The 141,140-nt window shown below is 45.7% G+C and overlaps 1 protein-coding gene and 1 long non-coding RNA gene across 3 annotated transcripts; one reads left to right on the top strand and one right to left on the bottom strand.

The window, feature by feature from the left end:
* Positions 1-22,468: 22,468 nt before the first annotated feature.
* Positions 22,469-116,760, bottom strand: LOC135388224 (fibroblast growth factor 9-like). The gene is made up of 3 exons (XM_064617633.1): positions 116,399-116,760; positions 41,502-41,605; positions 22,469-26,097 (listed from the first exon to the last, which is right to left on the bottom strand). Exons 1-3 carry the CDS (start codon positions 116,697-116,699, stop codon positions 25,894-25,896), a joined length of 609 nt encoding a protein of 202 aa, XP_064473703.1. The 5' UTR covers positions 116,700-116,760; the 3' UTR covers positions 22,469-25,893.
* LOC135388225 (uncharacterized) lies at positions 29,784-30,454 on the top strand. 2 transcript variants are annotated; one of them, XR_010421307.1, is made up of 3 exons: positions 29,799-29,890; positions 29,964-30,113; positions 30,162-30,454. It is a non-coding gene; the product is annotated as an uncharacterized LOC135388225 (long non-coding RNA). The 2 variants fall into 2 exon arrangements; XR_010421306.1 differs by having other exon boundaries at positions 29,784-29,890; positions 29,964-30,454.
* Positions 116,761-141,140: the final 24,380 nt, after the last annotated feature.

The following is a 141,140-nucleotide window of genomic DNA, read 5'->3' as shown; positions in this document are numbered from 1 at the left end:
GTGGCTCAGTGGTTAGCGTGCTGGCCATGTCACGTCGAGACTGGGAGGTACCCGGGTTCGAATCCCGGTGCCGGCTGTGCTGTCTGGGGTTTTTCCTGGGTTTTCCTCAGACGCTTTCAGACATATGTCGGCACAGTTCCCTTAGAAGTCGGCCCAGGACGCATATTCCCCCAGGGTGTGAGTCGTGACGTTGCCCACATACGTGAGGCCGACAACGGCAAGCCCTATCACCACCACCACCATACGCCGTCGTCAGTCGCGCAAGGAGTGACTGCTTGGACGGCGCCAGAGAATGGGCCTCCGGCGTCCTCCAAGTAACGTTTCTGCCTCTGCGGGCGCCCTCTCGTCAGTGGGAACGCACCTTAACTCTGTGAGACGCCTGCACGGTCGCGGCGTTCCTTTCCTCAAAGGCATATCATCGTTGGCTACAGAATGACGTGTTCTTGTTTTTCCAGAGAGGGAATTCCGGCATACTCTCAACATCCGGCGTCTGCTCTTTCCATGTACTCCGTCGAATAACAGTGAAACTACAGTATTCCGCGTGGGATTTTCGGTACTTTGGTCCGCGGTCCGCAAGGTCACTATAGTTTCGAAATCGACTGGAACGGATGCGACCGTCCCTTTAAGAGTGTACCGCACTCTTAGAGATGAGGGGGGTGGGGGTAATGGCAGGATAGGCTCGCCGTTGTTGGCCACACAGAAGTGGGCGTCGTCACAACTAGAGCAAAAAAAAAATAAAAATAAAAAAATAGAAAAATAAAAAGAAACACGGATGTAGTATAGAGGATGAAGGGCGGAGATGCGCAGGGGGTGCATGGGTTCGTCGAGGAGAGCAAAGTGTTAGATGGGTCGTTGAGCAAGACCTGCCTTCTGCAGAATGAGAATAAGGTTTGTTGCTTTAGCGGAACGTTCGGCAGAAGAACCAACGGGTATAGAGGATGTCCGCTAGAGTGCCCGAGCTGGAGAGAGGGAGATGGTCTTCGCGCGCAGAACGGTATGCTCGGCATTCTCGCAGGATGTGTTCGATTGTTTCAGGTTGTTGACAGTGGCCACAGCAGGCGTCACCCCTAGAGCCGAACTTGGATAGCTGAGAGTTGGTGAACGCAGACCCAGTGCGGAACCTATGGAGCATGGTCTGTATGCTTCAAGGAAGGCTTTTCATGGGAACAAGGGGGCGGTGATGATGAATGATGTTCTGTATCCCAGGGTGGCGAAGTTCAAGAAACTGCTGATGAACTGCTGCTGCTTAGAGACCACATAGCACGCTCCTTGCCAATCATAATCTTGAGCGACATCATTATTTCCGCTGATTTGCTGAAAACTGTGGTGTACTCCATTTTTGTTGCATTATGATGGCATACTCTGATGATTACCAGCATGTTTACTCAGTAGACTCCACCACAGACGCTGAAGAGTAACCGTTGCACAGAATGATACCGTTATCACTCCTCGTTCGTGGAAAGCGCGGGCCGTGCGCCTTTTTGTGAAATAATCGTAACTGCAGCAGTGTCACAAAATGGCGTACACCTTCCACTTTCAACACCGCATGGACGAGAATGATGTCATTCGGGATGATAGTTGGCTAGGAGCGTCTGTTTCTACTAGAGCGATTGGCTTGTCGCGTTTGCGAAACCTCTGTCGTGATCGTCGTGGTTACCATGTCACGTCGAGACCGGGAGGTATACCCGGGTTCGAATCTCGTGCAGGCTGTCCTGTTTGTGGTTTTCCTGGGTTTACCTCAGACGCTGTCAAACATATGCCGACACAGTTCCCTTAGAATTCGGCCCAGGACGCACATTCCCTCCCGAGCGTTAGTCGTGACGTTGCCCACCCCTGTTAGGCCGACAACGGCGAGCTCTTTCAGCACCACCACCACCACGACCGTGATCGTCTTCTGACGTACTAAACCTCGGTCCCAGACAGAACACTTTCTCCTGTGGACGTCCGAAACAGATCCCAAGGTCCATCTCCGGAAATCTATATCCGTCGGATATCCCTGGGAGCCTCATACATGGACGTCCCAGGATCTGTATCCACCGGATGTCCAGTTTCGGCTGTTTCAAGAATTGTCCGAGTTAGATCCCTGTCGGGATGTTACACGGATCATTTATTGCGGGAGAGAGAGAAACGGGTGGCAACGTAGCACTGCGAAGTTTGGCTTTCGATGTACCAGCTATATGTCTCTAACCAAAACCAGTAGGAAACACAGACGTTGTCTTGATAGCGAGTTAATACACCGAGCAATTTCTCATTTCGTTGTTGTATGCGTGCGTAATCGAATTAAGGTTAGACAACTCACCCATCATTTTTATGCACAGGCGAGAAGGTACCTGGAATATGGGGATGCTCGCGAGACAAGCATGGTATCTGTTCCGTCTTTGGAAGGAAATGGCACTGCCTTTCGAAGTGAGCTTCTGACTGGGTGGTCCTGTCGGAGCTTTTGTAGATATTTTTTTTCTGATTAAAACGCTGCGTTCGTTCTCCGTCATGGCATGTACGAGAAACAAAGAGGAGCAACAGAAATTAAAAGGTGCGGTGGCGGGGATTAAAAAAAAAATGGCAGGCAGAAAAATGCTGATTCCTACGAAAACTGATGATAAATGTCTATCTCCTCTACGGGTGTTTGTATATCCACACAACGTATGCATGTATATAAGTAGGTCCGTGCAATGTCCAGACATCTCCATGTAACATTCTGTGAGGACAAACGACGGCTATATCTGGGAAGTCCGAACCGTGGCCACTCGGAGATGTGGGGGACGTCCGTCGGAAAAATGTCTGTCTCCCAGGGAGATCCGAATTTCCGTGAACGGATATCCATAGGAACACCCCAGGAGGTTTTGTTCTGTTTGGGGTGAAACACCTCGAAGCTGTGGAATGTTTCCCTTGTTCCCCGCATGTCTTAATCTATCTATTTTGAATATTGCAATAGGCCTTGTATCGCCAACTGTAGGATGGGACAAGCGTTAGCTTGCCCACATCACGCTTCAAAAATAGACCGCAAAATAGGAACCGCCTGAGATCCCTCAGAAGCCTTCATTGGGATCGCAAGCGCCACCTGTGGCACGCAAGGGCTTATGGGAACTTTGAGCCTCTTGAAGCATTACTAGGTCGGAGGTAGAAGAAGAACAATAATATTCCCGGTGTGAGCAGAAGCAGCATCAGCCGGGGTAAACCAGAGCAGACGACACAGCAATGTCCCTCAAAGCATTCAAAGTTGCGGATCCCTCTTCTTAACTTTTCTGGTGTCCCAGAAGCTTCCGTTCGAACGTCATTTTTGTTTTATGATACAACCCCATAGCGTTCCCCTCGATCCAAGCGCTTGTTATTTTCTCTAAACAGTAAATATGTTTGTTTGCAGAAATCTTTCTGCCTTTGCGTATAGATTGACGGAACAATTATTTATGCAGTTGGTCCGAGACAACCACTCACCTTCCGTGTACCTCGTTTCTTGAGGCAACAACCTCCAAGACTTCTTGTATGTGCTTCAGGCGCAGCGTGGTAGTGACGATCAAGGCAGTACAGTTTTTAAATGTAATTGCTTGTGCTTCCTGTGTGCGGAGGTTGGTTATCGTGTGTGCTAACCGAAAATTCATTGAGTGTGTATTAGCAGGTTGCTCTCGCATGCTGTCCTTTAACCGCTCTTGGTCATCTGTATACTAACATTACATTGCTCTGGATGGCAAGCACTTTTTCAAGTGTAAATATTTGCTAGTGTGCTTCCTGCGTACATATGTTGGTTATCGAGTGCGCTAGCCAAAAATTGAGCAGTGTTGATTTGCAGGTTGCTCTCGCGTGCTGGTAAGCGTGCTTCCCGCTCTTCGTTATCTGTAAAGCCTATCTCGTTTCATTGCTTTGGCTGGCTGGCATCTTTTCAAGTGTATTTACTACAGCGTTTCTCGTGTGTATTACTTGCTTACCGTGTGTACTCACCGAAAATTCAGTATGCTCATTTGCAGGTTGCTCTCACATGCTGGTAAGGGTGTTTGAAACGCACTAAGTCATTTGTATACTTCTTGTTATAAAGCTCCGGCCGGCTGGCACTTTTTCAAGTGTATTTACTTGCGTGCTTCTTGTCTCCGTTTGTTGATGATCGTGCGCGCTAACCGAAAATTCAGCAGTGTTCATTTGTAGGTTGCTCTAGCATGCTGGTAAGAGTGCTTTGACTGCTCTTATTCTTGTGTATACTGCAAACGTATTTTTATTCGCGATGTATTAATTTTCGCGAATCGCATTTGGGAAGTTATTCGCGAGTATTTAATTTCGCAATTCCAGGTCTGTTTCCTTCCGCGGGATCAATGTCAAGCTGTGTTCGCGAGAATAATTTTTCACAATTTTTTAGCTGTCGCGAAATTCGTGAAAATTAATACATCGCGAATAAAAATACCTTTGCAGTACATTGCTCTTGTTGAATGACACTTTTTCAATTTCAGCGACTACTGCGCCTCCTGTGTACAGTTGTTGGTGGCGCTAACCGAAAATTCAGCAGTATGCACCTGCAGGTTGTTCTCGCATGCTCGAAAGTGTGATTAGTCATCTCTACACTTATCGTTACCTTGCTCTAGATGGCTGGATCTCTTTCAAGTGTATCTGCTAGTGTAGTTTCTGTGTGCATTTGTTGGCTATCGTGTGTGCTAACTGACAATCCAAGGTTCTTTTGCAGGTTGTTCTCACATGGTGGTTAGCGTGCTTTAAATGCGAGTAGACGTCTGCATACTTACCGTTACATTGCCCTGGCTGGCTGGCCTGCAGCTTTTCAAGTATATTTACTGATTGATTGATTGATTATTTAAAAGAAAACCAGGGAAAGGAAAACTATTGTGCTTCCTGTGTGCATTTGTTGGTGATGGTGCGCGCTAACTGAAAATTCAGCAGTGTTGATTTGCAGGTTACTCTCGCATGCTGGTAAGTGTGCTTTGGCGAAAAAATGGAACTCGAGAAAAGGACAGAGGGGGGACGACACGACACTTCGAGAACGTGTCGTGTCGTCCCTCCTCTGTCCCTTTCTCGGGTTCCATTTTTTCGCCAAAGCACCCTAGCCCTTTCGCAAAGTGTGCTTTGACCACTCTTAGTCATCTGTATATATTGCTCTGGCTGGCTGGCACTTTTTCAAGCGTATCTGCTACCGAGCTTTCTGTGTGCACTTGTTGGAAATCGTGTGCGCGAAACGGAAATTCAGCAGTGTTGGTTTGCAGGTTAATCTCGCATGCTGATAAGTGTGCTTTGACCGCTCTTAGTCATTTGTATATATTGCTCTGGCTGGCTGGCACTTTTTCAAGCGTATCTACTACCGAGCTCTCTGTGTGCGCTTGTTGGTAATAGTGTGCGCTAAACGAAATTTCAGCAGTGTTGATTTGCAGGTTACTCTCGCATGCTGATAAGTGTGCCTTGAACGCTCTTAGTCATCTGTACATATTGCTCTGGCTTGCTGGCACTTTATCAAGCCTATCTGCTACCGAGCCTTCTGTGTGCGCTGGTTGGTAATCGTGTGCGCTAAACGAAAATTCAGCAGTGTTGATTTGCAGGTTACTCTTGCATGCTGATAAGTGTGCTATGACCGCCCTTAGTCTTCTGCACATATTGCTGTGGTTGGGTGGCACTTTTTGAAGTGTATTTGCTACCGTGCTTTCTGTGTGCGCTTGTTGGTAATCGTGTGCGCTAAACGGAAATTCAGCAGTGTTGATTTGCAGGTTGCTCCCCCTGTTGGTAAGTGTGCTCTGACCGCTCTTAGTCTTCTGCATATATTGCTCTGGGTGCGGCACTTTTTGAAGTGTATTTGCTACCGTGCTTTCTGTGTGCGCTTGTCGGTAATCGTGTGCGCTAAACGGAAATTCAGCAGTGTTGATTTGCAGGTTGCTCCCCCCTGTTGGTAAGTGTGCTCTGACCGCTCTTAGTCTTCTGCATATATTGCTCTGGGTGCGGCACTTTTTCAAGTGTATTTGCTACCGTGCTTTCTGTGTGCGCTTGTTGGTAATCGTGTGCGCTAAACGGAAATTCAGCAGTGTTGATTTGCAGGTTGCTCCCCCTGTTGGTAAGTGTGCTCTGACCGCTCTTAGTCTTCTGCATATATTGCTCTGGGTGCGGCACTTTTTGAAGTGTATTTGCTACCGTGCTTTCTGTGTGCGCTTGTCGGTAATCGTGTGCGCTAAACGGAAATTCAGCAGTGTTGATTTGCAGGTTGCTCCCCCCTGTTGGTAAGTGTGCTCTGACCGCTCTTAGTCTTCTGCATATATTGCTCTGGGTGCGGCACTTTTTCAAGTGTATTTGCTACCGTGCTTTCTGTGTGCGCTTGTTGGTAATCGTGTGCGCTAAACGGAAATTCAGCAGTGTTGATTTGCAGGTTGCTCTCCCCTGTTGGTAAGTGTGCTCTGACCTCTCTTAGTCTTCTGCATATATTGCTCTGGGTGCGGCACTTTTTCAAGTGTATTTGCTACCGTGCTTTCTGTGTGCACTTCTTAGTAATCGTGTGTGCTAAACGGAAATTCAGCAGTGTTGATTTGCAGGTTGCTTTCCCCTGTTGGTAAGTGTGCTCTGACCTCTCTTAGTCTTCTGCATATATTGCTCTGGTTGGCTGGCACTTTTTCAAGTGCATTTGCTACCATGCTTTCTGTGTGGGCTCGTTGGTAATCGTGTGCTCTAAACGGAAATTCAGCTGTGTTGATTTGCAGGTTGCTCTCCCCTGTTGGTAAGTGTGCTCTGACCGCTCTTAGTGTTCTACATATATTGCTCTGGTTGGCTGGAACTTTTTCAAGTGTATTTGCTACCGTGCTTTCTGTGTGCGCTTGTTGGTCATCGTGTGCGCTAAACGGAAATTCAGCAGTGTTGATTTGCAGGTTGCTCTCATGCTGGTGAGTGTGCTCTGACCGCTCTTAGTCACCTGCATATATTCTCTGGCTGGCTGACTCTTTTTCAAGCCTATCTGCAACCGTGCTCTCTGTGTGCGCTTGTTGGTAATCTTGTGCGCTATACCGAAATTCAGCAGTGTTGATTTGAAGGTTCCTCTCCCCTGTTGGTAAGTGTGATATGACCGCTCTTAGTCTTCTGTATATATTGCTCTGGTCGGCTGGCACTTTTTCAAGTGTATTTGCTACCGTGATTTCTGTGTGCGCTTGTTGGTAATCGTGTGCGCTAAACGGAAATTCAGCAGTATTGATTTGCAGGTTGCTCTCCCCTGTTGGTAAGTGTGCTATGACCGCTCTTAGTCTTCTGCATATATTGCTCTGGTTGGCTGGCACTTTTTCAAGTGTATTTGCTACCGTGCTTTCTGTGTGCGCTTGTTGGTCATCGTGTGCGCTAAACGGAAATTCAGCAGTGTTGATTTGCAGGTTGCTCTCACATGCCGGCAAGTGTGATCTGACCGGTCAAAGTCATCTGCATATAGCCTCTGGCTGGCTGGCTCTTTTTCAAGTGTATTTGTTACCGTGCTTTTTGTATGCGCTTATTGGTAACCGTGTGCGCTGAACGGAAATTCAGCAGTGTTGATATGCAAGTTGCTCTCGCATGCTGGTAAGTGTGCTCTGACCGCTCTTAGTCATCTGCGTATATTCTTTGGCTGGCTGGCACTTCAAGTGTATTTGTTACCGTGCTTTTTGCGTCCGCTTGTTGGTAACCGTGCGCGCTAAACGGAAATTCAGCAGTGTTGACTTGCAGGTTGCTCTCGCATGCTGGCAATTGTGCTCTGACCGCTCTTAGTCATCTGCATATATTTTCTGACTGGCTGGCTCTTTTTCAAGTGTATTTGGTACCGTGCTTTTTGTGTGCGCTTGTTGGTAATCGTGTTCGCTAAACGGAAATTCAGCAGTGTTGGTTTGCAGGTTGCTCTCGCATGCTGGTGAGTGTGCTCTGACCGCTCTTAGTCATCTGCATATATTCTCTGGCTGGCTGGCTCTTTTTCAAGTGTATTTGGTACCGTGCTTTTTGTGTGCGCTTGTTGGTAATCGTGTTCGCTAAACGGAAATTCAGCAGTGTTGGTTTGCAGGTTGCTCTCGCATGCTGGTGAGTGTGCTCTGACCGCTCTTAGTCATCTGCATATATTCTCTGGCTGGCTGGCTCTTTTTCAAGTGTATTTGGTACCGTGCTTTTTGTGTGCGCTTGTTGGTAATCGTGTGCGCTAAACGGAAATTCAGCAGTGTTGATATGCAAGTTGCTCTCGCGTGCTGGTAAGTGTGCTCTGACCGCTCTTAGTTTTCTGCATATATTGCTCTGGCTGGCTGGCTCTTCTTCAAGTGTATTTGCTACCGTGCTTTCTGTGTGCACTTGTCGGTAATCATGTGCGCTAAACGGAAATTGAGCAATGTTGATTTGCAGGTTGCTCTCGCATGCTGGTAAGTTTGCTCTGACCGCCCTTAGTCATCTGCATATATTCTCTGGCTAGCTGGCTCTTTTTCAAGTGTATTTGTTACCGTGCTTTTTGTGTGCGCTCCTTGGTAATCGTGTGCGCTGAACGGAAATTCAGCAGTGTTGCAGGTTGCTCTCGCCTGCTGGTAAGTTTGCTCTGACCGCCCTTAGTCATCTGCATATATTCTCTGGCTAGCTGTCTCTTTTCCATGTGTATTTGTTACCGTGCTTTTTGTGTGCGCTTCTTGGTAATCGTGTGCGCTAAACGGAAATTCAGCAGTGTTGGTTTGCAGGTTGCTCTCATGCTGGTGAGTGTGCTCTGACCGCTCTTAGTCACCTGCATATATTCTCTGGCTGGCTGGCTCTTTTTCAAGTGTATTTGTTACCGTGTTTTTTGTGTGCGCTTGTTGGTAATCGTGTTCGCTAAACGGAAATTCAGCAGTGTTGATTTGCAGGTTGCTCTCATGCTGGTGAGTGTGCTCTGACCGCTCTTAGTCACCTGCATATATTCTCTGGCTGGCTGGCTCTTTTTCAAGTGTATTTGTTACCGTGCTTTTTGCGTCCGCTTGTTGGTAATCGTGTGCGCTAAACGGAAATTCAGCAGTGTTGATTTGCAGGTTTCTTTCATGCTTGTGAGTGTGCTCTGACCGCTCTTAGTCAGCTGCATATATTCTCTGGCTGGCTGGCTCTTTTTCAAGTGTATTTGTTACCGTGTTTTTTGTGTGCGCTTGTTGGTAATCGTGTTCGCTAAACGGAAATTCAGCAGTGTTGGTTTGCAGGTTGCTCTCGCATGCTGGTGAGTGTGCTCTGACCGCTCTTAGTCATCTGCATATATTCTCTGGCTGGCTGGCTCTTTTTCAAGTGTATTTGGTACCGTGCTTTTTGTGTGCGCTTGTTGGTAATCGTGTGCGCTAAACGGAAATTCAGCAGTGTTGATATGCAAGTTGCTCTCGCGTGCTGGTAAGTGTGCTCTGACCGCTCTTAGTTTTCTGCATATATTGCTCTGGCTGGCTGGCTCTTCTTCAAGTGTATTTGCTACCGTGCTTTCTGTGTGCACTAGTCGGTAATCATGTGCGCTAAACGGAAATTCAGCAATGTTGATTTGCAGGTTGCTCTCGCATGCTGGTAAGTTTGCTCTGACCGCCCTTAGTCATCTGCATATATTCTCTGGCTAGCTGGCTCTTTTTCAAGTGTATTTGTTACCGTGCTTTTTGTGTGCGCTCCTTGGTAATCGTGTGCGCTGAACGGAAATTCAGCAGTGTTGCAGGTTGCTCTCGCCTGCTGGTAAGTTTGCTCTGACCGCCCTTAGTCATCTGCATATATTCTCTGGCTAGCTGTCTCTTTTCCATGTGTATTTGTTACCGTGCTTTTTGTGTGCGCTTCTTGGTAATCGTGTGCGCTAAACGGAAATTCAGCAGTGTTGGTTTGCAGGTTGCTCTCATGCTGGTGAGTGTGCTCTGACCGCTCTTAGTCACCTGCATATATTCTCTGGCTGGCTGACTCTTTTTCAAGCCTATCTGCAACCGTGCTCTCTGTGTGCGCTTGTTGGTAATCTTGTGCGCTATACCGAAATTCAGCAGTGTTGATTTGAAGGTTCCTCTCCCCTGTTGGTAAGTGTGATATGACCGCTCTTAGTCTTCTGTATATATTGCTCTGGTCGGCTGGCACTTTTTCAAGTGTATTTGCTACCGTGCTTTCTGTGTGCGCTTGTTGGTAATCGTGTGCGCTAAACGGAAATTCAGCAGTATTGATTTGCAGGTTGCTCTCCCCTGTTGGTAAGTGTGCTATGACCGCTCTTAGTCTTCTGCATATATTGCTCTGGTTGGCTGGCACTTTTTCAAGTGTATTTGCTACCGTGCTTTTTGTGTGCGCTTGTTGTTAATCGTGTGCGCTACGTGGAAATTCAGCAGTGTTGATTTGCAGGTTGCTCTCCCCTGTTGGTAAGTGTGCACTGACCGCTATTAGTCATCTGCATATATTGCTCTGGCTGGCTGGCACTATTTTAAGTGCATTTTCTACCATGCTTTTTGTGTGCGCTTGTTAGTAATCGTGTGCGCTAAACGGAAATTCAGCAGTGTTGACTTGCAGGTTGCTCTTACATGTTGGTAAGTGTGCTCTGACCACTCTAAGTCTTCTGCATATATTGCTCTGGTTGGCTGGCACTTTTTCAAGTGTATTTGTTACCGTGCTTTTTGTGTGCAGTTGCTGGTAATCGTGTGCGCTAAACGGAATGTCAGCAGTGTTGATTTGCGGTTGCTGTCCCCTGCTGGTAAGTGTGCTCTGACCGCTCTTAGTCATCTGTATATATTGCTCTGTGGTTGGCTGGCTCTTTTTCAAGTGTATTTGTTACCGTGCTTTCTGTGTGCGCTTGTTGGTAACCGTGTGGTCTAAACGGAAATTCAGCAGTGTTGATTTGCAGGTTGCTCTGACCGCTTTTAGTCTTCTGCATATATTGGTCTCGTTGGCTCGCACTTTTTCAAGTGTATTTGCTACCGTGCTTTCTGTGTGCACTTCTTAGTAATCGTGTGTGCTAAACAGAAATTCAGCAGTGTTGATTTGCAGGTTGCTTTCCCCTGTTGGTAAGTGTGCTCTGACCTCTCTTAGTCTTCTGCATATATTGCTCTGGTTGGCTGGCACTTTTTCAAGTGTATTTGCTACCATGCTTTCTGTGTGCGCTTGCTGGTAATCGTGTGCTCTAAACGGAAATTCAGCGGTGTTGATTTGCAGGTTGCTCTCCCCTGTTGGTAAGTGTGCTCTGACCGCTCTTAGTGTTCTACATATATTGCTCTGGTTGGCTGGCACTTTTTCAAGTGTATTTGCTACCGTGCTTTCTGTGTGCGCTTGTTGGTCATCGTGTGCGCTAAACGGAAATTCAGCAGTGTTGATTTGCAGGTTGCTCTCACATGCCGGCAAGTGTGATCTGACCGGTCAAAGTCATCTGCATATAGCCTCTGGCTGGCTGGCTCTTTTTCAAGTGTATTTGTTACCGTGCTTTTTGTATGCGCTTATTGGTAACCGTGTGCGCTGAACGGAAATTCAGCAGTGTTGATATGCAAGTTGCTCTCGCGTGCTGGTAAGTGTGCTCTGACCGCTCTTAGTTTTCTGCATATATTGCTCTGGCTGGCTGGCTCTTCTTCAAGTGTATTTGCTACCGTGCTTTCTGTGTGCACTTGTCGGTAATCATGTGCGCTAAACGGAAATTCAGCAATGTTGATTTGCAGGTTGCTCTCGCATGCTGGTAAGTTTGCTCTGACCGCCCTTAGTCATCTGCATATATTCTCTGGCTAGCTGGCTCTTTTTCAAGTGTATTTGTTACCGTGCTTTTTGTGTGCGCTTCTTGGTAATCGTGTGCGCTGAACGGAAATTCAGCAGTGTTGCAGGTTGCTCTCGCCTGCTGGTAAGTTTGCTCTGACCGCCCTTAGTCATCTGCATATATTCTCTGGGTAGCTGGCTCTTTTCATGTGTATTTGTTACCGTGCTTTTTGTGTGCGCTTCTTGGTAATCGTGTGCGCTGAACGGAAATTCAGCAGTGTTGCAGGTTGCTCTCGCCTGCTGGTAAGTGTGCTCTGACCGCTCTTAGTCATCTGCATATATTCTCTGGCAGGCTGGCGCTTTTTCAAGTGTATTTGTTACCGTGCTTTTTGTGTGCGCTTGTTGGTAATCGTGTACGCTAAACGGAAATTCAGCAGTGTTCATTTGCAGGTTGCTCTCGCATGCTGGTAAGTGTGCTCTGACCGCTCTTAGTCATCTGCGTATATTCTTTGGCTGGCTGGCACTTCAAGTGTATTTGTTACCGTGCTTTTTGTGTCCGCTTGTTGGTAATCGTGTGCGCTGAACGGAAATTCAGCAGTGTTGCAGGTTGCTCTCGCCTGCTGGTAAGTGTGCTCTGACCGCTCTTAGTCATCTGCATATATTCTCTGGCAGGCTGGCGCTTTTTCAAGTGTATTTGTTACCGTGCTTTTTGTGTGCGCTTGTTGGTAATCGTGTGCGCTGAACGGAAATTCAGCAGTGTTGCAGGTTGCTCTCGCCTGCTGGTAAGTGTGCTCTGACCGCTCTTAGTCATCTGCATATATTCTCTGGCAGGCTGGCGCTTTTTCAAGTGTATTTGTTACCGTGCTTTTTGTGTGCGCTTCTTGGTAATCGTGTGCGCTGAACGGAAATTCAGCAGTGTTGCAGGTTGCTCTCGCCTGCTGGTAAGTGTGCTCTGACCGCTCTTAGTCATCTGCATATATTCTCTGGCAGGCTGGCGCTTTTTCAAGTGTATTTGTTACCGTGCTTTTTGTGTGCGCTTGTTGGTAATCGTGTACGCTAAACGGAAATTCAGCAGTGTTCATTTGCAGGTTGCTCTCGCATGCTGGTAAGTGTGCTCTGACCGCTCTTAGTCATCTGCGTATATTCTTTGGCTGGCTGGCACTTCAAGTGTATTTGTTACCGTGCTTTTTGCGTCCGCTTGTTGGTAACCGTGCGCGCTAAACGGAAATTCAGCAGTGTTGACTTGCAGGTTGCTCTCGCATGCTGGCAATTGTGCTCTGACCGCTCTTAGTCATCTGCATATATTTTCTGACTGGCTGGCTCTTTTTCAAGTGTATTTGGTACCGTGCTTTTTGTGTGCGCTGGTTGGTAATCGTGTGCGCTAAACGGAAATTCAGCAGCGTTGATTTGCAGGTTTCTTTCATGCTTGTGAGTGTGCTCTGACCGCTCTTAGTCAGCTGCATATATTCTCTGGCTGGCTGGCTCTTTTTCAAGTGTATTTGTTACCGTGTTTTTTGTGTGCGCTTGTTGGTAATCGTGTTCGCTAAACGGAAATTCAGCAGTGTTGGTTTGCAGGTTGCTCTCGCATGCTGGTGAGTGTGCTCTGACCGCTCTTAGTCATCTGCATATATTCTCTGGCTGGCTGGCTCTTTTTCAAGTGTATTTGGTACCGTGCTTTTTGTGTGCGCTTGTTGGTAATCGTGTGCGCTAAACGGAAATTCAGCAGTGTTGATATGCAAGTTGCTCTCGCGTGCTGGTAAGTGTGCTCTGACCGCGCTTAGTTTTCTGCATATATTGCTCTGGCTGGCTGGCTCTTCTTCAAGTGTATTTGCTACCGTGCTTTCTGTGTGCACTTGTCGGTAATCATGTGCGCTAAACGGAAATTCAGCAATGTTGATTTGCAGGTTGGTCTCGCATGCTGGTAAGTTTGCTCTGACCGCCCTTAGTCATCTGCATATATTCTCTGGCTAGCTGGCTCTTTTTCAGGTGTATTTGTTACCGTGCTTTTTGTGTGCGCTTCTTGGTAATCGTGTGCGCTGAACGGAAATTCAGCAGTGTTGCAGGTTGCCCTCGCCTGCTGGTAAGTTTGCTCTGACCGCCCTTAGTCATCTGCATATATTCTCTGGCTAGCTGGCTCTTTTCCATGTGTATTTGTTACCGTGCTTTTTGTGTGCGCTTCTTGGTAATCGTGTGCGCTAAACGGAAATTCAGCAGTATTGGTTTGCAGGTTGCTCTCGCATGCTGGTGAGTGTGCTCTGACCGCTCTTAGTCACCTACATATATTCTCTGGCTGGCTGGCTCTTTTTCCAGTGTATTTGGTACCGTGCTTTTTGTGTGCGCTTGTTGGTAATCGTGTTCGCTAAACGGAAATTCAGCAGTGTTGGTTTGCAGGTTGCTCTCGCATGCTGGTGAGTGTGCTCTGACCGCTCTTAGTCATCTGCATATATTCTCTGGCTGGCTGGCTCTTTTTCAAGTGTATTTGGTACCGTGCTTTTTGTGTGCGCTTGTTGATAATCGTGTGCGCTAAAAGGAAATTCAGCAGTGTTGATTTGCACGTTTCTCTCATGCTGGTAAGTGTGCTCTGACTGCTCTTGGTCATCTGCATATATTCTCTGGCTAGCTGGCTCTTTTTCAGGTGTATTTGTTACCGTGCTTTTTGTGTGCGCTTCTTGGTAATCGTGTGCGCTACACGGAAATTCAGCAGTGTTGATTTGCAGGTTGCTCTCGCATGCTGCTAATTGTGCTCTGACGGCTCTTAGTCATCTGCATATAGCCTCTGACTGGCTGGCTCTTTTTCAAGTGTATCTGGTACCGTGCTTTTTGTGTGCGCTTGTTGGTAATCGTGTGCGCTAAACGGAAGTTCAGCAGTGTTGATTTGCAGGTTTCTCTCATGCTGGTAAGTGTATTTTGACCGCTCCTAGTCATCTGCATATGTTCTCTTGCTGGCTGGCTCCTTTTCAAGTGTATTTGTTACCGTTCTTTTTGTGTGCGCTTGTTGGTGATTGTGTGCGCCAAACGGAAATAGAGCAGTGTTGGTTTGCAGGTTGCTCTCCCATGCTGGTAAGTGTGCTCTGACCGCCCTCAGTCATCTGCATAGATTATCTGGCTGGCTGGCTCTTTTTCAAGTGTATTTGTTACCGTGCTTTTTGTGTGCGCTTCTTGGTAATCGTGTGCGCTGAACGGAAATTCAGCAGTGTTGCAGGTTGCTCTCGCCTGCTGGTAAGTGTGCTCTGACCGCTCTTAGTCATCTGCATATATTCTCTGGCAGGCTGGCTCTTTTTCAAGTGTATTTGTTACCGTGCTTTTTGTGTGCGCTTGTTGGTAATCGTGTGCGCTCAACGGAAATTCAGCAGTGTTCATTTGCAGGTTGCTCTCGCATGCTGGTAAGTGTGCTCTGACCGCTCTTAGTCATCTGCGTATATTCTTTGGCTGGCTGGCACTTCAAGTGTATTTGTTACCGTGCTTTTTGTGTCCGCTTGTTGGTAACCGTGCGCGCTAAACGGAAATTGAGCAGTGTTGACTTGCAGGTTGCTCTCGCATGCTGGAAATTGTGCTCTGACCGCTCTTAGTCATCTGCATATATTCTGTGACTGGCTGGCTCTTTTTCAAGTGTATTTGGTACCGTGCTTTTTGTGTGCGCTTGTTGGTAATCGTGTGCGCTAAACGGAAATTCAGCAGTGTTGATTTGCAGGTTTCTTTCATGCTGGTGAGTGTGCTCTGACCGCTCTTAGTCAGCTGCATATATTCTCTGGCTGGCTGGCTCTTTTTCAAGTGTATTTGTTACCGTGCTTTCTGCGTGCGCTTGTTGGTAATCGTGTTCGCTAAACGGAAATTCAGCAGTGTTGGTTTGCAGGTTGCTCTCGCATGCTGGTGAGTGTGCTCTGACCGCTCTTAGTCATCTGCATATATTCTCTGGCTGGCTGGCTCTTTTTCAAGTGTATTTGGTACCGTGCTTTTTGTATGCGCTTGTTGGTAATCGTGTGCGCTAAACGGAAATTCAGCAGTGTTGGTTTGCAGGTTGCTCTCGCATGCTGGTGAGTGTGCTCTGACCGCTCTTAGTCATCTGCATATATTCTCTGGCTGGCTGGCTCTTTTTCAAGTGTATTTGGTACCGTGCTTTTTGTGTGCGCTTGTTGGTAATCGTGTTCGCTAAACGGAAATTCAGCAGTGTTGGTTTGCAGGTTGCTCTCGCATGCTGGTGAGTGTACTCTGACCGCTCTTAGTCATCTGCATATATTCTCTGGCTGGCTGGCTCTTTTTCAAGTGTATTTGGTACCGTGCTTTTTGTGTGCGCTTGTTGGTAATCGTGTTCGCTAAACGGAAATTCAGCATTGTTGGTTTGCAGGTTGCTCTCGCATGCTGGTGAGTGTGCTGTGACCGCTCTTAGTCATCTGCATATATTCTCTGGCTGGCTGGCTCTTTTTCAAGTGTATTTGGTACCGTGCTTTTTGTGTGCGCTTGTTGGTAATCGTGTGCGCTAAACGGAAATTCAGCAGTGTTAATTTGCAGGTTTCTCTCATGCTGGTGAGTGTGCTCTGACCGCTCTTAGTCAGCTGCATATATTCTCTGGCTGGCTGGCTCTTTTTCAAGTGTGTATTTGTTACCGTGCTTTTTGTGTGCGCTTGTTGGTAATCGTGTTCGCTAAACGGAAATTCAGCAGTGTTGGTTTGCAGGTTGCTCTCGCATGCTGGTGAGTGTGCTCTGACCGCTCTTAGTCATCTGCATATATTCTCTGGCTGGCTGGCTCTTTTTTAGGTGTATTTGTTACCGTGCTTTTTGCGTGCGCTTGTTGGTAATCGTGTGCTCTAAACGGAAATTTAGCAGTGTTGATTTGCAGGTTTCTCTCATGCTGGTAAGTGTGCTCTGATCGCTCTTAGTCATCTGCATATGTTCTCTGGCTGGCTGGCTCTTTTTCAGGTGTATTTGTTACCGCGCTTTTTGTGTGCGCTTCTTGGTAATCGTGTGCGCTACACGGAAATTCAGCAGTGTTCATTTGCAGGTTGCTCTCGCATGCTGGTAATTGTGCTCTGACGGCTCTTAGCGATCTGCATATATTCTCTGAGTGGCTGGCTCTTTTTCAAGTGTATTTGGCACTGTGCTTTTTGTGTGCGCTTGTTGGTAATCGTGTGCGCTAAACGGAAATTCAGCAGTGTTGGTTTGCAGGTTGCTCTCGCATGCTGGTAAGTGCGCTCTGACCGCTCTTCGTCATCTGCATACATTCTCTGGCTAGCTCTTTTTCAAGTGTGTTTGTTACCGTTCTTTTTGTGTGCGCTTGTTGGTAATCGTGTTCGCTAAACGGAAATTCAGCAGTATTGTTTTGCAGGTTTCTCTCATGCTGGTAATTGTGCTCTGACCGCTCTTAGTAATCTGCATATATTCTTTGACTGGCTGGCTCTTTTTCAAGTGTATTTGTTACCGTGCTTTCTGCGTGCGCTTGTTGGTAATCGTGTTCGCTAAACGGAAATTCAGCAGTGTTGGTTTGCAGGTTGCTCTCGCATGCTGGTGAGTGTGCTCTGACCGCCCTTAGTCATCTGCATATATTCTCTGGCTGGCTGGCTCTTTTTCAAGTGTATTTGGTACCGTGCTTTTTGTATGCGCTTGTTGGTAATCGTGTGCGCTAAACGGAAATTCAGCAGTGTTGGTTTGCAGGTTGCTCTCGCATGCTGGTGAGTGTGCTCTGACCGCTCTTAGTCATCTGCATATATTCTCTGGCTGGCTGGCTCTTTTTCAAGTGTATTTGGTACCGTGCTTTTTGTGTGCGCTTGTTGGTAATCGTGTTCGCTAAACGGAAATTCAGCAGTGTTGGTTTGCAGGTTGCTCTCGCATGCTGGTGAGTGTGCTCTGACCGCTCTTAGTCATCTGCATATATTCTCTGGCTGGCTGGCTCTTTTTCAAGTGTATTTGGTACCGTGCTTTTTGTGTGCGCTTGTTGGTAATCGTGTTCGCTAAACGGAAATTCAGCATTGTTGGTTTGCAGGTTGCTCTCGCATGCTGGTGAGTGTGCTGTGACCGCTCTTAGTCATCTGCATATATTCTCTGGCTGGCTGGCTCTTTTTCAAGTGTATTTGGTACCGTGCTTTTTGTGTGCGCTTGTTGGTAATCGTGTGCGCTAAACGGAAATTCAGCAGTGTTAATTTGCAGGTTTCTCTCATGCTGGTGAGTGTGCTCTGACCGCTCTTAGTCAGCTGCATATATTCTCTGGCTGGCTGGCTCTTTTTCAAGTGTATTTGTTACCGTGCTTTTTGTGTGCGCTTGTTGGTAATCGTGTGCGCTAAACGGAAATTCAGCAGTGGTGATTTGCAGGTTGCTCTCGCATGCTGGTAAGTGTGCTCTGACCGGCCTTAGTCATCTGCATAGATTCTCTGGCTGGCTGGCTCTTTTTCAAGTGTATTTGCTACCGTGCTTTTTGTGTGCGCTTGTTGGTAATTGTATGCGATAAATGGAAATTCAGCATTGTTGGTTTGCAGGTTGCTCTCGCATGCTGGTAAGTGTGCTCTGACTGCTCTTGGTCATCTGCATATATTCTCTGGCTAGCTGGCTCTTTTTCAAGTGTATTTGTTACCGTGCTTTTTGTGTGCGCTTCTTGGTAATCGTGTGCGCTACACGGAAATTCAGCAGTGTTGATTTGCAGGTTGCTCTCGCATGCTGGTAATTGTGCTCTGACGGCTCTTAGTCATCTGCATATATTCTCTGACTGGCTGGCTCTTTTTCAAGTGTATCTGGAACCGTGCTTTTTGTGTGCGCTTGTTGGTAATCGTGTGCGCTAAACGGAAATTCAGCAGTGTTGATTTGCAGGTTTCTTTCGTGCTGCTGAGTGTGCTCTGACCGCTCTTAGTCAGCTGCATATATTCTCTGGCTGGCTGGCTCTTTTTCAAGTGTATTTGTTACCGTGCTTTTTGTGTGCGCTTGTTGGTAATCGTGTTCGCTAAACGGAAATTCAGCAGTGTTGGTTTGCAGGTTGCTCTCGCATGCTGGTGAGTGTGCTCTGACCTCTCTTAGTCATCTGCATATATTCTCTGGCTGGCTGGCTCTTTTTCAAGTGTATTTGGTACCGTGCTTTTTGTGTGCGCTTGTTGGTAATCGTGTGCGCTAAACGGAAATTCAGCAGCGTTGGTTTGCAGGTTGCTCTCGCATGCTGGTGAGTGTGCTCTGACCGCTCTTAGTCATCTGCATATATTCTCTGGCTGGCTGGCTCTTTTTCAAGTGCATTTGGTACCGTGCTTTTTGTGTGCGCTTGTTGGTAATCGTGTTCGCTAAACGAAAATTCAGCAGTGTTGGTTTGCAGGTTGCTCTCGCATGCTGGTGAGTGTGCTCTGACCGCTCTTAGTCATCTGCATATATTCTCTGGCTGGCTGGCTCTTTTTCAAGTGTATTTGGTACCGTGCTTTTTGTGTGCGCTTGTTGGTAATCGTGTTCGCTAAACGGAAATTCTGCAGTGTTGGTTTGCAGGTTGCTCTCGCATGCTGGTGAGTGTGCCCTGACCGCCCTTAGTCATCTGCATATATTCTCTTGCTGGCTGGCTCTTTTTTAGGTGTATTTGGCACTGTGCTTTTTGTGTGCGCTTGTTGGTAATCGTGTGCGCTAAACGGAAATTCAGCAGTGTTGATTTGCAGGTTTCTCTCATGCTGGTAAGTGTGCTCTGACCGTTCGTAGTCATCTGCATATATTCCCTTGCTGGCTGGCTCTTTTTCAAGTGTATTTGCTACCGTGCTGTTTGTGTGCTCTTGTTGGTAATCGTGTGCGCTAAACGGAAATTCAGCAGTGTTGATTTGCAGGTTGCTCTCGCATGCTGGTAAGTGTGCTCTGACCGCTCTTAGTCATCTGCATATATTCTCTGGCTGGCTGGCTCTTTTTCAAGAGTATTTGTTACCGTGCTCTTTGTGTGCGCTTGTTGGTAATCGTGTACGCTAAACAGGAATTCAGCAATGTTGATTTCCAGGTTGCTCTCGCATGCTGGTAAGTGTGCCCTGACCGCCCTTAGTCATCTGCATAGATTCTCTGGCTGGCTGGCTCTTTTTCAAGTGTATTTGTTACAGTGCTTTTTGTGTGCTCTTGTTGGTAATCGTGTGCGCTAAACGGATATTCAGCAGTGTTGATTTGCAGGTTGCTCTCGCATGCTGGTAAGTGTGCTCTGACCGCTCTTACTCATCTGCATATATTCTCTGGCTGGCTGGCTCTTTTTCAAGTGTATTTGTTACCGTCCTTTTTGTGTGCGCTTGTTGGTAATCGTGTGCGCTAAACGGAAATTCAGCAGTGTTGGTTTGCAGGTTGCTCTCGCATGCTGGTAAGTGTGCTCTGACCGCTCTTACTCATCTGCATATATTCTCTGGCTTGCTGGCTCTTTTTCAAGTGTATGTGTTACCGTGCTTTTTGTGTGCGCTTGTTGGTAATCGTGTGCGCTAAACGGAAATTTAGCAGTGTTGATTTGCAGGTTGCTCGCTCATGCTTGTAAGTGTGCTCTGACCGCCTTTAGTCATTTGCATATATTCTCTGGCTGGCTGGCTCTTTTTCAAGTATATTGTTACCGTGCTTTTTGTGTGAGCTTGTTGGTGATTGTGTGCGCTAAACGGAAATTCAGCAGTGTTGGTTTGCAGGTTTCTCTCATGCTGGTAAGTGTGCTCTGACCGCTCTTAGTCTTCTGCATATGTTCTCTGGCTGGCTGGCTCTTTTTCAAGGGTGTTTGTTACCGTGCTTTTTGTATGCGCTTGTTGGTAATCGTGTGCGCTAAACGGAAATTCAGCAGTGTTGATTTGGAAGTTGCTCTCGCCTGCTGGTAAGTGTGCTCTGACCGCTCTTAGTCATCTGCATATATTCTCTGACTGGCTGGCTCTTTTCCAAGTGCATATGTTACCGTGCTTTTTGTGTGCGCTTGTTGGTAATCGTGTTCGCTAAACGGAAATTCAGCAGTATTGGTTTGCAGGGTGCTCTCTCATGCTGGTAAGTGTGCTCTGACCGCTCTTAGTCATCTGCATATGTTCTCTGGCTGGCTGGCTCTTTTTCAAGTGTGTTTGTTACCATTCTTTTTGTGTGCGCTTGTTGGTAATCGTGTTCGCTAAACGGAAATTCAGCAGTATTGTTTTGCAGGTTTCTCTCATGCTGGTAATTGTGCTCTGACCGCTCTTAGTAATCTGCATATATTCTTTGACTGGCTGGCTCTTTTTCAAGTGTATTTGTTACCGTGCTTTTTGTGTGCGCTTCTTTGTAATCGTGTTCGCTAAACGGAAATTCAGCAGTATTGGTTTGCAGGTTGCTCTCGCATGCTGGTGAGTGTGCTCTGACCGCTCTTAGTCACCTGCATATATTCTCTGGCTGGCTGGCTCTTTTTCAGGTGTATTTGTTGCCGTGCTTTTTGTGTGCGCTTGTTGGTAATCGTGTGCTCTAAACGGAAATTTAGCAGTGTTGATTTGCAGGTTTCTCTCATGCTGGTAAGTGTGCTCTGACCGCTCTTAGTCATCTGCATATGTTCTCTGGCTGGCTGGCTCTTTTTCAAGGGTGTTTGTTACCGTTCTTTTTGTGTGCGCTTGTTGGTGATTGTGTGCGCCAAATGGAAACAGATCAGTGTTGGTTTGCAGGTTGCTCTCGCATGCTGGTAAGTGTGCTCTGACCGCTCTTAGTCATCTGCATATATTCTCTGGCTAGCTCTTTTTCAAGTGTATTTGTTACCGTGCTTTTTGTATGCGCTTGTTGGTAATCGTGTGCGCTAAACGGAAATTCAGCAGTGTTGATTTGCAAGTTGCTCTCGCCTGCTGGTAAGTGTGCTTTGACCGCTCTTAGTCATCTGCATATATTCTCTGACTGGCTGGCTCTTTTCCAAGTGTGTTTGTTACCGTGCTTTTTGTGTGCGCTTGTTGGTAATCGTGTTCGCTAAACGGAAATTCAGCAGTATTGGTTTGCAGGTTGCTCTCTCATGCTGGTAAGTGTGCTCTGACCGCTCTTAGTCATCTGCATATGTTCTCTGGCTGGCTGGCTCTTTTTCAAGTGTGTTTGTTACCGTTCTTTTTGTGTGCGCTTGTTGGTAATCGTGTTCGCTAAACGGAAATTCAGCAGTATTGTTTTGCAGGTTTCTCTCATGCTGGTAATTGTGCTCTGACGGCTCTTAGTCATCTGCATATATTCTCTGACTGGCTGGCTCTTTTTCAAGTGTATTTGTTACCGTGCTTTTTGTGTGCGCTTCTTTGTAATCGTGTGCTCTAAACGGAAATTTAGCAGTGTTGATTTGCAGGTTTCTCTCATGCTGGTAAGTGTGCTCTGACCGCTCTTAGTCATCTGCATATGTTCTCTGGCTGGCTGGCTCTTTTTCAAGGGTGTTTGTTACCGTTCTTTTTGTGTGCGCTTGTTGGTGATTGTGTGCGCCAAATGGAAACAGATCAGTGTTGGTTTGCAGGTTGCTCTCGCATGCTGGTAAGTGTGCTCTGACCGCTCTTAGTCATCTGCATATATTCTCTGGCTAGCTCTTTTTCAAGTGTATTTGTTACCGTGCTTTTTGTATGCGCTTGTTGGTAATCGTGTGCGCTAAACGGAAATTCAGCACTGTTGATTTGCAGGTTGCTCTCGCGTGCTGGTAAGCATGCTTGTAAGTGTCGACAGAATGCCACTCTGGCCATATATAACACCGCTGCAAAAAATGGCATCTGTGCTGCTCTCGTAGCCTTTTATAAACATTTTGTATCGCTTAAAGAAAAGACACCCTGTATCTTTGTATATGTAGATGGGTAGAAATCCAGCGAACCGGTAGAGAACAGTCTCTGAAGAAGAACAGTCTCTGTTCGAAATATAGGCGGCTTCTGTCCTGAGGCAACCCCCTTGCTGTATCTTAGTATAGTACGTTATAGTGCCTTCCTGAACAAAATCAAACACAAGTAGCCAGCGTTCTTCGTGTGCGCCACACTTTCTATTTTATTTTAGTCTTTCTCCCACCAAGCCCTCACAGTGAAATGAGACACCGTTCGTTCTTTCACAACGATTTATGTTCGTTTTCCTAGGCACGTGTACTAAACAACACAGGACTGTCATAACAAAGAAGTCATTCTACTATATTAGCTATAAATGCAGTAGTATGTACAGTACACCTGTAACAACCACTAAAAAAACTGGAAGAACAAATAGACATGGTGGCATGCTTCACTATCTACACATGGCTGAACGTGCTAAAGTTACACAGATGGTTTCCAACTTTTAACTCTTTGGGGATAGCGAGACACATATTCGCTACAGCAACAATGACGGGTTACCTGAGTGTTGACTATGAAACGGTTGGCAGTTCCACAAACAAACTGCTGTTTGACTTTGTGGGTCTTTCGTACAGCTTTGCATAAACGCGCTTCATAATACGCATAAACGCGCGGGTGCTGCCCGCGTTTGAGTTGATGTAGGTTGCAACATGTTACGTTGTACAGGGGTGGAATCATTGTACAGGTATATCCAAGGAAGAGTACGGAGACTGTAAAGGTGATGAAATGAATAAAAAGCCAGGTTAGGAGCTAAACTATACTTTGTATTGCATATTACGAGCTAAAGGTTTGTATAAAAGTTTCCACTTTGTCAGTTATTTGTCAATAGATCGCGCAAGTTAAAGGAAAACTGATGTGTACTGCTTATGTTTACTGCTGTGAGACTTTCAGTAAATACGCCTCCTAGTGTAAACTGCGAAGCCGAAGTGATTCCCAGTCTGCTCGAGAGGACGGTGGATTAGGGTATTGACAATGCATAGGAACGACCCCTTTTGAATTTTTCGTAATTTTGCGCAGAAATCTCAGCGCTGCAAAAATTTAGACACAATTTTTTAGCATATCATACATTATTGCAAAAAGTTGTCTGCATTATATTTACAGAGCAGAAGGAGTGATGATACTTTATCTTGGATAACCCTGGGTATGTCCGAGGGGAAAAGACAGAAAGGTTTTGCTTGAGAATTGGGCATCGGCGTTGCAGCACTGAGATTGTTAGAGTACTTTCAGGTTTGTACTACGTGTTGTGTTCCCAGTCGTGCGTGTTTATTTGAGACAGTTTGTTCAATGTCTGGTGAAACACTAAGAAAGGGGGAAATTGTTGGAATGCAAGCCTCTAAAGTGCGACGACTAAAGCAGCACGATGTATAACTACGCGCGTCACGTGAAGATACTGGGGACTGGAGTCAGAAACACTAATTTTGACGGGTCAAATGCTGTCCTGACAAAACGGAGGTTTCGGTGACACAGCATAGGCAACAATTCCAGCACCTTACCTACGGACGGTGCTCCACATAACACATTACGTAGCTCAAGAACAGATTACCTAGCCTGTAATGAACTATGCGACGTATTCACGCACAAATTCTGAGTATTTGTTATTTTAGATCACGTGTCTACATACGTAAGTATGACTTTCTAAGCGCAAGTACAAAGGGAGAAGCAAACCTTGGCCAACGCCATCTATACCAAACAAGTTCTGGCCACTATTGAACATGAAGTTTTCATTTGAGACATCTTCCAATCACAGCAATTCTTTCAGCAGCCATAGCCAGACGGCGAGCCACACAGGAATCCTGAGGCTTTCTGCGATTAAAACGGTCTGCTGCGATTGGCTGAAACTGATGGCAAAATTGTGTGTTTCCTCCAAGACGAATTCAATCTCTCCCTATTATTTTTTATCAACAACAACAGCAAGATCCTCCAAGAAACGGGCCTCGTCCCCTCGGGCCTCGTCCCCACGGGCAAAGACCCCTCTAGTGCACCTCTCATCCACAGCGCACTTCCATCTCATCAGTACCGTTCATCCTGCCTATACCTCAGCGTTGAACTCTCATCTTCTCCCCTTCTTTTTCTTTATTTTTGCTATAGTCGTGACGATGCCCACTCGGGTGTGGCCAGCAACGGCAAGCTATATCGCCCCCCCCCCCCCCTCAAACACGTGAAGAAAGGAAAGGAGGCATATGCGGGCGCTTTAGACAAAAGTGGCCCTCTATAGTCCTCCTCTGCTTACTTTGCAACAGAGACGCATGGAACACATGGAATCCCGCTGTAGTCTGCTACAGGCAATCCCCTGCAGAAAACTTGAGGCCAGAAGTGACGCCTTATTTGACTCATGGTGGATCGTTTTCTGGCTATGGCATGGCTCTGACTGGTGGGACTGCTAATGACTACATCACATTCGGGACCGGACCAGGGGGCTTAATCGCTTCATCGTCGTTACGGTCGTTACAAGCTAACGAGTGGCGGGAAATTCAAAAAGGCGGGCGGGAAACTTAAAAAAGTGGGCACGTGATAAAACACGTGCGCTCTTCGCGCGATACGTGAAGGCCGTGGTACACGTCACGCGCAATGTGTCACGTGCCCACCTTTTTTAATTTCCGGCCACTCGTTAGCTTGTAACGACCGTAACGAAGATGAAGCGATTAAGCCCCCAGATCTTGTATGGTCTAAAGATAGCATTGAAACATCCTGCACTGTGCGCTTTCGGAGCTGTGATAATATACCAACGTCAGAAGAGTCGTATCTCAATAGCAGATCGTGATTTCGTTTCTAGTTCTCGAAGTATGACAGATGGAGAGGGAAACACTGTAGACACGTGACACGTGTGCAATTTTGGACAAAATATATTTCAGAGTTACTGCTGATCAGCACCTGACCTGAGAGCACATAGGGCTCCTTTTTCGGTCAGCACAATTGTCATTCCTCGAAACGCTTCTTGAAAACCTATTTTTCGTAAGGTCAAAAAACGCAACGGCTTACATATTTGTCTGGTACACTGCGTTTTCACGGTCGAGACAGTCTTTTATCGAACGCAGTATTGCTCCTTAATATTGGTGTGCACTGTTTGAGGCATAGGAATAAATTGTGCTGAAAGGAACATAACTGGAAGTGGAGTTGTTATTCCTAGAAGACAGAAAAATACAATCCCATTGGCGCGAAAAAAACGGCCAACATTCTATTTGTTTACAAGTTAAAACAAGATTAAAAAACGATAGAGCTCCCAAAAAAACGAGTCCTCTAGTCAACATTCATACTTCGCTACACATCTACGTACATTGACAAATAAATTCAGCATTTCGCATCACTCAGACATCCCTCACAACACAGCCCCTCTTGCGAAAGAGCAACAGCATTCGAAGAGGACAAGAGGACACGTTCTTTCGCGAAGTCAGAACACTTGCAACGAGAGTTCTTCTCTTTCTTCAGATCTCTTAGAGCCTTCCTGGGCAAAATAGCCTTTTTAAGGAACTGCAAGATTCAGCGCACTGGCACGATGCACTGACACCGGATGGGATCATGTAATTGGGGCGTTCTACACACAGTGTTGCCTGCGTCCGTTTTGCGAAATAATCCATCACGGCCGAAAGTCTTTGACGCTTCTGGGGAGGAAGTTGGTTCCTTTCTGTCTGGGCCGGCGGCCACGTTTCACGTGGCCGTTCTTGCCGATGGAGAGGTACCATCGCCATCGAGTACCTCGCGAGTACCGCATCGATGACAGAGTGGAGTACCCGCTGGGCAGTTCCTGCAGCTGGAAGATGCATTTTTCCGAGCGGCGCTTCTGCAAGATACAAGGACGTGATAAGGACGAGATGCACGACAGAAAGAACGCGTGATTCGTGAGATATAGCCAAATTCATTCCGAATATCTCTAACGATGTTTTCTATTCCGTTCCTGCTTCCAATTTTTTATGCGCATAATCCGAGAAAAGCATTATCTGTGATCTCGTGGCAACGGTCTATGATATCAAACATTCGGTGATGGGGCGACTTATGTATGCTGCCACAACAGGAAGAAGACTGTGAGCGTGATAATGATAATAATAATTAGGAGTATATTTTGTGAGCGTAACATCGCTAGGATGCTTGGTAGACAATCTGAATTAAAGGGACAGTCGCATCTGTTTCAGTCGATTTCGAAAACTACAGTGTCATTTGATTCCTCGTGGGCCACTGATCATGATATCGAAAATCCCACGTCAAAGAGTGGCGTAGTTTGGCTGTTATTAGGGGGAATATACACGACAAGAGCAGATGACGGATGTTGAGAGCATCCCGGAATTTCTTCTCTGGAAAAACGAGAAAACGCGAATCTCTAAGAACCAATGAGGGCGCGGCCTTGAGAAAAGGAATGCCGTGGCCGAGCGGGCGTCTCACAGAGTTACAGGGCGTCTGGACGAGGCCTTTCCTCCTCTGAGCGCTGCCCTCACACTCCTCCGCTTAGGAAGTGACGTCACGCCGCCGGAGCTTCTGCAGCCACGGAAGCAGCGCTGATTTTTAACATTTGTTTATCCGATATCTAAGCACTTTTCGGACGAAAAAATTACCCGGGTAGATTGGCGGCCGATGCGCTAGTGGTGTCGGTTTCACAGATGGGTTTCCGGATGCGACTGTCCCTTTAAAATTGCATTTTCCAAGTTACCAATAACCGTTACACGATGCCTACACTCTCAGAACAGAACTTCACCCCCTAGCCCGTTATCAGCCAACCACTGCCACGAATGACAGGTTTACTGCTTCTGATTCGGAGAGCGAGGGGGCAGTATGCCTTTTTGTAACAATTTGGATATATGATAATTGCTACAAAAAGGCGTACGTCCCTCTCCCTCTTCAAATGAGAAGCGATAACCCTATCATTCGTGACAGTGGTTGCCGCACAACGTGCTATGCGATGAAGTTCTGTTCTGAGAGTGTACGGCACTGAGTCCAGTGCCTGTGAAGTGATCCGCCTCTGCAGACATACCGGCTTTGCGACGTCAATATTTGCTAGCAGACTACGGATTATTTCCATTGCACTCTAAAATAGAGGACTTCACCACATAGCACGCTGTGCGCCAACCATTGCCACGAATGCTAGGGTTACCTTATACATGACATTATCGGGTAAACATAAACAAACAAGCCCCCGCCACAACTTCTGGCGCCACGAAGACTTCCGGTCCCTCGCGACTAAGGACGCCCGAAACCAGCCGCTATGCAGAATGATATCTTTCGCTTTCGTGCTTTGTTGAAAACGGGAGGCGTACACCATTTTGTGACAATTTGAGTTGCCACAAAAAGGCGTATACAACACTCTGTCTCCTCAAATCATATGCGATAACTGTATCAATCGGCACAGTGGTTGCCGCAGAGCGTGTTCGCTGCAAAACCGGATGTCGTTTTGGCGCCAAACCGGCAGCGGCATGTAAAGGGTCACCTTAATGCAGAACTTCACCGCATTAAACGATCCTAGCCCGCCATCATCTTAAATGACATCGTTCTCTCCCCTGATTTGTTGAAAACGGGGGCGTACGCGCTTTTGTGACACACTCTAAAAGCAGAGGGTGCTGGGAACGTAATGTCCTAATCGCTCGCCGTTGTTGACGGCACAGAAGTGGGCATCGTCACGACTATAGCAAAAAAAAAAAAAAAATAATAATAAATAAAGTCAACGGATAGAGGATAAAGGGTGGAGATGCGTAGAGGGTTACCCCTCTAGCGCTTTGCACTCCGGACCGACGGACTCACTCTAGAAACAGAACTTCACCACACAGCACACCCTTAGCCAGCACCATCCCGAATGACACATATCCCGTACGGCTTCTTGGGACACCTATGCAGTTATGTTAATTGTCCTAAAAAGGCGTACGCTCCACACTTTCCACAAATCGGGAGTGATATTCGGTATCTCTCCGTGCACACGCTCAGAAAACAGATGGTGGTGGTAGTGCTGAAAGGGCTCGCCATTGTCGGCCTCACAAAGGTGGGCAGAGGGTGGTGGTAGTGGTGGTGGTGGTGACGAACCTGCTTGCCGTTGTTGGCCTCACGTATGTGGGCTGCGTCACCACTGTAGCCAGTATGAGATGAGCAGGATGAGAGGTTGGCAGAACTTCACCACATAGCACGCTCTTAGCCAATCACCATCCCGAATGACGTCGTTCTGCCCCCTGATTGGTAAAAAACGGGAGGCGTACGCCCCTTTTCCACAAATCGGAAATGATAAATTAGGTATCATTCTGTACAATGGTTGGCCTTCACCGTGCTATGTGGTGAAGTTGTGTTTGTAGAGTGTGCACGGAGAGATACCGATTGTCCCTCCTGATGTTTTTCACCAGGTTCTGATATCACCAAGTTCTGTTTTTGAGTGCAGTTTGTCTCAGCGTGCTATCAGTGCAGCCAGTCTCGTCACAAGCACCCACTAACACCTGTCTTAGGAGTGCTGAAGGAGCAGAAGATGACATAAGATATTGCACAAGAAGCTGTAGAGAGCGAAGATTACTTCTTAGCACGTCACTAGCCACATCTTAAATATCAACCTCCTCAGCTCTTTACAACCCAACCATGCAGGACAGGGGTGTATCTCAACGCAACAACATGTGATGTAATATAGAAAGAAAAAAAAAATGGGAGATTTGAAGTCTCGACAAGGATACGCGTCTCCGTACATTTAATTCGTCAAACCGTGTTATTGTTTCAGCCTCCGTTGGGCTCCTGCCAGCGAGGCCCCGTATCATTTGAAGTCATCTTTGTGAAAGAAGCCACCCGAAGCATGACACAGCGTTGATGGTACGTCTCCTCAGGTGTTCTCTTTGTCCGAACACATGTCGGGCGAACTTTTGCGCGACTCGTCTGGAGCCCTGTCTAGACGAAATTCACAGTACGTTTACCCGGTCGTTGTCAGCACTGTGTCAATCGCTCCAAGTCAGACTGACAAGCGAGCTACAAAAGTTGGAAACAGCAACCTGGGTTTGTGTACAGACGGTATTGTATTTGTATGGCTCGTCAGGAGACTACGTTTTATCAATAGGGCATCACTATGGGGTCCGTTATGGGGTCGTTTTCTAGTGGTACCACACGGACATACACTCTAAATCCGACACCCGATACGCACCGCATAAAAGAGGACCCGCACCTGGGCCAGGCGGTACACATGAGGTGCAGTCCTCAACCAGCAGGTACAGTCCGCGACCACTGCGAAATTCAAACGGTACAAGGGCTCCGAGACCCATCCGTACCGGCTAGGTACCTTTTAAGCGCGATCTATAGCAGCTGTACCTCATGTACCGCGTGTTTCCGGCGCATGAGTACGAACGCCTTCTCACGATATCCATGCGCTGCAAAAATATTTCGTGTGATTCCGAATACCAGTCTATAAATTCCCTTATGCAGCAGTGCCGTAATGGATCAGCACTATCATTCTGTCAAAGAAGTGCAATAACTAGAACCCATGACTGTGAGGGATCGCATGTTTGGGAAGAATTCGTTTCTTGCAACCGCTGCAAATCAGTTTGTTTTGAAACGTCGGGGAGCGAGGACGAGTCTGCTCGGTCTTCCAAGAAATTCGTTCGACGCGTTCAAGATGGAAGTCATTTAAGGTGCGTATTATATCTCTGAAGTAATTATTCGTCTTCACGACGCATTTTCGTTCATCTTCGCTCTGATTCCCAGTGGTCCTGATCACCGGCAGGCTGGACACAACGACTGAGGGACGGAGACAACGAACTTTGTGCTTCATGCACGAACGTTGATGCGTGAATTAGAGGAGCCGAGAGTGCATTTTACACCTGGATTACACAAGCAAGGAAGCATGTTTTTCGGGCAAGCTATTTCGGTTGTTGGGCTTTTTTACATTGTATTTTCTCCTAGGTTACGTCAAGCGATGTCGTAAATGGGTGAGTCAATCGTCAACTGTGGTTGGTGTTACGTTCTGCGGAAGAAACGGAAGTTGGGGAAGAACAGCTATCCAAAGGTGTGGAAGAGATAAAGAAGCGTGACCACAGAGCAGCTGCAGTGGTGAAGGAGAGACGCAGTGGTCATCGTTCATCCATATACGTTGTGCCCCGTGTGTTCGGCGTTTGTGCATCAATGCACGCTCGCGATGGACAAGCATCACCCCTGAAATGGATATAATTTTCGAATAAAGGTATTTGTTTGTTATATTTATCGTGCAGCGTAGCTTCCTGGGGCTGTTAATATATCGTGGAGGAGGGGAACCACCCCGACGGGTAGGCCTAAATCGCTGCGCGCTATCCGTTACATGTACCGCATGTGAGGGCGCATGTACCTCTTAATTTTAAGAGGTACATTTTTTAAAAAATGTACCTCTTGGCCAAGCGGTACTTAACCGTTACATATGCGTTACCTGATTTAGAGTGTAGAGCTCTGTTGTCATAGTATCGGCAGAAACACGCAGCGGCGCCCTCTATGTTTAAATATCGCGTGTGGTGGAGCCGTACATGAACCTGCTCTGTGTGTGCACTTCTTTTTTTTCCCCCCCGCGTGATATGAATAGTACCTTCGCAGAAACTTTCACGCAAAATACTTTGCGAAGCGCGCGTGTCCTAAGAAAATTAGTTGACAAGAGCGCACCCAGCCGGCGGCGGTCTCTCCCAGTTCCTTCTGACACATGTGATCATCCGTACATTTTTATCGGCTGCTGAGAATTGGTTGTCTGTCGACTAAACATACTGATGACTGCTCTGCGTGTCACACGCGAGACGGACGGGGTTGCGGGGTGGAGAGGCAAAACCAGATTGTGCACATCACTTATACTCCTTGCGTGTAAACTATGTGTCCCAGGGCTTATAATCCTAATTTCTACTCTTCCTGGCCGAAGTCTCCCATTATTACACCAGACCTGAAAACTTCACGATGCTCCCATAGAAAAACTTGCGCCGAACTTAGTTTCTGTGCAGAACTTAGACGAAAGCTTCGTGACCAAGTGTATATTACAGCGATGACAATCTTACATTTGTAACAGCCCGACGTAGAACTATTTGACGAATCACCCATTTTCAGTTTGCAGACGATGCGCAAGAGTGTGTCGTCTGCTTTCAGATTCTCTATTGACGGGCGCGGCACCTATAAGAGTACGTAGTAGGAAGCGCCAAGCGCACATGGCGAAGTCTGCGTCGCAACTGACTTCGTGAAGTGCGCCTTCGTTGACGTGTTCCGAACCATTCGGCCGAGACTTAACATTAACAGTTCCGGTTCCGGTATGCGTATACGAAAGCCCTCCTCATTCTATTCCAACCCATACCTGGGTAAATTACTTCAATGTAATTAAATTACACTGGGTACTCTTTACTCCCGCTAGAATTTAATTAAATTACATAACTCATTACTGCAATTGAAATGTAATGAAATTACATTACAATTACTACAAAGAAGTAATGACATTACAAAGTCATTACTGCGAGCTTAATCGTAACTGTGTTGAAGATGTGGAAATTCATTGTGGGAATTGGAATTCTTTTAACTCTCCAGTTGCAAACTCTCTTTCTGACATGTGCCAACACAGAATACAGGCTTGATTCTTTTGTATAAAGTAACGAGTAATGTCATTAAAGTTACTGACAAAATGTAATTCAATGACATTACAAATTACATAATGTCAAAAGTAATGCATTACATTAGAAATTACCAGAAAAAGTAACTCATTACTGTAATTTGATTACAGTAATGACATTACTACCCAGGTATATTCTAACCTGCTAGCGAAATTCACGTCGATGCGACGTTTTCTTTATTGTTTTTTTTTTTTTTTTTTTTACATATAACCGGCAAAACTTGGGCTCGAAATGTCACATCGCGTTTGATGCAATCGTAAAACAGGACTGTGGTTGTCGCGCGCGGAAGCTTCCAAGTCCGCAGGACATTATAAAGGAAGCCGACAGCGCATTCGTCTTCATTGCAGGTGCATCGAGGCAGTACATGTGGCAGTGCTAGCAGCGCAACAAAGAGTAATTGCAGTGCATCGATTGGCGAAGGTCAATGCTCCAAGAGAGCCGGGAATGAGAAGGGGGGCTCCTACGTGGGCCACCACCTTTTGCCGAGGAAGAAAGGACTTTCAAGGTGCGCGTTTTCCGGCAACAGAGACACCGGCGCGCTTGTGCAAAGAATGAGTTGTTCTGGGTTTTATCCGAAGCGTTTCGTAGGAAGGGCATGTCTCGGTGGAAGCGAAAAGAGGGGAAGTTTTCTTGTGTTTCGCGAGAAAATGTTAGAACAGTTTCAGCTTTCCGCACACAGAAAAAAAAAGAAGAAAAAGGAATAATTTTAATAAAATGGCATACATGCGGGGCAAGCTGATGGACGAAATCCATTGGAGGTGTAGCCTGAGCCTGGGCGAATACGGAGGGACACAAGACGAACACCAAGCTGCTTTGTGTTTGCCTTGTGTCCCCTGTGTGTTCGCACAAGCTGAAGCTTAATCTCCAGTGGAGTAATTGTAGCTCTTTTGCGGTCCAGATACATTGCCACGACTGCCAGTCCCTTTTGGGGATTAAATGCACGGAAGTGTACGTGAAGTTTGGGGACATTTGGGGATTAAATTTCAGGGTTCGGGAACTAGAGCCGGGAGTAATTGCAATCTAGAGTACTCGATCTATAGTCCTCTAGATTGCAATTACTCCCCGCAGTTGCAGCTTCTAAGCTTCTAAGCAGCTTCGCAGCTTCTAAGTTGCAGCTTCTAAGCTGCAACTGCTCCCTATATTTTACTCCTTTTTTAGGGTGAACGTTAATTAAAAGGTCAGCAATACGGGATGTAAGAGCTTCAGGTAGGGAACGCAAGTTCCGCTTACCGGCATTGGTGGATCAGTTGGAGCATGTCCGCCAATCGATCCCAAGGTAGCGAGTTCGATCTCGTCCGAGGAAGTCAGCAGCTTGGTGCCAGCTCTGGTGCCGGTTGCTTAGACACGCCGCCTTTCGCCAGGGACGTTAAGTCCGGCGCGCCCTGCGCAAAGCTGTGCCACTGTGGCGTGTCGCTCATGATTATGGTTTTCTCGCAACGCAAAGCCCAGAATTGTCGCGGGGGAGTAAATTTTGGGGTTATGGGAGTAAAATGTGGAGTAGCCTCATTCTTCGGGGTCTTGGAACAGTGAGTGCTCCCCAATTTGTGCTAAATGCCAATCTTTTCAAATATTCAACTCAATACTAAGGTTAAATACGAAAATATAGACAAAAGATGTGTTCCACGAGTGTCTTGCGAAAGTGCAACATAAAGGATCTTTGTTGAAATAAAACTGGGGGCTTTGCTAGCCGATTATGCTCGTAGTGCGATGACTACTGTCAACGATTTGTCCGAATGTGCAGGGCTGGATAGATTATCGTCATCCTACTTCTTCAAATCACACATGTACCTTCAAGACTGGATCACACTCTCCAGTAAATAAGTTATCTGGTAGAGCGGCACACGTTTGAGTACGTAACATGTCCTCTAATAGACCCTAATCCTCGCGAGCTCATCATTTTTGTGGGTTTTGCGAGACTAAAACTGGCTAATTTTAAGGGCAGGCGAACATTTCGACCGACAATTGTCACTTTAAAACTTTTAAACTTCACACGACCACGGCTTGCTTGTTTATTCATAGGTGCCGTTGCCTATGCCAGATTCGCGGAAAAAAAAAAAGAAAAATACTGTACGTATGTGAGAAACAAAAAACCAATACGGAAGGTTTCAAATCGGGAAAAGGCATGACTTATTGTGGGTCAACGTCGCCGCGTCGCCAGCGCCTGAAGCAAAATTGCCGCGCATTTAGGAAGCCATTCGTCAGCACCCTTCGCCTTCGGTGCCACGCTGTGAAAGGCATAAGTGGCCGCATAATTTATCCTGCCCCTATACTTGGCTAAGAACGCACCTCATGGGGTGGTGACGAATAAGTGCGATTTTTATTGCTTCACGCGGCGACGAGGTTAATCGTAGTCTAGTACTAAATTTGCACCACGTTATAGATCGCGGACAGAAAAGTATATTGAAAGCTGCCCATCCGTTGCGAAAACCCTGAACATTTTTTGATCATGAAGTTGTCTCGATCGCTATGTAAGGCAACAAATATCAGTGCAAAAAAATATTTAAAAAACGTCGGGATCAGTCGGAGAAGTGGTAGTTCTTTTCCGTTTGTTGGAGTTGGACGGACTAAAAATAGTAATCGTGTCTATTGCATAGATAATATCCTTTTTTTTTTTTTTACAATATTCAATACTCAACGTACTTGTTCTTCTTCAAGACTTCTTTTTCTGTTGCTAGAAACTGTGTGTACAAAACTGCGAATATTACGAAGGTAGGCTCATTTTTGCTGCACCGAAGGATGACACCAACGTGGCTGTATCGAAAAACAACTTATGGGAGCATGAGAGGCTCCTCGAATGCATACGGGGTGTCTTTTTTAGCTGCACCTGATATTTATAAGAGAAGCTATGAGAGCTGCATACATGTTGTTGTTGCAGTTGAGTTATACGGCCAGGGGAGGATGACCAGATGGCTAATTACCTAAAATTCATTAATTAACTCGCGCAAAAGTGATACAGCAGAATGGGAGACGGCCCTCGTTGAAAGCCATTACCTATTTTCCAAAAATATCTTAAAATGAGCGCGTACGTCGAAATATCCATTGCCGAATTTTGCTATGTAAATGAGCAGAAACCGAAAAGCGGGACACAAAGCTCAGAAGGAACAGCGCTCGTTGCACGTCAGAGGGTCACGTGCTTTGGAGCAACGGGGATGAGTGGAGTAGGTGCTGATCCACTGGCCAGATAAACCGCTTTGGGGCCCAGATAAGCCTCCGTCGGCGAAAGTGGGGCGCTCCTGAAGAGCGCTGTTTTGGTTTCGGTTCATTTGCATAACGAAATTCAGCGATGTTTCGTTTTTTTTTTTCTTCTTCTTAGATAGAATGTCTCTCAACGACGATTGTCTTCCATTCTGCTATCCTGCGTTTGCCCGAAGTTATCTAATTAAAGATTTAATTAATTAATTTTGGGTAATTAGTCATCTTGTAGTTACATACTCTCTTCTTGAGGGTGTCCGACTGGGCGTGTAACTCAACTGTAAAAATAACATCTATGCTAAAAATAAAAATAGATAAAAACACCATAATATAAGTAAAACAGAGGATAAAAAATACCCTGTATAACGCTAAATATAGCGTGATCATTATATAATAATTGTTGAAATATCAATTTGTACAAATAAAATATAGATTTTTTTTAAGGATAACGATACGTAGCAATAAAATATCTTGATATCGTGATCGATAAACGCCGTTTATTACCAATATTCTCTTTCAGATATCGATATTTGTCCTTATTGAGAACCCAGATACCTTTGCAACTCAGTCGTATAGTTATCGTCTGAGTCACGAAAGTTACCGCAATGCGAAATGTAACGATTATGCAACCACCGCCTTCCCTAACTGATCCGCGTCTTCCAAATGACTACAGCCATAACGACACGCAACCCCTTCCGACGACACCCTTCGAGCCCCGGCGCGTCAACAACCCAGCCGACGTCACAAACGAGACACGGAAGCCGTTTCCAACACTGTCCCTGGCATTGTGATCGTCGAGAAGACTTTCTGTCTTCCTGCCAGGAATTGCTTTGAGGCTCATCAAGAGCATTGACCTGGCCAGGTGCTGCTCATCACACGCGTTTCACTCCTCACAATTTTCATTGCTTCGTCAACCAAAGGGTTAAATCCATTAATAATAGCCGTACAACGAGTAACACGCGACCACTTGACTTCCTGTATGGCTTTAGATGATGGAGGGCGGACAGGTTGGAATACAGCAGAACAACGATCTAGTGTAGCGTGACTCATTAATTGATAGAGTTTCTTTAGATGCAATGCCCGAAAGGCGCTTTGATTTTTGCAAGGCAATATGTTTGTACGAGAGGGCAAGCAAGCGAGCTGGTGGTATAAATCCATAACTGTCTGTGCTGTCGTTTCTTGCCCCCCAGTCTCGGGTTTTTAAGTTATGGATGTTTGCACGGTTTGAGAACCATGCGTGATAAGGGGGAATAGGTGGGAAGGGAATAGAATTGAAAGGAACAGTCACGATGGCCCTTAGATGCTGCTGTTGAGCGATATCCCATTGTGAGGACTTACAGGACACGAAGCAGCAAAAGTAGCTTCTACGGTCAGAGCTGTACACGTTATCCCCCCCCTCCAAAAAAATAGAAACTAAATACATTGCTCGCTCCTTCGACAAAATAAGAACTAAATACATTACCCGTTACTCACAAATAAAAGGAACGCGTTCTCCTTACTTGGAAGTAAAGAGTTACTTCTCTACGTTGCATTTGCATACCAGACAGCAGAAATACGCAAGCATCGCCTATCTATATCGCCAACATATCTAGCTGTCTCATGTACACTGTCGAATCGTGCATGCATCAAATAAGACATAGGATAAATGTACACCAATAAACAGGGTAAACTAGGTATGCTTCTCAAAGAACTACACTGAAAGCTACACTAGCTCGACTAGACAGCAGGGTCTTCAATATAGTGAAGGTGTTGGCAGAGTTGTGCCTAACTCGTTACAAGTAACTCGTTACTTGGTAACGGTTACTTTTTTTGGTAACGAAGTAACGATTGAGTTACTTTTTAAAAAATTGTAATAGTAACGGAATCAGTTACAAAAATTGGCAACTCGTTACTGACGTTACTCGTTCCTTTTCTTGAGCACATTTCGGCATTCCGTGTGGCGCAATGCCTGCAGATATGACCTGCGTGATGTGTGACTCAAAGTATTATTGCAGTCCCTCACTGGGTGTGTTGTTGTTTCTGTTGTTTCTGTAATCTCCGACCATCACCCCTTCCCAGGAATGGCCACCAATTGTGCTATGGCTACAAAAAATACGTTTCGACTTCTCTTATCTTTGCTAAGCTTCTGAGCGCTCTAAATTATGACGCAGCCCTTCGTCTGTTTTAGGGAACCGTTTGTGATCTGTGGCACGAAAACCAGTGTTTTTTTTTTTTCTTGTGTTTTCGTAAACTCCGATCACCCCCACTTTGGAAACAAGGGAGAAGGTCCAGGCAAACTGATATAGATTCATGGTAACGGGCCGAGAGACACCGAACACGAAGGACGGACGACAAATTTCGAGTATCAGCGCCTCCTGAAGTGCAATTCCTCATTAATAAAGAGTTGAAGGCAAGTGACGGCGTGTTTGTTGGCTCCTTTAACTATGCTGCGGTAACGTAAAAGTAACTCGTTACCTGTGAGTAACGAGAACTCGTTACTTTTGTATGTTGGTAACGAGTAACGTATTTAGTTACTTTTTTCTGAAGTAACGGGTAACGGTATTTAGTTCCTTTTTTTCGGTAACGGGCACAAGTCTGGGTGTTGGGACCGTTTGGGCACCGAACACGAGGAACGCTGCCTTGGGGGTACTTGTGAAATTTGTTCAGGGCTGTGGGATGGACGCAACCTTTTAGGATTCTCTCTGCACGATCTTGGGATAACTGTGAATAGTGGACTTTTAGTGAATATGTGAATAGTGGATAATTGTGAATAGTGGACTTCTAGTGAATATGTGAATAGCGAACATGTGCATAGTCAATAGCGAATTTGCGAGTAGAGCACACCCCACCCCCAGAAAAGTATTTTTTGGGAGTGGGGGTGGGGGTCAGAATTTATGTTAGGAGTAGCAGAACCAGGGTGTCGAACCGAAACGTTTTTCGTTCCGGTTTTCGTTCCGATTCTACCATAAACGGTTCGGTACCGGTTCTGCTCCGGAGCAAAAAAATAACGGTTCATACCGGTTTTAACCGGTTCCGCTTCTGGTGGACATATTGATTCCCAGAAAAAAAAAATCGATGTTACAAAATGTAAACCCGTTTATTCCGCATACATGGTATTTGATATTAATAGGCAGCTGGGAAATTTGTAGCTCCTGGTTCCTGTAGGTGACTGTCTCTTCAAATAGGCTTTCTCCTTTCTTGAAGCGCATGATACAGACGGACTTGATGTTGTGATGTCATACGTAAAGTACTTTCTTGCTGGATTGGTGCGATCGCATCCCATCCCAATGTTTGTTGCTGCTTCCTAGCCGGCAAGCACTACCGCACGAGTACGACGCAAATTGAGGAACATCTTCACTCACAAACGCGCTCGACGGCTCCGTTTTCTTTTCTTCGTGTCCTGTCCACAAAAGAGGCACCACTTCGCACGCGCTTGCCTCGCGGATACGTAGATGTATTCAACTTCGCTGCTCTCAAACAAGGGACGCGTTGCGCGACATTACCGATAGAGAAGCCGTTACGCACCCCCCTTGGGTCGCTGTTTAGTTGAGGAGAGTTTGGGCGGCTGAAATTAAAACGAACACTACGGCACTTTGGTAGAGAGCCACAACCGGTCACATGTACCTGTAAGTATATGTGCGCGAACGATAAAACGTTACAAAGGGAGCCTAAGGGCCATCGTATATCGACATACATTGCACCGTAACGGTAACCCTCGTAAACTATCCATGACATGACTTCAGAACGCACGACGTCAGTTTAATTCGCCTACTGGTAGTCCAAACCGGCGAAGTTTTTGCTTGGACCGAAAAGCGTTAAATAAATTTTTCGATGCATAATGTAAAAACCCCGAGACTAGGGAACACGAAGGGACAGACACAACACGAGATATTGAGACTTCGTGTTGTGTCTGTCCCTTCGTGTTCCCTAGTCTCGGGGTTTTTGCATTATGCATCATCTTCAGCAGCTCGCTTGCTTCCTAGCCATTTTTTCATTGTAAATTTTTCGGTTTCCCTCCAGAGCGAAAAAAAAAAATGTATACGGTTTCGATTCAGTTCCGGTTCGCTCCAAAATAGCGTTTTTTTTTTTTCGGTTTTCGGTTCTGGTTGGCTCCGACACCCTGAGCAGAACAAGTCGGGAAGCGAGTTAAATTTCTCCTATTTTGTTTTCCTTACAAACAAACAAGCAAACAGGGTTGAAGGCGGTGATCCGTAAGAGGGATCTTTTTTTTTTTTTTGTTATTATTGTTTCAGGAAAACAAACGGCGTTCATTCACAAGGAGGCCTTCACGTGATCATTGACATGAGTTCCTGAGTAGGGGACAGAGAGACAAGGCACTAAACGCCCTGAGCGCAGCTTGAAAGGAGGAACAAATTCATTGTGATGAAACAACGTGGACACTAGAGCAATGGGAAAGGCGTTGCTCTCTGGTAACCTTTTCTCTTCGCTGGGGATTTTTCCTTGCGCTTCAGCCTCGTGAAATACCGCCACGTGTGCGCGGGAAAACCCACAACGGGCGGTCGTGGTTGCTCACATTGAGCAAAAAGAAGAAAAAAAGGAACGAGTAACTTGTGTGTTGGTAACGCGTTACCAACTTTTGCAACTAAGTACGTTATTAGTTATTATTTTAGTCGTAAGACTAAGTCGTCACATAGTTACCAAAAACAGTAGCGCGTTCCTTGTAACGCGTTACGTTCAGCTCTGTCTACGGTTCACCGATCAACGTGCTTTCTCTCTGCACCTTATCGTATCTGACTGAGTACCCAATTTGGTATGCGACCCGATACATATGCGTTGTCTCGTATAGGCGTGGGATCGTCTTTTGCAGGTTGACGCACTGTGGTACCATGGATGCAATAGACATGGAGGGTGGCCCTAGATTTTCCCTGGTCGACATTCCTCGACTTTACGTCAGGAATACAAATGACGCAACTGAGAACAGGCCACCTCAGAAGGTGGGTGGCCACTTAAATCTTGCTCCTTGTTGGTATTATATTGAAGAAGGGAATAGAGGAGAGAGAAAAAAAAAAGCGATATTAGCGACATCTACGATGCGGGACTCAGAGAGAAGATGGAGATATGACCGACACAAACTACCATCGATGATGACGATGATGGTACCGGGGCAGGGAGGGATATGGAGGCAGAGTTGTACACGTTACTCGAAAAAAGTAATTGATTACAATTACTGTTACTTCTGCGCGAAAAGTAATTTTTTACCGTTACAAATTACTTTATCAAAAATGTAATACGTTACCGATTAAAAATGTAACGCGTTACTTTTCCCGTTACTTTTAAATTGAGGGCCATACCGAAGCGAACAAGCCTGCAGTGAATGCAACCATGCAGCTCTTGTTGCGAATTCTAGTACGAGACACCAACATACATGATAAGTCAAATTCACAAATACATTTGAAAGCAACCTTCAAACCTTCAGCTTATTACAGATTTATATGCACGTTTAAAACAACACCGAAGCATCGGCGTCGAAACATCCGCTTCGTTTTGTTACTATTGTTATGTTCAGCCCGCACAATTTATCAATAGAGTCACCTATTTTACTGTTGCTCCAGTAGGTCGCGATTGTAAGGGATTATCTCCAAGCAGCACAATGTAGTGAAAGTCGAGTGCAATAGGGGTGGTCGGTATGTGCCTTACCAATGTTTTTTTAGTTTCAGAAGTCTGTTCAAGGCCTTCCTCCTACCCGTCCATCCCTATACTGCACTCGACTTTCAGTACATTGTGCTGCTTGGGTACTGTGGAGTGCATGGAACACTTGTGCACTAGACACGGCAGTCGCAGTGACCTCTGCGTTATTGCTTCGGTCGAACTCATGGTGGAACAGAAGAACAGATTGGCTTGCTGCAAAGGGTTGCCATTGTCGACAGAAGGTTAAAAAAGTAATCTATTACTCAGTAATTGATTACCGAAAAATTTTAATCAAGTTACTTCGAAAATTACTTGCTCACAAACTTAATTGATTACGTTAAAAATTAATGAAAAAGTAATTGATTACTAGTAACGCAATTACTAGTAACGCGTTACGTACAACTCTGTATGGAGGTTGGCTGGCTATATATTCAGAACAGAAAGATATGATGGTTTGGAGGCTCATTGCCAGCGTTTCTGCCATTCAATCGCCGTGAGATATGGGTGTGGACAAATACGCAAGTGACAAACGGAACTTCAATGAAAAAGGGTGTGTCAGTATCCCTCATTGGAAAGCCCCCCCCCCCCCCCACAGAGCATCGTTAAGAATTTGAAAGATGAAAACTGGGCTATGTGCACTGCATTCGTTAAAACCTTCTTTTTCTTCTTCATTCATAACTTCTTCTTAATTTTTCGTAACTTGCATTTAAGGGGAAATACAACCACGTTACTCACATGTGCACTCCACCCATATTTTTCGATTTTCATGTTACAACAAAGACAAATGGCAACAAACAACATGTTACTGGTAACGTACCTGCCCGGAGAGCTGACCCCTCCTGTTCATGCAGAGGTAGCGTGCGCTGACAACCCCCCGGATGCTGTAGAGCTTCACTGCCACAGCGTTCATTTCAAGGACAGCTGAAAGAATAAAAAAGGAAACGTACGTAGGTTTTAACAATCACGATTAGAATATTTCCACTCCCCCGGCATTCTCATTGACACCTACAGATGATGAATCACCGGGTTGTCAAAAAGCGCGGCATCCACAGCGCTTGCCTTTTGAAGCGTAGTAGATTAACGTGAGAAAACATAGGCGGATGCTCGTCAGGAAAACAAGACGTGCTAAAAGGGTGATAGAGGGCGTGGTATAAGGTACGCGAGTTGCCTGAATGAGAATGTAATTTTGACCGTTGTGAAAACTTTAGACGTCTGCTCTGCGCATAAGGGCTGCGAAGAGGTTGGTATGGAAGTTGAAGAATTTGCACTTAAAGTTATACATGCATAAATCGCACAAACAGGATAAACTAGATTAGATGGCTAAAAGAATGTCAGGTGTTAAACGTTGTGCGAGGAAACTTGAGAAATTACAGAGAGTGGTGTGGGACGATGCAGGAGCAAAACATGGACAACGGGGTTAACCCAAGGAACAGAACGCTCAACACTCTCAACACAGAACAGAAGGAACAGAACGGAACGGCCACTTTGAGGACATTTACTATAACTCTAGCTATTTCTTTCCCGTTGGTACACTCTAAAAAAAAAGGGTGTGAAAAAGTGGTAACTTCTATATAGTTACCACCTAGATCAACATGGCGTCTGATAAAGGGCGTAAAAGGGTGGTAAAAGCAATTATCGTATATCCAAATTTATACAAAAAGGCGTACGCCCCCCTCGCTCACGGAATCAGAAGTGGTAACCCTATCTATCGTGGCAGAGAGCGAGGTAGCAGGTAGAACTTTGCAACCTTTTAGGTACAACATCTGCGACAAATATTACCTCCTGAAAGGTACAACTGCTCCACCCTTTTTTCTGAGAGTGATAAAACTCACCTTTTATACAGCAACCATTCCTTTCCACGTTGTTCACTTTTGTATAGCAACATCAACAACAATAAGGTGAAAAATAAAAACAACAGCGGAACATCAACGTAACTGCCCGGACGTTATATGTATACTCACGAGACACACCGAGGTCATTCGCTTTCGAGCATAGCGTCAATATCATAACCGCACTAATAATTATATACTCCACCCTTTAGCATTGCAAAGCCATCTTAGCACAACAGTATCACCACACATGACAGTCTAACGAGCAACAACACCGGCACAAAGCACCGCATTCGCCTTCGCAACCTTGTCACCACCACCCCTTTGCAACTACACTTGACATGTCTTGCCATCGTGCTCTCCCTAAACCACTTATTACATACGCACTCTACACTCCAGAATGACGCCCTTCATTCGAACGTCCTAATCAAGCACATCCTATACGACGCCAAGTGTCACGTGCATCCAATGCAAATCATACGCCATGCAATGTTATGCACTCCGCGTTTCACAATCATAATTTGTTTCTTCAGATACGCCGGTCTGCATTCTAGACGGCAGACCCTGCACTTAAAAAAACGAGCTCGCAATTTGTCAAACGAAATGTACGGACTGTAATTAAGGTGCGTTCTAGGAAAAAGCAACATCATTTTTGCTTAACAAGGTAGGGCAAAGGAGCAACTTGATGTCTTGATTAAACACCGCTTCGATGCACTTTGGATAGTACACACTAAACGTGTGTACATTTATACAGAAGCAAGATGGATTGAGAAGCATAGGCGTATGGGAAGGGGGGCTCGCGGCGCTCTGCACTCCCGCTTTTAAATCATTGTGGGTAGGAGGTTGTGGGCGCTTTTATGACGCTATGGGTAATTTTATGTATCGAATTAAAAATGTTACATTGTAGCGTTATACGGAGCTAATGAAGGGTTGACAGGCTTGATTGATGAAGTAAGGTTTTTCGGTTGGACCCGTGCGATTTCTGTATAGGGAGGACTTCGGCGTGAACCTGTATATACCTTCGATGCTAATCGGAGATCTACGATGTTGTTCACTGGGTTAATTGAAATGTTACGGTATAATGAGGGGGGTTTCGGACGGTTCATGTAGGAAGAGGATCAGGCCTATGGTCGTGACTGGGGCCCGCGGTACATACTCGTCGTGATGATGATATCTATGCGGCTTGCCTGGTGAAGTGTGCTGATTTTGATCCTCCTTTGGGGATAACTTGTAATTTATAATATACGCGATAATAGGGAGTTTCAGCGAGTCGTTTGTGGCGGAACCAAACGACCGATCCTGCCGATGCGAAAAGCTTATGGGAAGCGAGTTATACAGAGAAGTAAATCGGGAAGAATCGTTCATCCCCAAGTGTATACCAGATTGATTCGAGCAGAATTGGATCGTGGTGGATCATCCACGTGTTTTCTTGTTGTAAGAATGACATATCGCAGTGTACCTTCAGACTTTCCCTTTGCTGAAGGCTGTAGTTGGGATGAACTGCGGCGGTCACCGTGTTGCCGTGTCAAGCAGGCGTCGGCACAAATTGGGATACTCGATCTCACATTGATGGACCAGGAGGCGGATGAGGGAGTCAGTTTCGCTTTGAAGAGGGGTTAATCACCCGTGTGCGAGCCTCTCTTGATAGTTAGGCCAAACAGGGAACGACACAGGGATGAGCACTTTGCATCGATTTAGCTTTAGTACGCCTTGCATATACAGGGTGTGTGCAGAAAAACATGACCCGCATTTAGGCACATAGCTTCTTGCCTACCTAACTAACGAACTTCCGGTGGCGCACGATGGCGCATTTATGCGTGCGAAATCTGTAGAAAAATTGCGGAAGCCATACCCAGCTTAAAAAATAAACGGAACAACGAAAACGTCGGCTTCCGTGCATCAGAATAGGGCAACATGGTGGACAACAGGGTGTATGTGAAAGGGCAACATGGTGCACGTAGGAGAGTTGTGTTCAAGTACCGCTAGTGGAGCTATCGGTGCATAAATCGAAACGATGTCCCACATGGATGCTCATCGGCAGTGCCCCTAGCGGTGCCTGCACATAACTCTCATGAGACCGAAATACACTACCATGCAGTGTCATGACCGCCCTATTCTAATGCATGAACGCCCATGTTTTCGCGCTCTGTTTATTTATTTATTTATTTTTTTCATTGAGTATGGCTTCCAGGATTTTTTTGTAGCTTTCGCACGCATAAATACGCCGTCGTGCGCCACCGGAAGTTCCTCGGCTAAGTATAGACAACAAGTTACATGTAAAAATGCGGGTCATGTTTTTCTGCACACACCCTCTATACGCACAAACTTTCTCACACGGAGCACGTGTTCTGGCGCTACCACAACTGGGCGCCGATGCGTATGAAATGTTCTATTGAATGCGTCGTTACATCCAACAGCTTACCGCAGAGGATATACATCATCGGCGAAAGTAAACATCTGGTAGTCCCGCAGCAACTCCCAAAGCCACTACTGCAAACAGGCGCCATCTTGTTGCTGTGCTCGCCGAATACAACGAAACGACTCAGTGCGAGTGGATCGTTCGTACAAAACCGCGCTCCCCATGACACGCTCACCCATTCGTAATGTGCATGCGCGACACCCGAGTCGGTCGTTTCGTTCAAGCGAAAACGGCTCGCTAAAACTCCCTAATGAAGTACGGAAGCCCTATTTCGTGCGTTTGGTGTGTAGAGAGAGACAGGGAGGGACAGAGAGAGAGAGAGAGAGGCTCCTGTGTTTGCATAACGTTTTTTTTTACATTGCCCTATTCAGACGAGACAACATGGCAAAGGCTGCTACTACACTTACGTAACAGCCTCATTTGTATATCCTGTGCAGTGATAAATTCTCGAACACGTATATACCGCGGATGTAATAACAAGCAACATCTAAAAGCAACATTAACAATCAATCGATGCTTATATTTCCTTGCGGTGCACAGTCTGGAGGATTTCTGTTTGTCGTTTATTTCTGCTGAATATTTTTGTACTGTTTCTTGTTTTTTTTTTCTTTTTTTCAGCTCCTTTGCCTTTCAAATAATTGCATAGCATGATAAGGAAACCTGTTTTTGTCCCGCGGCTTCCAAGTATAACGTAGCGAGCCCACATAAACCATGCAAGGAACGCGTTGAAAGGGTGGCTGAATTAATGAGCTATGCGGCTGATCAAATAAAAATATAGGCTTTTTTTTTCTTTCCTCTTTTAGCCGATAAGCCGATAATATCTGCAAAATCTATCACGTAATTGATGATAGTCGGCCGTAAAGAAAGGGTGTCCATGCGTTGAACGAGCCGAAACGTCGCCACCGCTATGCATCCCTTCGCATGTGATTAGGCGTGTGTGTCGGGGTAGGCGTTGCCAGAAAAGTGGTGGGCACTTTTTGCAGAATCCTTCATTTGCGCGGAATTTCGCGCTCTTTGGGGATAAAAATTCGAGCAGTGATAAAGCAGTGGTTACGATGGCAAATCCAACTGATAAGTACTGAGCCTCAATGGCAGAGGTAAATGTGTTATCTCGTCTTGAGTTATCGCCACTATGTATGGGCTCCCCAAGTGAGATCACATGCACAGTGTGTTGACACTCCGTTTTATCATTCGAGCAACTTCTGATAAATTCCTATCCCATCTGAATTGAACTACTACATACACGGACAGGCTCTCGCTATCCTCTAAAATCTCACAAGATCCGCCAGAACAAAAATTCCTGCATCAAACGTCAGAGAAGATCACCCACTGAGGATCCCCCGGAGACCTCTCCTCACCTAAATAACCCCCTTCCGAACCCCATAAGGCTGAGATACCATCTCAGCTCTTGTTGTCTCATACATCCTCAATGCTCTGACAAAAACCACACCATCTGTTCCTTTTTCTTTTCTTTTTCCACATGCACCCATATAAGGCATGCACCGATTCCTCTGCATGATCTCTCCAATCGACATCAGCCGCAATGTCCCGCCAGCGCCCATCAAAGTCAGGCAGAAGCTCCCATAAATTGCTCTTGCTCTGCTCCAAAATTTACCAGAGTATTCCCTAAACTGAAGGGTGTCTAAAAAAAAAGAAGAAGAAGAAGAAGAAGAAGAAGAAGAAAAGGAAACCACGGTGTCCCCATGTCGTCAGAGCTATACGCAACCGGAAACACATTTGTCAAACCGGCTACCAACTCGCCAACGTCAATCATGCCTACTTTAGAATGAAGGGCTGTAGGTCGCTGCCTCACATGTGCCTTATACGAGGGCACCGGGAGCACGCGGCAATGTTGTACATCACGTTATTTTGGCTCAGATCCCAGTTTCTGAATTGGAATAGAACTGGTGTATAACTTATGTGAGTCCAAAAGAAGCAACGTGTGTCAGTTTGTTTCGAAGCCGTTTTAGAAAATTGAGACAGGCTCATATGGGCTTTGGGTGCTTGGTATGTTGTGTGTGCTTCAAATTGTAAAGTTTTTCTCTTTTGTAATATATACGAAAAACGGGGGGCGACGGGGTTTGTGCTATGTAAGTAGAGGTACAGCAGTAATAGAGGTACAGTAATAGCGATTCCAATGCACATGTGAATGACTGCTCGCGAGACCTTAATCTTCGCCAATTTCGCGAAAATTTACAAGTCGAAAACAATGATACAATCGTAATACAAGTGTGAACTTTATTTTCACACTTGGTTGCCACTAAACATTTGAACTGCTTTATAGCACTAGCGTCTGCAATGCCGCTTTAATTAAATATAGTACTTGCAACATCAGGCGTATAACAAAGTAAAGCTATCAAGCCACGAACTTGAGCATCCAGATGTCGCGCATGTTCGTATACTTTTTATTCTACGAAGCGGAAGTAATACCGTGCTTTGTCTTGGGCCACCCTGTACTCGATGCCCCCCATGCGAGTAATTTTTCTCAAAAGATGACATACGATGTGCTCCAACGAAGGTCAACACTACACCCGCGAACGATGTATTCACGACTACTGCCGTCCCTAATCGCTCGTGGCGATCATCGTATTGCAACCTTGTAATAGAAATCCTTTCTTTTGAACGTGAAAAATGACCTTTGTGATACATGGCTCACTTTCAACCTTGAGTGTGTGCAAAATGCTAATAACAGGGTTCATTATTGATGACATATACGTCCGTGATGAATGGATTTTTTACACTGGACGCTTTCCTGTTTCTCTCTTTTTTTTCTTTCTTCATGTTGAGGTATTGAGTACAAAGGGACGGTCTTACATGAATTGTGCTGGAAGAGGAATATCATAAGGTTGGAAATAGGTATGCTTGCAATATAGCAACGGTCAAAGTTACGAAACTAGTGCCATCATTGTTCTTCATTGCCTTTTTCTAAAATCCCATGTTAGCGCAGCGAGACAACTGTGGCTATAAGCGGTATACAGACGTGGACAGATGGAGCGTGGACAGTAGGAAGGAGTGGGGGGGTTAGTATGCCTCCTGGGCCGACTTCAGGGGGAACTGCGCCGACTTTCGTCTGGAATGTCTGCATGAAGACCGACAGGGAAAGCCTCAGACAGCACAGCCCGGTGCTGTCTAACCCACCACCTCCCAGTCTCTTCATAACTTGTAAGCTGAATAAGCTTCATAGAATGCTGCTTTGCACTGTGTACAGACCACCTTTACTGTCTATCGCTTTGTACCGCCCGGATGTCCCCGGCATATCCCCATATATGCACCGTGTCCCTTTTTCTTCAGTCTAATGTTTGTGCGATCTGAGACAACAATGTTGTAAAAGTGATAGAGTGCTATCAATCTTCAGGGTGACACGTTGAGAGAATACGTGTAGTGGACAGACACGTGGTGCAGTTAATAACAGAGCACTTGGGCCACAAAATTCCACGCCATAAAATACCGGGAAAGGCGATGTCATTTGTGGAATGCTCTGTAAAACGTTCACTGCTGTTTCATGCAGAAGTCTGACAGTTGGTCGTGGGTGAGCACGTGGTGGTGGTGGTGAAACTGCTCGCCGTGTTCGGTCACGCTTGTACCGGGCAACGTCACGACTAATGCAGGGTGAGGTAGATGATTAGATGAGGATGAGGTTAGATGAGATGTGGAGGGGGGGATAGAATGAAAAGAAAGAAAAATGGAAATGTCAGTCAGGCTAATGCCAGCTTGCTATTCCAAAAAAGAAAGAAATTCAAAATAGAAAGAAGAAGAAGAGAAGAGAAGGAAAAGACAAAGAAAAAAATAAAAGGAAAAGACAGAAAAGAAAAGGAAAAAGGAAAGGAAAAGACAAAGAGGAAAAGAAAGGGAAAGGAAGAACACAAAACTAAAACTGAAAAGTCACACACACGGTCACACAATCACAAGGCGTTGATCGAGGTTCGAAGCGTGGAGAAAGCGGAGGAGCGCAGTGGTGACGGCCCACTGGGACGACTGACGAACGGGGCCCAGTAAGGTAGTCACTGTCATAGTGCCGTAGACAAGTTGCCGTAACAGATGAGGTTAGATGAGGTTCCAGGCAGTAGGGATCACTGTGTGGACTGTGATCACTGTGCACTGTGATCACGAGACCTTGCGGCATGCAACAGACATGCCGGAGCCAATCTCCTTTCAACGGAAGTTGGAAGGCGTTTGTGTCCCCCAGTTATATCAATGTTGTCTCATAAGCTCGCATCTTGGAAATCATGAAGTAGGTGAAGAAAAAGAGAGCACGTTAATCACCCACAACATTAAAGAATACAAAGGAGCACCACATATTCATATTGAACAACTCACACATGAAGGAAGTCCTTTCTATGTGTTCCAGCCTCAGAACATCAATTGCCATCAAGTCACACATGTTTATTTCCAGGGCCAGATACTGCAAGAGAGCCGTTGTAACATAGCGTTTCGCGTTCTCGGCAATTGCCGAAAAATTCCGAAAAACACCTGCCGAATATTTTCCTAGAAATTCGACACACTCCGAAAAATTCCGCATTGCACTCTTGCATCTGGTGCTACATGCCGAAAATGCCGCTACCATCAGATTGCTTTTTTCTTCTTCCCCTTCTTCCTTTTTTTTTTCTTTTTCTCCGGAGCATTACATTTTCGTTTTTCCTTGACATTGTTTCCAGGTGGGATGTGGGAATACCGCCCTGCAGAGCTGCTATATCCCTTAGTTCAGGGGAAAACATATTCCGCTGTAACACTTTGATCAGTGGGTCAGGAGGATTCAAGTATACAGGTGGAACCCTCTAGCAAAGGAAAGGAAATCATTCGCAATGTCCTCCTCCTAAGCTGCCATGCTTCCACGAGTCATTATGGCTGCCGAGTTTTCGGCATCTATTTGGCGCAAACGTTTCAAAATACCGAAAACACCCGAATTTGACAAACCATATAAACCCCGAGAAACACCCGCCAAATCTCCCAAGGAATAAGTGCTGAAAATGCGGAACCCTGGTTCAAACACCAATTCCATTCTCGCTGCCTTCTACAGTAATCGCATAACAGCAAGGCAAAAAATGACGAGCAAGAGAATGCAAGCGGGCTTCCGTATCTCGAACTCCGGAACAGATAACACTCGCTACAATGTATAACTCTTGAAGTGTTGGCTCTTACCGAACGTACCATAAAACATTAGCCAACACAGACAATCCTATCCGCCTGTGTTTCTACAGTGCCGCTGTCGACAAGGAAAAGCTTCGCGTGTTTTCGCATGGATGCAGAAGAGTACTCCGAAGCACTAGAGCCCCCAACATGAACATAGCAGTGTGTGGGCACACTGTGTGCCTCGAGCTTTTTTTTTCATTAACATGACTGGTCAACTCACTGCTTATGGCCATAGCTGCATCGCGATCCTAATTGCGGCACTAACAGAAGTAACGTATACTGATCATTCAATACTAAACGTTCTAGCTGTTGGCATTTACCGAGAGTTGAATGGTTCCAAGTCGTACGAACGGTTTCGGGCACTAATACCCCAATTGGGACCGTTATACGACTTTCGAGACTACCGTTATGCAACTTTCAGGCGTTTTAAGCAGAACATCTCTTAAGTGGTACAACAGGCTGCTCTGCAGATTTCTGCAGTTTTACAAAGATCAGTATTTATCAATCTGTAGAGGAGGCGGTGTCCCTCTACATGAGTCCTGACCGGCGATGATGGAACGTCCCAGCGGGCAGATGGTTGTGGCCTCACGCTAGGACGGTGCCGGTAGAACTGGCTGGCCAGCGCGGTGGCGCGCGCCAGCAGAGGCACGTCTTCTTCGTCGTCCATGGGCCGCCACATCACTCCCCCCCTCAGACGCGGAGCGGTGTAGAGCTAGCGGTTGAGGTCCGCGTCGATACGTGAAGAGCAGAAAGAGCGGCGACATGAGGAATATGGACGGCTGGGCTTGGCGTCTTGTTCAGAAAGCGCAATCTATGTCCAACGTGCTACTATAACTGGCTGCGGCAAAACCCATATCGACATCGATTTCCATAGCGTCTTCACGCTCCAATCTTCCGCCGCATTGACTCGGCACGCAGTTGCAAAAACATGGACAGTATGACAAAAAAATAAAAGAAGAAGCTTCTTATTGTATTCAAACACAAGAACCGAAGAGGTAGGTACCACATGGGGAACCCGCTACAGTGTAACTCCCGCTAGTCTCGTCGTTAGCCTACTCGAATATGATCAGACACAGGCGCGTAGCAGCGACTCATGCCGTGGCACGTTCCTGTCACATCATTTGCGGCATCGTTGTAGTCACAGAGTCTCAAGAAGAGAAGATGGTCTCACACAGACGTCCTCCTTGGAATGTCCGATATATGGCGTACGGGTAGAACACACAAGGAGGTACCAAAGTTTGGAGCTTATAGTGTTAAAAGTGGTTAAGCGTTGGGACGGAGAAAGTGTGTCTGTGAAAAAGAAAACGAACAAACACTGATTTTGTTTGAAGAGCTGTCCTTTGGCACCTGGGCTCTCAGACTGGAAAACGGAAAGGAAGCTCCCTACACTGGTACTCAGTTAGGTGCAGTCGGGCGCGTGCGAGTCAACTTTCTAACGCCAGGTGATGTATAAGGACCAGCATAGTAGTGTTCTCCTAGCACTAAAAACGAGGCGAAAACTGTAGATTCGTTGATATTAGGTCAACAGTATAGAAACATGGGACAGTGCTCGCGGGAGTCGTACGGCACTGTGGATAAAGTAAATTCAAAGCTCCTAATTTTGCCAATATGAAGACAACGGTTCAACAGAGCGACTGAGACACATGCTCTTCAGCACGCTCGCGACAAGGCACATATAGAGTAAACCTTAAACCTTAGAGCAGGTCTTTGCAGACTGTGGCCTATCGAAACCGGAGGGGCAAAATATTTCGGGTTCAATTGTCTTACATCAACAGGAAGCGGTTGAGCCTAGTTGCGATTCCAAAGGATAGACTGGGGTTGGCAGGGATACGTTATGTTTGTTTATGTTAGGTTGGTTGGCATCACGCTAGAGATCTTCGGATGAAATCCTAGTGATTATCGTAAAGGCGACAACCTTTGTACACGCACAGTGGAAAAGCGGCGAAGGAAGCTCGTGATATTACGTCCTTTTGAGGAGCGAGCGCATCCCTACACTAACTTGATCTCAAGCCTTTACGGCACCGGGACATTCTCCCATGACCCCTTACCCAATCCTTCAGGATCCATCAAACCACAGAAACGCGCATTACGTCACATCCCCCGAAACTTAATTCAAGAGCGAGCCTTTAATTAAACTGATCGCCCCCCATCATTCGCAACACACATATTTCACCTTGGCCTTAGCACACACACACACGCTGCAAAGGGCACCAGAGAGAGACTATCCTAATTCCCTCCATTTTAAAACACCCGAGGTGGTCTCACTCTAGAAGTCTCGCCTAACCAACCTCGATGACTGCAGACGGAGCACCCGCTGCGGTATCCTGCTGATCCGGCGAAATCTTCAGGATCGCGACGGGTGCATCGTCGAATCAAGGAGACCTTGAAAGACAGTGTCCGTTGTTGCGCGAACTGCGTACAACGCGGAGCGGCTGGATGCGTATCATGGGAAATGAGATCGTTCTTTTTATTTTCAATTACCCCTTAGACAAAAGATGCATGTGCTCCGTGGTGTAGCCTTGACTGCCGCCGTGAATCGGGTTATTACTCTTGTTCGGCCGAGAAGAACTGGGCGGGGGGGGGGGGGGGTGATACTGGGAGTGGTCCACAAGGGAGAGCAGTTTTGTTGCTCTCTTATAGCTGCATCTTCGATTTTTAAATAGGTTCTTACGTGTGTGGTTGAAAAGCAAAAGTTAAGCAGAGTGTCGGGGGGGGGGGGGGGGTCCCAAATAATTAATACGACAAACTGAGACAACGGAAATCTAAAAAGAAGATAACGGGAAGTGCCTAATTACGTTTAGAACGAGAAAGTCTCACGACTTACCTAGCTATTTTTAACTGTCCACCACAAGAGTCACTATTTCTAGGCCTACGTAGAACTAGACCGAGATGCAACCAACTTACGTATACGTCGCAGCAGACGACAGATTTCCGTAAAAAGTAACGGTTCCAATCCCTGTAAATGTCCCGACCGCTGACCGATTTTTTTTTTTTTTTTGTCTGTGTATGTGCGGGGGGGGGGGGGGGTGTTCTCCCTGAGCTGAACCCGAACCGAACCGATATAACTGAACCGGTTCAAGCTGATAATTTCGGTTCAGCGGAGCTAAACCGAACCAATATGCCTGAACCCGAACCCGAACCGTACCGAAAAAAATACCGGTTCCGATCCCTGGTTATTCAGGGTTACCAGAGTTGAAGTGAGGTTTTTCTTTTCTTTCTTTTCTCCGTAAAAGCTACCAACAACAACAACAACAACAACATAGATGAATGGATGATGATGATGATGTGGGATGTTTCCCTGCGTTGAGTGCAGGACCCTACCCCATTCCAAAAAGGTTCACATGAAAGGATGACGAGGGAAGGAAATCCCTACAGTTCGTGAAGGAGGCCGGTGGCCCTCAGAAAGGAAAGAAAAGCGCCAAGTGCAAAAGCTACCACTACTATAACATACGCCGAAATTTTCGTCAATGATCCACAGGGTGCTAAAAACTGTGGTGTAAAATTTCCAAGCTGTGTGTAAATTGTGAAAACCTAAAAAAAATCGCTTATTCCTGCACAATCTCAATGCCCGATTCCGCAATTTTTTTTAACCTGTTGGGGAAATCGTTCGAGCTTTGTACTTAACTCAAGAAGGCATATTTACTAAAAGTGGTAAAACAAACGTGCATACTAGGCTTCGAAATTGTTAAAAAGCAGCAAAGTAACTACAGTAAGAAAATTTAGGCTGCTACGAGACTACGCAAAATCACATATAGGCTTCGCAGGCGTTAGAGGCGATTGGAAGGAGGGCACGTATTTTTTATTTATTTACTTACAGCGATTCTTATAAAAAAAACGCGACCAAGTGGTATTTTTACACTTTCACTCGTGCTTCAACGTCCCGAACCGGCCGAACGCTCTTTTAGTTAATTTTATCTCCGTTACGAACCCGGTGTTTATCCTCGGGTAGCCCTGTACCTGCTACATCACGAAGCAGACGACAAATTTCCGTCTGCCTCGCTTTCGTCGTCTGCGGAAGATCTTACTGGCCCGAAAGGCACAATGCTCTACAGATTTACAGGTGATATACGGGGGTGTCCTGCAATCGAAGAACATCCGAATGCTTTCAGGACACTTCCACCGTTTACCACAACACACGCGCTCATAACATTCCCCAACCACGTTAACCTTTACATCATCCCACCCATCCCTCATTCTAGATCGTTCACCCACACTGCGTCGAGCCTTTACAAAACGCTTTGGCCCTTCGCCAGCACAGTTGATGCTGAATCCACTCAGAATAAAAAGGTACATCGTAAAACGATATTGCGTACGTACATACTAGAAGTCCACTTTGTACCCTCTTACGTGTGCGCCCGTCTCGGTTACAAAGTAATCAACAACGTGGGTGATCGACTGCGAGAGCTAAAAAAACAAAACGAAAAAAGAATAAAGCGAAGGGGACGGGGGTGTTCTGGTGAAGCGACACCCGCCCCGAGATGCGTCTTCAAGAGCGCCAGGGGTTGGAAGGATTGCTTCACGGTCAAGGTGAAGCCAAGTGCGGGAAAACTAATCTGTTTCGAAAACGACTTCATTAGGTAACGGAATTCATTGATAATTCGTTTGCAAGTCAGGGAGTAGTGATTAACTTCAGGTTTATTGGGATGCGCGAGCATACGTTAAGCGAGTATATATGTATATTGAGATGTAATGTTTTCGTAATAGACGCTGTTAGGGTAACGCATGTCAATATACGAGGCGTAATTGCAGATTCCTCTGCGGAGACACCTCTGAGAAAGTGTGCTTTTTAATTAATGGATTAGATAGGGCCAATAAATCGACTTTGAAAACAGTGGTTTAAGGGCCGAGGTGTTGCTTGGGAAGTCGGAAAGCGCCTGGAAAAACACCTGACGAAGGTATTTCTGACAAAGTAGTTTTTGCGTGTTTTTTTTCCTAAAAAAAAGCCCGCAAAAAAAAAAAAAACATCACAATGAGCGCTGCAATCGCGGCGCGTGGGCGAATTATCACGCGGCACTTTTTTGCGCATGTGATTCGTTTGCTATATTATTTTTTCTCTTGACGCCTAGCGATAAAAAAAGCAGGATGCGTTTCGAACTTGCAATTTTGGCATTCGTTCCAACGAGTTGGCAGGAGCGTAAAAGAAAAACAACTTTCTAGCATGTGGGCGGTCTCCATTTCCCTTTCGTACAAGACAAACAAAGCACAAATTTCCTGAATATGTCAACAAGTCCTCAAACTCATCGTAAATGCTATTTAAGAGCCGACCAATGTTCAAACTCCTACACGCCTTGCATTCCTTTTCGCTGTTTTTTTTTTTTTTTTCAAAAAAAAAAAAGCTAGAGATAGACTCCGCGCCAGCGCGCGAATAAGAAGAGACAACTTGTAGCAGAAGGATGTAACCGATACGTGCCGGTATTTTACTATGTGGCTACTCATATTGTCTGTTTATGTCTGGCTCTGTGACGGGACCAGACAGAGGAAGCCATTGAACTCCGAGCTGATCGTCTGTGTGCACTCCTTGATCTATGCTAACAGACGATGTAGATGGGAACAGAGAAAGAAAAATATTCGAGAAAACCCGAACGAAAGAACCCAAGGGATAAAAAACGCAGCTGAGCGCCCGTGACGCACACTACTTTTTCCGACTGACATATTTATGGCCGCAATGTAAGAAAGTAAGATTCGTAGAAATATTTTTGGTAGTGTCGTAAAGCTGTTTTTGTTGCAATGTGTATGTATGAGTGCTGCATTGAAAGAAGGTTTATGGGTATATGTCTGACGTATACTTGCAGATGTTTACTTCACGATTTTCTTGTTTCCTCTCTCTATCTCTTCCTCTCTGAACTCAACAAGCGATAAGGATACCAGCACGCTATGTCGACGGTGTGGCGGTACGACGGTATGTCGACGGTATGAGACCAATGCATCGGCGACAGCCGGGGTATTGTGGTGCGCTCGAGCTTTAAAAACAAATGGCAATTCGGTACAAATCAGATTATATACCATACTTGTGACATCACGGCACCGTTATTTTAAAAATAAGATTCTACCCAACATAGGAGTCAGATGTAAGGTGGAACCGGGCCCAACAAGAAGAAAAAAAAAAAAATAGAGCCACACCGTTCGTATCAACAAAACCAGTACATGGTTTCAATCTCTACAGATACACCTGCCACCCTTCTGACCTTTAGAAGCGGTTCACCACCCTCAAAAGACGAGAGCAACACAGTACTAATCAATCATGCGTGCTGTCAAACTAATAAGAATCAATGGGACTGGAAACATTGAACTTCTCCCCCAATTGGACGTCATTGGTTATGACTGCATCCTTTTGTGTGGCGGGCCAATAACACTGACCTTGAGACCTGATAGGGAATCCCTCTCAGGGCAGTGGACCTAAAGGGGTGCGGTACGAACAGATACGAGAGGAGGACGTACCTCATGACCGGACGATAGATTGCTTTTTTTTTTTAACGCGAATGATCGTCAGGAGATAACTCATGCGGAGGAAGCGTCTTCAGCGATTCAGATTGTGCAAGATGATTGTAGAAACTCGCGATTACCCCGTGCTTAGACATCCCCTTTTGTAGGTAGAAATAGAGCGCTTTGAAATCCGCGCGTATGAAATGATATGCCCGTTTTACCCGAAAATAAGCATTAATGTCTCTCCCGACGTCCCCTATGCGGAGCCATAATTGAGAACACACTTTCACCCGTCAAGAGTCCTGGAACAGCTTGTCGCACCAGTGCGACCTACGTTTCCATTCTTTTCTTTCTATTTCTATTCTGATTGATTGATTGATTATTTAAAAGAAAACCAGGGTATTTTGGGTACACGCAGTGCTTCCAAAATGGTGTCGAAGTGTGCCATCGCTTGCATTGTCGTGCCTTTAACAGTCATTAACTTATTAGCTGTTGCGCCTTTAGCTATTGGACGACTGTGGACGTCATAAGGTTCTTTCCGAAGTCTCCGCGATGTGCCGCCGTTGTGCGATTGAAAATGTGCTGAAGAGACAGCATACATACATACCTTCGCGTTTTGGGATAGTGTGAGTGCACAGGGCCGTGAATAGACAATACTGGTGCGAAGATGTTCTAGAAAGGTTTCCGATTGGGAAACAGAAGAAACATTTCGTTTGCTTATCATAACATTCGAACTGTGCGCTTCTCAAGTGGATGTATGATTTTGACGATTTTCCCAATTTTTCGTACACGTCTATGGAAAGAATTACTATAAAAACTCTCAGATTCTCTCACCCATTTCCACACAGACTTTCAAAAAGCTATCGAACAAGACAAGTTTCGTCAAAATCTGTCCAGTAATTATTGAGCAATAATTCACAGTTTCTCCCATAGAAAATACATGGGGCTCCACTTAAGGCCAGAGTACATTGTGTAGTGTGATGAGGGCCGTTGGTGTACATAGTCTACGTTCATCTGAACTCTTATTTCATTTACTCGACTCTTTCATCAGGTGGACCCGGTTTCTTCTTCTTCTTCCTTTTCTTTCTTTTATTTTATTTTTAATGCCTCTTGGTCATCTTGAGGTTGGTTTTTCTACTTTCTTTTGTATTCACGAGTTCCGGAGTAGTCCGACCCGACTTTGTCGGGTCTCACACCTCCATATTTTTATATCTCAATCAATCAATCATAAGCTCCTTCAGAAAGCTTGCACGTTGAAAAAACGAAAAGAAAAGCTAGTAAATTAGGGAGCAGGTACAGCATGTACAGCAGGTACAAATGGTGGTGGTGGTAGAGCTTGAACTGCTTGCCGTAACACTCTTAAAAATGAACTTCACCGCATAGCACGCGCCTGGCCAACCATCATCTCGAATGATATTGTTATCTGCCCTGCTTTGTTGAAAACGGCTTTTTGTGACACTTATGCCTGTCATAATTGTCACAAGAAAGGCGTACGCTTCCCGTTTTCAACAAATAGATACAAATGAATAGATACAAACAGAAGATAACGATATCATTCCAAATGATTGTTGTCTAGGAGCATGCTATGCGGTGAAGTTCATTTTTAAGAGTGTAGTTGGCCACCACCTGTTGGCCACGCTTAGGTGGGCAACGTCACTACTACACTCTTAAAAATGAACTTCACCACATAGCACGCTCGTAGCCAACCATCATCCCGAATGCCATCGTTCTGACCCCTGACTGGTTAAAACGGGAAGACGTACGCACGCGTACGTACGAGGCGCACGCCTTTTTGGGACAATTAACATATATGTTAATTCTCTCAAAAAGGCGTGCGCCTCGCGCTTTCCACAAGTCAGGAGTGATGGTATCGTTCTGTGTAGTGTTTGGCCTTCACCGTGCTATGTGGCGAACTTCTGGCGAACCCATCTAACACTTTTGCTCTCCCCGACAAACTCATGCACCCTCTACGCATCTCCACTCTTTATCCTCTATCCTCCATCCGTCTTTCTTTCTTGCTATATTCGTGACGACGCCCACTTCAGTATGGCCAACAACGGCGAGCCGGTCCTGCCAACCCCCCCCCCCCTCTGTTTTTAGAGTGTAGATTACAATTGCTTCCCACTTTAGTCCCCTTAGCCTGAAATTTAGTCCTGACTACTGCATATAGCTCCGAGACTTCGCATACATTTCCGTGAAATTTGCCGGACTAACGATCGTGACCATTCATTTAGCCCACAAAAGGGCTAAATTGCTCTCTCCTTTTTTTAGTAATACTACCTGCAATAATCCTATACATGACATCCTCGGGTAAACATAAACAAGCCCCCACCGCAACTTCAGGTGCCACGAAGACTTCCGGTCCTTCCGCGCCTAAGGACGCTCGGAACCAGCCGCCATGCAGAATTATATCTTTCGCTTTCCTGATTTGTTGAAAACGGGAGGCGTACGCATTTTTGTGGCAATTTGAATTGCCACAAAAAGGCGTATACGGCCCTCTCTCTCCTCAAATCGGAAGCGATAACTGTACTAATCGGCACAGCGGTTGGCGCAAAGTGTGTTTGCTGCGAAACCGGATGTCGTTTTGGCTCCAAACCAGAAGCGGTGAAAACGGCATGTATCCCGTTGTAGACTTTTCTGCACTGTTAAAATAGACCTTCACCACATAGCACGTTCCTAGCCAAACACCATACCGAATGATATCATTCTGTGTCATGATTCGTTCAAAACAGGGGGAGAAGTCTATCTGGGACAAGCATAATGTGTCCCAGATAGGCGCCTCCTCCCATTTTCAGTAAATAAGGACACAGAATGATACCATTCGGAATGACGGTTGGCAAGGAGCGTGCTATGTGGTGACGTTCTGTTTTAACGGTGTGGTTAGTTTTCGTTTAGTGTGGTTTCAACGGGGAGTGCTGCAGAAAAAGTGGAAAGTGTGCGATATCAAGGTACTACGTGATTAACTGTGTCTCGTCCATGCGATCACAGCAGAGGAAGGGCGGATATAAGTCAGATAAGCGGGGTGTGGGACTGACGATGTCCATTTGATGCTCTTAGTTCTTCTTCGGCACTCCCCGTTACGCAGTAAGCCCAAGAACACGTAATTCATCGGTGGATAAAGGGGCGGAAGAGCGTCCTTTTGCGCTTCACCACGACCAGCCGCGACAAAAATATGCAAACCAAAACCAATTAATTACTGCAAGTAATGACCCGCTTCCGTGGCAGATTGTTCTCTAAAAGGTGTCCACCGAAGGTCCCAAAACGGGTAGTACACATTTTGATGCCAACGGCGCCTTGCTTTAGAAGTTATGTTTCTCACGAAACTCATTTGAATTTTTATTTAGATAATGACTGCCTCCGACTCATTCGCACGGTGCGCAGCTTGTATAGGTGGTATCGGACAGATACTTTTAAAAAAGAACGTTCTTTGATTGGTGCACCCGTTCGCGAATTATTTAGCCCGGGGATTTAACTGAGACACCCTGTATATTCCCTAGTGGTTAGACCATGGAACATGGCTTCCACCAGTTTCTTCACCTCCTGTCTGACGCTCCGTAACAGCGCATGCAGGTGCTGCACGATGTCGCGCATAAATGACAGAACAGCATCTACTCCTGTTCCTGTCCATGACCGGCGTCACTTTTTGGCGATACACATCAGCTATAGCAGGTGCTGACAGCGCGTCGCGTAGCCGTTCATGATTGCCGCATACTGAGTGTGCAACAAGTAGAGGACAAGCAGTTCTCCGTGCTGGGCAACCACTTGGAGTTGGAGTTGGAATAAAGAGAAAAATATGGAGATGGTGGCTTCTGCAAAAGACAGGAGCCGGCTACTCCAAAACACTTGAAGATAAAAGAACACCATAAGACTGAAAAGTTAGAGGCGCTACAATGTCCACAAGAAATGGGCAACGCCTCTTCGATGCATGCGAGGCATGCCGTATACTTCTGTGTCGCTTTGAAGATTGCGTTTCCCGTTCGCTTCTTTTTGACTGTTGCTTGTCGGGGACTACCACGTACATTAACCACTGTCCTGATGGGAGTCCAGCTTCAGTACCTCGTGTTCAGGTCGTTGAAGCCGCCTTCTTCGTTTGAAAGGTTAGAAGGAGTCAGCCTATGTGATTTAGTATCCAGAATGATGCCATTACACGTAGTAATGTAATGTGGGCGCAGGTGACCCAGCCCGAACCTGACCCGTCATGATTGTTGAGGCAGAGGTGGTCACCGACGCCCCAGACTGACTGAAGTGATAAATGTATGCTGGCTCCTGTGGATAATAATTGGATGATTCGTGTCTTTACGTTGCGAGACAACTACATAATCACGAGCGACGGGCACAGTGGTCGGTCTGCGAGGACCGCTTCCGGGTTCTTGCTTTCAGTAACTGAGGGTTCCTTAACGTGCGCCGGAATATCAGCGCACAACACGCGTATTTAACGTCCTTAGCGGAAGACCGCGTCTCTCAGCAAATTGTACCCTACCATCAAGTTGCTGGCGTCGTGCCCGGGATCGAACCTGTATCCCTGGGATTCTCTGTATAGTCCGCGGTGATTGCGCATATATAATGTGCCAATATTCCTTATTCTTTCTACTTGTTTAATTACTTTTAATTACCCTTTGGGTATTACAGCTTTGAAGGCGGGAGTGGGTATAACAACCAAAATAATAAATGCTTCTTTCAGGACAGCAAATTTTCAAAGTTTCTAACCATACCCTGTAACACTGTAATGGGGTAGGGCCCTGCACTCAACGCAGGGAAACATCCCACATCATCATCCATTCATCTATGTTGTTGTTGTTGTTGCCTGTAACACTTTTTTTTTTCATCCAGCAATGATAAAGTAGAACAGGTAAGGCCTCAGTAATCTTCCTCGTATGGCTCGTCAGATGAGCTGGAAACACGAAACTACATGCGATAGGGTGGCTCCACCAATCGACAAATCAACTGGGCGGGCGAAATACATTCAACTCTTTTATTTTATTTCCTGTCGCCGTAGTAATACGTTTCCGTACGTGCTCTATTCACGACGGCACCGCATGGAAACCAGAACGTCTCAGCGGGGACAATTTATTGGACAACGTGTCGTCTGTTATCTCAATCAGGGCCTCCGTCCTCCTGCAGGCGGCGCTCGGAAGACGAAATAGCGTCCATAAATCGTTTCAGGGAGCAGTACCGTAGCAGAGCTGTACTGGACGCTGGAGAATGCAGCGTGCGACCGCATGTCACCTGGCTGTCACGAGGCTTCTACGATTTCATTATGGGGGTTACTAGAGAAATGGGAAGAGGAGGACCGAGTGTGTTGTTTTTGTGTGTGGTAAAGAGCGTGGCGGCAGTCGGGAGCACGTATATACCCGGTGTGCCTGCGTAAGAGGCGTAGCAACAGTGGAGAGCGCTGGTATAGACCGTCGATAACGTCACCGTGAAGTTATCGCTCCTACCGGAACCAATGGCAGCGTGCATGACTGAGAATGTTATCGGTTGATTGGTGCGGTATAGGTGCTTTGAAGCCACTCTAATGGTGTAATTCGCACCGTGTGAGTTGCTTGCTGTCTTGCACGTATCGTAACGGTATATACTGAAGGCGTCACGTAAAAATATAGAGCGTTAGTAACGTTACTAACGTTGCTAACGTGGCTTTCGAAGTGCCGTGCTACTCGGGACTGGCTACTCCACTGCCTAAAAACAGAACTTCACCACATAGCACGCTGTGTGTCAACAATTGCCACGCACTATAGGGTTGTCGCTTCTGATTCGAAGAGTGAAGGGGCGCACGCCTTTTTGTGGCAATTTTCATATAACGAAGTTGCCACAAAAAGGCGTACGCCCTCATCTGTCTTCGAATCACATTCGATAATCCCATCATTCGTGGCAATGGTTGGCGCATAGCGTGCTATGCGGCGAAGTTCCGTTTTTAGATGGCAGGACACGTTATTCGGGGCTAGTTATACATATGGAAAACAAATGGAGGGAAAGGAGGGCAAGGGGAAAAGACAGAAGAAAGGGACTCTATACATACCTATGCACTTTGAAATTGAAAAGATGAAGGCATCACCATAGAACTTGGCGCCAGCTAGAGGCAACAGTGCAGGAGAGTTCAAGTGCTAATATCTCAATGCACAAAAGACAAAGAGAGTCACACGGTGTCAAAGAGGTCCGTCGAGACGAGGAATGAGTCCTGTTCCTATTGTATTGCTTCTCAAGGTAACTGGACCTTTCATTCCTTGAGAATAAATTTTTGCATCTTGGTGTCTTCTAAGTGGCAGCACGAGTGCACTGATACTACGAGAGCATAAGCTCCTGCTATATGCGTGAATGCGGCCATTGTCCTGTTCCCCGTAAAACTTGGATCGCGGTCTCAGATTGATGCATACTGTCGGCTCCTTTGTCCTTTGAGTCACTCGGCGAAACGGACAGAACGCCTTCGCGCGTTCCGAGCTTACAGGAATAGGCCAGTTACGTAAGTCCTTGCAGGCCGGGCCACTCACTATGGCGTCGTCCTGTTTTCGTCATGTCTAACGTCGGAACTCCTCGATGCAAAAAGGACGACATTTGCCAGCCAGGCATTCTATCATGACGATATGGGGCCAGGCTGAGTAGGAGAACTCATATCGGGCACGCTGCAAACGAGCACCGTCTCTAACAATAGAGCCTGAGTCACAACTCCATGTTTTGCAGCCTAACTTCTCATCACGTACGTCTTTATAAATGCTAATCAGGTCATTATAAAGTATAAAGTTATATGGTAATTTCAGTCTCGTCTAGTACAGTGTATACCCTTAATTCCGGAATAAGAAATAAATAAATCATCCCGGTTTGTTTGTCAAGATCTTTTCTTATCTCCGTTCGTCGCCTTTGAGACGCAACATCGATGTGTATATTGGTTGTTAGGCGAGAAAGTGTTATTTAATCCTTAAAAAAAGGCTGCATGACGAAAAAATTCGCAACCCCCTGTCAAACTCGTATTTCTTTTTCCTTATTTTGGCACACTGTGTCGCGGATTTATTGAGCTACTTTTGTTAATTTAACTCGAAAATTAGACGCTGAGCAATTATGCTTCTCAATGTACCCGTTTTCGAAATTTTTTCTTCTTCTTTTTTTTTTTTTTTTTCCAGCTGCTACTGTTGCGCTAGATGCATGTGATTTTGTGGTGGCTTTGGGATAAATCTGCAATGCATGCGCTTCTTGATTCTGGTAAAAAAAGAAAGAAACGAAAAACTTGCCTTAGCCTTGACCTGCATTTCAAAGTTCGAATCTAGAAATTGTATTTCTTTCAATTAAAGCCTGATAAAATTACTTGTAGTAGGTGGGGAAGGTTCGTCGAGGATAGATACTGCATGTCTACCGGATAATTATCAGACAAGTACGTTTTTAGATAAACTTTGGCGTCTCATTATGCGAAACACTCCGGATACAGGTACAAAGGCACCAGTATATTCGGACTTGCTTGTGCTCGCAGTTTTCATGGCCTGCTGCTGCTGATTGTGTTAATGACAGCGATGTTCATATCGAATCACCGTATAATACATGCATGCTCATGGGAACATGCTCGTGTAACATGAACACTTATAGCTGATGATGGACATACTGTAAGCCAACACAGCACCTTTATTTGAATGATGATGAGCGCTATGTGAGTGTAAGTATAGGAGAGTATAATTAGATAACTATACAGGGTGTTTGAGTCAAATCTCCGGGCTAAATAATTCGCGAACGGGTGCACCAATTGAAGAACTTTCTTTTTTACAACCATCTGTCCGATACCACATACAACCTGCGCACCGTGTGAATGGGTGGGAAACGCCCATTATTTAAATAAAAATGCAAATGAGTTTCGTGAAAAAACATAACCTCTAAAGCAGGGCGCCGTCGGCATATTTTTGTCGCAGCTGGTCGTGGTGAAGCGCAAAAGGACGCCCTTACACTCCCTTATCCACCAATGAATTACGTCCTTACACCAATTAATTACGTCGTTTGCGCTTCGCCGCGACAAAAATACGTAAACCGAAACCAATTAATTACTGCAACAAATGGCCAACTTCGACGGCAGATTTTTCCCTAAAAGCTGTCCACCGGAGGTCCCAAAAGGGGTAGTACCCATGTTAATGGCGACGGCGCCCTGCTTTAGAATTGCCACACGAAAACCCATTCACGAAACCTTCTTCTTCACCTTTTCGCGAAACCCATTTGAATTTTTATTTAAATAATGAGTGCCTCCGACTCATTCACACTATGCGCATCTTGTAGGTGGCATCGGACAGGTACTTGTAAAAAAGAAAGTTCGTCGATTGGCGCACCCGTTCGCGAATTATTTAGCTTAAGAAGTATTTAGATTTAACTGAAACACCCCGCATAGCCTGGGCTCTTTCATGAGCTCAGATCAAAACAACCTGCTGCTACGTGCTCGGCAGACAGCGTAAAGAGAGGGAATATAAGCTGAGCTATTTCACTGATGACTCTTGATTGCGTTTCGTCATTTAACTTTGCTCCGCGGCATCGTATTAAAAAAAGACGATATAAAAAATTAACTCACAGAAGTGCATCACCCTTATCAGAAAGTCCACCTCGATGTTAAACGATGCCCGTTATTTGAGTATCGCAAATAGCGATAACCTCTCAGCAGAAGCGAACACCCCATATACTTCCTTCAAGATCACCTCAGCGAATACTTTATCAATCCCGTACAAAATCCCGCAGCAATCGTGCGATAACTTTAACCTGACCTCCCATAAAGGGAATGAACGGTATCGCATGTGTTGAGGAGGTTATAAATGTCTTTCACTATTTATTCCTTATTCGCCAGTGTATGTCTGCGGAGGTTATTTTAGATCCCTTTCCATCGCACGTAGCGCTGCATTGACCGACCGGAAGAAGAAAAAGACAGCATCTTTTTGTGATTCACCTCCGACGAGTGCAAAGCCTCTTGGACAACTTCCAGGAGAAAGCTCCCTACGAGGTGACTACTGTTTATGTGCGAAGGAAATTCACGCCGTGTCAGACACGGGTGTTCAGCCCTTTCCACACATTCTAAAGGTCGCTGTTTTGTTGTATACAACGGGCCTTGAAAAAACATGCAATGCTGACGCCTTGGCTCGTGGAAGAATTTGTTTCGGTGTGGGCTCCACTGTGGACGTTAAGTTTCACTTAAGATCAATTGATCAATCAATTGATCAATTTTTGATTACGTCAATTTTAAGTTACAGCGTCGGGAAATGCAAAAAGCTGCAAAGCAGCCTCTTGACAATGGCAGCATCCTTAAAGGTTTCGAAGTAGGATTTAAGCTATTGCGATTGTTGGTGCGTAATTAAATTAATGTGCTTAACTTTTCTAATTAAGTGATCGATTTCAATTAATTCTTTAAAATAATTATGAGTTGATTTGTACGTCAGGTGAGTCCTCCCACAATTGTGTGCGGCTACATGCTACACGGGCCGCAGAGTAGGACTGCGGATAATTTCGACCACCTTAGTTAGTTAATTAACTATTTGTTAATTATCGGCCAGTTAATTCAGTTAAGAGAGTAAGCAAAAATTAATTAAGTTGGGTTCGCAAAAGTCTCGCAAACCCCCTCCAATTGAGGGAGCCCCTCTAATTTTTTTACACCGTTTCGACAAGTACACTCCATAAAAATTACGAGCTAATAGACCCACTATGCAAATAATGCTCTCAATGAAGATGCCGATAGATCATTAATATTCACACGGTTAGCATAATAAGTATTCAAATTGGTAGGATAAGACCGTAAGGTAGCACCTGATTACCATAATTCGTTCTAGAAGTGGGGACCTTCCATCGTTCTCTATTACCAGCGCGCTGTGTGTGATGTTTTCCTAATGGGAATGACGGTGAGAAGATATTGATTATATTGATAAGACGCTAATTACATTTAAACTATGTAAGCACCGATACACAAGATAGGGTTGGTTTGGTTTTAAGAAGAAATGGTCATAAGATAGGGTCATGCATATATACATACGGATATAATGTGTTAGAATGTGTACGTTTCGAAAGTGCAGCAGACATTCGCATGATGCGTTTCAGGAAAATGCTCCCAGGTAAATGAGCAACCCCTCTAACCCCTCTAATTGTTGCCAGATTTTGTCGAACTGCATATTCACGTTTGTCTGTTCAATGACACTTCTTCTATTGAAACATTATGTCGGCATTCGTGAAGCTTATTTAATGACCTCGAGAGTATCCATTTGGTAACACTGTAGATAGGGCGACCTCTTTTACGATATTTCCTTCGGGGTATTCCCAGTATAAAGCGACCGTATAAAAAAATTTCCTTATCGTTATCAGCGCCCATTTCCAGCAGCCTTTACGCATTTACAAAGTGCACAGCACTGCAAGAAACCCGCTTTTAGGAGGAAAAAATAAATGAATGTAAGATCCGGACAGGTAGGCGTGACGTCGTGGAGTGTTTGCGCGACACACGTCATTTTTCTCGTGCCCATCTTGATATCTGTTTTTTTATTATTATTATTTTTCTTTATCGTAGAGGGACGTTCGTTTCACTGTAGTTTTCAGTAAAAAAGGATGGAACGAATATAAGATAAGAAGAGAGAGAGAGATTTAGAGGTAATTTTTGTCATCAGAAGAGCGCCTTCTCTCTTGCACCTAAATGCGAGGGAGGTCAGGCGGCAAAAGGAGAGAGGGCGTTTCTTCACTCCAAAAACAGAACTTCACCGCGTATCACCCTGTGCGTCAACCATTGCCATGAATGATAGGGTTATCGCTCCTGCACTCTTAAAACAGAACTTCACCGCGTAGCACCCTATTAGGCATCCACCACCCCCAATGGCATTGTTCCGTCGCCTAATTGGTTAAAAACCGGGGTGTACGCCTTTTTGTGGCCCTTTCAATACCGCCTGTGGCACTTACGACTGGGTATACCTTGGCGACTGGTGCGTTTCTGTGTGACTGGTTTCGAGGCACCCGGGTTCGAATCCCAGTGCCGGCTGTGCTGTCCGCGGTTTTTCCTGGGTCCTCCTCAGCCGCTGTGAGACATATGTCGGCAGAATTCCCTTAGAAGTCGGCCCTTGACGCACATTATCCCTCAGGGCGTTGGTCGTGACGTTGCCCATCTCTGTGAGGCCGACAACGGCCAGCTCTTACACCGCCACCACTACCTTTCTGTGGCACTCATGCAGTTAATTGTCGCGCGCACGCAGACATAAAGAACTGCATTATACATTATGCAGTTCATAACTGTCATAAAAAGGCGTACGCCCCGCGTTTTCTGTTCTGTTTTGGGGCACTGATGCTGCTGCTGCTTTCACACTGTTAAAACAGAACTTCATCGCATAGCATGCTGCTAGCCATCATTCCGAATGAGTGAGTGAGTGGAAAAGAAAAAAAAAGAAAAGTGGCACCACTAACGTGAAAGCCGGCTACTCCAACGCCACTTGCGGCAACTTGGTTACCCCAACGTCTCTTTGGCCACTCTGCTCGGCCCAGTCCTGCACAACCAGGAGACGGTCACGAATGCCCTCTTGAGCTTTCTTGATGCCTCCGGCCTCTCGACCAGCCTCTCAGCCTCCCCCCCTCCCTTTTTTTGTGATGCGTTTTTTTTCTTGTTTTTTAAACGAATAGCAAGTCGACCTATACGCCTGACTAACATTTCCTCCCTTTCTTTTCTCAATAAACATATCTCCCCTCCCCCTCCTTTGAAGAACTTCACTTACTCTTTCGGTGCGCACATCCGCTAAGTGGTAACTCAACCGCACCCAGTTAAAGATTGAGCGAGTTTCCATTGAACGGCGCGAAATTTGCTACCGCAGATTGGCGTGCATGCTGGCACGGACCGTTTCGTGCGGTAGCTATTTCCGACGGCGGACAGACGATCGCCGCACAAGGTGTGTGACCTCCCTTTCCTCTCTTCTCCACAACGGCAGTGGTCGGTGGTCGCTCGATATGCGAGTGATACAGCGTCGTGTTTCAATGCCCGTACTACAGTGCCGCGCTTCGAATTGCACTGTCGCGCCGGAGAGACATGAGTACCCAGTGAGTACCCATCGCCGGAAACGCTAGAGAACGTTCAGAATGAAATTGTGCAATGCAGTGCCGCATTTAAGGGAGGGGGTGGGATATGGGGCGTACAACCCACGGCTGTGTCGAGTACATTGTGGCAGAAGGCAACTACACCATGGGAATCAGCGTTTTCTGAAATATGCGAGTTAAAATGTAGGTGAATTAATATTTTTGGCAACAGCCAGTTTGCAATTCTTTTTATTCCGTGTGTTAGCGCCGCGAAGCAACTGGTGCTATGAGCGGCGTGCAGACGTGGACAGGTGGAGAGGGGACAGCAGAAAGGAGTGGGCGACAGGGGAGGTTAGTATGCGTCCTGGGCCGACTTCAAGGAGAGCTATACCGACATCCGCCTAGAGAGTCCACCGGAAAACACAGGGGGAAGCCTCAGTCAGCACAGCCGCCAGTAGGACTGCCAGTTAACAAATGAATCGAGTACTGCAATTTACTCTGTCAATCAACATGTGATACATCATACAGTAACACGGGTAGGTCATACCGAAATTAAAATTATTTAAAAAACATCCATATGAACCAGCGTGCATAGTACTGGCAATGCAGGTGGAACACCACAACGCAGTGCCCCGACTCCCCACTTTTGTAAATCCGGCACTGGGGCAATGTACTGACGCATATTAGGGATAATGTGTCGGTCAAGTTGCGGAGAGTTTGGAAAAAAATGGTGCAATGGGCTAAAACCTATGAAGAACAAGGTGTGTCTATGAAGAACAAGAACAATAAAAGTGCGAACTACCTATATTCCGGGGAACCTTAAGCTTGTACCCGAATTGCCACGTTCACAGGCTGTCTAGTTCTGCTGTTTCGTCTCTGAGACAGCACCGAAGTGTTGCCTGAGCTCATTGTTGCCAGCGATGAACTCAAGCGACAGTTTATGCTTCTGAATTCACCCAAAGGGACGTTCGTAACTTCAACTTGAACACTGTAGGGAGCGAACCAGCATAGGAAACGTTTTTGCTTTAGATATCCGAAGTTACGGTCTTGCTATACAAAGACCACAGTTGGAAATGTGAATAGCCGAAGCTCATCAACATTTCCCAATAATGGAGGGCGGTATTAAAAGTCAACGATATACACTGTCATGTCTTGGTTATGTAGTGATACAGTGTATGACCTTCATGTAACCGACTGAAGACCGAGTATCTGTGGTGACCGATCCCAGGATCTATGTCGATTCCGAATACTTCAACACTTATATGTGGATACTGCGCTTGACCTCTAAGACGACTTATAAATGTCTGTCAGTGTTGGAGAACACATGTTCCTGCTGCAGACGCGACAACACGACGCGGCACTATAGAAGTGACATTTTCATCAACTTCCGAAATAAACTTCAAGCCGTATCCGGATTATCTTTTAGCCGTATCCCTTTGGGACGATTGATAACGTTCGTTATAGAGAGCAATGGTGAGGGTGACAAGAAAAAGAAAAGGAAATCGGAATGTGAGTCGCAACAAAAGCTAGTTTTAATGAATTGAGTTTGAGTTTGATTATAGAAAAAAAACCGGAAGAAGTTTTAATGAATTGTTTTCACTGAAACGGTTCGCGGAGGGTTTCGTGGAGGGCCAATGAGAAGAGGAGCTGATTCAGAATGGAATCTTCTGATTGGACAGCGACAAAACCTTTCGCGAACCGTTCGAGTATTCGAAAACGATTAACTAAAATCTAATTCGGCTACCCCAGTACGCCTACACACCACAGCGGTATGGCCAAACGGGTTAAGGCGTCCCGCTCGTTGGTCGTAGCCGAGGTCGTGCTGAAGACTGAGAGGTGGTGGGTTCGAATCCTATAACACCGGCTGCGCCATCTGAAGTTTTCCCTAGGTTTTCCGAAGACTTTCCAAACGAATGTCGGCACCGTTCCCCTGAAGTCGGCCCAAGACGTATATTCACCCCCCCTCTTTCCTTCCACTCCTTCCTGCTGTCCTCTCTCCATCTGTCCACATCTGTACGCCGCTCATAGTCGCAGTTGCTTTGCGGCGATAACACGGAATGAAAAAAAAGTACGCCTACACACAGACGCTACAAATTTTTGGGGGAGGGGAATATGTTTATTAAGAAAAAAATGAAAGGAAAGGTCAGTCAGACGGAGGTCGGCTTGCTATTCCAAAAAAAAAGGAAAACGGGGGAAGAAAAGAAAAGGAGAAGAGAAAAGAAAGGGAAAAGAAGAAAAGAAAAGGAAAGGAAGAACACAAAACTAGAAATGAAAAGTCACACACACGGTCACACAATCACAAGGCGTTGACAAGGTTCGAAGCCTGGAGAAAGCGGAGGAGCGCAGTGGTGACTGCCCACTGGGTCGACTGACGAACGGGACCCAGTAAGGTAGACAGTGTCATAGTGTCAAATTTTGGATTTGTGTAAGCACCTCTGGCTATACTTTGGCATACTTCTGTTGCTGCCTATGTGTTAACGGAGTTTAAAATATGTATATCTCTTTGCTAGCGCACGAGGAAATATACAGGTAATCTTCATCTGTATTTCCATCTTCATATTTTTATTGTCTGGAATCGTTTGTTTGTTTTTTAGTTCCGTGTTAGCGCCGCGAAGCAACTGTGGCTAGGTGCGGCGTACATGCGTGGTCAGATGGAGAGAGGACAGCAGGAAAGAGTGGGGACAGAAGGGTCTGGAATTGGTGGACGCACATATAGTAATTTGTGCGAGTGCCCGCGAATACCGCTCCGTAAGTCAAATGCAACCGAATCTGTTTAGCTTCGAGCCGCCGTATGTATGTGTTTGTAACGGAACAGATATAAACGGTAACACAACGCATACATACGAAGAACAATGTACCACTTTGTTTTACGGTCCGAACTGCGGGCAGATCAATATGGAATAGCGAAAGCAATAAAAGCTGGGGCCGACGGACTAGGTAAGAATTCACAGTTTTATAACTACGACTTGGAAATGTGCCCATTGACCTCCCTGAGCTTCGCATCTCCCTCTCGCCACACTTGTACGTATTCAGAGTATTGTATTTAAGATACTGTATTTTAAATACTACTTGTGGTATCTTGGTATCTTACTCAATACTTTTTCTGGGGAGTATTTGTACTCTATTTCAAATACATCTTGTCGTATCTTCTACTCGATACTCTAACTACTTTTTGGATCGCCTCACAGTTTCCCATTTTCTCTCTCTCTCTCTCTTTGTCTCTTTTTTCTTATCATTGGCGGGCTCGCTCTGGGGGAATTTCCATTCGGACCCCGTACGTTGACCTGATTAATTTTTTGTTTTTCTGGAAAATAAAAATTCAAGAGCAAGGGTTTTATAATGACTGCCCGGCAGCTGCAGCAGAGTTCTGACCTAAATATCTCCTCTAACTCTGTTCTAGCCTTCTAGGACACCCCTGCTTGACAAGCTTCTACTCTTTCAATTTTTAATGTATGTAATATAATGTTTGTTTGTAGTAGGTCGTGTGTATGACGGATCGGTCAGTGACTGCCGAAAGCCCTGTTGGTGCTTTTGTATTTATGGACATCATGAAGTCATACTGCACGAGTTGTCAGTTCGCAGAATGGAGCCAACGAAAGAGGCGCGTTCACTCCTCTATCCAATCCTTTTGACGATTTTCGAACATGTTTCGGAAACCAATAATAATATTTCAGTCAAATGCAAGCTTTGCTTACACAAGAAGAAGATGCTTTCGACCGAGAAGAAATCAAACTCACATGTTTCAAGCTCTAACGTGTGTCATACTCACGTACACGTACTTTGCTACGACGCCTACCGAAGTGCTTAAGTGCTTTCGGAAGTATTTGCTACTCTAACTTAATTACTTTCATTTCGAAGTATTTATACTCTATCTTAATTACAATTTTTCGGCAGTATTTACTATCTTATTTTAAATAGTTTTTGAGGTATCTTGTACATGTCTGCCTCTTGCTCTGCTTCGTGGCGTCATCGAGTGACGTCACCGTTTCGGAATACACTCGCGGATAACTTGGGGAAATAAATATGACGGTCACTGCCTTGGTGTGAGTTGGCGGGAGGTTTCGCGTCTGACACTTTGTTGATGATAGCACTGCCAGACGAACCCGGTGTTCTACGATGAGTTTCGCAAATATTTCCAACTGCCCAGTTGGACCCAGTTGCAAGAAAAGAGGAGAGGTTACAGGTATAAGTCAGAATGTAAGCGGGAATCTGCGGAAGTAGTTGACGAAAAAAGAAAAAGGAAAGAAGCCTGCATTTTTGGGAAGTCTGCCAAATGTGCTTATATGCGGTGTCTTCCGATCCCATCTTCTGATCCCGATCTTCGGGCGCCCGCTCACGTTTCGGTGCCAGTGTAACTTCTTCCACGTCTCTTCTTCTCTCTCCACAACCGTTACGGACGGACTAACACGGCGGTACACTTTTAAAAAAAGGGTGTACTTTAACTCCTTTCCTTGCCACATATATAACTCCCTTTTTGGACAGTACAATTACTCTCAAAAAGGGAGTCTCCTCACTCCCTCAAGGGAGTAGCATAACACCTTTCTCCCTGCCGGAGAGTAATATTACTCTCCAGTAGGGAGAAAGAGTGTAGACGTTGGTTGGCCCTATGAAGCTATAGTTTTAAAAATCGTTTCAGCTTCAAGGCGTTCGTTTTGCCACAATGATAGATTGTATGTAATTGTTGTCGATTACTGGTCGTGCACACGGGGTAGATATTACGAGGTTGCAAAGAAAAAAAATATCGACTTTAAGGTTAAACTTGCACAATTACAGAATGAATGGAGTTGAAAAAGAAGAGAGGATTGCCTCTCAGGTGACAAGTTCAACCTCACCGTATTATTTTTAGTCCGTCCAACTCCAACTCCAGAGGATTGCCTATAACATTCTTCGACTTGACGGTACATTTTGAAAGGTATATTTTTCCTTTCCAGTTTATAAAGGCCAGGATAGAGAGGTACCAAGCGATCTGGTGGTAATGAATGATAAGCTGGTGGGATGGACCCATAACTTAAAAACCCAAGACTAGGGGGACAAAAGACGAGAACACAGACAAGGTCTCAAACTCAATTACACTTGTCTTGTCCCAAATGTGTCTTTGTTGTCGTTTTTTGTCCCCCAGTCTCAGGTTTTTACGTTATGGATTTACAAAGGTGATTTGTTGAACAAATCGCGTTCAATAGATTGGTTGTACACTAACTTTCTGCTGTGAAACGCAGAACTACACTGTAAGTGGACTGACTGATTGAATATACTGTGGCCGCCTGGGGTTATTCGCGTTGTTATTACTTGGTCATAGCTCTTCACTGCTTCAAGTGTAAAGCGAAAATGATAAATCGACGGAATCTCGGAAACGCGGCGCCATCTTCGAGTGCCCTTCACCTTTCAAAGAATCTTCAGTAGGTGGTTTCTATACGGATGATCCTCATCAGTTTTAAACACTTCTGTGTACAGTTCGGCATACAAAACACGGAAAGCATTCACTTCGCGAATAACATCGTACTCTATATTATTATTTTTATCCCATGAACCCCGGGCGACATGAACATCAACTCAAAACACTCGATGAAAAGCAAAAAAAGTATAAAGCATCAACTAAAACGAACTTCGAAGCAGGCCAAATGCATGGACTTGGAAAAGTGCAAAGCCAGCGATTATCACAAGTTCAACGTATCGCAGAAAGACATTCTCCAGAAAGAAAGTGAGAATTACAATTCCAAATTAGCTCGAAGCTTTTTAGAAAATCCACCTTACAAAATTAATCCCATTACTTTATCGCCGTGAAACTTTTTCTCTACATTCTTTCGCACGGGCACGAAGACATAAATCAACCGAGCGTGCGAACTCGGACATAAATTACCGCTGGGTAAGTCCTTCCTGATTCCGAGTCGCCAGTCGTGGCTCGTGTGTGCCGATAAGCGGATAATTAGCGGATAAGGAAGGGTATCTACTCTACGAGAGCCGAATAATCTTAAGTGACTACCGGTATGCTCGCGAAGAAAAGAAAGACTAATCCGACGGTAAAAATTGGAATTTTTTAGGCTTATATACGACTGAATTCTTCCTTCGGTCCAGCAGATCAGGTTCATGGTCAAAGGCTTTGATACTTGGATCACAGTGGTGGTGCAGATCGCTTAAATTATACGAAGTCAGATAGGAACAAGATGCAGATAAAAATAAAGTCGGCGTGTCGGATTCAACACGTTTGAATCACGTGACATTGTGGTGGTTGCCGCACATCCTCATTCCGCCTCATAGTTTGTTTGTTTGTTTTCTTACCTGCGCACAACTCTAAGCTCATCTCATTGGATAAAAGCTGCATCGAGAACAGGGTGCTTGACATGTGTCCAGTTCCCTTAGAAGTCTGCCCAGGATGCTCATTCCCCTCTCTCCCAGAGTGTTAGTCGTGACGTTGGCGACCTCTGTGAGGCCGACAACGGTGAGCTTTTTCAGCAGGAGCACCACCACCACCACCGCTTGAACACTAGTATACTGTGTATAGGGTGGAGTCACCCTTTGCAGAAGAGAACGTCGCCATTTTGACGTAATCGGTCGCCATGCCTGGATGCTACGTTCCGCTTTCACCAGCTTCTCCAATATTTGATGACAATACAAACAATTTAGGTGCTGGTGGACGGCCCCGATGAAATGATAGCGTTCCTCCACGTAGCAATACAACAAACAATCAAACAAAAATTTAGGCTGCCCTCTCCGTTGGAGAGGTCGGCGATGTTCTGGGAATTTACTTACTAGAATTTACTTAGGTGACTATTACTTTAATTTAATGATTTCATACGATTTTGTTAATTAAATTAATTAAACCCCACACCGAACCATAGCGCCAAACCGTTACATGACATTTCTTAAGTGTGACCCACATAAACGATCGGAGAGACAGTGACGGAAGAAAAGCAGCAGAAGCTCTTTGGCTGCACGGTGAACATGTGTTTGTAGGTCCCAAACGTCGCCACATCAGCACTGGACAGCCGTTTCGGCCTTGTTGGGCCACCGTGCAGGTGGGCGACATTTCAGCGAGTGGCGTCGGAATGTCACGTGGAACGTAGATATTAAGTTCTATGTAAAAAAACAAAAAACAACAGGGATAAAAAAAAACATACCAAATAAAAAAACCTGATATATGACCGACAAAGGCTTATGGTGGTGTACATTTCTATCTGTGAGGAAACGTGGGATCGTATTTATTATTGAACACAGCAGAGTTCGCATTCGTAGCTTCTCCGTCAAACTTCCAACACCTCGACCCTCGGGCACGCGCGGTATCTTGACCTGCGCATGGAAATCGAACATTTTCTCATCCACACAGATGAAATGCGCGTATATCCGCGTCACTATCCGCCAGTAAGCATTAGTGTCCTGTCAACGTCCCCTAGATGGCGCTGCAATTGAGAGTATGACACGCAGCATTTTTCAGTATTGTACGGGCACGCAGCATTATACGGGCAGGCGGGCATCCTCTCGAAGAGAGCATGTAACCACAAGAAAACTAATTACCTAAAATGTATTAATTAACTCCTTATAGTTAGGGGATTTCGTGCGAAAGCGAGATAGCAGAATGAACGGCTTTCAATGAGGATTGTCTCCCATTCTACTATCGCGCGTTTCCTCGAAATCCCTAAATTAAAGAGCTGGAAACTGGTCATCTTGCAGTTGCATAATAGAGCATCCAGCATACTCTTTCAGACGGGTTGTCCCCTTGGCCGTATAACCCACCTGAAGTAAAAAAAAAAAAAAAAAGGAAAAGGACGCGCTGCTCTCATAGCTTTTTATAAAACCCTGTAAATGATGAACACAAAGCTTGTAGTTTACAAAAGGGGGAAATGTGACAAAAAATAAAATAAAATTGCCGATGACAATGCTGGGCGATGTCACGGAATCCTACTCCGGACGTACCGCCATTAGTATGGAGCTCTGTTTTCTGCTCTTCGCATTTTGGTTTCGGTTTGCTATTGTCATTATTTACGAATGAATTACTCGCGCAATATGAATTCGAATGTTGTATTCGGTATCGAGGGAGTGGTTCGTGTTCGGTATGATGCTCACCCAATTTTTTTTTTCTTTTTCCTTTTTTTCGAATCCTTGCAACTGTATTTCCGAATGGTGCTTCTGTCGTTTTTGCATACCTAGGTGTTAACAATATTTATGTTTTTCTGCGCCAACACTTGAGAAGAACGAGCGGAATATGCCAGGAATATTGTCTCACATTTTCCGGATTTATATTTATTATAACTTTATAAAATTGTACGAGGACCATGTGTCGCCGTGCGAGGCAAATTAAAAAAAAAAAAGAGATCAAATTACCAACCCGAAACTTGTGTAAGTGTAACTGAAATAACTACTCACACACACATATAAATGTGAAACAGCAACGAAAACAGCAAAAACAGAAACAAGGAAAAACAGCAAATCCTGTAACCTTCTTTCAACATGCCTCTCCCACAGCGATTTATTCAAAACCACAAACACTCTCCAAATGTTGGACAACACTCCCTACATGTGCATGGGGGTGCGTGGGGGATTCGTCCTTTCAGATTTCAATTTCAATTTCGACGTTTATTTTCAGTGCCCGTGGACATCCGAAGCTTTAGATACATGTCGGCAGTGATACGTAAACCTGTAATACAACTACAGCGTAACTATAGTAATGACTCCCTCCCGCAATTTTTTTGCAAGTCCCCCGTATACTTGCGATTCTGGATAAACGACTGCTCGCCCATGACCGGAACACCCCTCTCTCTTTTCTGCCGCCCGTATTAAGCAGCAGACGTTAACACATTGGCAACCACCACTTCTCCCGTCTGCCAGTTGTCTACAGGGGAAGCCAACGACCAAGCGTATACTTCCCCTCCACAAACACATACACACACACACCATGCAGTGTTATTTTATTGCTTATTATTAGACGACCACCCGCGTGATTTGTGTACGCTTGCAGCGTATACAGACTCTCTCCGTCAGCTTCATTGGCATACAAGGGATTCTTGTAATGGCTCGGCGTAAAACATACAGACGTCTGTGGAAAGGAGGTGTCAATTACCTGGTAATCACACCCTTTGAAGCAACTATCCAAGGTGCCGCCGCGCCCGTGTGTGTTCTCACTGCAAGATGCCCGGAGCCGGTGTTAATGGGTGCAGCGGAGTCTGGCCTTAATTCCACGTAGTTATTGCCTCGCAGTAATTTTTTTTTTTCTGTTTTGCTGCGTGACGGCGATGTGTTATCTGGGTGTTGTCCGTGACACAAACTAGGGATGGTGACAAGCAAACAGGATGCGCACGAGCAAGCTTTGCTATGGTTTGGGCGTCGAGCAGTGGCGGTTAACTCTCTTTCGTGCGGTTTATTCTTTGCCGGGCGTATCAGCGGGGGCGGAGATAGTGGGGCCAGGCAAATAATGGCCTTAAAACGAAAGCGAAGCTGAAGCTGAAGCGAATACGCTCTAAAAAAAACTGAACTTCACCGCATAGCACGCTCCTTGCCAACCATCATCTCGAATTATATAGTTATCTGCGCTGATTTGTTGAAAGGGGAGGAGGCGGTGTACACCCTTTTTGTGACACTTAGACTCTTCATAATTGTCACACGAAAGGGGTACGCCTCCCGTTTTCAGCAAATCAGGGAGTATAACGATATCATTCGAGATGGTTGGCTGGGAGCGTGCTATGTGGTGAAGTTCATTTCTAAGAGTGTAGGTATATGTAACCGAAGCGATCACGTAGCGAGTAGTTACATAACCGAAAAGAACACACCTATACAGCATACTTGAGCATACATAGCACATGCATCGTCTCATGAAGCGGCACTTAGTATGTTAACAACCACAACGAGGAATGGGGAGTTTCATCGCCAGGGGCGATTCAATTCCCCAACAACTTCCCTTCTCGCGTTTTTGGACTTACGAGATCACTTTGGGATCTGTTCGGATATATTCCTGTTTCGATTCGAATATCGAATTCCGTATTCGGTTCGGAATTTTAGCCGAATATGCGATTATTATCTTCGGTATTCGTTAAAATCCGAATATTCGTGCAGCCCTGAAGGAAAGAAAAATAATTTATGGGGCAATAAACAGGTATACAAGGTGCACTTCTTTTTATGGGCTGTGATACGTGCCCAGGCGACAATAGCCACACGTCATTTTGACGTCGCGTACCATCAACCATTCAAAATGCCGGACGCTTGTACATCGATTTTGTTGTAATATCGGGAAATTAGATGAATTCTAAACGTCTTGCGACTTGTCAATCCCAAGGTAGCCAGATCAAACGGTACCAAAAGGCCCCAACGTTGCATTTCATGTGTGCACTATGTTTTCAGCGTTGTATTACTCCGCGAGGTAACCGAGATGCTCCCGCAACCGGTTCCTTCGCGAGCTGCGGCTTCTCTCCGTGGAGCCAGTCATTGGCTGGGATATCGAAATCTCCCCTACCTCCAGCGCCCGGAATGCGGTGTCGATATACGTTGGAACCTGGTGACGTGTCCCTGTTCCGAGGATGAAGGAGAGGCTTATGGGGATTATGTTCTTTGAATGGGATTATTTCGTGGCAAAGACGTTCGCTAGAAGGAAATGAATTTCACATTTTGGCATCGTGAGCCACGTTTTTTCATAGAGTATAATAACTGGAGAATGTTCGTCGAGCTGTTTAGTGCCCCTTTAAAGCCCGCAACGAGCAGCTATATAGTTGTATTCTGATCCTACTTTAAAAACGCAAACCCTGATTGATAACACTCAGCTAACAACAACGCAAGGTGTTGGAAGGTAGCTGTGTTGGGGCTGACACACGCAACCAGCCGAACGCAACGCAAGCCTCCAGGTGTGTAACACGAACAATTGAAATATAGCAGTAGTAGAAAAAGCCGGACAGCGGCGGGAATCCACTGTCAGCGTCACCATCATCATCGGGCCGTGCTCTGGCAACCCCTCTCAGAGCTTGGGTGCACGGACGGACGGACGGACGTTCCCCTCGCAACACTCCTTGGTCCCGTGCAGCGAGCTAGCCAGTGCAGTGTCACAAAGGCGGTGCTCCGCTTTCTGCGTGATACGGGCCTCATGGGCTCCCTGTGAGCCGGGTTTCTTTTTCATTCTTTTTTTTCTCTCTTTCTATTTTTTCTTCTTTTTTCTCTTTCTCATTTATTTTTTTAGGGAACAGCAAGCCGGCGTTCTGCATGGCTGACCTTTCCCCTTTTAGCTTTCCTTTTCTTTCTGTTTCTTTCTTCCTTTTTTTGTTTCTTGCGGGTGAGGCACAACTAATCGGACAACGTAATCGATTTCTGCCAATTTCTTAATTTCGATCAACTAATCAATCAATAGGTCCTTTCGACTGACGTCTTCTCTCCCTCTATATATACATTTCGGAGATGCCTGGTTTTCGGAGCAGACGTGATTCTGGGAAAGATGGCGGAAAGGGAGGGATGAAAATTCGCTGACCTCTGGAACGGGTGATAATCACCGTAGGATGGACCTGCCCGCACCACGCGGAACAAACAAGAACATTCCGATCCCTCTCTATTTTTTTCTTTTCTTCCTTTTTCTTTTTTTTTTATTACTTTTGGCTTTGCCTAATGGGAACGTCGCTGGCCTCGGGCGACCATTGGTAGGAAGCACTGCAGTCGCGTCACTTCGTAATGAATGGGGGAGAAATAGGCGAATCGGATGAACGTTCGGCTATCTGAATGATTCGAATACACCAGGAAGGAATAAGTTGGGACTATGGTCGCCATATTTGGCTATAAGTAGCCAACTTTGGCTACTTTCGGTTTTATCAATTTCAATTCAGTTCAATTTTATTATTAGTTATGTCATACACAGTATACAGTGGGGGCCCCGTAGCGTAGCTAGAGGTGGGGCCTCCCGGAAACAATCTGAATATCATACGTGGCGACAACATCAGAACAAGTCATGAAATATAAGGACGCCCATTATGTGAAAGTTCAAGGGAATATACTGTCACTGTAAGGAAGAAAGTACAAGAGGGCAAAATAAAGAAAAACGAAATAAATAAATAAATATAAGAAACAAAAACAACTGAGAATCAGCAAAAATGTGGCGCTTATGAAGCGTTTATGTGGCTACTTTTGCTACCCCTTCAAGGTCCTACTGAGGAGTACTGCGAAAAAGAGAAAACGGGTATAGATGCACGGTTTTTCGAGCGTGCATTCACCTTTTTCTCAACTGTGCTCAACGGTGACACACTCTACTGAGGAGAAGGCAAGCAGCTCTTTGCAGACCCACACGGTGACTCGTCCCTCTGCCTTTCAGCGTTGTTGCGTGCGTAATTTTTTGGGGGAAACACACACACACACACACCCAAATAGAGATACGATGATGAGATGGGGCTGATGCCGGCCAGCAGGCTGGGCGCTGGGCCAGTGCCACTTGTACGTGATGAGAGATGATGATGGATATGATAAGGGGTCCGGTAATCAAAGCAGGGTGGAGAGGGGGAAACAAAAATCCCTCGTTCAGTATCATTATATTCATGCGAGCGATGACGCCTCACGCACGTAATCCCTCTAACCAACAGCAGCTTTATTTTGATGACAATCGTTGGATCCTGTCAAGAATTAGGCAACTGAAATAATTGCTTAAACCAAGTAATACTGACACAGGTGCTATAGACCAGCATCAGGTACTAATCACTGTTAGTCTTGCGTAATATCAAGGCGGGGAGGATTAGATGTTGATAAGTAAAGTTGCTCTAGAAGGGGACGTGATTTTGAAGTGTTGGCCACCTATTTTGGCTATAGAGAGCCTCGCTCAGTTGGTAGCATTTTTTCTACGTGGAAATAAACATAGGCTATACACGCTGAGAAAAATGGAGTACTTTTATTCGTTTTGGGCGTTTTAATAGTGAGTGTTTTCACTGGGTTTTCCTCAGACGCTGTAAGGCAAATGTCGGCACAGTTCCTTGTGAAGTCGGCCAGGACGCGCGGTCCCCGCGACCATCATGTCGCCGCGCCGGCAGACAGATCGCCCGGTAATAAAGGAGCAGAAACCCACAACCTGTTCTAACGCTCGGGTGTCTCAGTTAAATCCCCGGGCCAACTAATTCGCGAACGGGTGCACCAATCGACGAACTTTCTTTTTTACAAGTATCTGTCCGATACCACCTACAAGCTGCGCACCGCGTGGATTAGTGGGAGGCTTCATTATTTAAATAAAAATTCAAATGAGTTTCGTAAAAAAACATAACTTCTAAAGCAGGGCGCTGTCGGCATTAAAATGGGTACTACCCATTTTGGGACCTTCAGTGGATACCTTTTAGAGAAAGATCTGCCACCGAAGCCGGTCATTTGTTGCAGTTATTAATTGGTTTCGGTTTACATATTTTGTCGCGGCTGGTCGCGGTGAAGCGCCGTGTGCGAGAGTATATATGTAACAAACACTGCATTGCCATTCGAAGACCTACAAGTGAAAGGCAGGCAGAGCCGTCACACGCGCCATGTAGTGAGTTTTTCGGACGATTTCTCAGATGTGTGAAACCACATAAAAAAAAAAAAGCGAAAAGGAAGGAAGTTGTTGGTATCTAACATCTCTCGTGCACCCACTGCAAGAGCCCTATATCCTGCCGTGATATATATCTATCCTGTCCTGATATTCGAACATATTACGACGGGTGTATGCCAAATCTGTGGGCATCACGTGACAACTGTTATCGTTAGCACCACGCCTTTTCCGTGACCACTTCTTTCAACTGAGAGGTCAACGTAACGGAAGTATATCCTGCGCATAACACGAGCAATGTTATTCATCGCGTTCGTTGGCTTCTTTGGAGTGCCTTCCCTGTTTTGAAGCAAATCACAATTTGGGTTGTCATAAACAAAGCTCGAATCTGGCTTTTAAAAATGCTTTTAAACGCTGTCAGACCAAGTCAGCCATCTATTCTGAGGTTCAAGATGCAGTAAACGTCGATTTTCTTACAGTCTTTCACACAAAACTATACTTCTGTTTTAGGTTCCACTCTCCCGACGCAAATATAAACCAGTGACTGCAAAGCCACGCGTTCTGCCAAGTAAGTGTCATGGCAGTGTTGATAGAGGATACCGTAGTGAAGGCCAGAGATAAGCAATTTACTTTCCTAGCAAGTGGTAGTCAAACAAACCTCCCATAATCTCACGTGCAGCGAGGATTTATGTTATTTGCTTCTTCAATTGGGGATTGTACTTGTCGAGGGCTTTCCTCGAGTAAACACTGAGTGGAGTCAATGGAATAAGATGGAGTATGTCGCTTAAGGTGCTCAGAAAAGACCAAGCATAAACGTTCTCGTCTTTTTGCATTGGGGGGATGACGCACGGCTGTGTTTTCAGACTCCATCGGTTTCACTGACATGTGCATTGAGCATGCGAAGCGAAAGCGGGTCTTGCAAAAGGGACACACAGGAAGAAAAAGATGCAGCAATTCAAAGGGCCTTTCGAAGGAGAAGTCCGCAGGGTTTTCGGTGTAGTTAATTAAATTAATTAAAAATTGATTACATTAATTTATTAATTACATTTAATAAATTCATTTTACATCCAATAACATAGCAAAAAGCGGCAAGGAGAGCAGGTGCGAACTAGACTCCGAGAGACCGTGTCGTGCCCGCTCCTGCATGTGTTTCGTCCGGTGTTTTCACCGTTCCTCAGACTCGAGGGCATGTTTCCATCTAATTTTACGCATTCTATTAAAGAAATTAATTAATGAATCCTATTTAAATTACAATAAAACAACTTAATTACAGTAATTTGACTAATTAATCTTATACCAAACCGTAACGCGAATGCGTTGCATGAAATTTCTTAACCGTAAGCCAGATGAACGATCAGAAAGACGTCAAGAGACTTCAGAAGTCAAAAGAAGACAAAAACGCATTGTCGAAACTGGAAACAACGCAGCTAGCGGTTACAGGGAGGAGGCTTCCTAACACGACATGCAGGCGCTTTCATTGTCAAGGGCACGTCGTAAGGGTCGGGACTAGCTGCAGGAACCATGTAAATGTTATAAGTTTCAATTACATGTCCACGCTCTTAATTAAGACAGAACCTCACCGTAAAGCACGCTTCTAACCAGCCATCATCTCGAATGACATCGTTCTCGCCCCTGATTTCTTGAAAACGGTAGGCGTACGCCCTTTTTTGAACACTTACTCAGTACATTGCTGTCGCAAAAAAGGCGTACGCCTCCCGTTTTCAACAAATAAGGGGCGAGAACCTTGTCATTCGCGATTACGGCTGGCTAGGAGCGTGCTATGCGGTGAAGTTAACTTTTAAGAGTGTATAAGTGGAGTTCTCGGCAGCAGGCCCCTCTCTGGCCTCTCTGGTTATTCCAGGCATCATGCGAATATGCGACGTTAGACGCAGCAGTGTTCTGCTTTTTCTTCCACTAGAATATTCCGTGGGGATATACACGGTAAGAAGGGAGCCATGCACTCTCAGAACAGAACTTCACCGCATAGCACGTTGTGCGCCAACCACTGCCACGAATGCTAGGGTTATCGCTTCTGATTTCAGAAGAGAGAGATAGGGGCGTACGCCTTTTTGTAACAATTACTCATATATCCAAATTGCTACAAAAAGGCGTACGTGACAATGGTTGTTATGCAGTGAAGTTCTGTTCTGAGAGTGTGTCAAGAACCCGAACAGGAAAAATTCAGCCGCAATTTTCAGCCGCTTTTCTTCATGAATATGTACCAGCTACTGTCTCGTCTGATGCGCTTGTTCAACAGGAACAAGCAACATTCATAACCAGTTTGCGAGCACGTCTATCGCGTAAACATAAATTCGTAACGTGATAAATAAATGAACATAAATGAACAAGCATTACGTCATCAGTGTAATGCTCAGCAACGTTGCAAGCGACATCCAAAGTTCCTGCTATACGGACGCCACCTCCAGCCAGCTGCCCGAAGATCTCGCCATCAGTCACTCCCACACACACCGCGTTCGTCAACTATCCTGGCACAAGATGACGTCACGCTATATGGCAATGCAATCAACGTGAAAAGTCACGTGGGACGTATCCTGCACTTCCATCCGTTAGGCAAACAAACAAAAAAAGAAAAAGAAAAGCTATTCGAAGGCATCATTACGGAAGACCTTCAATCCAGTTGTCTAGACAAGGTTGTAAAAAAAAGTATGCATTTAATCGACCGGTCGAATTACAGCGATCGTCCCACGCGAGGACTTTGACCCCAGAAACCATGTGTTGAGTTAAGACTTGCTACAATTCGCTATATCAGTCCTGGCTACCCTTTCCTTCGGACATCGCTGTCTTCGGGGTTGCCAACAATGATGGATTTTGGATAGAAAATATGTGAAGCGGGAGACTGCACCAGACTCGGCGTTTGAAGGCGCGGCGTAATTGTGCTGTGTTCTGCACCAGTGAGCTATAAAATATATCGATGATTCCCAACGAAGGTTGTGGGAAATTGTGAACTTCTCTCGGGGCTTTGCCCGTCCGTTGCATCGCCTTGGGAAGGCACAGTATACGAGCGTCAACCAGACAACAAGCGTTTTATTGGGTTTAACAGGTCTCCGGCCGTCTACACTTCTGAACTTCTCTACGTCTGAACTTCGCTCCCTCATCATTATAATGGACGTGGCGATGATAATTGTCAGTACTAGGGAGTATCAAAGACACGGACAAAGCACACTTTGCTCAATCCTTGAAGAGCCGCAACGCTGTTCACCATCAGTACCGGCACCTCTGTCATTTTATATTTCCGGTTAGGACTTGGTATCGGTTGTTGATTGCAGAGAATGGATTGCTGAGAAACGTGCCGGCCTGTGTACCGGCATACTCGGGTATGATGCTGCGTCCTGGGTCGACTTCATGGGGAAGTGGGACGACATTTGCCTGAGCACGTCGTAGGAAAACTCGGGAAAAAGAAAGACAACGCAACCGGTGCCGTGATCCGCACCCAGGTTACCTCCCAGTCTCAACGTGGAAGGCTGCCTGCCTAACTGTACTAACGCACCGATTTTTAATACCACAAAACTCCATACGAAGTCCACAGAACCACAAAACATCCGATATAAGCGGCAGTTCGATAAAAACGGAACTGCCACAAAAACAGTAGCACCGGAGCTTTGATGGTGAGCACTTTGGCAGCCTCATAATTTGTGTGGACAAAGAAAGAAGACATAAGCTGGGTTTTGCTCTACGTGCTGTCAGCTCACCCATCACACTAAGCGGAGGACACTTCATATAACCGGCAGACGTTTCCAAGGGAACTTATCACGGAGCGAATTCGAAGTATTCGCCAAATCTTTTCACACTCAAAATTTACCGCCAATACCGACACTGATCACACTGTGCTGCCGAATAAACCGAAGGCAGCATTAGAAAATGAAAACCACCCCCGGGTGCATAAAGACCATGGCCATCGCTATAAACACCATCATTATAACCATCACTATACTGAAAGCCACAGAAAAAGAGCTGCACACTGCAAACAAAGACCCGCTGTACCCTTTCTTGAGTATCTTGACATTTAATAAATTTTCCTATAACAGACCCACTGTTCTACCATTGCATGCCAACTTGAGAAGGACCTCGGGACACCTCCTATTATATCCTCTCCGTTGGAGGAAATGATGATTTCTGTTTAACTTGACTGCTATGCATCCTCAAGATTAGCGCCATACACGTAAAGATCTCTAGTGTGTACGGTCAACGCACAGCGTTCTGCTGGGGGGAGTCTCGTCTGCAAGAGCAGCTCACGCATTGCAGATTAGTCCTCGACTTCTCCTATAAAGCCTTTTCCACGTGAATGCCTGTGCCTTGTTGAGGAAGAATCAGCTGATTGCGTTGGCATGCGTGATGTGGAATTATAGCCGCGCCGAGGTGAGGCCGATAGCATTACCGGAATAACGAGACGGCTTGTTTTATCTTCCACCGACTTCTTGTGTGTCTGTGTCCGGGTGCTTATTTATATGTAGTTTGGATCGTACATGCAAATGCGTGGCATCATAAACTTAAGGAAAAGATGTACAGCTCTTACCGGATTTGATGCGGCGCCGCGAGTGATGCTGTGACGAATGACTTCACCATGCACAAAAAGTGTTGCACAAAGGTTAAAGAACCGCTTGGCGGCGTGGCTGTGTACACACACATCCCTCTTCGATGGTCATGCTAGAGCACAGGAAGTTTGAAGCACGTTTGAATCGACGGCTGTTTGTCTGAGGCTTTCCGGGAAACTATATTGATGCGAATGTCGACAAAGTTCCCTCTGAAGGCGGCCTTCGTCGCATACTCGCTCCACCCCTTCTACCAGTCTATCCTGCTGTCCTCTCTCCATTTTCCACGTCTGTATACGCTGTGTGATAATCTCGCGGTGCGGAGAGGGGAATATAAACAAAGAGGGAGAGTGAGATGTAACCGACTATAAGCCGTATCAGCACCAGCTATAGATACAGAAAGCCTGCTCAGTGTCTCGTCTCGCTCCTTCGTCACGTGAGAGTCCGGGTGTCGTCTGCTTCAGCCAATCACCGAAGGCAATTTCAAACACAGGCTTTCAGTGGCTACAAGTGGCTGCCCATGCGTCCGATGGCGATTCGTCTCCATAGCTACGGCCACCGAAAGGCGGACGCTAACGTCACGTCGGGATTCGAACCCGGGTCACCTCCCAGTCTCGGCGTGGAATGATGCCATTCTACGCATAGACTGGGAGGTGACTCGGGTTCGAATCCGCGCGCCGGCTCTGCTCTCTGGGTGTTTTCCTCAGACGCTTTGAGACAAAACGTGGGTACAGTCTCCTGTGAAGTCAGCCCAGGACGCACGATCCCCCTGCAATAGTCGTGGTGATACCCGCCTGAGCGTGGCCGACTACGGCAAGCAGTTCCACCATCACCGGTTATGCGGCTCTCTTTATCTAGGTGGCGTTGTCGTCACCTATACACGTTGAACGGGTCGACCACGTAGGCGTAGGTCGAGACAGAGACCTAGCTTGGCTATTATTGCCTATTATATTACCTATTGGCTATTATATACCTGGCTTAGTTATTAAATAAACTAATTAGAAAGATCCGCGATGCTTCCGCAGCTGCAGAGGCTCCGGTGCCATGACGTCACTCCTTAAGCAGAGGAGTGAGAGGGCGGCGCACAAAGCAGGAGAGGCGCCGTCTATACTCCCGTATGGCCGAGGCATTCCCTTTCTCAAGCCCGTGCTCTGATTGGTGGTGTAGGGAATGACGTTTCCGCCTTTTTCCAGAGAGGGAATTTCGGCATACTCTCAACATCCGGCGTCTGCTCCATGTATTCCATCGAGTAACAGTGAAAGCACTCCAGTATTTCGCGTGGGATTTTCGATACTGTGGTCAGTGTCGAGGAATCAAATGTCGAGGAGGAAATGTCACACTATGTATCGAATGACACTATAGTTTCGAAATCTACTTTAAAAGACTCTTTGGTTGTCGCCAAGACATGACTGGGTCTCGTTCTGCGCGTGACTTGCGCAGAGTGAAGTATCAACCTGCCCAGCAATCTGTGAATCTGGTATTCTAGGCTGTGAATACTTATAACATAGCACTACTGGCAAGGGTTGCAGAGTTGCCACTCCGGAGTTGGAATGATTCCGGAATCATTCCCGATTTAGCAGAGCCCGGAATGGAATTGAAATGGAATGGCGGAAACTGTCCTAGGAATGGGAATGGAATAGTCTGGGTGCCCCGGTGGCAGTTTTGACTTCAACGTGCTGGTTTCTGCCCTCGCACCCTTTGCACCGCACCTGCACACGGTCAAGAGTGAAATAACCTTGTCTTTGTGCTTTTTCCGTGGTTGGTAATGTCAACCTCCTCTAGCACTGCTGGACTTGCCAGCATGGTTACCGCTCATTTTCTTTTATTGAGGGAATTAACGGAATTGAATTGGGTTGCCAAGCCATTCCAGGAGTGGGAACTGATCATACCTTTTCATTCCGAGGAATTGAAAAGAACGGAGTTATCGCAAATCTCCATTCCTCGGAATGGAATTGGAACGAAATGGGAGACCCCATTCTGCAACCCTGCTACTGGCCTTTATATAAAATTCACGCAACCCCAGATCTATATACTAATTTAACTTAACTCCAACACGACATTCCACATTTTGCATTCTACGGGCTAAATGATCGAGATATGACTAGATCAGAGAAGAAATGGACATCATTCCCCAGAGTTAGAGGGACACACAAACAATACACCCCTAGCAGCACAATGTACTGACAGTCGAGTGCAATAGGGGTGGACGGGTAGGTGGAAGGCCTTGAACAGGCTCCTGCAACTAAAGAACATTGATAACACACATACCGTCCACCCCTATTGCACTCGACTTTCAGTACATTGTGCTGCTAGGGACGGAACCACGTGGACATACATTTCATCCCGTGCGTTGTTTGTGCACTCATCAGTTTCAAGAAAATGTTGCCCTTTTCTTCTCTGATCTAATCATATCTCGATCATTTAGCGCGTAAAATACAGTAAATTTGTTCGTAGATTAGAGAAACGGAAAATGTCGGGTTGGCAGCTCCACACCAGCTGATTCGAACACCAACTGACAACTCCACACCAGCCCCAAATAAACCGTTGAGTACACTTGAGCCCTTGAGTACCTGAGTACTTGAGTACTGAGCAGCCCTTGAGTCCTGACGGGGTCAGGACTTGAGTACTCAAGTACGGTACTTGTCGTCTTGGGAAGTACACAATGGTAACAAAAGACTAAAAAGGAAAAGCAGCTATAGAACAGAGAGTCAAGACAAGAGATATAAGATATGAGCTTACATCAATAGCCATTAATTTAGCCAAGTTATTCCCAAACACTGAACGAATTACACAAAAGTATGTCCATTATTCAATATTATGGGCATCGACCGAACGGCAGAGTTAGAAGCACGATGGTCAAGCACTCAGGGCCCCCATATCTCGAAAAGCTTTATATCACGAAGAGCAATGAAGTCTATAGAGCTGGGGGTTGGCCGCAAAGGTCTTATTTCGGCTCGTTGCATCTTCGTAAATCTCTGATACAAACAAAAGATCGCTGACAGTAGCAATAACCTCGAATTCCTATTGGCGCGCACGGAACTCACCATGCGGAGATGGCACAATTCCAGCTGAAGCATAAAGTTATAAATCTCATTTTATCGCCCACAAAGTTGTCACAAGGTTGCAGCAGCGTTGTTTCGTCGAATGTAACACAACACTGGTCAGAGTGACCTTGAATTACAATCTGGCCCTCGTCAGATAGCCAGACACATTCTTTCTCTCGCTACATTTACTTCGTGAAATATACAGTGCCCTCTCTGTCCCTTCCAAGTCCGGACGTTTTAGAGATATTAGTGGGTGGCCAGCAAACGCAGATCTTGTACATGCAAACACGTCTGGAATGTGTGCCACGGAATATGCGCTGCCAGTGAATACGGGTTCCGACAGCACTTTCGTAGATTGTTTGAGGGCCCTCCACTTGCCAGAACTTATTCGTACGAAACCAATCAAACAAGTTGTTTTGTCTACAGCGAATAAATGGCAGCTGCGGACATGGCATTCACGTCGAATAAATCTGATGTCCTAATAGTCTAGTCTTGTGCCATGCCATGCCCCTAGCATAGTCCGGTCGGTATTTATTTATTTACTTTTATTTATTTATTAAAATTTCCTTTCTTTTTATTCTTTTAGGGAATAGCAAGCCAGCGTTCTGCATGCCTTTGCCCATGCTGACCTTTGCCTTTTATCTTTCCTTTTTTTCTGCCAATAAATCCCCCCCTCCCCCCGGTCGGGAGAAACCCGTGTGAAATTACTGCGAATGTTTTTTTATTATGCGTTAAAAAAACGCCACGCAAAAGCATATGCAAATACTGACAATTTGCGATGAAAGATGGAAGTCACTGAAAAGGTTAGCCAGCTGTACCGAATCGATGATTCGGTATTTTTAGGCTTTTTATGTATTTCGCCTTTCAATATTGTTCCAGCCTCAGAACATTAGTTCTCTCATGTTCACTGAAAATTTATTGACTTCATTCGCCGCTTTGGGGGGGCAAGAATGGTGGCCTCTTGCCATTTCCTCAGATGCAGTTTTATTACGTGTCCCCCTTAATTACGACCGACATTTAAAGACCAAAAGAGGCGTTCGTGACACTCTAATGCTGACGGTTCGTAACACCTTTGACGAATTTTACAACACGCAAGAATAATGGGCTAAAACGAGTTATTCCATACCGTGACGCATAATTAACGACATACATATCCTCCACGACCCAGCCACTCCGAACAAATGCGGCATATTTATTGGATCTCAAAATCACGTGACTTCTCCCACGAGCGCTGCCGGCAGAAGCTGGCAACTTCACAGGCGGAGAGTTTTCCCGTGAGTTTCGGTATTCGTGGACACCGTTTTCTACTCGAGTTTTCTCTCTTTCATTGTAGGTTCGCATCGTTCAAAATAACCTTTTCTTACATTTACACAACACAACTCGGGAAGAAGTGTCACGAAGGAAGGCACGAGACTAAGCATATAGCAGCGCACGAGACAACAGATGACGCAGGGAACGGAGACCAAACACGTCGGAAAGTAGATGCCAGCGTAGCGTAATTGGTTAGCGCACTCTACCGGCAATCGAGAGGTGCCTGGCTCAAATCCCGCCACTGTCTGGCTTTTTCGACGAGCGCCATATTTCAATCCAGATATAGGAAGTAACTGGACGTCATATTTTTCTTCATTTAGTCAGCAACTTAAATATAAATAAACAGTCGTGTCAGATTGTCTTTTGGAAGGCTTCATAAGGCACATCAACATCGACAACAACGTAGATCCGTCCGTAGCTTCATGGGACCACGTGACGCGTCACGTGATATAAAGTGTTCCGCCAAAATTTACCATCACCGATGGCCCAATAAAGTGCCGCATTTGAACGCGTTTGGAAAAATGCCCAAAGATACAGACTTCTATTCAATTTTATTTCTCAACCTCTTCAAACTTCGTCAAAGAACACCCTATATGCGAGTACCGTCAAGAATGCGGAAAAAGAAAAGCCAGACAAAGCTGCGAATCTCTACAAAGTATATTTTCCACCGTCCCGCGTCTATATCTATGCCCATCCCTTTTCGTAATCCCAGAAGGTAACACACATAGCCTGAGCATATCTCTCCCCGCTGGACGTTAATGATGCCGCAGACGCCATACACACCAGGCAGCCTATACGTAAAGGGTACGTGATCGAAGTAGGCTTACTGTTCTAAAAGTGACTAATAAGCACAGTGATTAATGGGCCTATCCTGGGGTCCACCTGCGAGGAAATTCTCTTTTTTGATACCTTCAGGCATCTTCCAATAGTTTGCATAGCGAATGGCGCCCAGCCAGTTTGCTTTGCATAGCGGCAGCGCCAGGTGGCGTAATTGTGGTTCGTGATGTGCGCGCTCAACTCTGCATGCTGAAGGCTTTATACTCATGGTGGCATTGCCGCCGGTATTACAAGGCAGCGAGGCGTTAATTCTTTCAGGCACTTATCTTACTTCACGGAAGATAGATAGGTGTCTCGTTTTCCCTTTTCTCTGTGTGTGTTTTTAAAGAAAAGTGGATCTTGGTCACGAAGCAATTGGGAGTGTTTTTTAAAGGGAGGGGGAATATAAGGGGGGGGGGGAGGTCAGCCAGACGGAGGTCGGCTTGCTATTTAAAAAAAAGGAATATGGGGGACGTAAAGAGAAGAAAAATAAAAAGAAGAAAAGAAACTGAGAAGAAAAAGGGGAAGAAAACAAAAGAAAAAGAAGAAAAGAAAAGGAAAAGAAGAAAAGGGGAAGACAAAGAAGAAAAAGGAAAGGAAAATACAAAGAAGAAAAGAAAAGGAGAAGACAAAGGAGGGGGGCGAACACTTGAGCCTGTAAGATTCGTTCTGTCCACGACACAATGTTGAGATATACGAGATCAGATATGGAATAAGTTCACTACGTCGCCTGCACTTGGATTTGTTTTTGGCGAAAATTTATGAAGCCATCTGTTAAGCCATCGAAAGACACACTTCATTGACGTGCCTCAAAAATGCCTCAAAATTTAAGTTATGGAAGATACCCACATGTAAGCCCCCCCCCCCCCCTCAGGCATATATTCCTGAGTTATTTTCACTTTTTATTATTACCATTACCTTATTATTATATTGGTATTTATTGCGTACTGCTCAGCGCAGTAATTATCCAATTCAACTGAATGGCTTCATGGTTTGAATGTACTCAATGGCATGCCTCGCTGTCGCTACACTTGTCATTGGTTTCGAAACGTAGGGGAATGACTGTAATTTTCTTTATCCCTACTATATAGTGTTCACACTTGTATACTCACCTTGCTAGCACATCATCACTCACCCAGCCCTTCCTGCCCACCACTTAACCCCTTCTCCGCACCACCTTTACTTAAACAAAAAACGTGAGGCTCTAACGAAGTAAATCGATAATTGCAGTCCCGCCTTGAAATATAATGATCCACCGCCACCTCTATCCTGTCTCCCCCATAAGTGTACACAAGCATATTCGAGTCAACGACTTGGGTGGCACGTTGAGGTTAGCGGAAAAGTGAGACCGGTCAGCGTCAAGGAATTTTACCGAGCATTCCTTCTGTGTGCTACTGTTCACACTTCCCCGCGGCAAAAGACAAGATGCTATCGGCGAGCTATAAGTGATAATAATTACTACGACGCGCTTTCTCGGAGTATGCGTCAAAAGCGTATAGGTAAAAGTACAACTTTGTAGGCGAGAAACAATGATAAATAATCGTAGAAAGCGACGTTTCGTAGCACAGGGTGTTGGGGCCGAGCACCGATTAAACGTTTTTCGATCTCTTTGTTTGTCATTAGAGAGTTTTAGCGCATCGTACGCTACCGCCTTTGCGTACGTTTGGTATAGCGTAGTGGTTCTGCGCAATGCACAAATCTCTCGTTATGTATTGCGCGTGCGCAGATCGGCCAACGCTATTCCTTACGTACGCAAAGACGACAGCGTACGGTGCACTAAAGCTTAGTGAGTTTGAGTATATCGTACGATATCGCCTTTGCGTACCTAAGCGATAAGCGATAGCGTGGTGGTTCTGCGCAATGCGCAAAGCTCTGTTTATGTCTTGCGTGTGCGCGGAACCACCAACGCTATCCCTTACGTACGCAAAGGCGATAACGTACGATATCCTAAAACTCTCTATGTACTATGGATCATTACCGTCCATTCACACGAGGGACACTCACCACGCGTTCCTTTTGTGTTGGTTGTGGTGTGGGTCTTTCTTTTTTTTTATTAAATAAACCTGTAAAGATGCAAGGAGCATTTACAGACATGAGGGCCTTGGAATTTACACCTTGAAATTCTGAGGTGTAAATTATTATTTACTTACTCCCCCAGAATACGTTTTATATACACTTTGTCTCACGATGTACGCGGCATGACCCTGAAACTTACGACGTTTTCCTGTGTTGTTGTACGCTTGTTTGTTCACTCTCTCGTCATCAGCAAATGTCACTTCGATTATATATGCTGTTTCCTGACTACTTGTTTGATTGTATCACTCTGTATTGATGCCCGATTGTGCCTCTGTACCACCTTACTTCGGCTTCGTGGCGGTTATGAAAGAAAATTACCTAAAGAACGACGCGAACGAAAAAAAAAAGAGTATGCTATTAAACATGACGGATGAATATAGATACGTGTCATAAAGATAAAGAAAAAAGTCGAAAAGAAACTGCCCAAATGCCAAAAAGAGAAAAGACAAACCAAAAAGGAGATATACGTATGTACCACACAACCCCTTTTCGGAATACCAACACCCTCTCTGAAACGAAAATACGTACTGCGCCAATACCTCATTACGTACCAATCGAAGCGATAGCAAAGATAAGGCACCCACTGCGCAAGTCTAAAAAAAATAAAAAACACTGTGCACCGCTCATCGCGTGTACAGCTTGACCTTTCTGACGTGAGTCGTGCCGGAGATGTTGCTCGCTCTACAACATGCAACGCACAGGCATACTTCGAGAGCAAGTACCCCCACCGCTTATCGTCTTTGAAATGTGATATACCGAATTTGCTTTGCATTCTTATCTACTCTTTCGGCTCGCTTCCTCGTTTTCTGACATAGTGTCATCTTCTTCTTGAATATAATTCCTCCTGGAAACAAGGTATCTCTTCACTGTGGCGTCGCTTATCAGTGTAGTGTTTGCTCTTCTTGATACGGTACGTTTGTGTAAGGTAATCCCCGTATTTGTGAGCGCCGGCGCGATGAACGTTCAGGTATGCTCAAGTTTTTATCAGTGTTACCTGCGTCTCATAGACCGAGCATCCATGTAGGCCGGGCGTCAGATTATTTTTAAATTTTTTGTTTCTTTTATTTTTGTGATACGAAAGTCTGGTTTGAGGCGACTGTTCTTAAGAATCATCGACTTATTGCTATGGGTGTTGGCTGTTGAGGCTGTCGCGGCATTAATTTCAAAGCTGAGAATTAAAACAATACTTCGAAATGGTACCGGGTTCGTACAAGTGATGGGCAAAGTAAATTGTGCGTAAAGTAAAGTACCAAGTACCTAGCACATGTTGTGCTTCAAGTATAGAGCACAAAGATGAATGGGGAGTTTCAAAGTACAAAGTATTTGGCAAAGTACTTTAAAGTACACCAGCTCCCGTGGCATAGTGGTTAGAGTGATCGCTTTCCACGCCGAGACTGGGAGGTGACACGGGTTCGAATCCTGTCACCGGCTGTGCTGTCTGAGGTTTTCCCTGGGTTTTCCGAAGACTTTCCAGACGAATGTCGGCACAGTTCCCCTTGAAGTCGGCCCAGGACGCATACTAACCCCCCTGTCCCCCACTCCTTCCTGCTGTCCTCTCTTCATCTGTCCACGTCTATACGCCGCTCATAGCCACAGTTGCTTCGCGGCGCTAACACTGAATTTAAAAAAAAAACTTTAAAGTACTCATCAGTACATTACAAGTTTAGATCGTATCGCAGGACGTTTCAACACTTAGTAGTGACGAAACATGAGGTAATTATGTTTCGACTGTTATCTTCAGAAAGCTTTTGGCAAGCATTTTTGCAAAGTGCTAGTTCGAAAACATGGATACTTTACAGCTGACTTATTAATATGAACCGAAATAAATTATTTTGCGACCAAGCTGTACGTTTGTATTGTCAATTGGGTACTTTAATACTTGAAAGAAAAGTACTTAAAGTACAGTACAAAGTACAAAAATAAATTGAAACATACTTTAGGCAAAGTACAGGTACTGAGAAATGTACTTAAAGTAGCCATCACTGGTCCATCGGCATATTATAGAACAGTATCTGTTCGTGTAGGTCATTCACACATCAACGCAGCCATAACTGTATGTGAAAAGCCGCGTGCAGACGACAGTCACCTGCGATTGTCGGAAGCATAAATTTCATTCGTCCGTTGTCATCGTCACGTGACATGGTAGCAGACGGTGTCTGAGCTGCCGCAACCCTTTGGCGTTCTAATTCGGGAAGTCGTCCAAAAGCAAAGCAAACTGGCATTCCTTGACATTAGACAGATGCTAAATTAAGTGCTTCCCCCCCCCCTCAATGTCCCCACCTTGGGCTGCGTCCGCGACACAACAAAATAGAGACACGCAGGAAGCAAAATACCAGGAAAGAATCGTAAAAGCTAGCGCCTCGCGAAAGACACAGTATACATATATCACTGTACGGTGATGTGGGAAGACATCGTAATTTTGGCCTCAAAGGGCTGATTGGAGAAGCGATGGTTGCGATGATTTCGTCGGCGATTGCTTGTGCGATGTACAGAGATGTCGGTTCATAAAAAGGGCGGAACGCTTGCGATAAATTATTTTGGTAACAGAGTGGTAATGCGGTGTAGGGGAGATACTCGGGATTTGTGAGTTCGTCGACTCCTAGCCTGAAATCATGAACGAGTTAGGGTCGTGAGAATTTCGAAAGAAGTTGAATGAAAACCTTTCGAGAGCGCTGTGTATGTATTACTTTTTTTTTCTCTCTCTCTCTCTTCTTCTTCTTCTTCTTCTCTGTGTTGGTCTTGTTGTGATCTTATCGGGAATAAGAGTTTGATGAAATAACTCTGTCCTGTTACTGTGCTGTGTTTCACAGTGTACATATTAATATCACTCCTTGTTGTTGGGACATAGACTCTTAAAAATGAACTTCACCGCATAGCACGCTCTTAGCCAACCATAATCTCGAATGATATCGTTATCTACCGTGATTTGTTGAAAACAGGAGGCGTACGCCTTTTCTGTGACACTTATGCAGTTCATAATTGTCACAAAAAAGGCGTACGCCTCCCGTTTTCAACAAATCAGGGCAGGTTCAATATCATTGTAGGTGGTAGTTGGCTACGAGCGTGCTATGCGGTGAAGTTCATTTTTAGGATTGTGGTTGGAGGAAGTGCACTTCGTCTTTCGAGCGTGTCAATGTTTCGCACCCAATTTCATGTAATTTCGATGTGATTCAACGCTGTCGTTCTCATTACCCTGACGACGTCAACATCTCCTTGAAAATGGTATCTGTTTATGTGAGCTCATTAGCGTGTACTTTCTTTTGTAATTACAACAAACACACAAGCAAATCTACGGCGTTTCTCAGATTACTTAATCAACTTAACTTACTTAACCAACTTAACAACTTAATCAACTGCAGTCGACAAGCTAGCAAGGGCCATTCGTTAGTCTTTAACTCGCGCATCGCTTCTAAGCGTATGCATGCTGCCAGACAACCTATAGACCTGTTGCTCTGGGCCAGGTGGCGAGTGAGCAGCAACATCAGCGCCCCAAATTATGCAACGCGCGGTAGTTTAGCAGACGACGCGGCAGTTTCAAATACACGGTCTCGAGTTGTTCGCACTTTTCAAGAAGCACCGCTTTTTCTGTGGATTTCCTACAGGTTTTGTAGCTTTCCTTGGCACCATACCGTTTGAGACACCATGCAAAACCCGCTGATGAAACTACCTACTGGTTGGCCGTTTGGGCCCGAAATGGCGCTGTGCAAATTTCACTGCAACAGCCCTATTAATCATCTCGATAACCAGCCTTTCAGTGTCGTCGAACTTCTGCAGAGCTTCACCCCATAGCACGCTCCTAGCCAACCATCATCACGAATGACAACGTTTTCTCTCTTCATTTTATGAAAACGGGGGTCATACGCCATTTTTGTGGCAATTAGTGAACTGCATAATACCACGAAAATGACGTACGCTCCGCGTTTCCAGCAAATCAGCGGAATGAACGATGCCACTCGCGATGGTTGGCTAGGAGCGTGCTATGTGGTGAATACGTCGGCACTGCGAGCCTATCCTGCCATCACCCCTCCCCCCCCCCCCCCGTCGGCACTGTTGAAAGATGAAAGTCACTGAAAAGGTTAGCCAGCTGTAGGGCATTTCTTAGGCAATTTGAGGCTTTGTTTGTATCTGTCCCTTCTATGTTGTTCCAGCCTCAGAACATCAGTTTCTCTCACGTCGGCACTGTTCCCTTAGAAGTCGGCCCAGGACGCACGTTCCCTCAGAGCGTTAGTCGTGGTGTTGCCCACCTCTGTGAGGTCGACAACGGCGAGCTATTTCATTAGCGCCACCACACTTAAAAATGAATGGGGGGGGGGGGGGTAATGGGTGTCGTCACGACTATAGTCAAAACGAGAAAGAAAGAAAAAACGAACGGAGGATGGAGGATGATGGTGGTGGTGGTGGTGGATGAACTTCACCACATATCATGCTCCTAGCCAACCATAATCCCAAGTGACAACGTTCTCGATCCTGGGGGCTTAATCGCTTCATCGTCGTTACGGTCGTTACAGGCTAACGAGTGGCGGGAAATTCAAAAAAGCGGGCGGGAACTTTAAAAGGTTGGGCACGTGATAAAACACGTGCACGGCGCTCTTCGCGCGATACGTGAAGGCCGTGGTACACGTCGCGCGCAATGTGTCACGTGCCCACCTTTTTGAATTTCCCGCCACTCGTTAGCTTGTAACGACCGTAACGACGATGAAGCGATTAAGCCCCCTGATTTGTTGAAAACGGGAGGCGGAGCCTATTCTGTAGGCCATTATGCACGTGCATAATGTATACAAAATAGGCTCCGTCTCACGTTTTCAACAAATCAGGGTCGGGATTGTTGTCATTCGGGATGATGGTTGGCTATAGGAGCGTACTATGCGGTGAAACTCATTTTGAAGGGTGCACGAGATATATTCGTGTATTCACAAAGTACACCTGCTTGACATAACTTGAGAGTAACAAAATTAACGGTTGGACGTTTCGGACTCAGACCGCGTCTTGTTCATGCGCTGCTGACGATGATCGATGCCAAAATAAGCATCGAAAATGCCCAACTTTTAAGTTTTTTTCCCCAAATTATGTCTTACCCTTTCCTTTTACCATAGTTCTGCTCCTCATTTCAATTTTTGTCCTCCATTTCTCTTTAAATTCCAAGCTGAGTGCTTGGAGCAGGCAGATCCACATTTGTGGAATTACTATACCCTCCCCGTATTTTAAACATCCAGCAAACTCTCAATCGTGGCTTGTGAAGACAACCAGGCATATAACCTTTTTCACACCTGACCATATACACGCGAGAAGGATTTCTGCAAAAAGGATCCAAATCAGCAAATCTCTACCGCATGACACCTGTATTGACGCCACCTATGTGTTATGGTACAGTGGACGTCATCCCTTCTCAAGGCTGAATGCTGTGATTTACTGCTTTGCCATCCATTGCGTGAAGATACTTGACAGTTTGCCACCATATACTCGTAACCGTTTTCCACACTAACACCCTTTGAATACGCCTTAAAGGAAGCATCCGTCTTATACTGCGTCAAGATCGAAATGAAATTCATTTTTGCTTCGTGATTCACGGATTTATTCCGGCTTTTACTGGACACACAAGACCTTGATGAGCTTCTGTTTAGCAATGTGACCGTGCCTTGCGTGAAAGCCGGAGTGTACTACCTGCATGATGTGATTGAGGCGCAATAAATCACACGCCGGTTGTTAGTATGGTGAGCATGAACTGGAAGTTTGCCACGCGATTTGTCCTACTCTGTGAAACCTGAGATGACGTTTATTCGTTCGCGGTACTATTGTGGGAAAAGATGCATTAGGATTAATGATGGCAGTTGCGTCAGCCTTCCATGCTCGCCCAAAATACGCCCGCGAAACTTTGAAATATTTGCTGAAACCTTGCTGTTTGGAACAGAGGAGTACAGAAGGTACGTGAGCTGGTGTAGATCACTTGAAGTTGACGATGACATTTTTTTGAGTATGAAGAAGAAGTACGCGAAATGATGACACGAACGGACAACTAACAACAAGACAAACAGGAAATTATAAGTTAACGGTGACTATATTTGCTGCTAGTTACCTTAGAATTGCATGTTCTCTCTAATTTCAGAAGTTATCGTGTTTTCCCGTCCACTCTAAATACAGAACTTCACCGCATAGCACGCTGTGCGCCAACCATTGCCACGTATGAAGGGTTATCGCTTCTGATTCGAAGAGAGAGGGGGGCGTACGCCTTTTTGTGGCAATTTTCATATATCCAGATTGCCACAAAAAGGCGTACGCCCACCTCTCCCTTCGAATCAGAAGAGATAACATATCATTCTTGGCAATGGTTGTCTCAACGCGTGCTATGCGGTGAAGTTCTGTTTTTAGAGTGTCTATAACGTGCGCATTATGCATTGAAGAAGAAAAAAAGAGAAAGTGTTGCGAAAGGGCACTGCCCGTTATATGTTGGACTTCTCTTTTTCTTATTTTTTCTTATTTGAGGGGGAGGGGGTTACGGTCGTTACAAGCTAACGAGTGGCAGGAAATTCAAAAAGGCGGGCGGGAAATTCAAAAAGGTGCGCGCGCGATAAAACAAGTGATAAAACAACGCTCTTCGCGCGATACGTGAAGGACGTGGTATACGTCACTCGCAATGTGTCACATGCCCACCTTTTTGAATTTCCCGCCACTCGCTAGCTTGTAACGACCGTAACGGCGATGAAGCGATTAATTAAGCCCCCTGATTTGTTGAAAACGGGAGGCATACGCCTATTTGTGACACTTATGTTGTTCATAATTGCCACAAAAAAAAGGCGTACGCCTCCCGTTTTCAACAAATCAGGGCAGATAACAATATTATTCGAGATGATGGTTGGCTAGGAGCGTGCTCTGCGGTGAAGTTCATTTCTAAGAGTGTAGGGCAGCGTTACACACCGGAAAATACGGTATATAGTCGCATCTTCGTACACTACCTGTCGCAGACTTGCATTCAATATGAAAGTTTCTCTCCGAGAAAGAGTTATTAACGAACCTGTAACGAAGTAGCGTAGTGGTTTCCACGCCGAGGCTGGGAGGTGACGCAGGTTCGAATCCTCGCACCGGCTGTGCTGTCTGGGGTTTTCCCTGGGTTTTCCGGCAGTCTTTCTAGAAGAATGTCGGCACAGTTCCCCCTGAAGTCGGCCCAGAACGCATATTAACACCTTGTCCCCCTCCCCCAATCCTTCCTGTTGTCCTATCTCCATCTGCCCACGTCTGTACGCCGCTCATAGCCACAGTCGCTTCGCGGCGCTAACCCGGAATTAAAAAAAAAAAAACTTCCCGACACTGCTTCACAGTGCTACTTCCACGGATTCCAATAAATCGCTGTCTCTGCATACGTACGTCAGCGCGAAAGCGGATTGGCTTTGCGGACGTGGCAAAACATCGCTTTTAAAAGAGGCGACGCCGGTGGAAGATGCGAGAACGTGCCTTGAAACGTAATGAGGGTGTTTTTTTTCTTTTTTTTTAACAAAGTAAGGAGATAATCTTGTTTCGGCATTTCTTTGTCATGAATTATACAGCAGCGAAGACACGTGGGCGTTAGCGCGGTTTACGTCCATAAAGTGTCCCACATGTCTTGCCTTCTTAGCTTACGCCGCTCTTCAGCATGGAAATAGAGATGTTTCCAGCTAAAAAGTTTTATATGGGTACACACATATACAAAAAAAAAAAAGTTTTGTGCGTCGCTCGATGTGTTTATCCGATCGTAATCGGTATCAAAGGGAGAATATCCAAATAAATGGATCTTTCGGAGGCCGCAGCTTTGCTAATCCACGGTACAACGATCTCAAGAATCGCATGATTACACGACATTAAGCGCGACGTTGCAACTTGTGTTCCTCGCCCGTTATTCTCAACACAGGGGAGGTCATGTCTGTTTCGAATCGTTACGGTGCTGGGGAATATTTCACTAGGAATGTCTAAATATTAATTAATTCTTCCGATTTGGGCGTTGAAAAAATCCCAGTCGGGTGATATAAAATCTTGCGACATGAATAGGGCACAATTTGCCAAGAAAGGACCGCTAACGATTTCTTCCTTTGTGTGGGTGGAAAATTGGTAAGTTAGCTAAGTATAGCTAGCCTTATTCCATCAAATTCACTAAGAGCACATATTTACGCTCACTGTTGCATTCAAGAGACCATTCGCGAAGTAAGTAAGAGTAACTAAAAATAACACCAGGAGCCTGTCTACAACTTGTCGTTATCCCGTAACGGCTAAATGCATCACTTCAGTTCGTGATTCGCCACGAGCTCTTGCGCGAGCCTAAAAAGACGGCTTTGAAGCGCGCGAACATTAAAGGAGCAACGAGGTGACATTTAACATGGCTCGAAATCTTGCCTCGTCTGTTACGCTGTCTGCAAGGAGTCGCCACGCAAAATACTTTCACTCCGCGGTGCGTTATAGCCGTGCAATCGAATTTATAAAAAAAACAGTAGGAGAAAGCAGTCGCGACGGCCGACACGATGCTCTCGTGACATGTTCCTTTGTTTCTCCTTCGCAGCTCACGCGCCGCTTATACATGCTTGAGCTGTGCTGCTGTACGTCACTGGTCACGTGAGGGGAGCAGCATACGTCACGACGTCCTCCCATTCTGCGATGCGCTCTTTTCACAAGGAGAAGGATTTTTCTAGAGATGGGGGGACGAATCCTAAATTTTTTGAATCCGAATCCGAATCCAAGGAGGGTTCTACGAATCCACGAATCTGACGAATCTCGAAACTTTCGAATCCTTTCTTTAAAAAAAGTTTAAAGAGCCAGAAAAAAAAAAAAAAAAACTCCTAGTCAAAAGTGCTTTGAAGCACAATATGATACCTAACAAGTCAAATAATGCTCCAGTTTCAGGAGAAAATATACCCGTATAGTTCTTCTTAAACATAATTTATTTAACATGTTGTTCATCGACTACAAGAAATGCATAAATTCTTGAGTCTGAATTATTTCCATAGAACTAAGCAGCAATCACTAGCAAACCCAGGTTACTTTTAATGCAACAGTTCCTGCTTGAATTCTTTCAGTCCAGAGCAATGTAAACAAACAAACGTGAAAACACCCGTCGGTCAATGAGGCTTTTTGGCGGACTCCGGAGGCGCCAATTTGAAAAAGAAACAAACAAACGTGGTTGGTGGATTCGAAAGATTCCATTCGCCGTTTTGTGTACTGGGATTCGGATTCTCGAATCCCTGCCTAGCATTCGCGGATTCGGTTGGCACATCCCTAGATTTTTCAAAGGTGCGCGGAACGGAGCCCCCGCGCTCGCTCTGTAGGTCACCTATACACTCGTCGTTCTTTTGCAGGAACTCATTTTATTCGTTGGAGAACACTCTGCACCGAAAAACGAAAAATATTTTGGGGGTCACCTCAGTGTTCCTTCAAATATAACGGTAACGATTGCTATGTGAAAGTTCAAGCTCGGGACCCAGGAACGAAGCACTCTGGATAATAAACACGAGCTTGCGTCCAGAACCTGCACTTCGTCAGGTAAAGTACAAATGACGACATTCTCTACTATTCTCGACAACTATACTATTAGACAGTAATATAGGCTCCATGTACTGAGAACGTCGTTATTTGTATTTGACCTGACAAAGTAGTGCAGCCTCTGTATACCCAAGCTCGTGTTTATTAATGTCTAACTACCGAGAGCGTTTCACTCCCTGTGTTCAACGCGCTGCGTTGCTTTACTGTGACCAAGGCGGTGTTGGCTGTCTTCCAATTTATTGTTATGAAATCGTAACCACGCACACAAGACGATAAGATGTTATACAAAGTATCAAAGCTAGCCTTGTTCAGTGTTACTTTCCCCCATAGAAGTCCACTGCTTTATAGACAGTAGCAAATTGTGTGATCATCAATAATAAAAAAGGAAGGGAGGAAACGAGGATACAACCGAAAGAATTACGTAGGAAAGAGTGTAGCTTCCTCGGTCGTCGTCACTTTATGTATTTTGTTGTGGTTGTTGTGTTGCTGAAATACGAAGGTTTCTGGTGGTGCTAGTGAAAGGGCTCGCCGTTGTCGGCCTCACATAGGTGGGCAACGTCTCGACTGACGCCCTGGGGGAATGTGCGTCCTGGGCCGACTTCTAAGGGAACTGTGCCGACATATGTATGAAAGCGTGTGAGGAAAACCCAGGAAAAACCCCAGACAGCACAGCCGGCACCGGGATTCGAACCCGGGTACCTCCCAGTCTCGACGTGACATGGCCCGCAAGCTAACCACGGAGCTATGCGAGCTGGTATGTTTCTGCGTGTTCTGCTGACATTAAATTGCATGCATTATATCGAGACCGAACTGGTGAACTGGCGACTTTTGTGAGACTGCAAAGCAGCACGTGCGCGTACTCTGATTCAGCGCTTTGGTCTTGTTGCATCCCGGGAACTATGTATTTTTCTGAGAGTGTGGCATAGATGCAATGGACGGCTGGTGGACAAACTCCATGATGTGAGTAGCCTGAGTCTGGGCAGCAACTAGTGGGACAGGACAAACTCAAACCAGCAAAGGTTTCTCTTGTGTATTTCTCACGCGCTTTGACATTCCGAAAAATTACACCTTTTCGCGCAAGGTATATACACTTCTTAACGTTGTGAACTGTTTATACCATGAAACAACCGTCTTATTGTTTAACTGCTATTGCGCGTCTGTGAGAATCACACGGGACATGTTTAAAAACAGAAGTACACAGGAAAGCCCTGAAGAAGCCCGCGTGCCAGGTTCGATGCACCACTACAGCACACGGAAGCGCCATTCCCAGTTCCGCTCGAAAGATTCTTCGATATTATCGAGCTGATCTCTGCAGGACTGATAACGACGATAACGCGTTTCTTAGAACGTATTTTGAAACTGGATACCTTAAAGATAACAAAATAACGAAAAGAAGGCCGAGAGCGTCTCACATAAGACGTGGTCACCAAAAGCGCGAGTACGTGAAAATAAATCCTAATAATCTCCGGTGCCTGAACTTCGATACCCTGGCTGTGTCTCCAGCCAAAAAGTGTCTCTTGCAGTGCGATAAAGAGAGAGAGGGAGAGGTGCTTCATGATGCATTACCGGTCGCGACCTGTCAGACTTGAACTGGCCACCGCTCCGTCATATCGATGCTTGAGGTGTTCGGAGTGCCAGAGCTACCCTAGCGGCATTTCGGAAAATCACGGAGGCGCGGTGTATAGTCGGCGGCGCAATTGACCGTTGTTCACCTACTATAGCTTGATGTGCTCGTCGTAAGAGATATTTGAGAGGAGGGAAGTCGGATGAATATTTCGCTCTTGACTTTCGCGATGGTTAAGGGCTGAGAACTCTGCGAAAGTCAAAGTTCGCGAGTTACGTGCGGCTGTAGTGTTGGCTCGTTGACGAGCAAGCATAGCGACGTGCAACTATCTCTCTACGAAGCGCAACGCTACGGCAGTTGGTATCCGCGCAGGGAAAAGAGTGTAAGGTTTGAAGAAACACACGTGACGAGGTGTCTGTCCACTCACAAGGCAGCAATAAAGGGGCATTCGTAGGCAGGCATGGGCCCACAGAAGAAACCAGGTGCGCATCACCTTGAAATGTCACCCCGTTATTTGCGAGAGGGACCAATAAAGTTGCTCCGCGGTCAATAGGGAAGAGAGGGAAACCGGGGAGCTGCGCAGAGACAGCTCGATTATTTGCATAGCGTATTCCACACTTCTTTTTCTTTTTTTTCACTCTCTTTTTACTCATGGGAGCACTTACAGAAGCAGTACCAGCACCATAATTTTCGGTTCATAATTCCGACCCATCATTTCAGGTCCAGTTGGTACTGGGGACGTACTGGGGACGTCTTTGCACACACCTCTTTTTGGAGGCCCCTTGACGCGGTACGATCACACTTATCCCAAACTCCGCAACTATATCGCCAATGTAAAGCCGTAAGGTGTAATCACGTATTACGTGTAACAATGTCGTTGGAACAACTTAAAACTTAAACTTCCAATTTCTCTTCTTTTTTCCCTTACAGACAAACAAACAACAAACTTTAAAAAAAACACATTACACTACGTTAGACTGATAACCTACATTAGACTGAGAAAAAAAAATCTCTTGCGTAAGATAGTAAAGCAAAACAAAAAATAAAGAGAGGGCCCATTTAATACGACCACACATCTGCGTGGACAGTGTCTATAAGCTTGGGAAGCTGTGCTCCCTGCTGTTCCGTTTGCCGGTCAAAGGATAGCGTTCCCATGCCCCACGTTTTTCGGTGATATGCAGAAGACACAGACTCGCTTAGATTCCGTACTTCACATCAACGGTGCAACCAGCTCACCTATCTCTGATTATGGATACTCTGTCAAACAACTGCATGATTCAGCCATATAGCTAGCCACTGGAACGACCCAAAGAATCGTCTTCGCACGCTTCTCTCTCTTTCACCTACCGCCACGCAACCCATTTAGCGTGTGATGGGGGGGGGGGGGGGTGATGTAGGGGGAAGGTGCGGTCAGCCTGCTCTGAAGTGGCGGCACCGTGCATCCGCAGGGGAGGGATAAGAGGGGATGGTGAAAGAGGGAGGGAAGAGATGATGGTGGTGGAACAGGAGAGCGAGGGGTGTGCTAACCCTCTTGCTCTAGGATTTGGGTAGTCCAAGAGGGCTACCCACCACAGAAAGCATGCGAGCATCCCTCAGTATTCTTCATTGGGATGCTCCCTGTACCACGGTAACCGTCAGGACTATTGGCGAAGTCTATATGATATCGTGCTCTTGTCGGCCAGTGTTCCCCGTGCATATCTTAATAGCACGTCTTTTCCATCCTTTCCCCGTCGACGCTAACCCCTTCCCAGTCTTTATCTGGCAACCAGCCAGCTCACTCCTGCCAATACTCAACAGTTTAACGAACTATCGGCACGCGATTTACAAATAGGCCACGAGTAGTCAGGCTCAGAATTGTTGAACTAGCGCCCGTCTTTATTCTTCGCAACAGGAGCTGGAACTTGGCGATGAGTCTAGGCAGATTTCATCGCCGACGTCTCTCGCTAAGTGCCATATATCAGTACTAACAGTTGAGGGAGGCAGCAATCGGAAGCTGAATCGGCGGCCTATACGCAAAACATTGTTCAGTATCAAACACCCTTCTCTCTGTTTTCTTTCGTTGCAGATGACTACTTGGAACTGACTTCTGCTGTTTCTAATGGTCGACGTCTACGGGTGCAAGGGACGGCAGGGGACAACTGTCGCTGTGAACGTCAGTAAGGTAGCCGAAATTGACACTTTCGATATACAACGACCCTGCTGTTCCTTTTTTCTTCTTTTAGCGATTAGATCTGGCATATACTCTGATCCTGCCGCGTAGACCACAAATATTCATTATCGTTGCACAGATGCTTACTCCATATCAGCTTGTGTACCCAAGGGTTGTTGTTTACGCGACAGTTTTACGTCCTCTGCACTGGCACTCAGTTCCCAAGCATACCAGGTGTGAGCCACTTTCAACGCCAAGTTCATGACCCCTTTCTCATCTGGCATTGACCGATTAACCAACTCCGACCCCTTACTGTCACCAGAAAATATGTTTTCACTGCTATCAACGACGTTTCCGCTGTGCCTCTTGCACTGTGAAGATCAATCACTGGGGGTTCCACTCTGTCGGTAGCAGTTGGAGGAAGAAACGTCGCACTCTGACCCTATTCGTAAACATGCAGCCATCCGTGCATTGTAAGCCATGGGGCGGAATGCCCCTGGCGGCTCGTGGCAGCTGTAGCAAAATTCGTGTGAACTTGGTGTTGTTGTTGTCTCCCATTTGCCCATAGGGTGCCGCGTAAGAAAAATATGCACAGACGAAGTGTAAATTCCAAGCTGGTTTCGCAATGTCTTAGCCCTCTGAATAAACTGCCGTATCACTGTAAAAACAGAGGGGAGAGGGGGGGGATTGAAGTAGCTTGTCGCAGTTGGCCGCACACGAGCGAGTATCGTCACGACTACAGCAAAAAAAAAAAAAGAGAAGGAAAAGCGGTGAAGAGAGGGGACGGGGGAGGGAAGAAAAGATAACTTCACCGGATAGCACGCTCCTAGCCAACTGTCATCCCGAATGACAACGTTCTCTCCCCTCATTTGGCGAAAACGGGAAGCGTACGCCATTTTTGTGGCAATTATGGACTGCATAATGCCACAAAAATGGCGTACACTCTAAAAACTGAACTTCACCTCATAGCACGCTCTGCGCCAACCATTGCCACAAATGATAGGTTTATCGCTTCTGATTCGAAGACAGAGGGGGGCGTACGCCTGTTCTTTTTGTGTCAATTTGGATACATGGTAATTGACACAAAAAGGCGTACGCCTCCCTCTCTCCTCGAATCAGGAGTGATAAGACTATCATTCACGACAATGGTTGGCGCAGAGCGTGCTATGAGGTGAAGTTCAGTTTTTAGAGTGTAAGCGCCCGATTTTTCGGCGAATCAGGGAAAGGAACGGTGTCGCTTGGGATGATGGTCGGCTAGGAGCGTGCTGTGCGGTGAAGTTCATTTTTAAGAGTGGCATGGTTCAGCCGATCGCTAAAACAGCGACAAGGGGTTCGTCGTCCAGGCTCCTGATTATGATAAACACAGTAGCTCCTAGTCGCATAACGATTCCTAATCATGGACCCATTATTAACTGCCGTGCACATGGGCACCGATGCACCGATCGCCACAACAATAAGTACACCGATGATGATGAATGGGGAAATTCGCCGCCTCAGTTGTGGTCCACTACCCCAATGCCGACGGGACTGCTTGATATGTAAAATGCCAATAAGGTGAGGATATAAGAGACTAAGACTGTAAGAGACTGTATAGTAAGCTGCACATAAGGATCTGCGAGATAAGGCCCCCTTGAAGGAGGGCACGGAAGGCACAGAATGTGGAGGGGCGTACAGTCAGACTTAACCCAATACTTGCAATCAATTACTTTTTGAGTAATTTTCCGAGTAATCAATTGCAGTTCTGAATTAACTGAACATTACATTTGAATTAACTGAACATTTGAATTAACTGAACTAATTAATTGAACAATTACGTAATTTTTCAAGTTATTCGATTACAATTTTGAGTAATGAATTACCAAGTAATCAATTATTTTGAAGTAGAGTCTGACTCAAAATAACAATGCTATGTGGCAAATTTCCTGTGTTTTTATTGGGATATTCTACTGTAGCAAGCGGAAAAAATATCATTGCTACAATCTAAAAACAGAACTTCACCGCATAGCACTCTGTGCACCAACCACTGCCACGAATGATAGTGTTATCGCTTGTGATTCGAGGAGAGAAGGGGGCGTGCGCCTTTTTGTGGCAATTTGGATATGTGATAATTGTCACAAAAAGGCGTACGCCCTCCTCTCTCCTCGAATCAGAAGCGATAACCCTATAATTCGTGGCAGTTGTTGGTGCACAGCGTGCTATGCTGTGAAGTTCTGTTTTTAGAGTGTACGTCTCTCGCGCGAGTCTTTCGCGTTATTTCAGCTGTCCCAATCACTTGGGAGCTGGTTTACTTTTTCCTTTCTTCTTCTTTTCTTTTTTTTTCGAAGCACACAGGGGCTGAAATTTTTGCATGAATTGAAAGTAACGGCCTGAGTGACGCGTTGCTTTTATACTCGTCACTCAATAGGCGATTTCAGATATTGCCTTTGTGCTCCGCATGGGGACCCTCCGTCGCCCAAGTCACGCGCAATGCGTCGTGGGAAATGGTTTGCATTCGTGCTTGCCTGCCTGTTGCTCAAAGGAAAGAGGGAAAACCGAAACCGTTTAGGTTCTTCTTCTGCCTGACTCATGAAAACTAAATCCCAAGGTGCAGTGGGGCATGCGCAACACGGCGCTCTCTGGCGGGCCATCCACGCAATTTCTGAAATCGTCTATTACGTTTTGAGTCGAGTAATTTGTAACGGTAATCAATTACTTTTGCTAGAAGAGTAACGCTAACGGCAATCAACTACTTCTTTAGAGTAACGGGCACAAGTCTGGCGTACTCAAGGACATTTTATTTTATTTTATTTCGTGGTACGTTAAAGGCCCTTGGGCACTACATAACGGACGGCGGACATAAAGTAGTTCGGTGTCTTGCAGAAAATCCAAGTAAATCTGCAGGGCACGACGATATTGCACGAAGTCGCCATAACAAGCCACGCATGAGCAAATAATTCTGGACATTCCTAGCGGTTGACTATTAAATTACTAGGCCACCATTCGCTATTAAACCAACCCATCGTCAGTTCTCATCCATGGATGATACATCGTGAGTTGATTGTGCATGACCATGCCGAGCAACAGAAATGATCAAAAGATGATCAAAAAGGTCATCAAAAATGATCAAACAGGTTATTCACGTGATAGCGGACTTCCGGTGTTAGCTACTCATGGACTAGCTGGGGCTCTAAAATCGATCTTCCACCTTGACCTGCCAATCAGTCAGTCAACTGAACCTCCACGGACGGTAACTAACCACTGACGCGTCGTCTTGGGTTTCCAGTTACCAAGAGCTCATTGTTCACATACTAATTTGCAATTCTTTTATAAACCTTGTCGTTACGCACGTGAAATGGTAGCACTATTAATATACCGTCGGTTTTTATTAGAGTCCAGAAGAAGAGAAACAGAAGGCAGGAAATCTTCCACAGAGGAAGGGACAAAAACACGTCCATTACAGCACAATAACCTCTTTCACGCATCGTGCTATCCATTCTTCTATTAACCGTATCTGCATGCGCTGCCTCGCTTGAAGGACACTCTACATGTAACGTAGCTAGTGCTCTTCCCTTATCGACAACGGGGACGGCGACGACAACAACGCGGCATTGAAGTCGAGCCATTGACCTCTGGCATTGCTCAACGTGCCAGCCACCCAGCCCACGGCCGAAAGCCCGGGACACCTTTTACAACTCACGTGCTCATAAAACGCTTGGCACGCCACGGACGTTAGCAGCTATTTCGGGGCCAGGGAAATTCGCATCACACATTAGGAATTCAATTCCGAAAAAGAACTGCTTTCTTCTTCGCCTTTCAGGGTTGTAAGTTGCCCTGACGTGGTTTAACCCTTCCACCGGAGGTTCCTTTCCGAAGACACAAGAGCTTTCGGAGCAATTCTGAGGGGGGTATGTTCCCCGGAGTTATTTAAGATAAAGTCTCGGAATGAAAGTGAAATTGGAAAGTCTTCACAGTAGAATATAGAGTATTACATGTTGAAGGTATTTACAGGCATTTATAAATCTCCGTTGTAATTACCATGCTGTGCATTCATTACAAGTTCAAGGAATGTCTACTGCGCCGTTATGTAGTTACTGAACAAAAATATTCCAGGTAAAAAACAAAACAAAGAGAGAGAGAGAGAGAAAGAGAGAAGAAATAGAATAGCATGCAAACAGAATGTTCTGCAGTTGCGGTGTGTGTGGAGATGGTGAGGTTGCATTCCGCACAACTTTTTTGTTAAATATGGTATCTGCTTCGATATCCGAGGGATTACAAATTTAGGGAAAGAATAACGCAATATGTATTGTCAGTTATTGGTAGTTCAATCGCGTATTAGCTGTAGACGCATCATGGCACAGTATTGCTCACATTAAAGCAACAACCGTTTTCTTCTTGCCGAACATTACATACGTAACGAAGAACTGAGTAAACAAAAAAAGCTCTGATCATATTAAAAAAGGAGGACTACGAAGAACGGAGCGCTTACGATGAAATATATCCAGTTGGGAGATCACGACAAGAAAAAAAAAAAAACTTCAACTCGCGAAGGCATATCACAGCTGCACTAAAAAAACAGAGCTTCACCGCATAGCAAGCTGTGTGCCAACGATCGCCACGAATGATAGGGTTATCGCTTCTCATTCGAGGAGAGAGAGAGGGGCGTACGCCTTTACATTGTTATATCGAACGATATCGTTATCTGCCCTGATTTGTTGAAAACAGGAGGCGTACACCTTATTTTTTGTGACACTTATGTTGTTCATATTGTCACAAAAAGGTGTACGCCCCCCCCCCCGTTTTCAGCAAATCAGGGTAAAGAACGATCTCACTCGGGAAGTTAATCTTAGCGGTGAAGTTAATTTTTAACACTAACACTAATACTTTGCCCTCCCCGACGAACTCATGCACCCTCTGCGCATCTCCGCCCTTCATTCTCTATCCTCCATCCGTCTTCTTCCTTTTTTTTTTCTTTCTTGCTATAGTCGCGACGACGCCCACTTCTGTGTGGCCAATAACGGCCTGACGCTTTCAGACATATGTCGGCACAGTTCCCTTAGAAGTCGGCCCAGGACGCACATTCCTCAGGGGGTCAGTCGTTACGTTGCCCACCTCGGTGATGCCGACAACGGCGAGTCCCTTCACCATCACCACCACCACCATCACTTTTAAGATGTGTGCGGTAAAGTGCTGTTTCACCCTAAAAACAGACCTTCACCGCATAGCACGCTGTGCGCCAACCATTGCCACGAATGACAAGGTTATCGCTTCTGATCCGAAGAGAGAGGGGAGTGCACCCCTCTCTGTGGCAATTTCTATATATGAAAACTGACACAGAAGGGCGTACGTCCCCCTCTGTCTTCCAATCACAAGCGATAACTCTATCATTCGTGGCAATGGTGGCGCACAGCGTGCTATGCGGTGAAGGTCTGTTTTTGGAGTGTTTAAGAGTGCAGGGTCAGGGGATGAATCCCATAGGCTGGCGAATCCGAGTTGTATTCTCCACGCCATCAACCAACAAAGCGGTCGGAAGTTCTGTAGTTCACCCTGAAGCGGTAACCCTATACACTCTAAAAACAGAACTTCACCGGATAGCACGCTGTGCGCCAACCATTGCCACTAATGATAGGGTTATCGCTTCCGATTCGAAGATAGAAGGGGGCGTACCCCTCTCCGTGGCAATTTGGATATATGATAATTGACACAAAAAGGCGTGCGCCCACCTCTTTCTTCGAATCAGTAGCGATAACTGTGGCGTGGCATAAATCTGACTGGCGTGGCGATAAATCATTCGTGGCAACGGTTGGCGGACAACGTGCTATGCGGTGAAGTTCTGTTCTGAGAGTGTAGATATACAACTTTTGGAAGCTTCAGGACATTGTGTTTCTTAAGCCCGTGCATCGCGGGCACGAAAATGATGGAGATTAACTGTTCTGTGGTTGGAACACGCAAGCTGACGAACACAGCACGAGCTTCAACCAGGGGTGGATCCAGACCCTAGGTTTTGGGGGAGGGGGCGGTTTCTTTGACGGAGCGCGGTGGGGGAGGGGAGAGAGAGAAATCCAATGTATAAACTGAAGGTTTGGGGGCGATCGTCCCCCCCCTCCCCTACGGCTACAATGAGCCTAAGAACGTGCGCGAAAGATTGAAATATGAAATACGTAGATGGTGCGTGGCTCGACCCACGCCCGCTGTCTGGCTTTTATCGACCACTGCCATGTTTCAATCTTTCACGAAACATGACATTGCCGTTTAATCTTATTCGAATGCCAAATGTCATTATTTGCGGGGATTCTGCTATTAAGTCCTTCTGCGGTGACATTAAAGGTCATCATGATGATGCTGCCACCTCAGTAAGATGTTAGCACAGTTCCTCCTGAAGTCTACCCAGGACGCAAACTAACCCCCCCCCCTGTCCCTCACTCCTTCCTGCTTTCCTCTCTCCGTCTGTCCACGTATGTACGCCGCTCATAACCACAGTTGCTCCGCGGCGCTAACATCAATTATTTTGTAATGTGATGACACTCCGTCAATTTTCATGCGGATCCAGTTTTGATATGTTTTAATAACGTGGTCTATTAACGTGCTGCTATCGCCCTAGCGTCTGCTTTTCGCGTCGTCGTGCGCCTTTTGTTTATGTCACGAGACCATCATTCATAATTTAATGGTCGTTGTTGTTGTTGGTTATGCCGGTATAAAGTCTTCTGTGGCGGTCCAGAAATAGCAGCACTTTCTGCAGGCCCATCTTCACACAAGCAAAAAACAAAAACTTTATTGTAGTTGATATCCCGTCTACTAACAAGCAATGTCGCGCACGCGCCAAATAAATGAACAGCTCGCGAAATATTACAACTCTTCCTCGATAGAACACGACGCAGCAAACTAGCTGTAAACTCGCAGCAGCTGTAGTATAGTATAACTGTGAACAGTTAGACTACGGCTAGTTTACTGCCACACTGACCCACTCCGAACGCGTGCTTACAGAGATAACGTTCTTCCCTAGCACCCTCCTCCCCGCTTTCAAATCTCGCTTTCGGACGTGCTAAGAGCTGACTTCGCAGCATATTGAGAGGCGAAATTTGGCTGTGACGTATCTCCCGCCTCAGCACTCACCTGCGTATACCTCGAAACAGTTCGAGAAGGGGTTTTCCTTCGAGACAATTCGTGTCACGAAGAGCAGGTACCTAACAGCAGGTGACGACTTTTTCGCCACGCTAATGACAAGCTAGTGAATTGATATACAAGGTGTTCGTTTTTATCTGTGACAGATTTTTATTGTTTATGTATTATTTATGTATTTTTCGTGTGTGGTTTTTCTTCTGTTTTAAAAAATACCTCTTGATAATCTGAGGTTCGTTTTTCTATTTTCTTTTCTATTCACGAGTAGTGGAGTAGCACGACCCGACTTTGTACAGGTCTCACATCTCCATATTTTTTAACATCTCAATCAATCAATCGATCGTTTTTGCAGTTGAGTTACACGACCAGGCGGACATCCTCTTGAAGAGGAGATGTAACTATACAAGATGACTAATTACCTCAAATTGGTTAATTTACCCTTTAATTAGGGATCCCGGTCGAAAGCGAAATAACAGAACGGGAGAAAATAATCTTGAAAGTCATTCCATTTTTAAAAGGACAGCTGAGAGGCGCGCGTGCCTTGAAATATTCTTCGCCCAATTTTGCTATGCAAATGAACCGAAACCGAAACCGGATAAAAATGAACACTCTGTACGAAGAAAAATATCAGGCTGGTATTTCCACAGATGTGGATCAAATGGAATTTCATGGAAAATCATACGTCACAGATGTCACGACATATGTTAGTTGCATGTACGCTTTCAACTGAATGAAATTAAGAGTACTGAATTTCGGAGGAATTTGCCGAGTTACTGTATAATCAGTAGGACAATATTCCTGATAATGACTCCAAATATGCGAACGAGTTGAAGCTGATTATTCTAAATAAATTAACGAATTGAGGTTAATACACAGTACTTTATTGGCGAAAAAAAAAAAGTAAATAGAGAGAGAGACAGAAAGCACGAGAAGAAAGTCACATATTACAACATCGCCCGAGTCCTCAGATAAACACCGTTGCACTTCAGTGTTATTGTCCGCTGTGCATTCTTTATGGCTCATTTTATGTGTTAGAAAAAGAGGGCACGTATACGAAATGGCTGCATTCCGCCCAAAGGTCTCACCCCAAAGGTCTCAGTCACTGCATCTCCGTTTGAATTACGTAGAAGGAGCTGCTTTTCTAAAGCAACCGAACAAATAATACGGAACCCCGATGTCCCAATATTTTCGAGTGGACATTGTCAGCCTCACTGTGGAGAGGTATGCGAACCAAGGCAGCCCTCTTCGCTTATCTTAGACATTGAGACGCTTACAAGTATCACATACTTAATCGTGAAGCACGTTCAGCTTGAGAGGAAACATCGTTTCTTTCCTCGCACTGCCTATTTTTGGTTCCTCCTACGAGACCGATAAAGAGATGGTATCGCCCACAGGGCCACCAATCACCTGTAGACATCTCGCGCCTAGCGTAAAGTGAAAAAGAACAGAACATAATTGTACCGACCGTGGAAGCGCACGAATTTGCTTTGGATCGTCAAACCTAACGCGTGCGGTAACTTCGGCGGCTGATAGTTTCGCGGGAGCATTGTTTTTTTGATTGGAGCAGCAACATGCACGTCCTCAGTCCTGATGTTAGCCTCAACAATCAGGGTGTCGATCAGTCGTGCAATTCAAAATTATCTAGCAAAATCCGATGTAACATGTGCGGTGCACGAAATAACGTTCGATTAAATTGAAAGAAAGGGATACGATAACATAAAACAGTGTTCGGGCTGGATTTGGCATAACCGTAAACGTTTCACTGTCCTTTCGAGCTACGATGTATTCTCACAATTAGACGTCTGTCAGCCGAAAAACTGAGTCCGCCAATAGTAAGGAAGGTTGCAAGTACGGGGGTATCGCAACAAAATTATCGCAATGTCTCGCATAACAACAGAGTTATCATGCCGTACCACCGAACATTCGCTTTCTCGACAGCGTGAAATTTGCGCCACATGTACGAAGACCCACATCTGCTCGCGCATCCACATGTGTTCCTTAATATCCAACGAGAGCACACATTAAAAACAGAATTCACAAACCCCATACAACATCCTAACCAAGTCCGTCACGCCATCCCCCAACATTTGCGACAACCAAGAGACGGCAGTGCATCGTAGACTTGTACCCCTTGCAGCATGTTTCCCACCAACTGGTTCAGACTTCTCTCGCAGTCATCACCCCGTCCACCGGCCGAACATCGACTCCCTCGCTCCCGTCGCAAAGAATCATGAAACTTCACCATCAACACAAACATAGTGCATACAAAAATCAACCGACACATATTAAACCCAACATTGCACACGTGCCGCGACACTGTCACCCCTCTCCTTCTTGGACAGAAGCACCTCCCCGAAAGAGTTGACGACCGGACTCACCGTATCGGTTCCTGTCCTCTCGCGTCCCGTTGACCTTGCCGTTGGCTTGGATCACCAAGTTGTATCCCGTGCGGAAAAAAAGTTGCATGTATCGGCTCGTGCCGCGCGGGTGCTTTACAGCGTCCATAGAGTCATCGTCCAGGTCTTCTTCTTCAGAGGAAAGGTCTTGACTACGCACAGCATGACGTATCCGACGCGTCTCGGACGAGTCCTCGTCCTCCTCGTCTGGCTGTTCTTGAGCACGTACGGCCAGCAGAAGCGCCAAGAAGACTAGCGCTAGGGTCCGCCATCCCGGCTGCATGCATGATCATTACGGACTGCGCTCGTAGGCCGGCGGTTCCGCTCTGAAGTCCACTCTGTGAGAGCGCGCCGCATGTCTTCGGGCATGACTTGGTCGGAGAGAGCGGATTGGCTGGTGGCGTGCCGCGCGGCGGCGCGGCGGCAGACGGCCGCCACATTTGAAAGCGTTGAATGCGGGCACGTTGTTCGCTACTTTGCCAACTTTGCTCTCGCGCTTGCGGTTTCGCTGAACGGACGGCGGCGCGTACGTGCGGAGGGGCATGGTGTTGCGCGGTGCCGGAACTATTGTTTCTCGGAACCTCCTTCCTGTTCCTCGGAGATTGTCTTCCTCAATGTCGGAAAACTAGAAAGAAGGAATGTTACTCTTGCAAAAAGAAAACGAAAAGAACGAAACGGTACGCGTGCAAACCTTCAGTGATCACATTTTCCTAGCTCTCATATGAATTTGATGCAATTCAATTCTTGCCTTGCAAGCTGCCCACTGATGGCAGTTTGGTTCAACTAACAAAAGAAACGGCGATACGCCAATATGGAAAGTCCCTGATAAAGATGATCTTAGGTAGAAGGTTGATGTTCACGTGATCCCTGAAACGGAAACTTGGTGAAAATCTGTCCTCCGTCCACGCATAACCTATTGGATAGACATACACTCTTAAAAACGAACTTCACCGCATAGCACGCTCCTAGCCAACCATCATCTCGAATGATATCGTTATGTGCCCTGATTTGTTGAAAACGGGAGGCGTACGCCTTTCTTGTGACACTTATGCTGTTCATAATTGTCACAAAAAAGGCGTACGCCTCCGGTTTCCAACAAATCAGGGCAGATAACGATATCATTCGAGACGATGGCTGGCTAGCAGCGTGCTATGCGGTGAAGTTCATTTTTAAGAGTGTACCCTGGGGCCCCCACCACAGTAAATCCGGCACTGACTACACTCTAAAAATGGAGCTTCGCCGCATAGCACGCTGTGCGCCAACCATTGCCACGAATGATAGGGTTATCACTTCTGATTCGGGGAGAGCGGGGGGCGTACGCCTTTTTGTGGCAATGTGGGTATATGGTAATTACCACAAAAAGGCTTACGCCTCCCCGTCTCCTCGAATCAAAAGCGATAACCCTGTCGTTCGCGACAATGATTGGCGCACTACGTGCTATGCGGTGAAGTTCTGTTTGTAGAGTGTAAAGGTTTGCGTGGGGGTTCCGCGCAGTGTGCGAATCAGCTCTCTTTAATTTAATGTAATTTTACTTATTTTTTGCGCCGCAGAAGTACCAAGGCTATCCTTTACGTACACTCTTAAAAATGAACTTCACCGCATAGCACGCTCCTAGCCAACCATTATCTCGAATGATATCGTTTTCTGATTTGTTGAAAACACTTATGTTGCTCATAATTGTCACAGAAAAGGCGGACGCCTCCCGTTTTCAACAAATCAGGGCAGATAACGATATCATTCGAGATAATGGTTGGCTAGGAGCGTGCAATGCGGTGAAGTTCATTTTTAAGAGTGTACGCAAAGGCGATAGCGTACAATGCACACTATAACTCTCTATTATCGTTATCTGCGCAAAGAGCTCCGGCCGCTCTAGGGAATGTCTGTTGTATTTGACTTTGATATGCCTTCCCATGTGTTTCAAGGCGATATTCCTTTCCACACATTTTCTCTCTTTTTCCTTTCTTTATTTTGTTTTTCTAGACCTCGAACTTGACGATGGCGAAAGCAAACTGAATAAACAAAATAAACAGCGATGAACGCACCCAGATTTTGCTAGAAAAAAAAAAAAACATACCTGACGTGAGCTACGATGTTTTCCTAAACAACGTTCAGCGAATTCCATCAGGATTCAGCAGTTCTTCTTTTTTTTATTTTATTTGGGAAACCTTAGCGACTTGTGACATTTACGAAGAGGCAGCGCTCAAAATTACGCGACACATTCCAGAACGAAGAAAACAGGCGTGATCGCAACACGCCCAACACACGCAAAAGGGTCTAATCGTATTCTCCAGTTTATTTAACACACCTTTTTCGTGGAAATAAACAAGACGTGCAAGTGGCATACATAGCCACCCTGCTTGAACCCAGGTGCACCCATTAAGCATGACGAAGTATAGTACAGGGTGTTCGCTCTAACGTGTCCAGAAATTTTATTTAAAGCGAGCGATAAAAGATAAACGAGCGCTACTTTTCAGCTACTTGACTAAGAAACATGTGCTATACTAGCGAAGTAGTGCCTCAAGAAAAGTACCACTTGCTTTTCTTTTATCGTTCACTTTAAATATAATTTCTGGACACGTTAGAGCAAACACGCTGTATATTACTGCTGTGCTCAAAGGTATCGCAGTTCATGTTATCTAAGTCAGGTGCAATCGTCACCTGTTTTGTACAAAAGTAAATAATAAGCATGAGTTACAGAAAAACATAGACAAGTGGATATTTCCGTTGGTGTGCACATTCAAATAAATAAATATCATAAACGCTATTCAAGAATTAATAAGTGTGTGTGTTTTTCTCAACGAAGGTTTACTACACTGTATGTAATTTCAGCTGTGACTAATTATTATTGAGCAGTCACATCATATTAGTAATTCTTAATAATTAATTTAGCAGCCGTAATTAATACAGCCTAAGTGTTAACGGAGACTGCACGCGTTCTTTTCTATATGCTTTTCAGGATAGTGTTGCTAATCCGGTACCCAGACAAACAGGTCGTAGGAGGTAACATACGTACCTTCAAGGCGCATATACTCATCCGCACGTGTCGAACTGTGTCTACATCGCCTTGGTGCAATATCCGTTTCCACCGGGTAAAAAAATTATAGGAACCGGAACTGGCCGTACAAATATAAGCAGTCCTATAGATTCTTTCAATATGCACAGGACGGGCTTCTTTCGCAATCGCTGTCTCGTATCATAACGCTCCGTTACATCCTTTTCTTCAAATTCCTTCCAAACGAAACAATCGCAAGACTAATTACCATACGCGCAACACCGTCAGAAGTCGCCGCGTACGTGACTCCATAACCGGACGGCCGCCGCACACGTAACCGGTAGGCGTTTCCGTGCGCGCGGGAAATCCGACTACTAGTTTTCAGTCGCTCCTTGAAAACCATCACGTATTCACCGCGGCAATTAGGAGTGCTATGCAAGCTGCACGGCGGTTGCGCGCGGCTTTCGAGGAAGGTCGACAAGAGCAGAGCCGGATCAGATGGGAAGAGACGCAACGTGCTGCACTGCACGTATGCAGAACAGGGTGACGTCACGCTGGTTACGATAACGAAAGGGGTAAGTGGCGCGCGGCGCAGGAGACGTGGTTCACGTGGGAAGGGAAACGGCGCTGTCGTATATGATATCTCTACATTGCCCTGGGAGAGAAAAGTGTGCGGCTGTCGCCGAAGTTTACTGCGGGGAATAAATGTATAGTACTGTGATGGTGGTATTCCCCTCGAGGGACATCCCTACGGAATATTCTGTGGAAGAAAAAAATTGCTCACGAGGCGAAAGTTCCGCCACGTCTAGTGTTTACCATTCGCACGGCGGAGGAATACCAGGTGCGACGTACGATGCACATAGCAGACGACACCATCGGCACTGTCGTCTGCTAACGATTATCTTCTGGCTGAGTCGCGGGATATTCCGTATCGTTAGAACAGCATGAAGAGAACATCACGTTGAGCGCTCGCGTGGCAGTGCAGGAAGTTATGAGGTTTGCCGCGTCTTCCACTGGAGTATATTCTTATACGAATGTCGTTCGCTTGAATACGTGTAGACGGTAGAGGGCGTGGTGTAAAGGAGAGGCTTAGGTAAGAAGTACGAGTGTGTAGTGCTGGTAATCAACTAGAAAATCGCTTTAAAGATTCAATCAACAGTCATCAATATTCATGATGCGTTAATGTGCTATTATAGAATGCAGCTGTGTTATTTGAGATATTGTAACCTCAGCAGCCATATTAGGAAGTTTCAGTTTGCGAACCGATCCCTACATAATACTGATATCGATGACATGAAGAAAAGGAAGAATGGGGAGTGGCTAAGGGGAGGAGGAATAAGCGTTTATTCGAAAAAAGATACAAGGAAACGTCAGTCAAACGCAACAACAACAACATATATATTGTGACGATGAAGTGGGGAGGTTTTCCACTCTAGGTGTGGAACGCTACCCCATAGCTAGGGGGTCTAATATGAGTGAGTCAAACGCAAGGTCGACTTTCTACCCCATTGAAACCAGAAAGAACACAGAAGAAAAAAGAGAAAATGCTCTTTGGTAGTTCGTCACTAACACAGAGGGTATTCGTAGTACGCGCTGTGTCTTTCAGGAAGTAGAACAAACCAGCGTAAAACAGAAACACGGAAGGAAGATATTTCCGCTCTTTAGGTAAGCTGCCTTTGCCACGTAACTTCAATGCCCCGCAGTGAAGCCCAATCCGGAACCACTATACAAAGTGGAGGAGCTGTGTGCCGATAGCAGAAATGGAACTATCAGTATTTTTATTTATTTATTTTTTTAGAAGTGGCGTTCCGCCATACTGATATTGGCGCTCGTGGCTTCGCACATGACTGTTTTACACATTAAGTAGTGAAGTGTGCAGAAGTCTGGTGCGCGCGGACATCTCCATACTTTCCAAGGTTGCATTCCGGAAATTCCCGAGGTCTCATCGACACTCTATAGTGCTTCATAGAACTCTCCGATTAACTTAAACGATTTGGAACGACTTAAGTGCACCTAAAATATGAATTCATACCGTTCACGACAGAGTTCGAGGTACCTCGTTACTGTAACTAAGTTCCCTTTTTTCTTTTTCTTTTTTTTTTTTTTGTAACTTGTAACTTAACTCGGTACTTTTGCGCCGTGGTAACTTTCAGAGGAACTCGTTTCTTTTTCAGGTTACTTTGCCAAAGTAACTTAAGCTAAGTTCCAAGTTACTTCTAATTCGCTTTTAATTAACGTCCACTTACTTCTTGCTTTCTCTCCGGTTCTTTCATGGCATTTTATGCCATAAAACGTGATGTTCAACCAATGACATTATTCTATTCAGGAAGTGATAACTGCTGCTATTGAAATGAAGCTGAACCATTGTGCGCCCACAGGGAATAAGATGCAAAGCGTTCGAATTATTAGACATAAACGAAAACGATCTACGTAAACGTGTTGCACTCCTCCGCAGGCAACTCAAGGTCAAACTCAACTGCTCACACGTGCTGCACCTGCATAGTGCTATTTTGTGTCCGAAGTAACTTGGAGTTCTTTTTAACGGGTAAGTTCTCGATCTATGGTTCACGCATGTGTGACCCGCGATCGGCACACCGGACACGAAACTTCTCAAATAGGATGCGAACACAACACTGAACAGCAGTTAATGAGACGGCAAAGTGAAAAATTTTCACCGATATTGCGCACCTAGTTTTTTTTCTTTCCCGTTTCTATTTTTCATATCTTCCTTGCTTTTCTCGGTGGTCTAGCTGTGTGCGCATCGTCCAATTTATTTGTCCTCCAAACCCACGCTTTTCTCATTATGGGGTTTATACACAAGCTTGTTTCTTTTTCTTTTCTTTTTTTGCGTACACATTTTTTCCGTTTAGATCGTAACTGACGTCCTCAGATAAGGCAAGCTGCACCTTCTCACGCAACATCATCTTATCGAACTTCCCCTTGTTATTTTACCAACCACCACCATCATCTTATCGATATCAGCTTCCGGCCAGCCTCCTTCCGACAAACGTTTCACTGAAGTCCTAAATGACTGACGAACACAATCGAGACCCGGATTGACTGCACAAAGGTACCCCCACCAACAATAAAAAAGAAAGGTTAATCTACTCGAACTAAAACCCCTGCCAAGTTGCACAAACACACGTTTCGTCACGGCAGCATACCAAACGGTAAAAGACGGCAGAGAAGGTTGCGTATTTCCAAACCAAGATTGAAACGAGACTATGATTAATGGCACCATCGAAGGGTACCTCTCCGTCTAAGTGAAAAATGTCTCTTCCAATTCGTGCAGGTGGATCCCTCGACACGAAACGACGTGGGCCACCAGCTGAGACAGCGAGGGTGGAGAATAGCGCGTGGCCAATGGAGTGCTAGTTAGCTATCCATGCGTGCGGGAATGCACGCTCGTCGAACGTTAGGAAGGGTATACGTCAGTGCCCTGCACATAGTAGTGAGCTTGCGCTTCCGCGTGTTTTTGCGGACTGTTGGTGGAAAGAAACAGTTAGCAGTTGCGAACGCAACATGTGGAACGGGTCGCTCGGAAGAGCGATAAATTATGCTCGCTCATACACTTTGTGTGTTTGTGTGTGTGTGTGTGTGTGTGTACAATCCAGGAACTATGCCGCATAGACGCTGTGCATCAACCATCGCCACGAATGATAAGGGGGGAGTATGTGAAGTTCAAATATAAAGTAAAAGTTGCGTTGTGTTTTGTTTTGTTGTTAACAAATGACAGGATTATCGCTTCTGATCCAAATAGAAAGATGGGGGCGTACGCCTTCCTCATCAATTTGTATGAACAGTATTACAAATGAACTTCACCGCATAAAACGCTCTGCGTCAACCATTGTCACGTATGATAGGGTTTTGGCTCCTGATTCGAAGACAGAAGGGGGTGTACGCCTTTTTGTGTCAATTACCATATATCCAAATTGACGCAAAAAGACGTACGCCTCCTCTCTCTTCGAATCGGAAGCGATAACCCTATAATTCGTGGCAATGGTTGGCGCAGAGCGTGCTATGCGGTGAAGTTCAGTTTTTAGAGTGTATAGCCAGCCATCAGCTCGAATAACATAGTTCTGTCCCCTAATTTGTTGAGAACAGGAGGCTTACGCCTTTTTGTGACAATTATGTGCTGCATAAGTGTCACAAAAAGCCGTACACCTCCCGTTTTCAACAAATCAGGGCAGATAACGATATCATTTTAGGGGACAGAACCATGTTATTCGGGATGATGGTTGGCAAGGAGCGTGCTATGCAGTGAAGTTCATTTTTAAGAGCGTACACTCTAAAAACAGAACCTCACCATACAGCTCGGTGAAGGCTAACCACTGCACGGAACGATACCTTTATCACTCCCGATTTGTGGAAAGCACGGGGCGTACGCCTTTTTCGGAACAGCATAAGTGTTCTAAAAAGGCGTACGCCTCCCGTTTTTAACCAATCAGGGGCAGAACGATGTCATTCAGGATGTTTATTGGCTAAGAGCGTACTATGTGGTGAAGCTCTCTTTTTAGCGAGTCCTTTCATCATCACCACCACCATATGTTTTTAGAGTGTATTTCAAGAGCGCGCTTGAACCGGAACTTGAACCGGCGCTTGGAAGAAGAAATATAGCTCAGTCCAGCAGCACGAGGTATCGAAACGACATAAAAGCTACAAGCGACGGAGTATCTCAAAGGAATTTTAATTCCAGTCTGCACTTCATCTGCACGTATGAAGTGCAGACTGAGGGCACGAAGGCTCCGCACTCATTAAAATTGTTCTCAGATGGCTTCATTCATTGTACATTTTGTCGCAGAAATAGATTGTAATGTTTCCTGGTGACCAGTGCACTAATAAAACAAATATCACTATGTCGGTGAAAGGAGACTTAAAAAAAAGAAAAAGGAAAAGCTTTACCCCTTCGCAGAGAGGACTTTCAAGGTCTCTTACATCACGTGCCATTTTAAATGCTGTGTTATACATACTGCCATTAATGATATGTCTTGCGTGATAATTTGAGTGTCCTCATAATTTGGACAATCATCACCTGTAGCATGTCTTCTGTGGAAACGGAATTGCAAAAACAGAAAGCGAAGTGACAAGAGCAATCGAGGTTTTGTGCCCCATATCTTTGTATACACTGTTAAAACAGTATATCACCACACAAAATGCTCCTAGCCAACCGCCATTTAGAACGATGCCACTCTGTCTCCTGATTTGTTGAAATTAGGAGGAGGCGCCTATATTTGAGGCATTCTGCACGTAGCAAGGTAATGCACGGAATTTATAGCACTACACTTTTAAAAATGAACTTCACCGCACAGCACGCTCCTAGCCAACCGTAACCTCGAATGATATCGTTATCTGCCCTAATTTGATGAAAACGGGAGGCACACGACCTGTTTTCTGACAGTTATGCAGTACATAATAGTCACAAAAATGGCGTACGCCTCCCCGCTTTCGACAAATCAGGGCAGATAACGATATCATTCGAGATGACGGTTGGCTAGGAGCGTGCTATGCGGTGAAGTTCATTTTTAGGAAAGTAAGCATGTTTAGGACTACAAGATTGAAGTGACGTAAGCTTGTTAGGACTGCACAGGGGTTTTCGCCTTTTCTTTTGTTGCACAAATGACCCCATCTCTTTTTGCATCTGTTGGGATATATAGAAAGAGTGAGAAAAAGCAGATCGAGAAAGAAGGAGAGGGCCGCGACAAGCGCGCCGTATTTTTGTCTCCATTTATCTCATCATCGTTGCGAAATATAAATTCACTTTCACCCGAAATACTGCGGGAAGCGTTACTGAACTGATAAATATTAATGTCCGTTTCGAAATGGGGGTGCCAAAAATGTCTGCCAAAGAAAGCGAACGTGTGCATTCCATCACAGTCTGGCAACTCGGAAAGGCGCACTTCGTCATCTTCCCGTAGCGAACGATCATATACCCCAACAATCAATGGCTTCGATGAAGCATTGACTCCGGTTTATCGACCGCTCTTTGTCGTTGGAGGTCAGTTATATGTGCATGGCGATGATAAATGAAGTGCACAGATTCTCTGTCATTCTTGCGTTTCGTCATAGTGATATATGATGGCACCATTGAAGCGGATCAGTCTTGTATTGATACGCAATATGCAATTCGAACGCGAACGTTAAGCTACTTCTACGGTGCAAGACAAAGACGTCCAAACACGTAAGGTAAAGTAGTCGACTACCGCTCTTAACAATGGGGGGGGGGGGGGGGGGGATGGCTCGCGGTAGTTGGCCCCCCAGGGTGTCGGAGCGAATCAAAAACCGGAACCGAAAACCGAAAAAAAAAACGCTGTTTTGGTGCGAACCGGAACGGAATACCGCATACGTTTTTTTTTTTTTCCGCTCAGGAGGGAAACCGAAAAATTTATTTAACGGTTTTCGGTCCAAGCAAAAACTTCGCCGGTTTGGACTACGAGTAGGCGAATGAAATTGTCGTTGTGTGTTCTGAAGTCATGTCATGGATACTTTACGAGGGTTACTGTTACGGTGCAATGTATGTCGGCATACTATGAACCTTAGGCTCCCTATGTAACGTTTTATCGTTCGCGCACATAGACTTAGATGTACATGTGACCGGTTGTGACTCTCTACCAATGTGCGACTCAAGGGTGCTGCGAAACGGCTTCGTCTCTATAGGTAATCTCGCGCAACGTGTTCCTTGTTCGAGAGCAGCGAAGTTGAATACATGTACGTATCCGCGAGGGCAAGCGCGTGCGAAGTGGCGCCTCTTTTGTGGGCAGGGCACCAAGAAAAGAAAACGGAGCCGTCGAGCGCGTTTGTGAGTGAAGGTGTTCCTCGATTTGCGTCGTACTCGTGCGCTAGTGCTTGCTGGCGAGCAAGCAGCAACAGGTATTCGGATGGGACGCGATCGCACCAATCCAGCAAGAAAGTACTTCACGTATGACATCACGACAAACAAGTCCGTCTGTATCATGCGCTTCAAGAAAAGAGAAAGCCTATTTGAACAGACAGTCACCTACAGGAACCAGGGGATACCAATTTCGCAGCTGTCTATTAATATTAAATACGATGTATGCATATAAACGGGTTTACATTTTGCAGCATGGATTTTTTTTCTGGGAATGAATATGTCCACCAGAAGCGGAACCGGTTAAAACTGGTATGAACCGTTATTTTTTTGCTCCGGAGCAGAACCGGTACCGGACCGTTTATGATAGAACCGGAACGAAAAACGTTTCGGTTCGGCACCCTGGTTGGCCCCACAGGAGTGGGCGTCGTCACGACTATAACAAAAAGAAAAAAAAAATAACTGATGGAGGATGAAGCATGAAGTGTGGAGGTGCGTAGAGGAATGATGGTCGACTAGGAATGTGCTTTGCAGTGAAGCTCCGTTTTTAGACTTTGGGCGGACACGCTGCGAATTGATACGCTATCTATTTTTTTAATACAGCGGCATAATTCCTTATGAAAAGAGTAGAACAGCAAAATTGACTTAAAGGTACTGTAAAGCAGTAGACAAGCATGATATGCCGGTGATGTGACCAGAGACTTTGTTGCTTCTAAATACCATGTGCGGAACCGAAGAACCGACAACGCGCTATAAATATTTTTAATTTGCCATGAAAGATGCGGCGTAGTGGAGCGGTGCGACGCCTGGTGTCAAACAACCCCCTGTACAGCGGGCAACACTGAAAATTGGTATTACACACTATGACATCGGAACTTCGTTATTTTAGTAACCATATTATTAGTTTTCCTGTTTACGTATGCAATCTGAAACCCCTGTTAATGGTTTAACCTGTTAACCCCTGTTTTTGCGAAGTAACCCAGTGCTGGCCGCTGTTCGATGGAGGCTCTCCCTACTTCTCTGCTGCGCCTGCGCGCTCCTTTTGTTCGCGGCCTCTTTCGAACGAACAAACTCTCTCTGTGAACCTCTGTGAACAAACAAGTCCCGACGCTGTCTGGCTTCTTGAACGTCTGACACATTTTTTTTCAACGGCTCAGCATTTCATTTCAGTTCGCTTATCTGTTTATACTCAGATGTGGATCGTTGTGTGAATTGCAGGGGCGGATTTTATGGTGGATTGTGGTGGATTGTTATGTCGGGCCCAGTGTTATACGCATGCAATGTGGTTGCCGCCGTATGTGTCAGAAGTACGGATTCATTTCGAATACCTAGTACAGTGTTGCCCATAATCTTTAATTGTAATTTACTAATTAACTGCACCGTCGATTGGAATGAAACTTGCACATTTTTTCTCCTGGTGACTTATACTATCGAATAGCCACACTAAATGACATTTGATCGGTGCTGCTTTACAGTACCTTTAACTTCCCTTCAAGTTCAGTGTTTGGGTTTAGTCGATTTCGTCCTTTACTGATCCGCCGAGGGCTGTCGTAATATCTTGAAAAGCGAATGCAGTGGAAGTACGACACTCCACAGTGTTATAAATATTTGTTTTTACTTCCGTGTTAGCACCGCGAAGCAAGTGTCGCTATGAGCGGCGTACAGACGCGGACAGAGGACCACAGAAAGAACGGGGGGACGGGGTGTTAGTGTGCGTCCTAGGCCGACTTCAAGGGCCGACATTCATCGGAAAAGTCTCCCGGAAAACCCAGCGAAAACCCCAGACAGCAGAACCGGTGCGGGAATTCGAACCCGCGTCACCTCCCAGTCACTCCGTGGAAAGCGGTCATCCTAACCACTATGCCACCGGAGCTGGCTGTGGCACGGCCTGCATGGGTTATATAATAATAATATGTGTATAATATAAATAATAAATAAATAAATATAAGCATAATATACAATAATAATGAATAATAATAATAATAATTATTATTATTATTATTATATACTGAAACCGTTTCGGTTTCATGTCCGGCAAAATAGACACCACCTGCACTCTGAGAACACCGCGAAGAACCGGGTGACATGCGCCTTTTTGTGACACTTAGGCAGTTGTTACAATAAGGCGTACTCCCCACGCGTTCCACAAATCGGGGGTGATAACGGTATCATTCGGTGGACCGGTTTGCCGTCAGTGTGTTATGTGGGGAAGTTCTGGTTTTTAGAGTGGTTATCCTGAATGCTGATTGGTCTTCACTCTAAAAACTGAGCTTCACCTCATAGCACGCTCTGCGCCAACCATTGTCAGGAATGATAGGCTTATCACTTTTGATTCGAGGAGAGAGGGAGGCGTACGCCTTTTTATGTCAATTACCATGTATTCAAATTGACACAAAAAGGCGTACGCTCCCCTCTGTCTTCGAATCAGAAGCGATAAACCTATCATTTGTGACAATGGTTGGCGCAAAGCGTGCTATGAGGTGAAGTTCAGTTTTTAGAGTGTTGGGCATAGTAAGGACGTGTTATGCTCTGAAGTTCTCGCGGTGCGGTTAGGCGTTTGGTGGCTCGGTTGATAACACCGCCACTGACCACCAAACAAGCGGTGAAAACCTTTTTCTACAGGATGTTTCTGCATATAAACTCCAGTGGCATTTACACACATAGCTCTTTGTCTGCTTATCCGACGAACTTCCGATGGCGCACAGTCTAAAAACTGAACTTCACCGCATAGCACGCTCCGCGCCAACCATTGCCACGAATGATAGGGTTGTCGCTTCTGATTCGAAGAGATAGTGAGGCGTATGATAATTGGCACAAAAAGGGCCTCCGTCTCTCTTCGAATCAGAAACAATAACCGTATCATTCGTGGCAATGGTTTGCGCAGAGCGTGCTATGCGGTGAAGTTCAGTTTTTAGAGTGCACGATAGCGCATTTATGCGTGCGAAAGCTACAGAAAAATCGTGGGAGCCATACTCAGCGTAAAAAATAAAGAAATCGAGGAAAGCATCGGCTTCCGTGTATCAGAATAGGGCAACATAGCGATTTAATGAGAGTTGTTCGCATGTACCGCTAGGAGCACTCCCGAAGAGCATCCAAATAGGACATCGTTTCCGTTTCTGCACCGATTGTTCCCCTAGCGGTACCCGAACATAACTCTCCTGAGACCGCCATGTTGCCCTATTCTGATAGACGGAAGCCGATGTTTTTGTCGCTTTCTTTACTTTTTGTTTCAGAAAATTTATTCAACGTCAACACTAGTACACTTTTACACTATACTTACTTTTTTTTATGCTGAGTAGAGCTTGCACGATTTTTTCTCTAGACTTCGCACGCATAAGTGCGCCACCGTGCGCCATCGCAAGTTCGTCGGGTATGCAGACAACGAGCTGCGTGTGTAAATGCCACTGGAGTTTCTGCACACACACCCTGTCCATAGAGTGTATCAACTCACACAATCCTCGCAAAACTATTCACCTGCACGCTGCCGACACATACACTCTTAGAAATGAACTTCACCGCATGGCACGCTCCTAGCCAACCATAATCTCAAATGATATCGTTATCTGCCCTGATTTGTTGAAAACGGGAGGCGTACGCCTTTTTTGTGACAATTATGAACAGCATAAGTGTCACAAAAAAGGCGTAGGCCTCCCGTTTTCAACGAATCATTGCAGATAACGATATCATTCGTGATGATGATTGGATAAGACCGTGCTATGCGGTGAAGTTCATTTTTAAGAGTGTACGGACGAACACAACGCGAGTCTCAAGGTACTGCTTGCGACACGGTTGTCTGAAATCAGCACCCCGTGGTTTATCCCATCTCAAATCTTCAGGTGTTGCAAGATCATTGATTTCGAATAAGAAACACGTGCAGCATATGGTCCACCTTTAAATACAATATTACAGTCTTAGAAATGAACTTCACCACATAGCACGCTACTAGCCAACCATAATCTCGAATGATAACGTTATCTGCTCGGATTTGTTGAAAACGGGAGGCGTACGCCTTTTCTGTGACACTTATGCTGTTCATAATTGTCACAGAAGAGGCGTACGCCCCCTGTTTTCAACAAATCAGGGCAGATAACGATATCATTCGAGATTATGGTTGGCTAAGCACGTGCTATGCGGTCAAATTCATTTTTAAGAGTGTAGGACCACATGTTCAAGGGCAATCGAGGAAATATAGTGTGCAAAACTACTGACAGGCAATTTCAGACAACCGTGTCGCGAGCAGTACCTAAGAACGTGAAAGACTGAAGGACGGTATGTATCGAGGTGCGTCCCATCGCTGTTTGGCTTTTTCGGCGAGTGCCAGATTTCAATCTTTCGCAAAAAAAAAAAAAAAACACATCGTCTCCACACCTTTTCAGTGACTTCCATCTTCCATCATTAATTTCTTAGGCACTTAGTCTTTGTATGTATTTGTCCTTTCTGTCTGTTCCAGCCTCAGAACATCAGTTGTCTCATCATCATCATCAAGGCTGTCCACGTGCAACCGCACGAATGACATTGAAGCTTAACTCATTAAGCGCTTCGTGTCTCTTTTCTTGCCAGTGTGGCACCGGTATTAGAAAGTCTCAGTCCTGATTAAGGGCAAAGCGCTGAGTCATGCTTCTCACGTTACTCGTGTTCCTAACACGTGGCGTCCCAGACACTTTTTTTCCGGCGGCGGCTGACACGGGTCAGGCCAGACACAAAGAAACCCTTTCTACGTAGTTCGCCTCACACCTCCAAAAATAAACAATAAGAACCACGCACGCACGTGATAAAATATGCACACCGCGCCAGCGTGCATTATGAAGACCTCAAAAAAAGGAATGCCCCTTGCGGAGGTTAGAGCAGCACGTTGTAGTAGTCGGGGAACACCATGTGTTTACGAGCTCGTCTGCATTCTCGCTGCGAGATATTTCTTCGTTGTGCCTCGGTCCGTTTTTTCTTTCTTTGTTTTTTTCTTTTCTTTTTCTGTCGATCTCTCTTTTACTGTGCTTTGTCTTGTCGACATGAACGGCGGTTCGTTCTTCTCTGCATGCGTGCAAATGTCAGGGCCACCCCGAATGTTTTAGTGCGGTGGAGGGTTAACGAATTTTCAGTTCGCAAAAACATATTTGATAAAGGTGTAAGAGCTTGTACGTTCGATGGCTATTCCCGTATTTCAGCACACTGCACTCGACGATGACGTGGCGCATCAGTTTCCGCTTGCCAGGATAAACTGTTCAGGAATGATGTAGCCCAGCGACAGTTCCGAGCCTGTGCGTAAGATTGATGAAAAACTTGACGGAAGCTATTCGAAAAATCTCACAGGCGTATCTTGCTTCCGTCAGTACGCACACACGCTAAAAACAGAGCTTCACCGCACAGCACGCTCTTATAGCCAGCCACCATCCCCGAATGACGTCGATCTGACCCCTGATTGGTTAAAAAACGGGAGGCGAACGCCTTTTTGGGACACTTGTTCAGTTATGTTAATTGGCCCAAAAAAGTGTACGCCGCCCCGCGCTTCCACAAGTCGCGAGTGATAACAGTATCATTCGGTGGACTTCACCGTGCTACACTGTTAAAACAGAACTTCACCACATTGCACGCTCCTAGCCAACCATCACACCGAATGATATCATTCTGTGCATTGATTTGTTGAAAATGGGAGGAGGCGCCTATCTGGGACAGATTATCTTGTCCCAGATAGGCGCCTCCCCCCTGTTTTGAACAAATCATGACACAGAATGATATCATTCGGTATGATGGTTGGCTAGGAACGTCCTATGTGGTGAAGTTCTGTTTTAACAGTGTATGTGGTGAACTTGTGGTGGTGTGCTTGTTTTTCCTGGGTTTTCCTCAGACGCTGTCAGACGTACGTCGGCACAGTTCCCTTAGAAGTTGGCCCAGGTCTCGCACTCCACCCAGAGCGTTAGTCGTGACGTTGCCCACCTTTGTGAGGCCGACAACGGCGAGCTCTTTGAGAGGTACCACCGCCATCGTAAAGAACAACCATCTCGAATGACATCGTCCTCTCACCTGATTGGTTGAATATGGGAGGCATACGCCTTTTTCTGACAGCCATGCTTACAGCTTACACCCTAAAAGCAGAACTTCACCACACAGCGTGCTGTGCGTCAACCATTTGGACGCATTATTGGGCCGTCGCTTTAGATTTAGATAGAAGAGATAGGGGAGGCGTACGCCTTTTTGTGCCAATTCGGGCTTTCCAGAATTGACACAAAAAGGCATATACAAGGTGCCTCAGTTAAATCCCCGTGCTAAATAATTCGCGAACGGGTGCACCAATCGAAGAACGTTTTTTTTTTTTTTTACAAGTATCTGTCGGATACCACCTACAGGCTGCGCACCATGTGAATGAGTGGGAGGCGCTCATTATTTAAATAAAAATTCAAATGAGTTTCGTGAAAAACATAACTTCTAAAGCAGGGCGCCGTCGGCATTAAAATGCGTACTACCCCTTTTGGGACATTCAGTGGACACCTTATAGAGAAAAATCTGCCACTGAAGCGGGTCATTGGTTGCGGTAATTAATTGGTTTAGGTTTACATTTTTTTGTCGCGGCTGGTCGCGGTGAAGCGCAAAAGGACGCTCTTCCACTCCCTTATCCATCAATGAATTACGTGTCCTAGAGCTTACTTCGCAATGGGGAGTGCTGAAGAAAAAATGGAAAGCATGTGATACCAAGATACTACGTGATTAACTGTGTTTCGTCCGTGATCATAACAGAGAAAGGGCGCATATCAGTCAGATAAGCGGGGCGGGGACTGGCGTAGCCTATTTGACGCTGTTATTTTTTCTCCAGCACTCCCCGTTGCGAAATAAGCTCACGAACACGTAATTCATTGGTGGATAAGGGAGTGCAAGAACGTCCTTTTTCGCTTCACCGCTACCAGCCGCGACAAAAATATGTAAACCGAAACCAATTAATTACTGCAACAAATGACCCGCTTCGGTAGCAGATTTTTCTGTAAATGGTGTCGACAGAAGGTCCCAAAAGGCGCAGTACTCATTTTAATGCCGACCGCGCCCTGCTTTAGAAGTTATGTTTTTCAAGCAACTCATTTGAATTTTTATTTAAATAATGAGCGCCTCCCACTCACTCACGCGGTTCACAGCTTGTAGGTGGTATCGGACGGATACTTGTAAAAAAGAAAGTTCTTCGATTGGTGCACCCGTTCGCGAATTATTTAGACCGGGGATTTAACGGAGACACCCTGTATATGGCCCCCGTCTTTCTTCGAATAAGCGATTACCCTATTATTCGTGGCGATGGTTGGCGCACCGCGCGTGTGCTACGCGGCGAAGTTCTCTATGCTCATCGTCGTGACGATGCCCACTTGAGTGCGGCCAACAACGGCAAGCTACAGCTACTTCGACACCCCCTCTCTTCTCAGAGTGCACCAGCTCGCCCTGCCTTCTTCTACTATGTTCTTGGATGTAAAATTAATTCATTAAATGAAATTAAAAGTCACCAACGTAAATCTACGTGGAAAATCCCGCGGACTTCTCCAATGGGAAGCTCCCCTGATTTTTTTAGCATCTTCATCTTTCTCTGCACTCTCAGAACAGAACTTCACCACATAGCACGTGGCCGCCAACCATTGCGACGGATGATAGGGTAACCGCTTCTGATTCGAAGAGTGAGGGGTGCGTACGCCTTTTTGTAGCAATTTAAATATATGATAATTGCTACAAAAAGGCGTACGCCCCTCTATCTCTTTAAACCACACTCTTAAAAATGAACTTCACCGCATAGCGCGATCCTAGCCAACCATCATCTCGAATGATATAGTTATCTGCCCTGATTTGTTGAAAACGGGAGGCGTACGCCTTTTTTATGACAATTATGAACAGCATAAGTGTCACAAAAAGGCGTACGCCTCCCGTTTGTAACAAATCAGGGCAGATAACGATATAATTCGAGATTACGGTTGGTTTTGGATCGTGCTATGCTGTGAAGTTCATTTTTAAGAGTGCAGAAGCGATAACCCTATCATTCGTGGCAATCGTTTGCGCACAACGTGCTATGCGGTGAGGTTGTGTTCTGAGAGGGTGTGTGCCCTTTTTGCAAGACCCGCTTTCGCAAGTTCAATGCACATGTCACTGAAACCGATGGAGTCCGAAAACAGATCCGTGCGTCATTCCCCCAATACAAAAAGACAAGAACGTTTGTGCTTGGTCTTTTCTGAACACTTTAAGCGCCATGCTCCATCTTATTCCATTGACTCCATTCAGTGTTTACTCGAGGAAAGACCTCGATAAACACAGTCCAATTCGAGAAGCAAATAACATAAATCCTCGCTCCACGTGCGATTATGGGAGATTTGTTTAACTACCATTTGCTATAGGAAAATAAATTGGTTATCCCTCGCCTTCACTACAGAATCCTCTATCAACACTGCCACTGCCACTTACTTGGCAGAACGCGTGGCTTTGCAGTCACTGGTTTATATTTGCGTCGGGAGAGTGGAACCTAAAACGGAAGCATAGTTTCAGTTATAGTCGGTGTGAAACCGACACGCTCTCCGGTGGAGTCTGAAAACAGGGCCGTGCGTCATTCCCGCAAACAAAAACACGAGAACGTTTATGCTTGGTCTTTTATGAGTACTGTAATCCTGTTTCTCCATCTTATTACACATCACTTCATTCAATGTTTATTCGAGGAAAGACATCGACGAATACAATCCTGTTCAAGAAGCAAATAACAGAAATCTTCGCTGCACGTGTCAGTGACACTCTTAAAAATGAACTTCACCATATAGCATAGGCTCCTAGCGGGGGTGAAACACCCTATCTCATCGTCATCATCAATTGTTGTTCCTCCTAGCCAACCACGATGATGATGATGATGGTGGTGGTGGCGGTGGTAGAAGAAAAAAAAAACATGGGGACGTGAAACCGCTCACCGCTGAACAAGCCATACCCCAGATCTAGTACAGGGGAAAAAAAAGAGAGAAAAAAACGTCTAAAAAGGCCCTGACGACGAACCGCAGTTTCGTCAAACTAGCGGCAGTTTCGCTGCCGCTAGTTTGGATAATCCACTATCCATCGTAGTACGCGACCACGGATTCCCTTAAGGTAGAGAGCGTATGTGACATGAATATGACTGACGCTGTCATATTCCCTTCTGATATCCAGAAATACAGACACTGTTAGCAGTCCGCATGCCTTCTGCTCTTCGATGTCCGGTACCAAGTCCAGGATACAATCCACGGTATTTCGGGCTCTTCTGAACCCTGCCATGACTGGAGGAAGGAGATTTCTTGTTTCCAAAACGCACTGCAACGGGTTTAACACAAGTCGTTCGACAATTTTGTACAACCAGCTGGTAAGACATATGGGACGAAAGGGATCAATTGAACGAGGCGATTTCCCGAGTTTCAGAACGGGGACAACCACGGACACTTTCCACGAAGATGGGGCCACACCGTCCGGGACCACACGTTGGTCCAGGACCTGTTAATGAGACCCAGCGAGGTACCAGTAGCTTTTAGGCCTAGGTGCTCAATATCCCGGTAGGATATGCCATCCACGTCTGGTGCTGAAAAAATGTCGATAGCTATGGAGGGCCGAACGCAATTCTTGTAGTGTGAGGTCCACGTTCATAGTTTCATCTTCGCCGGGACATTGAGATTTATGGCTGGAGTAGCCAGGTCAACGGAACGTCTACATATTTCCGTGGAAGACGCGTCAGACAACTTACAACACAGCAAGCAAAAGTCATCCCCCAACATATCTACTTGAACCCCAGAGTAAAGGGCAAGCGCAGGAAAATTGCACTGCTGAATGACCGGGGAGCTGAAGCTCTTGACAATCTTTCATATATGCCCAGTAGGGGTGTACGGCAAAAGAGACACGTAGAAAGTTTGCCAGTTCCGGCGGGCAAGACTACGTTGGTGTCGACGAACCTTGCACGCTTCTTTGCACCTGATCTTCGGTAGCTGCGTTGCGCGCGCCTACGAATGGCGCCTTCAAATTCAACATCTACGGCTCACGGACCTTTCGGTGGGACAACGGACATCGCAGCACCAGCAAGTTCAGCAACAGACGCATTAAAGCCGTCAAGGTCCGAAATTTTACGTATTTGCTCCTCCATTCCTTCAGTGAGTTGCCGCTAGTTAGTGAGCCGTACGGGCCGCGGAGTTTGAGAAACAGATGAGTGACATATCAGGGGTCCGCTCTTCAACTTGTCCTTATCCCATAACTGGTGGTGCTGGTGAAAGGGCTTGCCGTCGTCGGCCTCACAGACGTGGGCTACGTCACGACTGACGCCCTGGGAGAATGTGCGTCTTGGGTCGACTTCTAAGGGGACTGTGCCGACATATGTCTGAAAGCGTCTGGGGAACACCCAGGAAAAACCCCAGACAGCACAGCCGGCACCGGGATTCGAACCCGGGTACCACCCAGTCTCGACGTGATATGGCCAGCACGCTAACCACTGAGCCACACGAGCTAGTCCTCACAGAGGGCGCGTTAAAGGCATCGCCTCGGCGCGTGATGCGGCAACAGCTCTCGCGCGAGCCCATCAAAGCGGCTTTGGAGCATGCTGGCTCATTGTCGTCTTCAGCCATGAATTCAACAATCTCAGGAGCATGCCTTGTAATTCTGCTGACCATCCGCTCATTTTTCCGCAATAGCAATGGGGTAGCATTCTGCTCAATGAGCGGAAGTCATCCCCACATCATCGTCATCATGTATCTCTCTCTCTCTTTCAAACCACGGCAATTTCAAGAGAAGTGGCCAAAACGCGGACATCTGAAGCATTGAACAGGAGGGAGCACATATTCGACGACTGGATGTCTAGGCAACCATCATTCCGAGTGACACCGTTATTTCCCCTCATGTGCTGAAAACGAGGGGGGCGTACGCCATTTGTGTGGCATTGTGCAGTTCATAATTGCCACAACAATTGGGTACGCCCCCGTGATGTGATGTGATGTGATGTGATAACGAAAATAATGAGGATACGAGTTTCGACGAAGTCGAACTGGCTACCCCAGTACACTTACACACGGAAAGTACAAACAGATGATGAGATGATGAAAAAAGAGAGAGATGATGCCCAGAGAAGAACAGAGATGGTAATGGAGTTCAACATGTAGTTCAAAAGTTTCAACCAAGTGAGAGTAAAATGTCGGGATCGCTGGGGGCACACACAGCACACATTCAGCGAGTCATAGAATGTCCATAAGCCCGGTTGTATGCAGAAAGTCTTCAAGTGCCATTAGCGCCTTGTCGGAGGACGGAGGACCTAACAGTTTCGCGGTGTCGAAGGCTCGGGAGTTCACACGAGAGAGGCTAGTCTCTAATGCCCTTCGAGCATCAACGCATTTCTGACACCTGAGAAGGATGTGTTCCACATCCTCTACAACGCCACACTCACTACAGTTCGGAGAGTTTCGCTTTCCAAGTTTGAAGAGGAGACGTGCGCTGTACGGTACATTGAGCCGTAGCCTATGTAGGACAGTCGTCCTTTGTCGCGTGAAGGAAGGTGGTACTCGAAAGTATAACTCTGGGTCGACCTTGTACAGACGCGAATCCCGGGAAGATCCTGTTAACCAGGAGGTGCTGCACTTTTGTTGCTTGAGCTCGTTCAGCATTCGCCCCGCGTCGCCCTTGGTGAAATAAATGGCGATCATTTGGACGCGCCTGAGTTGAAGAGCCCGGCGTGCAGCAGCGTCCACAGCCCCCGTTTTCATCAAATCAAGGGAGAGAACGTTGTCATTCGGGATGACAGTTGGCTAGGAGCGTGCTATGCGGTGCAGCTCTGTTTTTTAGTATGTATACCCGCTAGGAAAATAGATTGCTTATCTCTGGCTATAGCCTTTCCTACAGAATCCTCTATTAACACTACCACTGACACTTACTTGGCAGAATTCGTGGGTTTGCAGTCACTGGTTATATTTGCATCGGGAGAGTGGAACCTAAAACAGACGCATATAGATAGAAAGACTGTGAGGAAATCGACGTTTCCTGCATTTTTAACCTCAGAATAGATAGCTAACTTGGTCTGAAAGCGTTGAAAGCATTCTTAAAAGCCAGAATAGAGCTTTGTTTACGACAACCCGAATCGCGATTTGCTTCAAAACAGGGAAAGCACTCCAGCGAAGCCAACGAACTCGATGAATAACGTTTGCTCGTGCTCAGCGCAGGATATACTTCCGTTACGTTGACCTCTCAGTTGACGCGGTCACACAGAAGGCGTGGTGCTAACGATAACAGTTGTCACGTGGTGCCCACAGATATGACATACCCCCTTCGTAATATGTTCGAATATCAGGGCAGGATAGATTCGTTGGTTGGTTGGTATAAAAAAGAAAAATATGGAGATGGTCCAACTCTACAATTATTGGCCCCGCTACTCCAGTACGCTTATGGTAGCGGAGTCTAGCTACCAAGGCTTCTAAAAGGATAGATACAGAAAGGGTATGGATAAACTCGTAACGTACACTCTTAACTCCGTACCCTTTAGTAAAGGGTAAAAAATCGCAATATTTTACCCTCTATTTCAGAAGCTACCAGGTACCCTCTGAGCGACCCCTTTTATAAAAGTTACAAGGAAACCCACTAATTAGAGGTTACGGCCTTCAAACCAGCACCTGCCCGTAAAGGGTACGCCAACGCGCGGCTTTTTATACAGGATGTTCATTTTTATTCGCAACAGAGTAGCGCTCATTTGGCAGGTGGGTTATGTGAATTTTTGCTAATTAATCGGTCCGTAGTTACAGACACATGCGTCAGGAAATGTCGGAGATGTTTGTAACTACGGATGGGTTAATTTGCGAAAATTAACGTAACCCACCTGTCAAATGAGCGCTGGTGTGATGCGAATAAAAACAAACACCCCGTGCGTGGGATATGGACAGACATTTACAGAACACACCAAGGTACCAAAATGAACCCGCAGAAAAGGAGATCTTGAACATATGTATATTACAAAAACAGAAGTATAGCTAGAGGTGACACATTGTGCACAAGTGCGATTCTGATGTGAGGAGGAACCATGATCGCTTTACCATAGGTATGTGGAAAAAAGAACTATCTTCTAAGTGAGAAGCAATGCATAAAAGTGCGAGGAAGCCAGCGAGTCAAAACAACTGACCTATGTTTGCTAAGCTGAACAGACCCAACGAAATGGAGAATTGCAGCAGAAAAAAATTTATTCCACATTCGTGTTGCAGAGGCGAGCGCAAATGGCAATACAGTATTACATAAAACGCACACAACCTTGTGGAATATGAGTGTACAGTAACGCAGGAGACACTACATTACTGCGTTATCAGCGTTGGAGGCGCTCTGGGACGAGTTTGTGAGGTACTGCATTGCGCTGGTGACGGTATATGTGAACCTGCATGTGGGATCCTGGGAACAAAAGTTTGGGCAATGAGAGTAACAATTACGGAACCATTCAAATCGGTACAAAGCACAAGGTACAAAGCAGCATAAATGCAGGAAGGCGTTCACTCCGCGATTGAGTCTTAGAATATCGTAAGAATACAACGAGTAGGAAGCTGCGAATTATATATCTTGATGCATGTATCCGCAGCTCGCAAAATGCACGCCGGTGTATTGACTTGGCGACCAAGTAAGAGCAGAAAAGTAGCAAGCGTAAGTGGCGTTCATATGCAGGACCGCAAAACGCTTGCCATAATCACAGCAAACATGCGCTAAGAGCTCTTGCTATCAAAATAACGCACGTACCTAGCACAAAACGTACACTTACCCAGTGTATGAAGTGTGTGAATTAGGGCTGCGGTGGTGACGTTCGTTTTCGGTTATATATTCTTTGCAATCTTCGCACTCACTACACTTTCCCCTGAGAACACCGAAAATATCCTTGTTTGCTAGAGACATCTAGCTTTTCCGTTGTTCCTGACGATACTATGATAAACGCGAGGAAAACCACTGATTAAAACAGATTACACTTGTTAACGGACGGACGACGAGCGTTAAGCGTTTCAAGGCAACCGCTCTCAGTGTGGATAGACATAGACCAGGCTCGGCTACGCAGCGAAATCGGAAATCTTGGTGGTTGCGGCATTGACAATGGTTTTCCACCCTTTAGAAAGAAACATACTATCAGTATTCCAGACTGCGAGCTTATAATCTGTGTTCATACAACATTGATAACATGTAGTCGACGTATAGATGACGCTGAAACAGATAAAAAATAACAGCGTAGATTCTCAACTGTCGTCTCGAATGGGAGGCTGAAACGCGGCATTATGCTGAAAAATAGAAGGAAAACAAACGATAAGAATATGAACGATAAGAAACTAACAAAGAAGTTATCGTTGGAGATTTCGCTTAGAAGTTACAGTGCCGGAGTAGAGGGTACATTTATAAGTTACAACAAGCTGTTTTTGTTTTTTCCGAGATGTAACTTCTATTCGTGTTGTAAAAACGTGACCTTGGTCGCTTTTAACCTCTAAATATACGTTACAGTGGTGTAACCTATAAGAAATCTCGAAATCTACGTCTATATAGAAGTTACATGTTTCTAAAAGTTACAATAAAAGGTACGGGTTTAAGAGTGATATTCGAATTGTGCTCTTGCGGTGGATGTACTGAGAGATGTTAGATGCCAACAACTTTCTTTTCGCTTTTCTTTTTATTTTAACATGGCCGAACACATCTGAGAAATCGCCCGAAAAACTCAATATATGATGCATGTGCATGGCGCATGTGCTAAATCGCGCATGCCTGGATTCCACTTGTAGACCGTGCTGTGTTTCTCGCATGTACTCTCGCACCAGCCGCCCATGTGACCGCTTTGCTATTATGCAAAAGCAGAGAGATACGTGCAAATCAGGTTATGGCCCACAACTGATTTGCTCTTATTCGCTGTACACTGTATGCATGTACTGTATGCACTGTTAAAACACATTCTGGACATCTGCTCC

This window comes from Ornithodoros turicata, chromosome 3 (assembly GCF_037126465.1).
Source record: "Ornithodoros turicata isolate Travis chromosome 3, ASM3712646v1, whole genome shotgun sequence".
Taxonomy (NCBI): domain Eukaryota; kingdom Metazoa; phylum Arthropoda; class Arachnida; order Ixodida; family Argasidae; genus Ornithodoros; species Ornithodoros turicata.
This window is presented reverse-complemented; position numbering and strand designations above follow the sequence as displayed.

Bases quoted from the DNA above. Each gene is read 5' to 3' on its own strand.
- LOC135388224 (XM_064617633.1), bottom strand. From the start codon at position 116,699: ATGCAGCCGGGATGGCGGACCCTAGCGCTAGTCTTCTTGGCGCTTCTG. The intron at 41,606-116,398 runs GTGAGTCCGGTC...TTATTCTTTCAG, and splicing joins AGAGGACAGGAACCGATACG to CTGTCCTTGAAATGAACGCT. The intron at 26,098-41,501 runs GTACGTTACCAG...TGTATCTTGCAG, and splicing joins GGGGTCAGCTCTCCGGGCAG to AAGCGCCGCTCGGAAAAATG.